General features: G+C 57.1%; 8 protein-coding genes and 1 long non-coding RNA gene across 16 annotated transcripts; 5 read left to right on the top strand and 4 right to left on the bottom strand.

Moving 5' to 3' along the window:
* The first annotated feature begins 14,948 nt into the window (after positions 1–14,948).
* SEZ6L (seizure related 6 homolog like) lies at positions 14,949–54,109 on the top strand. 2 transcript variants are annotated; one of them, XM_021544714.3, is made up of 17 exons: positions 14,949–15,080; positions 38,708–39,409; positions 39,962–40,095; positions 43,455–43,647; positions 44,155–44,340; positions 44,681–44,846; positions 45,512–45,678; positions 46,454–46,648; positions 47,397–47,535; positions 49,102–49,298; positions 50,315–50,509; positions 50,793–50,984; positions 51,207–51,401; positions 51,735–51,767; positions 51,885–51,996; positions 52,186–52,288; positions 52,551–54,109. In XM_021544714.3, exons 1-17 carry the CDS (start codon positions 15,011–15,013, stop codon positions 52,578–52,580), a joined length of 3,009 nt encoding a protein of 1,002 aa, XP_021400389.2. In that variant the 5' UTR covers positions 14,949–15,010; the 3' UTR covers positions 52,581–54,109. The 2 variants fall into 2 exon arrangements, with proteins under 2 accessions (XP_021400389.2, XP_021400388.2); XM_021544713.3 differs by having other exon boundaries at positions 51,882–51,996.
* A 3,808-nt stretch (positions 54,110–57,917) lies between these two features.
* On the top strand, positions 57,918–65,985 carry ASPHD2 (aspartate beta-hydroxylase domain containing 2). 2 transcript variants are annotated; one of them, XM_021544715.2, is made up of 4 exons: positions 57,918–57,989; positions 60,341–61,412; positions 63,623–63,736; positions 64,524–65,985. In XM_021544715.2, the coding sequence occupies exons 2-4, from the start codon at positions 60,533–60,535 to the stop codon at positions 64,631–64,633; spliced, it is 1,104 nt and encodes a 367-aa protein (XP_021400390.2). In that variant the 5' UTR covers positions 57,918–57,989; positions 60,341–60,532; the 3' UTR covers positions 64,634–65,985. The 2 variants fall into 2 exon arrangements, with proteins under 2 accessions (XP_021400390.2, XP_021400392.2); XM_021544717.2 differs by lacking the exon at positions 57,918–57,989 and adding an exon at positions 58,248–58,268.
* A 2,941-nt stretch (positions 65,986–68,926) lies between these two features.
* HPS4 (HPS4 biogenesis of lysosomal organelles complex 3 subunit 2) lies at positions 68,927–82,273 on the bottom strand. The gene is made up of 12 exons (XM_021544592.2): positions 82,011–82,273; positions 81,217–81,360; positions 80,214–80,321; positions 79,021–79,137; positions 78,818–78,912; positions 77,518–77,590; positions 76,798–76,831; positions 76,149–76,245; positions 74,856–75,690; positions 72,411–72,543; positions 71,359–71,467; positions 68,927–69,178 (listed from the first exon to the last, which is right to left on the bottom strand). The coding sequence occupies exons 1-12, from the start codon at positions 82,110–82,112 to the stop codon at positions 69,007–69,009; spliced, it is 2,019 nt and encodes a 672-aa protein (XP_021400267.2). The 5' UTR covers positions 82,113–82,273; the 3' UTR covers positions 68,927–69,006.
* Positions 82,274–82,969: 696 nt separating this feature from the next.
* Positions 82,970–84,783, top strand: SRRD (SRR1 domain containing). Its single transcript, XM_021544593.3, has 7 exons — positions 82,970–83,118; positions 83,191–83,231; positions 83,312–83,442; positions 83,517–83,615; positions 83,694–83,848; positions 84,076–84,121; positions 84,403–84,783. Exons 1-7 carry the CDS (start codon positions 82,970–82,972, stop codon positions 84,607–84,609), a joined length of 828 nt encoding a protein of 275 aa, XP_021400268.3. The 3' UTR covers positions 84,610–84,783.
* Positions 84,784–85,463: 680 nt separating this feature from the next.
* On the bottom strand, positions 85,464–94,047 carry TFIP11 (tuftelin interacting protein 11). Its single transcript, XM_021544718.3, has 12 exons — positions 93,726–94,047; positions 93,077–93,230; positions 92,269–92,425; positions 91,646–91,773; positions 91,067–91,219; positions 89,857–90,366; positions 88,955–89,061; positions 88,553–88,721; positions 88,073–88,316; positions 87,385–87,527; positions 86,765–86,930; positions 85,464–86,144 (listed from the first exon to the last, which is right to left on the bottom strand). Exons 1-12 carry the CDS (start codon positions 93,920–93,922, stop codon positions 85,789–85,791), a joined length of 2,484 nt encoding a protein of 827 aa, XP_021400393.1. The 5' UTR covers positions 93,923–94,047; the 3' UTR covers positions 85,464–85,788.
* A 459-nt stretch (positions 94,048–94,506) lies between these two features.
* TPST2 (tyrosylprotein sulfotransferase 2) lies at positions 94,507–110,030 on the bottom strand. 5 transcript variants are annotated; one of them, XM_021544720.3, is made up of 8 exons: positions 109,970–110,030; positions 106,099–106,175; positions 102,201–102,266; positions 98,336–99,238; positions 96,704–96,902; positions 95,959–96,009; positions 95,796–95,844; positions 94,507–94,721 (listed from the first exon to the last, which is right to left on the bottom strand). In XM_021544720.3, exons 4-7 carry the CDS (start codon positions 99,169–99,171, stop codon positions 95,815–95,817), a joined length of 1,116 nt encoding a protein of 371 aa, XP_021400395.1. In that variant the 5' UTR covers positions 99,172–99,238; positions 102,201–102,266; positions 106,099–106,175; positions 109,970–110,030; the 3' UTR covers positions 94,507–94,721; positions 95,796–95,814. The 5 variants fall into 5 exon arrangements, with proteins under 5 accessions (XP_021400395.1, XP_021400396.1, XP_021400398.1 ...); XM_021544721.3 differs by lacking the exon at positions 109,970–110,030 and adding an exon at positions 109,750–109,783; XM_021544723.3 differs by lacking the exon at positions 106,099–106,175 and having other exon boundaries at positions 109,970–110,002.
* Positions 110,031–110,870: 840 nt separating this feature from the next.
* On the bottom strand, positions 110,871–114,464 carry CRYBB1 (crystallin beta B1). Its single transcript, XM_021544564.3, has 5 exons — positions 114,324–114,464; positions 113,429–113,547; positions 111,746–111,878; positions 111,473–111,615; positions 110,871–111,139 (listed from the first exon to the last, which is right to left on the bottom strand). Exons 1-5 carry the CDS (start codon positions 114,462–114,464, stop codon positions 110,959–110,961), a joined length of 717 nt encoding a protein of 238 aa, XP_021400239.2. The 3' UTR covers positions 110,871–110,958.
* Positions 114,465–118,580: 4,116 nt separating this feature from the next.
* Positions 118,581–119,803, top strand: CRYBA4 (crystallin beta A4). The gene is made up of 5 exons (XM_021544565.1): positions 118,581–118,619; positions 118,737–118,855; positions 119,056–119,197; positions 119,298–119,440; positions 119,571–119,803. Exons 1-5 carry the CDS (start codon positions 118,581–118,583, stop codon positions 119,716–119,718), a joined length of 591 nt encoding a protein of 196 aa, XP_021400240.1. The 3' UTR covers positions 119,719–119,803.
* A 1,165-nt stretch (positions 119,804–120,968) lies between these two features.
* On the top strand, positions 120,969–127,687 carry LOC110478144 (uncharacterized). Of its 2 annotated transcripts, XR_004148942.2 has the most exons (4): positions 120,969–121,102; positions 121,621–123,317; positions 123,584–123,819; positions 125,492–127,687. It is a non-coding gene; the product is annotated as an uncharacterized LOC110478144 (long non-coding RNA). The 2 variants fall into 2 exon arrangements; XR_004148940.2 differs by having other exon boundaries at positions 123,584–127,687.
* The last annotated feature ends 8,048 nt before the right edge of the window (positions 127,688–135,735 follow it).

The raw sequence follows: 135,735 nt of genomic DNA, 5'->3' as shown, positions 1-135,735 counted from the left end.
GAATGAACGTTCCTCACACTGCCAGCAAAGCCCCCAGTGAAGGCAATAAGTCATCTGCTCCCCTCCTTCCCTCACAGTGCACCCCTGCTTAATGAGCTCATCCATCAACAGGATTTTTGGAGGCTGTCAGCTTGGTTCAGGGTGGAAGACTCAGCATCAGCCACAGGGATCTGGCAGGGTCTGAGGAAGGGGCAGAGGCACCCGGTGCTTCCCAGAGCAGCCCTGAGCCCTGTCCCACCAGCCCTGCCCATCCCACAAAGGCCTCTGCTGCCAGGCCAGGATGCTCGAGGCTTTCTGGGCACAGAGCACTGATCCAGGCACTGGGAATGGCCTTTTCCTGGCCGTGCTGCTGCTGTGGCACAGGGAATGCCATGTGCAGCACTCCTGGGCTGCTCCCTGCAAAGGTCAGGCTGGCAGAGCGCAGTGGCCAGGAAAATCTCCCAGCCCCCAGCCCTGGGCCAGCCCCCAGCTGATTTATTTGCCCTCTGACAAGCACGGGAAGCAGAGCAGAACCAGGGAGGTGCAGGGGCAGTGGGATGAAAGGGGATGAAAGGGGATGGCAAGACTGGGAGGGACCAGAAATACCTGGAAGGTTTGAACTTCAGAGAATGGGTCTAATATGCGAATAAGTGCATTTTCCACAGTGCTGTGCACGGCAGGAGGGCAGGCAGGGCAGGCAGGGCTGCTGCTGAGTGGCTTCTGCACCGTGAAATCAATCCCACCCAGCACACACAGGCTCCTTCTGCCAGGAATCCTTCCCGGGTCTCGCTGGCCCACCTCTGGCTGACACCCACAGCTCGCAAATGGAATTAGAGCAGTGATGAGTAAATGGAGACATTTTTCCTCAGAGAGGCAAAAAAGCTTATGAAAGTGAGGAAAATGACAGGGGTTTAGGGAGGGACAGAGCAGTGTTGAAGCAGCACCCAGGGCGCTCAGAACTGGAGTCCCCAAATGAGAGGGTGAGGATGCCCTGGACAGGACACCCATGTGTTTATTCCCAATTTGAGCCCCTCGACTCATCCTTTCTGCCCATCCATCTCCTCTGGGCTCCCCACTGGGATAGCCCAGAGATGTGGCTCACCTGGGGCTGCCACCCACCCACCCTCCCTCCCCAAGTACCAACACAATGCCACACTCCCAGCTCTGCTTATCTGCTGCCAGGCTGACCAGCTCTGGCTGTAATTTCATGCTGTTATAAGCAATCACACTTGTAAAGCAAAAATCACGGCTGTGTTTCATGGCACAGAATGTGAAGGAGGCTTTTAAGTGCTGGAGAAATCCCAGCTGATGGCTCATCCCTCTATCCCTCTGCTGGCTCCGCTTCATCTCAATGTCCGGACATCCCCGCAGCCACCCCCTCACCCACAGCTTTTAGAGCATCCACAGATAATAATTTCTTCCTAATATTTAATCTAAACATACACTCCTTCAGCTAAAACCTGTTCTCACTTACCCCAGCACTGCACACCCTTGTAAAAGCCCTCCCCATCCTCAGCCTCCTGCACAGCAGCAGCTCTGGAAGGGGTAACCCTGCTTTTTTAGCAGCTCAGTATCAAGTTCCAGGTGGAAGCAAGACTCAGAACGATCCTGGGGTGGTTCCTCAGCCTGTGCCAGGTGGGACAAGTGGGCAGAGGATGGGTGGCAGCTCTGTGTCCCGTGCCATGGAGAGGCAGGACCTTCCCGGGGGCACAGGCACTGCTCCCAGCGTGCTGCAGCTGCAGGAATCCGTGCCTTCTCTCACCAAAACCCCTGCAGGGGGACGGGCAGCAGCCACAGCCCTGGGCAGTCACAGATAATAATTTCTTCCTAATATTAAATCTAAACATACCCTCCTTCAGCTAAAACCTGTTCTCACTTACCCCAGCACTGCACACCCTTGTAAAAGCCCTCCCCATCCTAAGCCTCCTGCACAGCAGCAGCTCTGGAAGGGGTAACCCTGCATTTTTAGCAGCTCTCAGTACCAAGACTGAGCTGGAATCGAGAATCTCCCCCCTGGCTGTGATCCACACCTGCCCTGGGCTCCCAAACCTCCTCGGTGCTGCCCAGTGGTGGATGTGGGGCGTGGAGGGGACAGGGCTGTCCTGTGTCCCCCTCCCTCTGTGCTCAGGGACGTGGATGCTCCCCGGTTGTGCCTGTCACTGTGTCACACAGCCTGGCACGGGCACCTTGTTCGACAGGCGGGGAATGTGCCGCGTGTTTTGGGAAGGAACCAAAACTCCGTATGGCGCTCTCCATCTGGGCTGAAAGGTTGCCTGGAAGGAAGGAAGGACAGCCAAGAGTGCAGACCACTGTCCCAGGGTGACAAAACCTGCTCTGGCTTCCCACCCAGCCCCTACTTCCGTGTGCCACTGCCCCCACCAGGGTCGGGGAGAGGGGCTGGGAGCCCCGGTTGTGACAGCCGGGTGACACGGGGAGGAGGGACCGCGGAGGGCAGCCAGGAAAGGAGGGAGGTGATGTTCCCCTCCTTGTACAGCCCCCTGAATATCAGGCTAGCTCAGAGGTCCGAGGCTGTGAGGGGAGGAATATGAGGAGATGGCAAAGATTTCCAAAAGAGGCTCTTACCCCGATATGTTGGTTCAGCTCTCTTTATTCTGTGGTGTCCATGTGGAGAGCGGAGCAAAGAGAACGAACAGGGAATGTCAGGGGTCTGTACAGACTTTGGACAGGGTGGGCTTCCCTGGCTCTCCACCAACCCCGTTGGGGCAGGAAGGAGGGTCCAGGGTTATCTGATCAGAGTCACAGGGTCCCGGGGAAGGGGAAATAGAGTGCCCATGGGCTCACTGTGACAGGGAGGGATGTGGGGCTGCAGTGATGCAGCTCTGCAGCTCTTTGGCCGAGCAGGGGAGGACTGGGAGCAGCTCGGCTGAGCCCTGGTGTTCCACTCTGCTCAGGACATGCCTGTCGCTGTTGGGGCAGGATGGGAATGAAGAGAATCTGACCAGATTAGAAGGCTGTTGAGAGTAAAACTCCCCTTTATTCAAAATATGCTGCTCTTTTATATAGAGCTTTGTGAGGACCAAATTTGTTGGCTTTGAAGTGAAAACAACTCACAGCATTGGTGCAGAGTGCTTGACGCACAGTGATAAAACTTAACTATAAACAAAAACAAGAAAGATAAAGAATTATTTACATTATTCTCCAGCTCTTTCCCAGGCTTTTTGCCTGGCTAGAAACTCTCAGTTTCTTTCTTTGACTGAATCTGAGTCGCACACATGCCTTTTCCCCATTCTGCAGGACTCTGTGACTCTGATCAGATAACCCTGGACCCCTCCTTCCTGCCCTGACGGGGTTGGTGGAGAGCCAAGAAGCCCTCCCTGTCCAAAGCCTGGATACACCCCTGACATTTCCTGTTTGTTCTCTTTGCTCCGCTCTTTCCCTTGGACATCACAGAATAAAGAGAGCTGGATAACATCTATCGGGGTGAGAGCCTCTTTTGGAAATCTTTGCCCATTCTCCTGATGTTCCTCCTCTCAAGGCCTCAGATCTCTGGGCTAGTCTGATGATTTAGGGGCTGAGAGAGGGGGAAATGTCACCCTGGGGCTCTGGGGGAGGTGGGGAAGAGTTTCTCTGCCTTTGGCTGGCGATTTTCAGCCCTGAGCTGGCATGGGGAGGCTGCAGCCTGTGGATCTCTGGCAGGGAGGGGCTGCAAACGCTGCAGCTTTCCTCCAAGCTGTGAGGTGGCTCTGACACCCTGCCCAGGGACAGCCCCCACAGCTTTGATTTCCACTCTTGCATCTCTGGACAGTTGAGAGTGGGGAAATGCAATGGAAAATCTTTTGTAAGGGCGATAACTCTCCCCAGTTGTGTCATTTAGATCAACGCAAGGCAGGTCTGTGAGGAAAAGGTCGTTGTAATGAGAGGTGGGAAGCTCCATGGGATGTCAGCATGGCTGGCCCTTGGCTGGCTCTGACACCCCAGAAACCCCCAGATCCAGCTGGGCTTCATCCTGGACCCTGCCACCGTCCTCACCTGACCCCATCCTTCCCCTGCTGCCAGGAGGGATGGGGCTGCCATGGACCCACAGCTTTTGGCAGCTTTCTGCCCTCCCAGTCTCCCACCAAAGCCTCCTGCAGATCCTTCCCTCCTCCAGCACCTCCCCAGCCCTGTGAATTTTCTCCTCCTGCAGCAACCAAAGGAAAACCTGGAGAGTTTTCAGCAGGAGACCATGTATTTTCCACCTCTGCATGTCCTGAGGGGAATTCCTGCTTTCCATTTTATTGATGTTCATAATCCAGACTTGGGTGTAGCCAGGCTCCCCTCTGGGGGGAGATTTATTACCTGTGCTCATGTGGCTCCTGCCAGGACTCCTCCCAGTGGTGCTGTGTCCAGCAAGTCACCAGCTTGTCCTGGGGCTGTGAGGATCAGGAGGAGCTGCTTGGCACTTCCCTCCTCCCATCTGTCTCCAACAGCAGGGAAACAAAGCCTGTGGAGGGTGGGGAAGAGCTGGCAGTGCTCAGGACCCTCCTGAGCTTGGTTAAAGCTTGGGCTCAAAGATCTTAGAGGTTTTATCCAACCAAAATTCTGTGATTGACACCCATGAGCTTCCCGTGCCCTCACCCTCCACCTTCCCTGGGCAGCCTGGGCACCCCAGAGCCTGGGCAGGATCCTGCTGGGTGAGCCCTGTGCTGGCAGGGCCATGCCATGCAGAGCCAGCCTCATCTCTGTCGGAATCTGAGGTATTGATGATCCCGAGATTGTAGAAAATCTGTCTTTCTGCCCTGCTGCCAAAGCAGAAGCCATCATTGGTCTGTGCTGGTTTCCAGGTTGTTTATTCTGTTTATCTCTCACATGTTCTGCTGCCCTGCCCAGCTCTGTCCTGCAGGGCAGCGTGTGGGGCTCTGCCCTCAGTGGGATGTGACAAACATTAAATACCAGAAACTCCCTGGGCTGGATTTACAATAACGTGCCAATATCTGTCACCTACATTGGACAGTGTGTCCCCAGCCTGAACCAACAGGAAAATGCCAACACCACAGTGAGACATGGAGGGCATGAAGAAGGAGAAAAAGGACAAGGCACACCCAATTTCCTCCATCTTGTCCTCTTTGGACCCCTCATCTAGAATCCTAAAATTTTACTTTTGCACCCGTGCCACACTTAATTATGACTCATATCAAACACTCAGAGCTTGTAATTCATCCTGTAGGATTGAAAACTCCTTTCCATTGACAGAGATCACAGACAGTGTCTCTGGGGGCTCTGTCCAGGGGGGTTCCTGACCCCTGCCAGGGTGCCAGGCCTGCCAGGGCAGCCAGAGGGAAGCTCTGGATTCCCACAATCTCAGGAGAGGGATTATTGATCTGCATCTGGCACCAGGGCCAAAGCCTGCTGAAAGTGTAATGAATTGATCAGTAAGTGCTCTGAGATCCCAGATGAAAGAGCCACGTAATTACCAAGTATCATCCAGTTGCCCTGGCAGTAATTGTGATAACGGCTCAGGGTTTGCACTGGGAGGCAGAATTACCTTGGTGCTTAATGTCACCCTCCAGGGACAGACCTGTCCTCCCCCTGCCACTACCCTAGAAGGACATGCACTCACACCAAATGACTGTAAAAAAAATCTTGCTAGTATAATTCTTACAGATCCACAAGGTGTGGAGGGGACTGGAGAGAAACAAAACCCCTCTGTGCATCCCCTGGGATGCTGGGCCCTGTGGAGATGCTGGAGGGTGGCCAGGAGGGTGCAGGGCTGGGGGGCTGCTCTCCAGAGTCAGAGCAGAGAAAGGATCTCTGGCTCCCAAAATCACTGAGGTTGGCCAGGACCACTGGAGATTTCATCGGAGAAGATCACCAGGACTGTGGGAGCCTGATGAACACCTCAGAATTTCCAGAGGAAGACACTGGAACCTAAAAACCGTGGCTCCAGAATTTCTGATTACACAGAAATTCAGCTCCTTGTGGTATTCTCTGACAATTCCCAGCCTTATTTTAGATTTTTACGCTCTGCCATAAAAGCAGTTATAGTAAATTATTAGACCTGCATGTGGGCTGTCAGGAGGCTTCTTCCTATTAAATCCCCCACAATGTTGTGTCCTCCCTGCGCTCAGCTGGGCCATGTGTCCCATGTCCCTCCAGCCCCAGCCCCTCAGCCCTCAGGGCCACCAAAAATCTGGGTGCAGCACCTTTCCCAAGGAGCTTTTTCCAGGTGGGAATCAAAACCAGTCCTCACTGTGTCATCCCAATGGCCAGCTCAGGGAGAGTGGAGCAGGATTTGCTTCCACTGCCAAACACAAAGCAAAAGCTGATCTCCCGGGTGCTGGGGAGATGTTTACAAATTTCCCTGGTTTATTCCATTAACCCCGTGGCTGCTCAGGGATCTCGGCAGTGCTGGCTGCAATGAAGTGACCTCCTCTAACCTGCAGCATCCTTCCCACTCTCCCAGCCACAGCCTGAGCAGCTCTGAGCTCTGGAGCCATCTCCGGGTGACAGGATGGGGACAGGGGCATCTCCCGGGGGTCACAGAGAGCTGAGCTGCCGTGGGACACGCCCGTGTCACTCAGCTGACACACACACAGTGACTCAGGGCCTCACACACGCGTTACCTGCAGCTGGAAATGTCTCCCACAGGGCTGGAATTGGGGTGGGATGGGATGGGATGGGATGGGATGGGATGGGATGGGATGGGATGGGATGGGATGGGATGGGATGGGATAGGAACCGTGCTCAGAACCATCCTGGGGTGGTTCCTCAGCCTGTGCCAGGTGGGACAAGTGGGCAGAGGATGGGTGGCAGCTCTGTGTCCCGTGCCATGGACCTTCCCGGGGGGCACAGGCTCTGCTCCCAGCGTGCTGCAGCTGCAGGAATCCGTGCCTTCTCTCACCAAAACCCCTGCAGGGGGACGGGCAGCAGCAGCCACAGCCCTGGGCAGCGAGGTCGGTGTTCCCTGGCGGCTGGCTCGCGTTTGGGATGCATTCCCTAAAAATCCCGCGGCAGCTTGTGCTGCATTTCCCACCGCGCCGCTGCCACGCTGCAGCTCTGCCAGCACCCCACACATGCTGATGGCTGCTCCTCCTCCTCTTCCTCCTCCTCCTCCTCCTCCTCCTCCCCAGCCTTCCTCCCCTCTCCGAATCCTGCCCAGCTCCCTGTGGATCCTTTGGGGCTGCTGTGGCACCGTGCCGGGATCTCTGCCCAACCCTCCCAAAATATTCAGAGCAACCCCCTGGGTTGCTCCATGGCCTGGAGCTCAGGGGACACCCAGGGATGAGTCCCTGCAGGAAATCCCGGCTGGATGGAGCATCGGGAGCCACGTTATCCCTCCCATGGCCACAAAGCCCTGAGAGGTGCCGGGAGCCGGGGCACGGCTGCCCCGGAGGAGGAGATGATCCAGGGCGTGCCGGGGGTTTATTGCCGGCCTCTCATCACGGCGAGACACGCAGGAGGTCCAGCGAGCTCCATAACAGCTCTGCACAAGTGAAATGTTGTTCCTCGGTTAGAGTTGTTATCCCTGTGAGCTCACGGAGCTGCAGGATGGGCAGTGGCTCTGCCCCGGGGGGTGACACCGCGCATGGGGACCCCTCCTCCAAGTCCCCAGCCCGGGGTAGAGTGTGAGGACACCAGCACAGTGTGGGGACTGTGTTTTAGGGCTTTTCCTCTTTAAACAACCCCAGATCCTCCAGCCGAAGCCTCCCGGGAGGCGGAGGGACGAGGCTGGAGGCGGTTAATGGCTCTCCACCTGCGGGAGCTGCGGAAACGCTCCCAGCAAAGCACGGGCTCTGCTCCAAGCTCTTACAAGCTAATCAATGAAACATCACAGCTTGGGAGCCGGGGCAGAGCAAAGCAGCACAGTATGGATTTTATTTTTTCATGCAAAGAGCTTTAGTGCAAATCCCCTTTTTTTCCCCCCCACAAAGAGTGCAAGCAGCCTCTGCAGAGAAAGCCAAGCCTGGGGCACCAGGAAGGACACAGGGGTGGGCTGGGAGGGGGCTGTCACCTCCCCTGGGAGGCACAGCCACAGGTAGTGCCACTGTCCTGCTCCTTGTGCCACCCACTTCAGGGATTCTGGTGCCTGGGTGGTGCAGGTGTGGCCCTGCTGGCCCAAGGCTTTGCTGCCCAGGCCACAGACACCATCAGGAGGGGCTTTGTGGGGCTGCCACTGCCTCTGCAGAGCTGGGGGCGAGCAAAGCAGCACTCCCTGCTCTGGCTGCAGGAGGTTTCTGGGACCTGAACGATGCCACCTGCTTTAGCCACTGCAGAGGGACCCTGCAGTCCCTGGGAGCCTCCAACCCCTGTTTCATGGCACAGAAATGAGTGGCTGGACTGCTTTGGCAGAATAATTGGCTCTGTGCTGTGTGCCTGCCGGACCTCACTGCCGTAACCAGTCACTGATCCCGGCTCGTGCAGCATCCCCAGGGATTTTTGGTGTTTGCCTGCAGGCCGTGGGAACCCAAGCAGCGACAGAGCAAACGCCAGGTCTGAGCGGGCTCATTAGTAATTCCTCCTTGTGAGGATGATTCTCCTCATCTGTCTGTTCCCGGGATCTGTCAATGAGCCAGTTCATTCCCACTTAGGATGCGCTGTGCTGATCCTGCATCACGCTGGTTCCAGGAGAATGTGCCTGATGCCACATCCAATCCATCACAGCAACCCACGGCAGATACCTCCCTCCCTCCCCCCTCAAATGCATCATCCCCTCAAAGATCACAATCAGCTGTTGGACAAAGCCTGGCTTTCACACTGCCATGGTTACTGGTGCCGAGTGTAATCTGTGATTTCCTTCTTTTCCTTTATTTCCTGTTCCTTTCCCTCCCACCCACTGGTGCTCACCCCCTCTCTCCAGTGTCTCCAACAACTCAGGGATTATTCCCAATCAGCATCACTGAGGAATGCTGATTGCATCAGTTCCTCACAATATGCTTTCCTGATTCCCATGGGGAAATTATTTGAGCCAGACAAATGAAAAATATTTACCTGAGGGCCAAGGTCTGCATCCAGCTCATCCTGTCCTGCAGACACCTCCAGTCTTCCCGGGCACTCCTGCCTGGATCAGGGTGCTGAGCACTGGTGCTGAGCCCTCCAGCCTGGATCAGGAGACTCTGAAATGCACAGAGAGACACTGGTGTGAGGGACAGAGCCAGAGCATTTTCCTGAAGACAATTAATGGACTACAGTGAGTGTAGAGTAATGCAGAGGCAAAGAAATCCCTCTCTCCAGAGGCAGTGGGATAGCACTAAAATCATGCTGCACACTGCCTCACTTCATAAAAACTTCTTGTTATTCCTCAAGGAGGAATTGCAAGAGAGGACAACACTTCTGTGCTCTCCTGGATTTACAAATGCTGTTTTATGTATCAGTGTAATCTCTCTTGCAATTTATATGGGATGCAATGAGTAAACACCAGCAGGCCTGGCAGGAATACTGACTCTGGAATGGAGGACAAGGTAAGAAATCCTCCCCAGAGCAGTTCAAAGGCAGATTTGTCGAAGGCATATTTCTCCAGGATTTGTGGGTATGGTCAGGATGGGGCAACCATGGAGCCACTGGCTGTTCTGTGACTGATGCAAATCCTGCTGGAGCAAAGAACTGAAAATCACAGCGGAAAAGTCTTGAAAAATTTCTGGGACATCACAGCACAGCAGTGAGATGTGGATGCAGCAACCAGAGCAGCACCATTGCCTTGGGAAGGAGCCTGGCAGCCATGGACTGGAGTGGCTGCAAGTGCCTGGAGCTGGTGGGAGCCTCTCCAGGCATTGCCATGAGGAGCTTGAGTTAATTAAGCTCTGAATTGTGAATTATGCATAGAGCATAAAACAATGTCCTGGTTCCTGGCTGGGGAATTAAGGAGCTGTGGGCTCAGGTAGGTGCTGCCAGGCTTCAGTCCCAGGGTACAAGGAGAGCTTTTGCTCCATGGGGGGATGGCTCACTGGGATGTGACACAGGGACTGTGGAGCCGTGCTGGGATGCCCCACACAGGGACACTGAGGGGTGCAGAGGTGACCCTGGGGACACAGCACCCTGTCCCTTCCCTCCAGCCCCACAGGGATGCTGCTGCCTGCCATCCCCTCAGGGGGTTTTTTCCCCCCTCAGCCCCCTCCAAACCCCAGTGGGCAACAGGGAGCCTATTTTCAAGCTGTGCAAAGTCTTCTTCTGTTGACAAGGAACAAGGACTTCCCTCCTGAGCGGGCCCCCAGCTGTGCCCGCTGGCACTGGCTCGGAGGGGCTGGATGCCAGCCTGGCCTCCAGCTCAAACCCCCCATTCAGCAGCGTGTTTGGAAGGCAAAGCAGGGAATCAGCCCCGTTCCCAAAGCCAAAGGCTGGAGTGGCTCTGCCATCTCGGAGGGACAAAGGCCTTTTCTGCCCTGGGACAATATTGCCACTCAGCAGCAGTGTCCCCAGCCTGGGGACGGCTCCTCAGAGCCGCCTTTCAGCTGCACCACGGGGCACCTCTGCTTCCCACTCCAAAGCTGAGGTTATTTTTCCACTTCCTTGTGCCATTGAAGCCCCCCCAGCCGGGGCACTGTGGAAGAGGGGTGAAAACTTCCCAAGGAAGCTGCAGGGAGGAGGCTGCTCCCCTGTGTTGGAATCTGAGGTATTGATGATCCTGAGATTGTAGAAAGTCTCTGTCTTTCTGCTCCGCTGCCAAAGAAGTCATAATTCATCTGTGCTGGTTTCCAGGTTGTTTATTCTGTTTATCTCTACCATGTTCTGCTGCCCTGCCCAGCTCTGTCCTGCAGGGCAGCGTGTGGGGCTCTGCCCTCAGTGGGATGTGACAAACATTAAATACCAGAAACTCCCTGGGCTGCATTTACAAGAACGTGCCAATATCTGTCACCTACGTTGGACAGTGTGTCCCCAGCCTGAACCAACAGAAAAATGCCAACACCACAGTGAAACATGGAGGCCATGAAGAAGAAGGAGAAAAAGGACAAGGCACACCCAATTTCCTCCATCTTGTCCCCTTTGAACCCCTCAGCTAGAATCCTAAAATTTTACTTTTGCACCCGTGCCACACTTAATTATTACTCATATCAAACACTCAGAGCTGGTAATTCATCCTGTAGGATTGAAAACTCTTTTCCATGGCCAGAGATCACAGCCAGTGTCTCTGGGGGCTCTGTCCAGGGGGGTTCCTGACCCCTGCCAGGGTCCCAGGCCTGCCAGGGCAGCCAGAGGAAAGGTCTGTATTCCCACACCCTGTGTGAGCAGAGGGCAGGAGGGGCAGCCTGGCACCCGTGCACACCTCAGGGGAGCCCCATGGAGCAGCTGCATCCTCAGCAGGATTCCTTAGAGTATTTGGGAATGCTCACATGGAGTCAGGGGAATGGGGTTTGTACTGGTGGGGTCTGTCCCCAAAGCACCTCTGTCCCCAAAGCTCCTGTGTCCCCATCTCCCACCAGTGTGGGGGGACAGGAGCTGCCTGTGCGGTCTGTCCCACCCCACTGCAGGGCAGATGCTGCAGGATCCCACCAGGTGGATGCATCCAGGGCTCTGGTGGATGTGTCCATGGCTCCCCAGGCAGTGCCCAGGCTGGTTGGAGCCCCTGGCAGCACTGCCCCTGCCCTCAGCGGGCACGGGGAGCTGCGAGTGGGCAGCGATCGATGGGCACGACCGCGGAGCAAACGCGGCAGCGGCGGCGGCTGCGGCAGCGGCGCCAGAGTAAATGAGAGATTGATTTTCTCGGATCCCGTGGATCTCAGCTGCTGTGACAAGGAGAGTCACAGGCATGGCTGGTGCCGTGGGGCTGTCACCTCCCTGTGCTCCCCGGTGCTGAGGGATTGGGGGATCAGGAACTCGAAATAAAAGCTGCTCTTTGCCAAAAGGCAATGCAGCTCTCCAGGCAGGGGGCTGGCAAGGCTGGGGACATTGGGAAGGACAGGAAAATGGGTGCCCTGTGAGACTCCCACTCTGCTCCCTGTCGTCAGCCCCTTCCCAAACTGCAGTGAGCAGAAAGGCACCGTCTGCCTTTAACATCTTATCTCCAAGCTGCTCTTGCTAAGTCACATCTGACTTAATTATGGTAATTAAGATTGACATTAATACAAGATTAAAATGTGAAATTAAAATTAGCTGTGAAACTTATCTGAGTTTTTAGAGCAGTTATTGATTTTCTCCACTGTTAATCAAAGGTCTGAGGTAATGGCCGATGAACACGGTGCTAATTAGAGCAATGCCCATAAAGTGGCCTCGGGAGATGTTTGTCTTATTTCTTGGAATACCTCAGGTTTCTCACCACGCAAACATCTCTGGCCCTGAGAGCTGCTGAAGGAGCTCAAGGGGCCACGTTCTGTCTGCTCCTGTCGGCGCTGTTGCTGCTGTGGAGCTGAGCTGTGCCATGCCCAGCCATGCCCAGCCATGCCCAGCCATGCCAGGGCTGCAGGAGCTGCTCCAGCTGCAGGGCTTTCAGGGTGCCAGGTCCCAGCTGCAGGCAGAAGGGCCCTGGCGATTCGGGGAGCAGCAGGAGCACAGAAATCCCGGGAGCTGCTGCTCTCCCTCCACACACATCCCGCTGTTTCTCCGGGTGAGATGAGATTTCACAGCCCATGAGGCCTCAGCGCCGGCTGCGGGAGGGAAATGATCCCAATCACATCCCATGGTGCATCCTGTGCTTCATCCCAGCCTGTTACAGTGAGCTCCTGGGCACTCTGTGCCCCTTCCCCGGGACCCTGTGACTCTGATCAGATAACCCTGGACCCTCCTTCCTGCCCCGACAGGTTGGTGGAGAGCCAGGGAAGCCCACCCTGTCCAAAGTCTGTACAGACCCCTGACATTTCCTGTTCATTCTCTTTGCTCCGCTCTCCACATGGACATCACAGAATAAAGAGAGCTGAACCAACATATCGGGGTAAGAGCCTCTTTTGGAAATCTTTGCCATCTCCTGATATTCCTCCCCTCACAGCCTCGGACTCTGGGCTAGCCTGATATTCAGGGGGCTGTGCGAGGGGGGGAACATCACCAGCCCGTGTCCCTGCACACACTCCAGCCTCCCAGCCCACCTGAGCCCCCAGCAAAGGGACAGGAGGACCCCAGGCAGCAGAATTCCCAGCAGCAGGTCCTTCCCCAGGTGAGATGTCCTGGAGTCTGTGACGTGATGCCCATGGGGTGCATCTCATGGGAGCTGGGCCCACCTGCACCCCCTAAGCCTGGCTGAGCAGCTTGAGCCTCACCATTCCCTCTCCGTCACTAACAACTTTTGCCACTTTGTGGGCATTTCTGCATCACAAATACGGTGTTTGGTCTCTTTTCCTGCCTGTTTCCATGGCACTGCTGTTATTATCTGGCTATCTTAGGAGTTTACTACAATGCAGATGAGCACAATAAAAATCACTCAAGGAGAACTGCTAAATGAGGGACAACTCTTATCTTTAGCACCGGCAGGTCGGGAGGGAGGCGAGGCTGGAGCAGAGGGGGAGCAGTGCAGGCTGCACTCGCTGTGCCACAAGCTTTGTTCAACCAAATTAAACCTCTGAGCAGGTGAGTCCCAATTGGGTACGAGTGTAACAGCGTTAAATGACATGCTGCACCTCTCGCCCGCTTTCTCTCTCTTTCTTATTTTGTTCTTCTCGAGCCTGCTGCCCAACTGCTCCCAGCTGGCCGCGGCTGGGAGCGACGCTGGGAATGCAAATGACCTGCCGGCCTCTCCTCAGCATCCCCGGGCTGTTCCTCTGCTTCCAGCGGCGCCGGGGAAGGAGGGAGCTCAGCAGAGCCCGGCGGGGAAAACGCAGCAGGATCAGTCCCCGTGTTTGGACAGTTCCTTGCCTCGGTGTGTTGTGCGTGGTGGCACCGGCGGTGACACCGGAGCGTGATGGTTGTTGCTGAGGTAACGGGATCAGTGTAATTGCTCCCGCAAAGGTAGCGGGGGACTTCTCAGATGGCAGCATCAACAAACTGGCTCTTTAGGGAAGAGGCCGGGCTGCGTCTTGTGCTGTTTGACACGGGTGTTGTGCACTCGTGACATCGCTCTGGCTATTTGACTTGACAGGCGGAGCGGCCGGGAGCACCGGGCGCTCTCACCGGGAGGTGATTCACAGTAAACATTTCAGGGCAGGATTTGAGATTTCAAGAGAACAAAGCCTCTGTTTCTATTCTTCTCAAAGTCACTGTAATTACACCGTGTGCTCTACTGGCTCAGGAGGGGCCTGCTGGGAGCACTGGGCTCGCTGTTCCTGCTGGTGGGATGGGCAGAGGGTTCCTGGGAGGTATCCAGGCACGGTTCCCCTGCAGGCAAGGAAGCTGAGGAGTTGTGGGGCAGGTCCTGAGCAGAGACCGCCTGTGTGCTTCTTGTTCTGCCACTGGACTGAGGGTACCCCAGTGCTCACCCATGGCCACAGTGCCAGCCCAACATTACGGGGGGCCCTAAGCAGCACCCACAAAGTGTGGACTACTGTGTGCTCAGTGCCTCCGTCCCACCGAGGTCAGGCAGGTCACAGCTGCAGCTCCCTCCGAGCCAGGCTTTGCTGGGTCAGAAGCCCCAGAGCATCCCTGATCCCAAGGGAGCCATGGGAGACTCCCCACTGCACCTCTGCCCTATTCACAGCCTGCTTTGGGGGAGCCAGAGGAGAGGGAAGGGGGGTACATCTGGGCTTGAGGAGGGAGTGAGAATGGCTTGGAATGCTGAGGGGGGCTTTGGGTGTAGGGGGTGGGATGCCGAGCAGACTTGCGATGCTGAGAGCGGCCTTGGATGCTGTAGGGGGCTTGGTGACAAGGGGCAGTGAGACGGGACAAGAGACAGGGTGCTGAGGGGCCTGCAGTGGGAGGGCACCGGGAACTCGCGGAGCGGCAAGAAGCCGGGGAGCACGGAGGAAACCACGGGCAACCGTGCGGCCGGGGGGCTGCTGCGGGAGCTGGGCGGTGGGGCCGGGCCGAGCCGGGGGGAGCTGCGGGCGGGGCCGGAGCGGCGGCCGGCGCCCTCCCCCGCCGCTCGCTGCCCGCGCTCCGCTCCGCTCCGGTCCGCCCTCCGCCGCGCCCCCGCTCCGCCGGCAGCGCCCGCCCCCGCCCGGCCCGGCCCCGCTCGGCGCGGAGCGGCTCGCATCGCATCGGCTCCGCTCGGCTCCGCTGGGCTCGCCCCGGCCGCAGGATGCCGGGGCCCCGCGGGCTCTGCCTGCTCGCCCTGCTGCTGCTGGGCACCCCCGCGGCCCCGCGCCCAGGTAAGCGGGGCGGAGCGGGGCGGAGCGGGGCTGCGCGGCTCCCGGGGCCCGCCGCCTCCCGGCTCCGCGGACGGGGCGCCGCCCGGCGCGGGGGGGATGCAGCCGGGACCGGGGAGAGGGGGGGATCGGAGAGGGAAGGGCTGCTGGAACCGGCTGTGCCATCCCCGATCGGGGATGCCCCCTTCCGCTGCTCCCCGGGCCGGGATGAAACTTCTGGCGCTGCGGGAGCGGGGCCCGGCGGAACGCGGAGCTCAGCACCGCGGGGCGGACAGCTCCCGCCGCCCGGGAGCGCTCCGGGAGCCGCGTCCTCACCGGGAGCCCCGCGCCGACGGGGCCGCGGCCTCCCGGGAGCCGTGCCGGACCCTCCGCCTCCCTCCCGCAGGGAGAGCAGCTCCGTGTGTCCCCAGCCCTCCGTGTGTCGCCAGCCCTCCGTGCGTCCCCAGCCCTCCGTGTGTCCCCAGCCCTCCGTGCGTCCCCAGCCCCCGGTGTCCCTCCAGCCCCCACTTCCATGTCCCCACTGGTGTTCCCGCCCCATCGTCTCGGCCAGGGGGTGGCCGTGGGGGCTGAGTGTTTACCCAGGGGCTGTCTGCTCGTTCCACGTGTCCCCCATCCCCACGCAGACCCGCTCCCTCTCTCACTGCCGCGATGCCAGACCTAAGAATAGGCTTCGGGATGTGCTCGCGGGTGACTTGGCAAAGTCACCACAAACTCGTGTGGGGCTCGGAGGCGACTCAAGCGCTGCCTGTGCCCAGTCCCTCGGCACCGCTGGGATGTCAGGACGAGGCAGTCGGGCTCGGGTGTGCGCCTGGGTGGGGTTCCCAGCGTGGATTGTTCGGTGGGAGAAGGGAGAGGCCGGTGTGTGCTGCAGTGTGCTCGGGGCCTGAGGCTGCCCTCCGGGGCTGGCAGGGTGTTTGTAGCAAACACCAGCAGCTCCTGGTGTCAGGAGTGCTGTGCGGTGCTGTCTGCTCACTCCAGCCCCTGCTCTCGTGGTCAGATTGCATTAAATGACTTTGACTTTTCCGTCTGAAACCTGGCTCTCCAGACAGGAACTGTATTACAGAATCCTTCCTTTCTGGGCAGCAAACCAGCAGTGGATGTAGACGGTGGCATTTCTCCCTCACCTGCATGGGTTTGTGTTCTGTGTACGTGTGGAGGAATCAGATGTGAAGTCCCTGCCAGTTCTGGCATCCTGTTCCAGCCAGGGGACGCAGAGAGAGGCACGGTCCTCTGGTGTGTTACACAAACGCTCTGCTCCGGGCTGCCGGTGCTCTGTGCGAGAGCAGCGACCATCCCGGGCTCCCCGGGGGCCTGGGGGGCTGGGAAGCAAAGCCAGCAAAGCACAGGCCCAGGCAGGGCTCTCAGCTCCCTCACTGCCTCGTGTGCTGAGGCAGGAGGGCTGCCCCAGTCCCGCTGGGAGCATCAGCAGGCAGTCCAGCTCCCGGGAACAGGATTTGGCACGATCTGCCATAAATCTCATGGTGGAAGAACACAGTGTGCTGAACTCCTCTTTCCTTGGCAGAGAGAGGGAGCTGATAAATTGTTGACCCTTTACAAGGTTTGGTGAATTATTGCAGTAAAATCCCAACTCCTGCCTACGCAGCCTGGAGCCGGTGGCAACGTGGCAGCTCTGCCCGTGCCTGGGGGGGAGTTTTGTCCATCTGTGTGGAGGGGGACACAGCCAGGGGCCCAGAGCAGTGAATCCTGCTGTTCTCCAGCTGGGGAGGAGCAGGATCAGACCCCGCAGAGACAGATTGCTCTGCTCCATCTGCTGCTCTTTCTGTTCAAGAAAAAAACATTTTCACATGACTTGCACCCATCGGGTGCTTGGCTGGTGGCTTTGGGTGCTCTGCACTGGTGAAGCTGTGTAGATCACCAGAGAGGAGGTGTGAAAGCCTCTCCTGTGCTCTCGGCATCCGCTCACACCCACCCACCGGCGCAGAGCAGGCAGCAGAGGCACGTCCCTGCACAGGGACTGGTGCCAGGAGGCTCCGGGCAGCCTGTGCCGGAGCAGCAGCATCCCGGGGATGTGGGCACCAACTGGGGCATCTATTTGTACCCTGGAATGATGCGCTGGGCAAACACGGGGGGTGTGGGCAGCTGAGTGCAGACAGGGCAGCGCTGCCCGTGCTGCCCATGCAGGCTCAGCCCCTGGCACTGGGGATGGCACGGACACAGCTGAACCCCTGGGAGATCCAGGCTTTCTAAATATATTTGGGGTGTCCAATACAGGCTGTGATGAGACCAGCAAACCCTGCCAAGGCTGCAGTGCCAGGAGCAGAAATACAGCTGGGGGTGCTGAACTTTGGGGTCCTCTGCACCCCCAAATTCTGTACCTTCCCTTCTCTTCTTCGAGGTGTTGGGGCACTCCTGGGGTGGCTGTCACAGCCCAATAGCAAGGACAGAGGTGCCCCTGGCTCTGTGGTGAGCACAGCACCACGGGGGCTGTTTCCAGAGGATCAGGTGTGTCCAGCAGGAAGGAAAAGTGAGCGTGAACTCAGTGAGGGCTGCAACAAGTGCGTGGTGAGCTCTCGAGCAGCACCCCGAGCAACGAGATAACAGCACAGAGCCAGGCTGCCAGCACAGATAACAGCAATGGGAATTGTCTGATGGAGAGCTATCAAAGGCCATGGCAAATGGCTCCTCTTCCTTCTCTCCTCCTTGGCAGAAAGGATGAGGAGAGCCTGGATCAGGAGTAAATGAAATTAGTCTCTCTCAGCCCTCTGCTTCTCTGGTATTTTTTGCCATTATGAATATACAAAGATGCCATTTCAAGCGCAGTTTTGTGGATGTCACAGTGTCACAGACATTTCCTTCTGTACATTTTTAACTTCTCCTTCGCTGAGGAATCTGGTAGCAGGATTTAGGGCTGAGGAGCCAGGCTGCACCGAGTCAGCTGAATGTGCTCCCTTGGCATCCAGAGCGGCAGCAGAGATCTTGGAATAGCAAACCATGGGAAAAGGGAAGTGTGTGATCCATCCCTTGGAAGTCAGGTGGTGCTGGGTTCAGAAGTTAATGGATAATAAGTGATGGATGAGGCAGAGGAGTGCCAGGGCATTTCTGGAAAGGTAATGTGGGCATCAAAACAGGCTGGTGTGATCACGGCCATCCTGCCAGCAGGCAGGGATGTTCCCTGGGTATTCCAGGTCAGTGCCAAGTGCTGGGGTGCTTTGTTATCCCATTTTGTACAGACAGTTGTTTTTTTTTAATGAAATAGGCTTTGTCTGATTAAATAACGCACAGCTTTTGATGTAGACTACAAGCAGCCTCAGAAATCTGTGTAGTTTCCATCCTCTGTCACTGCGATGAGCACAGCTGCTTCCAGTGGGCTTTGGGAACAAAAAAACCCGAAACCAGAGTAACCTTCTGTGAGCAATCCGAAAGTTATTTACTTGATGCAATTTTATTTTCCAAATATTTGAAAGTGGTTACTGAGCAGTAAAATAGGCTCCAAGGAAATCCTGTTACAAAACACAGGCTCTATTTTAATTAGCATGACGTGAGCGACACGGCTGGAACCGGGGCTGCCACCGAGTGCATCTTTCAGGAGCTCGGAGCTGTCTGTAGGAAACACGGCATGAGCACTGGCTTTCCAATTTTCCAGTCCATCAGGATGGATTTACACTCTTGTCAGGGGTATGAAACTGCTGGATGTGCTGGTGAGAGTTGTGTGTCTTTAACCACTTGACTTGCCAGGCACAGGGTGTTCTGCAGGGTGGGGGTGTGCCCGTCCCTGTCACAGGAGGGGCAGGGGGATGACACTGGCACCCCAACAGTGTCATCCCCTTGTTCTCTGTCCTTGTCAGGGCTTCAGCAGGATGGGCTGGGATGAGCCTCACTGGAGCCTGGGCACCAAGGGCAGCACCTGGACAGGCCCTTCTGCAGGCAGGATGTGGGGTAAAGCCAACGCTGCCAGCAGAAACCTCGGGGTGCAGCTGGTGCCCGTGGGGAAGGGGACCTGCCACCCCCCAGCTGCTGCACCCCAATCCAGGGGGCAAAGGCAGAGCGAGGAAGGCTCGTGGGGTGAGAGAAGGTTTGGCATCACCCTGGCTCAGGCTGCCGCCCTTCAGCTGCTGCTCGGAGCTGTGTCCCACGGCTGTCTGGAGCCCTTCCCACAAGGATCTGCTTCACCAGATCTCTTTCCCTGCTGCTGCACGAGTGAGTGGGGCCGGGCTGATGGGGTGCAGGGGGCGGATCTGCCTCAGCTGCTCTCCCTGCAGCCCCGACGCAGTGGCAGGGAGCTCAGCCTGCAGGAGCCGGGAGGAAGGGAAGGAGCAGGACTCTGCAGAGGAGCCCTTCCTGCCGAGCTGCTCAGGGAGGGAAGGTGTCCTTCATTCCAGGGCGCAGGCTGCCAGCTCCTGGCTGTCTGTCTCCTTTCACAGCTTGTTAACCGACAAGTTGTTACGGATGTTCTTGCTCTGTCCCACGGGGCCGGTCCCGCTCTAGCCGCATCCTGCTCTCTCCACATCCTGCTCTCTCCACATCCTGCTCTCTCCACGGATAAAAATACCTGCACAATGTAAATGGCAGCAGAGAGAGGAGTGAGAATCTGTGAGATCAGCCCTGCAGACACCAAGGTCAGTGAAGGAGGAGGAGGAGGAGGTGCTGCAGGTGCCCGTGGCACAGCCCAGGGTGAGGAGCTGTGCCCCTGCAGCCCATGGGGATCCACAGGGAAGCAGAGATCCACCTGCAGTCCGTGGAGGAGCCCGTGCTGGAGCAGGATCCTGGCAGGATTTGTGTCCATGCACAGAGGAACCCACACCGGAGCACGTTTGCTGGCAGGACTCATGGCCCCGTGGAAAGGATCCAGGCTGGAGCATCCCAAGCCTGAAGGACTGACCCTGTGGAAAGCACCCACACTGGAGAAGTCCATGGAGGACAGCAGCCTGTGGGAAGGACTCAGGGTAGGAAGTTCATGGAGGAATGTCTCCCGTGGGAGTGATGGAGCAGCTCTGGTGGGTACTCAGCACCCATCCAGTGTCAACCCAGCACGTCCACAGGGTCAGCTGTGCTGCTGGGAAGACAAAAAGGGGGAACAAATGAACCTCTGCTGCTCAGCTCTGTTATGTCTTGGATTTCATCCCTAAGGGTTTCCAGAATCAGAGGAGAACCATGGAGCTGGGCTGTTGGAGGATTGAAGGGCAAAGCTGGGAGCAGGGGAGGCTCATCTTCCATATCCGAGAGGGACGAGCTGTGGGTTTCCAGCAGAGCCCGTGGCATTGGCTCAGAACCAAGTGCAAGTGTTGGTTATCTCTGACTTGGATCTACACACATGGTCCCTGAGGTTGGGGGATTCTTTGTCAAAATCTGAGGTATGGATGATCCTGAGATTGTAGAAAGTCTCTGTTCTCAGCCCCGCTGCCAAAGCAGAAGCCATAATTGGTCTGTGCTGGTTTCCAGGTTGTTTATTCTGTTTATCTCTCACATGTTCTGCTGCCCTGCCCAGCTCTGTCCTGCAGGGCAGCGTGTGGGGCTCTGCCCTCAGTGGGATGTTACAAACATTAAATACCAGAAACTCCCTGGGCTGGATTTACAATAACGTGCCAATATCTGTCACCTACGTTGGACAGTGTGTCCCCAGCCTGAACCAACAGAAAAATGCCAACACCACAGTGAAACATGGAGGGCATGAAGAAGAAGGAGAAAAAGGACAAGGCACACCCAATTTCCTCCATCTTGTCCCCTTTGAACCCCTAATCTAGAAACCTAAAATTTTACTTTTGCACCTGTGCCACACTTAATTATTACTTCTATCAAACACTCAGAGCTGGTAATTAATCCTGTAAGACTGAAAACTCTTTTCCATGGACAGAGATCACAGACAGTGTCTCTGGGGGCTCTGTCCAGGGGGGTTCCTGACCCCTGCCAGGGTCCCAGACCTGCCAGGGCAGCCAGAGGGAAGCTCTGGATTCCCACAATTCTTGGGCAGCCACAATCTGTACATGTGACCTGGGGCAGCCCCAGGACCCCCCAAAAAACTGGGGACGTCAGGGAGGATCTGCAAAAGTGGAGGCTGTGCCTGGTGGGGAGCGTTCCTCTGGCACTGGGGAGAAGACACCATTCCTGCCCCCATGTCCTGTGTCCTCATTGGATGTCACTGATGTGGGATAAGGAGCCCTTTGAAGTGTGCTGCTGGGAGTGAGGGTCACACTGCCACAGCTCAAAATCAGGGATCCAGCCCCGGCTCCTGCTCCTGGGGAGCCAGCAGGAGCACCTGGATCCAGCCCCCTGCAGTGCTCTGTGCCATGGTGGCTCAGGGCTGTCCCCAGTCAGTGTTCCCAGGGTGCAGAGGAGCTGATTTCTCCTCTGTTCCATCTTTTTGTTTGCTGGAGCTCCCACCAGTAGCGCAGCTGCAGCTGGCCCGCTCCCAGGGCACAGCCCCGACTCAGACATCTCTCTTTTATTCCTTTTTCCTCCTTTTGCTTTCTCTGGGAAGAGGCCAGAGCAGCAGCTGACCAGCCCGAGCACTGGCTGAGCCTGGAGCTTTCCTGATGCACAGCGAGGAGGCTCTGCCTGGATTCCCAGGTCTGCCTCGAGCAGGGGCAAGCACGGGTTTGTCCAGACCTTCCTCCCTTTTCCTAGCCCCAGGAACCCATGGACTGCAGTAAATCCTCAACCCCCAGGGAGCCCAGGATGGGCTGGGCAGGGGCCTGGCTCTGTGTCTGCTCCATGGGGGTGAGGACAAGGCATTGGCACCCCGGGACAGATGGCTGCAGCAGGAAGGTGCAAGGAGACTTCATGGCAGCGCAATCCAAGCTGCTGGCGGTGCAGAGGGATGGGATGAGCAGCCTGGCCACTCAGCCTGGCTCCCAAGGCATCATTCCAAGTGCAAAGCTTTAGTCTAGGAAGGAAATTCGGTGCCAAGTGCAAAGGCATCCAAAAACTCGAGCACGACAGAAGGGATAACTGTGGGATGGATCCCGGCGCGGCGTCATCTGCTCGGCAAGGAGGATTCTCGCGTCTCGGCCCGTCTCTCTGTCTTGCACACTGCGGTGGCATGTGCCAAAGGCAGGAGCTGAGGGGCCAGGAGCACCCCAGGGAGGGTGACTCTGCAGGGGGACCACCCCAAACGTGGTGCCCAGGGCCTCCAGGGGACACTCAGGGATGTGCTCCAGCCTGCTGCAGGGAGCTGGCACTGCCCTGTGGGCTGGGGCACAGCAGGCAGGAGCGGCCGGGCTCAGGAACAGCGTGGGGGAGCGAGGGAATGTTCTGGCAAGCGGTCATTTCGGGGCAATTTCTGAGCTAGTCAGAACGGCTGGAAATATTTAAAATTCAAGAGAGAATCTCCATCTGACGTTTTTGGGTGGATTAATGGAGCATGGCAACATTTTGTGGATGAGATGCTTCATCTCGGGTAGAGTGGTGGCTGGGGGACGATACTGAGGACATCACTGCTGATGTCCCCTCTGCCACCCTGCATCTCTTCCATGATGATGGGGCTGCACAGGAACGGGGCTTGCATCTCCTGATGCTGATTTAAATGCAATTCCAGTAAAAAAACCCAGGCTTTTCCTGACAGTCCTGAACTTCCATTTGCAAAGATACCAAGCTCCTAATTTGACAGACCACTCTGGCAGAGCCCTCAGAGCTCCCAGTGCTCCCAGTACGCCAGCACATCCCTGCCCACTGCAGGAGCTCTTGGCAAAGTCCTCTTGGACACATCCAATGCCATTTTTGGAGAGCTCAGACTATTCCCAGCATTGTCAGGGTTAATCTGTTCTGGTGCAGGGACCAGATTCTGGATCAAAGCAGCCACCCACAGCAAAGCCATCCCAAAATCTGGGGCCCCAAGGCAAGGAAAGGCTCCTTTCCAGGGCACACAGCCCCCACCAGACAATGTGTCTCCCTTCACTCCTTATCCATCCACATTATCCACGCAGCAGTTTTTAAATTGCTGCTGGACACTGCATTTACATAAATATGTGAGCCAATGAGGTCTAAAACCCTGGTGAGCCCTAAACGGTGAATTAGGTTTTTTGGAAAGAGGATTTTATCAATTTACTGCGAGTGCAAATCAACAGAACAGAATTTACAAACCCATCAAAAAAGCGAGGTGACAGTCTGGAATTAATCCTCTGCCCCAGGCACAGGATGTACCTCCACAAACATCTCCCAGCATAAATATATTTGAGAAATAGTGGAGGGAAGCGTAACTCCTAATGCCTGAGCACGCTGGCGGCGGCGGCAGCGGGAGATGAATGGAGTTAATGTCATCGGGAAGGTGCTGCCGCCTCCTGCTTTATTTTTATCCAAGCCTCAGCGCCCAGCCTGCGCTGAGATATTGCAGTTTGTCTTTGTGCCAGAATTTCCCCCGAAGAAAATCTCCCCGATAATCACTCTTCCTCATCTATTCCTTGCTAGAAAAAAAAAAAAAAAAAAAAAAATTCTGTTCCTCCGCACCCCTCGGTGGCTGGAGGAGCCCCGGAAGGCTGCGTGTCCTGGGGGGGATGTGTCCCCCCGGGTTGGATGGCCGAGGGATGGATTTGGGATAATAACCAGCACTTTTGGGGCCGTTTGGGCGCAGGGATCAGGGATGTCCTCAGGAACAGGGGGATGCTGCTGGGGCCACGGTCCTCTCCTGGGGAAGCCGAGCTTTGGCACCTGCTGGGCCACGGCACCGAACACAAACCTGTGCCAAACCCAGTTCAGGCACAGAGATCCCCAATTCCTCAAATCACAGACATCCCCAGTTCCTCAAATCACAGAGATCCCCAATTCCTCAAGGCACAGGGATCCCCAATTCCTCAAGGCTCAGAAATCTCCAATTCCTCAAGGCACAGAGATCCCAAATTCCTCAAATCACAGTGATCCCAAATTCCTCAAGGCTCAGAAATCTCCAATTCCTCAAGGCACAGAGATCCCAAATTCCTCAAATCACAGTGATCCCAAATTCCTCAAGGCTTAGAAATCTCCAATTCCTCAAGGCACAGAGATCCCCAATTCCTCAAATCACAGAGATCCCCAATTCCTCTTCTCCCAGGCTCTGGCTCCCACAGCGGGATGGGTGCTGTCACCTGGTGAGGCACTGGGGCTGCTCTGCTGTCCCTTGAGGGGTTCAGAGCTGCCACGGAGATGAAATCAGTGAGGCAATAAGCAGTAAAAGCCAAACTTCTCAAGCTTTCTAATCACAACTAGAAAGGCTCCTTTTCAGCTTTTGTTTGCAGCTCGCAGCGGAGCCGGTGGCTGCCAGCGGCGCGATGGCTGGCTTTGTTGTGGGAGATGACTGTGAAGGACACAGGCTGTGTTCCCATTTAGGAATGCGTTGAGGCTTTCTTGGAATTCATTAGGACAGGTAGGAAGGGAAGGGTGCAGCAAAACAAGAGTCCTTGCTGCTGCAGGCCGCTCCCCAGGGGAAGAGCTTTTCACTTTTCCCACTGCAAACAACATCTGAATTCCAACGTGGTTCCGTTCCTCCAGCGGGCTCACCTGCAGCACGGAATCATGGAATAGTTTGGGTTGGAGGGTTCATTAAAGATAATTTTTTTCCACCCTGTGTCCCCAGGCAGGGACACCTTCCACTATCCCAGGCTGCCCCAAGCCCTGTCCAACCGGGCCTTGGGCACTTCCAGGGATCCAGGGGCAGCCACAGCTTCTCTGGGCACCCTGTGCCAGGGCTTCTTTACCCTCACAGACAGGAATTCCTTCCCAAAATCCCACCCAGCCCTGCCCTCTGGCAGTGGGAAGCCATTCCCTGTGTCCTGTCCCTCCATCCCTTGTCCAAAGTCCCTCTCCAGCTCTCCTGGAGCTCCTTTAGGCACTGGAAGGGCTCTGAGCTCTCCCTGGAGCCTTCTCCTCTCCAGGTGAGCCCCCCCAGCTCCCCCAGCCTGGCTCCTTGGCAGAGGAACTCCAGCCTTGCATCCACAGGGGGATCCTGACCCATTGTCCCCATGAGGACATTGTCCCCCAAGGGCACAACCTGAATTAAGTCACACCATCATCATCTCCTTCAGTGGCTCAAGCTTCCATGGAGAGGGTGGGATTTTTCCACATTTCCACTCCACATGCACCAAGCTGGCCTCAGGAGCAAAGTCCTTCTTAAATTCTGCAGTGTTACCTCTCCAAATTTAAATTTAAATTGCATTTAAATCATTCTGCTCCAAACAAGAAGCCCGAGGATCCTGCCCAGAGTCACTCACCTCAAACAGGGGGTCAACTCTGAAAATTCCTTCCTCAGTCCCCCAGCACCATCCACAGATTTCTCTCGTGGAAAATCCCTGTTACAAGTTTATCTTGAGCTCCTGCTGCTCCCAGGAATTCAGCTGTTGTGTTCATCCTGAGCCAACAGCCCCAGCCTGGTCCTCCTGCCTCCATCCAGCTGCTGCTCCAGGCTCTGCTGCCCCTCGGGGCTCCTGCCCAGCACCTGGGGCAGGATGTGACTGTCCCTTCATGGGGATACCCGGGGTGGTGGTGGCACAGCCCAGGAACCCTTCAGCCTGATCCCTGAGTGCTCAACATTTGTGTGTCAAAAAGGCAGCGCTTAAACCCAGATTTATGTCTGGGATGTGCCTGTTTTAATCACACTACACTGCTATCAAAAGGACATTAAAAATTCCGATTACCCTCCAGGAACATAAACAGCGGCAGCAGTGACAAAGCCCTCGTCCCAGGCGGGTGACACTCGGGTTTGTGTAATTGGCCAGTTCATTACCTGCTGGGGAGAAGAGCCAGGTCCTTCCTCACCACATTTCCCCGTCACCAGGGTGGGTCAAAAATAACATCAGGAGGAAATCTGCCCAACCAGCAGCGACAGGAGACCCAAGAGCTGCCCACGAGGAAGTGCAATGCTCTGCAAAGTCCAGCTCCTCCCCAGAACACCCCCTGAGGCAGAGCTGGGGGTACAAACCACCCTCCAGGGGTGACTTTAAGGACTTTCTCCTAACTCAGCCCGGCTGTGCTTCAGGAACAACCAGCCCATCCCTTCCATGGGTTTCTGATTTTGATGTTTAGGGAATTTTTGGGGGTAGAGGAGGGTGACATTGCCTGGTGCCTTACAAGGGAGATGCTTTTCCATCAGCATCCTTGGAGCTGTTCCCAAGCTGAAGGCAGTGCCAACAACGCCCCATGGGCACAGGGGCAGGTGACACAGGAGGGACATTTCCTACAGAGCAGGTCCCATCTGCTGGCCAGCAAGTCCTCTTTGCTTGTTTATGATATCCTTTTAGCCTTCTCTTCCTCGGTTTTGGGGAATCCAAGGATTTTGTGGGCGCTGCACTGGGCACAGAGAGGGGTCTGGGTGTCCCACGGCCCCTCAGAACCATCAGCTGGGCACAGCAGCCCTCAGCAAAGTGTTGTCCTCTCTGGTCCCAGTGTTCCTGCACCCCCCACCACAGGCTGTCATTATCCTTTCTGATAGAACCCAGATCAATCAAACAGAAGAACAGAGCAGAGGTCAAGGAAGGCTGTTCCTTCCCCGGGGAACAAGGAGCTGCTTTCGTCAGAAGTGCCAGGGAGCCAGCTTAATTGTTCTAAATCTGAGAAATTACGAACGTGCCTGATAATTGTGTGTCCTCCTGTGCTGGAGAGGGAGGAGAGCTTTGCATGAGAGCATGGAGCAGCGGGGCTGAATCAGCTTTTAAAAAAGAAGAATGGTTTCCAGGGGTTGATGGTGCCACCCATACTGGACCGGGAGGAAACTCTGCCCTGTGCCTGCCCAGCTGGTGCTGTGTGGGAGTACACGGATGGGGAGGGAAGCAGTTGGATGAGGAGGGATGTAGTTGGATGAGAAGGGATGGAAATGGATGAGGAGGGATGCAGGAGGATGAGGAGGGATGCAGATGGATGAAGAGTGGCTGGAGCAGCAGACCCAGCGGGGCTGGGCACTGCACCCAGGACCAAAGTTGCTGCTCACCATGCAGGAGGCCCCTGCTCCTCTCCTGACATCCTGATGGCTAATGAAAATATATTTGCTATCTGTATTAATTAAAATAAAGTGCAGCAGCTCATCATGAAGCTCCATGGGAGAAGCTGTACATGGGTTATCATCATCCAGCACAGCATCGTGCAGCAATGGAATTAGTTCTGCCAGGCCATCTTTAAAACACAAATCACTGATGGCTGATAGAGCTGGCAATTAATTATATAAAAACCAGAGTCACTGGGAATGAGGTGAGGGCTGAGCAGCACCAGCAGCAGCCCAGGGGTGGGCTCAGGGTGGGCTGGGTGGTCTCAGGGTCTGGGACACGGAGAGGGGTGAAGCCTGTGCCAGCCCCAAAGTGCTGCTCTGCCTCCCAGAACGACTCTGGCTTTAGTGAGAAAAATTTTAAATGGTTAAAAATTGAATTTCAGCCATATCTTGTCTGAAAAGGGGTTTGTTTCTGAAGGAGTGAGCCAGTGCAGGGGCACATTGAGGGCTGGAAATGGGGATGTGCTGGGGGTTGCAGTTCCCATTTGGAGCTGCTGGCAGGATGTGCCAGTGGAGCTCCTCTGCTGCCACTCCCCAATCTGCCCTGACCTGAAAAGGATCCAGCATGCAGGATATTGAAATGCGTAAGAAACGCAGGATATTGCTTTTTTAGAAGGAAAAACCAAGGAATTGAGTGGGGTAACAACCTGCACCAGGGATGGATGGGGCTTGGTGTGTGTGCAAGGTGTCCCTGCCCACGGCACGGGCAGGACCTGGGTGGATTTAGGATCCATCCAACCCAAACCACCCCAGATTCTGTTCTCTGCTGACATCTGGCACCACTCCAGGCTGTGGAGGAGCATTTGGGAGCTCAGTGTGCCCCATCTCTCAGCCATCCCAGCTGTGCCAGGGCCCGTGGGGTTGGCAGCAGGAATGGGAAGGGGAACGGGGAGCGCTGGGCTGTGCCCCAGCTCCTGCCAGCCTCGGTGCCCAGCCCTGATCGATGGAGCCCAATAACTGCAATCACCACAGCCATCAGTAACCCTCCCTGGCCCTGCCTCCCCCATTGCCAGCAGCAGGGCCCTTCCCGAGCTGTCAGGAGTCATTAGGCACCGGAGCTGCATCCTTCCCGAGCAGGCAGCAGGGTCTTTTCAAGGGCACCAGGCAGCACCAGCTCCTGCACGGCTCCTACGCGGCCAAAAAAAGGGAAAACCACGAAAGGGAACTGGGAAATCGCTTTGCTGATAAAGCAGCAGGAGGGATTGCATAAAAAAAAGGGATTCTTGCAGCAATTCCACAAAAAAAGGTTGATTTGTCAGAGTTCACCCCAAAATATCACCAAGCAGACCACAAACTAAGTTGCTTAAGGCTGAGATCACAGAAAGTGGATGGGCTGTCACGCCAGCAGAGCAGGTTGTAGCCTCACCCCTGATCCTTCAGGAGCTGGCCCAGAGTATGTGACATTCCCATTCTCTGGAGAAGCACAGGGAGAAAGAGAAAACAACCTTAATCTCTGCTCCTTTGTTTTCCCCATGTGGGATGTGGTGTGGAGATTGTTTACCTGCAGTGATTGCTGGGTTGGGTTCTGGTGAAGGTTGTTTGGGGTCAGTGACCAGTGGATCCAGCTGTGGCTTGGGTTCTCAGCACAGTCATGAGTTTGAGTGAGTTAGCTGAGTAAGAAGTAAGCATGTAGAATAGGATAGTATCTCTTTAAATAGTATATTAATGTAATACAGTATAGTTTTAATAAAGCTGTCCTTCAGCCTCCTGATCTGGAGCCAGACATAACAATTTTCTTCCTGTTGGGGGCCACCTTTTTTTACAATACAGAGGGAACATGAAAACACACATTTTGGGGTTGAAAATCTTCCAAAACACCTAAAAAAGGTAGTAAAAAAGGTAGTAATAGGAAAGGGAATGACTGATATGGCACCATCAGTAGTGAGCAAATTTGAAATCTGAAGGGAGGAAATGCACAGACAATCATTGCCTGGAATGAAGGTTCCCCCTGCAAGCTGGGACACACTAATCCCAGTGCCTGTCCTGACTCCACTTGGTCACCAGGAGGGAGAAATGGGCTCAGCTGGGAGGTGCAGGGGACTGAGGCACAGCCTGGGGAATCCCCAAATTGCTCCATTCCCTCATCCTGAGCAGCTCCAGCTCAGCTGCCTCTGTGTGATGCCAGCAGCTGCATCCTTTGGTGGGAGCATGCCGGAGGAGTCCATGGGGAGAGCAGAAAACTCTGTGTGTGCCCTGTGCCAGGTGTCACCTGTGCCACCCTCATTGCTCTGAGGCACCTCTCCACCTTGGCAAGGTGGCCAGGACCTGATGGGCTTCAAATCCTGACTTGAGATGCCTCAGGGCAGCTTTTATGACACTCAAAAAAAGAAATAAAAATCTTTGGGGGTCTTCCTGGACAAACCCACAGAGGAGAGCAGCCACGAGGCCACGGGGGACAAGTGACACCCCCGAGGTGCTGCCAGTCCCTGCTCCTCTCTCAGCAGTCTGGGCTGGAGCCACGCTGATTCCTGCTCCATCCTGTGAAAGAAATAGAAAGAGCTGCCAAAGAGATTTAGCAGAGGCAGCTCAGCTCTCCCCCAGCTGCTGCAGGGGCAGCTCAGGCAGAGCTGAATCCTGCGGTGCCCCAGCCAGGGAGAGTCGGGCTGTGATGCTGCTCTGCTCACCTGCACCTCAAATGTCACATTGTCACCTCCTATTTCCAGTGCTGGAGTGGAAATCCAATCAAACCCAATAGAGGAGGCTGGGAGTAGCCACATATTCCATGAATGTGACTGCCTGGGAGTGAGAATCTTTTGTGGCCAGACACAGGAACAGCCAGCGATTGTAACCAGGCTAAACTTTGTCTCTGCAGATGTTTCAGGGCTGTGTATCCAGAAAGAGTTCCCCAGCATCCCCAGGAGCAGGGAGTTTGGCTGAACCTACTCCTGCATCCTTTCCAGAGCTCCTGCATCCCTCCTGGGTCGCCTGCATCACCGCAGAGGCAGTGCCAGGGCACAGCACCCCTGCCAAGCCCTTGGCTCAGGCATTGGGAGGAGCTGGCAGGGCAGGGGACACAGCTGGGCACAGGCAGCCAGGCAGGACCCCCAGGAGCCCCCAGGATCTCCCTTGGCGTGGCAGCAGGAGCTGCTCTCACAGGGCTGACCTGCTCCCAAAGAGTTAATCCCAGCACTCGCTCCTCCAGATCTGCTCCGCTGCATCTTAACAGTGATGGGAGATTAATTATTTTAGCTGCAGAGAGCTGACTAGAACGGGGTTTTGTAGCTAAATATACTCTCTCTTTAGGAACCCATTTAATTTTATGCCCTGATGTAGACGGCTGGGCTGGATGATTGGCGAAGAAAGAAGGAGCTTCTCTTCCCCCTCTTCAATTTTTTAGCCTGAAAAGCTGCCAAAACACTCGATTTCCTCTCCCCAGGTGGGCCCCGAGGAGTGAACACTCCAGCTGGGGAGCCCAGGAGAGGCACAGGAGGAATCTTGTTCTGCTTTTTCATTCCTCTGGCTGCCCCATCCCTGGAAGTGTCTCAGGCCAGGCTGGACAGGGCTTGGAGCAACCTGGGACACTGGAAGGTGTTCCTGCAGATGGGACTGGATGATCTTTAAAGTTCTTTCCCAATGAACTTCCCAAAAAATTAATTCCCCTTTGAACCCAGCCTGCTAATTCCTTTCAGCCAAGTCTGTCTGCCTGCCACAAGGCACAAATGTGCCTTTCTGACACTTGGTACCATAAAACCCTGTGATAAACTCAAATTATCACCTGCATCAAAGTTCCTCTCTTTCTAATGGCTTTGCTCGCCTGCTCCCTGCTCCTTACCAGTCAGGAATATCAGGATAATTCCTGCCCCCAGGAGCTGGGATCCAGCCAGCACTGGACAGGCTGTATCACTTCCACACTGCAAATCTCCTGAATCCTCCATAACTGCAGGAGCCTCCTCAATTCCTCTTCCTCCTCAGCTGCCGCTGCTCCTCCCACATTCCTCCGGGAAGGAGCTGGGCAATTCCCACCAGAGCTGGGCTCATCCCTGGGGATTTGGGCCATGCTGGGGGTATGCTGCAGTGAAGGGTGCCAGGGCTGGGGGCACACAGTCTGTGGAGCCAGGGCACCACGGGCAGGTCCCCCAAACCCTCAGGTGCCATGCAGAGCTGGCATGGCCAGAACAGACGCCCGGGAGTCAAAGTCTCATTGATTCCAGTGGAGAGGAAAATCCATTTTCCTCCTAGCTCGGAGAAGTGTGTAATTTCCAGGCATCTGTCAGGGCTGCGTGGATCGTTAGAGCAGCTACAGCTCCTCGGGAGCAGCGGGAGAGGGAGCAGAGCTTTGTGAGTTTAATTCTCGCATTCTTTGTGGTGTCCTTGCTCCCGAGCCCAGCGCGCCAGGCACGGGCAGCGGGGATTCTCCAGTCAGGCACAGAGAGGGTGGATTTGTCACTGCAGCAGGTTTCCAGGAGGGGTTTGCTGTTGGAATATTGCCCCCAGCTGCAGCAGTCCCCATGTGGAGCCCAAACCCTCTGCTCCTACCTGGACCAGGAACCTTCTCACCCATGGCCAGACCAGGGGGATTTCCGCTTGTCTCATCCCAGGGCTGGGACCAAGTGTGGGTGTCATGTGTCCCCTGGACCATGTCCCAGCTCTGTGTCCCCTGCCAGCACAGCAGGTCCCTGATCCCCTCAGCTCCTTCAGGAGCTGGTGAAAAGCCTCCCTTCCATCCCTAGCCAAGCTGGATGGGACTTGGAGCAACTCAGTTTAGCGCTTGGCATCCGTGCCATGGCACAGGGGGTGGATGAGGTGATGTTTGAGGTCTCTTCCAGCTCAGAATTCCAGGATTCAGTGATTCCATGATTGTCTCCTCTCTGCCTTCCCTAGCAGAGATGGGTTGGCTGCTGGGAGGGGGAGCAGGGTGGGCAGCAGGAGCAGAGCCTGGTCCTTCCCGGCCAGGGCTCCTCGGGCTGGGCACCGCTGCCAACATCCTCACCCAGTAATGAGGGGTTTCCATGGCAACCTTATTTGAGCATCTCGAGTGACACAGATGTAAATTTTAAAATGAAATATTCAGACCACAGCCCTATGAGCATAAATAAACCCCTGCACATGGGCAATTTAGCAGCATTTTAAAGTGGATCCGAAACTCCCTAGGGCCAGCGGAGTCTCTGTGGCTTTGGAAAATTCACGGGAATGGAATGAAAAGCGTCCTGACCTCTTTCTGCCCCAGGAAATCCCAGCTGCATCCCAGCCTGAGTCCAGAGCAGCAGCATCAAATCAGCAAGGTGTTGGTCACCCCTGCCCTGCAGAGGCACAAAGGGACAGCCCAGGAGGGACAGCCAGGTGTCCCCTGGAATGGGAGAAAAGCAGCTCCAAACTTTCTTGGCCTCTGCTGCACTGTCTCCCTGAGCAAAACCTGGGCATCTCTTTTTCTTCTGGATTATCTCCCATTAATTACTCCATGGAACAATCCAGGGTTTCCCATTGGGATCTGGAGGCCCCCAGCATTTCCAGGCTGGGACAGGCACCCCTCCTTCATCCTGGAGAGGAGAGCAACTGTCTGTGTTCTCCTGCAGCAACAGGAATGTTGGGAATGCCGGGCTGCAATCCGTGCACATCCCTCCAGTCCCAGTCTCACCTCGGCCGGGAGAGCAGCTCCGAAATTCAGCCCCGGCTCCGGCTGCGCTTCCCGGAGCTCCCACGGGCGTGACTCACCCAGATCGGATTGCCACGGGTTTATTTGCTCAGAGGGGGAGCCGACAGGATGCTCTTGAGGAAAATGTTTTTTGGGTTTTTTTTGGTTGTTTTTTTTTTTCTTTCCTGTTGGAAAAACTCGATCTGCTGAAAGCGTAACTGCAGGAAAAGCTGGGATTCGCATCTCCTGCGTGCAGGCAGAGGCTGCATCCGCCTGCGGGGACATTTGGGGAATGAAAGATTGTTTCAATTAAGGTTTTTCTGCTCTTCGAGATTCAAGGCCAAAAGCTTTTAAAATCTGAAACCAAACCAATCACAGCCAAGTGTTTTCATGGACACAACCTGCTTTTTCTCAGATGCCCTTTCCCACCCAAACCCTCTGTTTTCCTGCCTGAAGATGAAATGTGTGTTGCACTTGCATGGGAAGAGGTGGGAGGGCAGAAGGTGCCCGGGGTGCCCCTTCCCTCCCCCCAGCCCCCTGGTGATGAAGGATTGCACCAGGACATGGCCTCAACCTCCCTGCATTATCCAGGATCTGGATGAACTCCCCAGCACAGAGGTGCACAGCAGCTCCTGCCAACCCTCCTGCATCAACCATGTGGGAACGGGGAACTCCAGGGGCTCAGCCTGTGGGCAGAGGGTGCTGAGCAGTGCAGGATAAATCCCAGCTCCCCACGAGGGCTTGGATATGATGCCAGCAGCATCTCTGGGCAGGATCAGCCCAGCCCAGCACCCCTGAATGCGCCTGAGCCTGTCACACAGGCAGAGCTGAACACCACCACCACGAATAGTGCCTGGATCAGCTTTATTCATTTCTGCTACAATCAGATCCTAAACCCTTCTGGACAGTGATTCCTGAGCTGCAGCAATCCTGCTGCCCTCCCTGGAGCGAGTGCTCCCGGCGATACCATCGGCATTAGTAATGGGAGCTGTGATAGGGCTACTCCCGCCTTGGCTCTTTCAGGAGCACAGCAGCGAAACGAGGCCTGTGTGATTATTCCAGCATCCTTTTATCAGGCATTTGCAGCTCTCTAATTCCTCTAAACCCCTCTGGCTGAGGTATTTTGGCAATCAGGTTCTGGTGCCAGTCACCTCTGGAGCAGCAGCTGCGTGCTGGCCATGGCTGCCCATGGGCCTGGATGGGGGTCCTGGGGATCCTCTCACATGGGGATGAAGCTTTGGGGCTGGGGAGGAGGATTTTGGGGACCCTCTTGCATAGGGATGAAGCTTTGGGGCTGGGGAGGAGGATTTTGGTGCCTCTGTGCCATTGCTGCTTGGGTGGGCGGGTGTTGGTGCCCTGCCAACACCCAGCACCGTGTCTGGGTGAGAGGAGATGCTCTGGTGTGGGAATCCAGAGCTTCCCTCTGGCTGCCCTGGCAGGTCTGGGACCCTGGCAGGGGTCAGGAACCCCCCTGGACAGAGCCCCCAGAGACACTGGCTGTGATCTCTGGCCATGGAAAAGAGTTTTAAATCTTACAGGATGAATTACAAGCTCTGAGTGTTTGATAGAAGTAATAATTAAGTGTGGCACGGGTGCAAAAGTAAAATTTTAGGATTCTAGATGAGGGGTTCAAAGGGGACAAGATGGAGGAAATTGGGTGTGCCTTGTCCTTTTTCTCCTTCTTCATGCCCTCCATGTCTCACTGTGGTGTTGGCATTTTTCTGTTGGTTCAGGCTGGGGACACACTGTCCAACGTAGGTGACAGATATTGGCACGTTATTGTAAATGCAGCCCAGGGAGTTTCTGGTATTTAATGTTTGTCACATCCCACTGAGGGCAGAGCCCCACACGCTGCCCTGCAGGACAGAGCTGGGCAGGGCAGCAGAACATGTGAGAGATAAACAGAATAAACAACCTGGAAACCAGCACAGACCAATGATGGCTTCTGCTTTGGCAGCGGGGCAGAAAGACAGAGACTTTCTACAATCTGGAATCATCAATAGCACAGATTCCAACACTCTGGGAGCTGCCACCCCTCCTGTTCTGCTGCCTCCCCAGCCCTGGGATGGGGCTGTGCAGCTCCCACACGCAGCCCAGGCTCGGCACCGGCGCTTCCGCCGTGGCTAAGTATAAACTGTGGGGGCTGAGGCTGGTTGGAGACATCCTCCCTGGCGTGCAGCTTCCTGCAGTGTTTGCACACACCCAGGCACGGCTCGGAATAGTCCTGGAGAGGAGCTGTCCTGCTGTGTTAAGGTCACTTTGTGCTCCAAACTGTCCCGGCCCTGCCTGGCCCAGCCTGCAGAGCACAGAGCCCCCCGTGCCACACTCGGGGGTAGCAAAGGTTGCAGGGCCACCACGGAGGTTTCCATGGATTCAGGGAAGGTTTTCCAGTGCCAAAGTATCCTCAGAGAGGTCCTGATCGAGGTACAAGATAAACCCCTTGTGCATCTCAATAGGGTTTATTTCCTCCAGGGTAGATCAAGGTCAGACGTGGCCATTTCTCTCCCAGCAGCTCCGGACTCATCACCTGTGCAGAGCAGGATGGGTTTTGGCAGCTGGGGAGGGTCCTGTGTGGCCATGATCACCCCATGGGCCTTGGAGGTGGTGGAAGGGCTGTTGGGACTCAGATCAGTGTGGAAAGGATCCCACTGAATCCCACCCTGGCCCTGCAAACATGGAAACAAACCCACTGCAGCCCTTCCTCAGGGATGGGGATACTCAGCTCTGCTTCCTCCAGGCAGGAATGGGTGGGCAGGGGGCTGTGGGGCTGTGGGGGCTGTGGGGACTGTGGGGGATGTGGGGGATGTGGGGGGATGTAGGGGCTGTGGGGACTGTGGCGCTGTGGGGGATGTGGGAGCTGTGGGGGTTTTGGGGGATGTCGGGGCTGTAGGGGATGTGGGGTCTTTGGGGGATGCCGGGTTTTTGGGGGATGTAGGGGCTGTGGGGGATGTAGGGTCTGTGGGGTTTTTGGGGGATGTAGGGGATGTGGGGGATGTAGGGGATGTGGGGTTTTTGGGGGATGTAGAGGCTGTGGGGCTGTAGGGGATGTGGTGTCTTTGGGGTCTGTGGGGTTTTTGGGGGATGTAGAGGCTGTGGGGCTGTAGGGGTTGTGGTGTCTTTGGGGTCCGTGGGGGTTTTGGGGGCTGTGGGGATGTGGGGCAGCACCGAGGTCCATGGGGAGGGAGCAGGGCCCGGCAGCCCAGGGAGCTGCTGGAGCACAGCTCAGGACCGGGGGTGGCGATCAATCAGGAGCTGAGATGGACGATCAATTCCCTTTCTGATAATGCGGAATAAGCCCTTATCGATCCCGGATGCCCTGTGCCTGCCCCTCCCCGGCTCCAGCCCGGCTCTGCTCCGCCCTCTCCACCTCCCTGGAACGCGTTTGCCCTGTACAAACTGCGGCGTGTTTAGTGTCTCATTAAGGAGTCGCTTTACAGAGTGTTTTATTTCATGCTTTGTTAGGGACAGAATCGAGTAAATGCATCCTGGCGAAGGATCTAATAAGGAATTAGACAGCTTTCCAAAAGCATAACATATGGTTTAAAGGCACAATCCATTAAGAATTAGTGTTCACATGACAAATAACCCCGGGATCCAGGGTTGGTGTTTTTGGGAATGTGTTGGCTTTAAGGATTCGGGATCCTTGACTGTCATGCTGTGAGCCAGTGTCCCAGAATGTCCCAGATTGTCCCATTGTGTCCTACCAACCAGCGAGCCTCCTCCTTCCTAGGGCTGTGCTTCTTCCCCTCTGTCTGAGAGCCCCATCTTCTCCCACCATGGACAAAACCTTTTTCTGCAGAGCCCTAGAACTGTCACCTGGGCCGTGGGAGAGCAGCCACCAACTGCTCCTCCCAGGCTTGGGGTGGGAGAGGAAGAGAAGAGCCCTGGAGAGCCCTACAAAACTTCTCAGGGAATGAGATCTGCCACTGGCATGGCCCTGGGGACATTCCCCACCATCAGCCCATGGCAGGGTGCACACAGAGGCCGAGATCAGCCCAGGGTGGGATGGAGAGGGAAGCAGAGGCACCTAGAACAAGCAGAGGGTGTGGAAGCTCCTGGTCTGCCCCCCCAGAAGTGTGGGGACACTGAGGCACTGACAGGAGATCATTCAGAGCTGACACAAGCTGATGGTTGCAGATGATGTGTGTGAAATGTCTCCTGATGCGCTCAGGGAATCGGTGATGGATTTGCTGAGCCACTTGCTAATGAAGGAATTAATGCTTTAACTTGTGGCAAACAGCAGGAGAGGCCAGGAAGCCCTCGGGGCCGGGCCAGGTTTGCTGGTGGCTGCAGCAGGGTGGTGGCACAGGGTGAAGTGGCTTGGGGCAGGCACAGCTCTGTCCCAGGGGCAAAGGACCAGCCCAGGCACCAGCAGAGTGTCCAAGGACTCTCCTGCACCGAGGAGCAGCACAGGGACTGCCAGAGTTTTGGCAGCTCCATCCTTCAGGCTAATTCACCAGCTTTTTGCCTTTCCCTGTTGTGTTCCTTATCTTTGATTCTTGCCAGAAACTGATTCTATTTTCCAGAAGAAGGAGCAAAGTCAGTTTTCAGCGCTGCTCAGTCCCTCTGCACAGGCTGCTTGTGCCCTCCCTCGGGCCCCCCGGGCAGTGTCACCCACAGTGTCCCTGTGTTTCAGGATTCACATGCAACAGCTTCGTTTTTTCTCCCCCTTTTCATTCCAGTCCTACCTTAATTAGCAGAATTTGAAACAAAAAACACAAGTTAAACACAACAAGAGTTGTGCGTTTGTTTAAAGCACCTGCACTACCGAGCTGAGCCAAGGTTTACCTGGAGCCTGCTGGGGAAGGAAACCCTGAGTGCTGCTCCAGCCCCATCCCATGGAAAGCTGCTGCTGTGGTGGCCACACGTCCTGGCTGCCACCACGGGCACGACACAGCAGCTCCAGCTGCTTTTGGGCTCAGTCATGTTGGAGCTCAAAATGTCCCTCAGACATTTTTGGAGGTTCCAGGCCCTGGTCAGAAGCATTTGAGACCCTGGCAGGCAGCTGGAAATAGCTGTGATTTTCAGTTTGAGCCATGGAATGGTTTACCAACTTTGAGTTTAGATATTACAGTAGAAGTAGTTACAAAGTAGAGGGGAGAATTTTTTAGTATTGTACAGGGGGGTTTTAGTACCTGTACAGGGGGTTTTTACTTTGTACATGGGGGTCAGAAGTTTTAAGATGGAGGAATGGGGTCAGTCCTGTTCCTCCTCTTTCTTCTTCCTCACCTCCATGTTCTTGGTGATGTTGGCACTCACGGATTGGTTTAGAGTAGAAAAGCATCTTTTAACATAGGTAGTAGGTATTGGGGGAAAACTGTAACCATGTAATACGTAATGTGCCATATAAAAGACAGCAGCAGCCCTGGCGGGGAGAGAAGAAGCAGTCGGGGTCAGAGAGGATGTCAGGGTGTGTGTGTGCCTCTGCCTGAGCTGTGAGCAAACCACAGCAGCCCCAGAAGAAAATCTTTTAGATAACTTGCAATAAACTGCCTTGAGACCGGACAACAAGAGGCTACAGAGTTTTTCTCTGGAAGCACGGCTTGGAGGAGAGACTTTTCCACCACACGGAGCCCCTGAACCAGGCTGGGGCTCCGACAAGTCAGGCCAGCAGTGGGGCTGGGGGATTGCAGACACCCTGTGCCCACAGAGGGACAGAGACCCTGCGTTCCGCTGGCTCCAGGGGACACGAGGAGGCTGGAATTATGGTCTTTAAGTGCTGTGCATTAAGTGCTTTCCCTGGCAACTGCTGTTTCCATGGAAAGTGTCGACTCTCGGAGCTCTTTGCGGCATCTCCCAGAGCTCACGGGGAATCCCAGCCCATGGATCACAGCCCGGTCACCCCACAGTGGGGGATAAATCTGTATTTATTCAATTACCCCCTGGCCAGAGTGGTGCTGGTGGCTTTGGTCACTGGCTCTTTCCTGCCCATCCCTGTTCCCGACAAATGCTGGGTTGGGTTTGCCCAGCACGGCGGTGCTGAGGGGGCTGTGCTGAGGCGGGTGTGTTGTGCTGTGGGGGCCGGTTGTTCCTTCTTTGGGAAGTGGTGGGTGTTCCCACAGCTTCCCAGGGGGCTGATTTCACACCAGCAGCACACGACATACCTAATTTCACACCCAGCTTTGCCTAAATCCTTCTTTTCCCTGTTTCTTGCAGACGGCGGATCGGGGGCAGCGCTGGTGCCGGCCAGCCCGGACCCACTGGCTGTGGATGAATCCCTGGAGAAGATGGGTGGCGGAGCTGCAGAGTTTGGGCACGGCACGGGTTTGACTGCTGGAGCTGAGGATTTTGGGCATGCTGTGGGTTCAGACCCTGGAGCTGGGGAGCTGGGGCAGGGCACTGCCCTCAACCTCCTGCCGGCCCCGGAGGACACCACGCCGCTCCTGCCTATGGCCACCGCTGCCCCCAGACCTGATGCCAAACAAACTTCCCCTGTCAAGAAAAAGCCACTGACTCCAAAGCAAGTCAACACGGGAAGGAAGCACCCAAGGCTGAAGCCCACCCCGGCAGGACCCCCTGGGACTGCCTCCCCACCCAGCCCACGGAGCTCCAGGCTCCCCACGGCCACCCCAGGGCCAGCAGAGGACATGGAGCAGAGCGCCCCAGAGCTGCCCTGGCTGGAGCAGGCCACCACCAGCCACCCCACGCTGCAGATCTCCCCTTCCACCCTGCCCCCAGCCCTCCCCCAGCCCGTCCCTGGCAGCACGGGGGATGCTGGAGAGGCTCCGACTGCGGCTCCCGTTATCCCAACACACGGCACGGAGAGGGACGTGCACGGCTCCGCGCTGGAGGAGAGCCAGGAAACCACCACGTCCACCATCATCACCACCACCGTCACCACCACCGAGCCCACCCCGGGTGAGCTGGGCTGGGCACGGGGCTGTGGCACTGCTGGGGAGCACAGCCCCCCCAAAATCAGCCCACCACCCTAAAATCTTCTGCTCTTCATGGACTTTGTGGTTGGCTGGGAGAACTGGGAGAAGGCTCCAGGAAGAGCTTAGAGCTCCTTCCAGTTCCTAAAGGGGCTTCAAGAGAGGGAATTTAGATGAGGGCATGGAGTGTCAGGAAAGGAGGAATGGCTTCCCACTGCCAGAGGGCAGGATTAGATGGGATATTGGGAAGAAATTCTTCCCTGTAAGGGTGGGGAGGCCCTGGCAGAGGTTGCCAAGAGAAGCTCTGACTGTCCCTGGATCCCTGGAAGTATCCAAGGCCAGGCTGGATGGACCTTAGAGCAACCTGGCCTAGTGGAAGGTGTCCCTGCCCATGGCAGGGCTTGGGCTGTAGTGTCCCTTCCAACCCAAACCACTCTGGGATTCTGTGGGATCACCAGTGGGGCAGGGACTGCAGTGCTGGGTTTTGGGCTGTGGGAGTGATGTGTCCTCGGTGTGACCCCGCTGTGTGTCCCCTCAGTGCTCTGCAGCATGAGCTTCCACGACCCTGAGGGCTACATCGACTCCACGGATTACCCCCCTCTGCCCCTGCACGGGTACCTGCAGTGCACCTACAACGTCACTGTCTACACCGGCTACGGCGTCGAGCTCCAGGTGAGCCCTGCCTTGGGGTGTCCCCACAGCCAGACCCACTGCTCACTGCAGCACACGATGCCAAGCCTTGGGCACAGCACCTTCACTTGATAAAATAGCCCTTTCCAAGGAAAAAATAGATTTTTTTTTTTTCCTGAGGCTTTGTAATAAATGAACTCTATGAGGGAGCTGGAACATCCTGAATGTCAGCGATGATCAAACTCCTTAAATGTCACACAATTAATTTAACCAAGAGGCACTGGCAGAAGGTTGTTAAAAAGGCATTTGGTGGGATGGGGGCAGCAGCTCCCTGCCCTCTGCACCCCCCATTGGCTGGGAATGTTTTGGGAGGCTCTGAGGGTGCAGAAAGCCCAGGAGGGCAGCCCAGGTTCCTTCTCTGGCCGCTGCAGGTGCCCAGCAAATGCCCACCTGTCAGAGCAGGGGGTCCCACCCAAGCTGATGTGCACCATTGCACCACCAGCTCCCCCCAAAAATGAGCATCCCTCAGCCCGGTGAGGCTGCAAGCAGGGCAGGGAGCTCTGCACATTCCAAACCCTCTCCAGATGAAACCAGCCCAGGGTCTCCATGCTGCCTGCAATCCTTTCTTCTTGTGTTTTCTCCAGGTCACCATTTGCACCCAATTGAAATCCCTTTGCTTTGAATTTGTGTGATTAAAAGTGTGCATTAAAAGGAGCTGGAGTTCCAGCGGGGTTGTCCCTGCTGTCCCTTGGTGGGCACAGGAAGGGGCTGGCCCCCAGGCCACGATGCCACCGTGGCTGCCAGCCCTGGTGGGGAGATTCCCTGGGAGCAACAGTGGTGCAGATTGAGCACAGGAGAGTCTGAGCAGCTCAGCCACTTCTCCATGGCAGTGGAAAAGTAACTGGACACAGCAGCTGTCTCCTCAGATTCACAGGGTGCTAAAGGCAGGCTGCTCTGCTGGAAATTCGCCTCTGTCCATAATCCATCAGGTGACACCGCTCCTGACCTCACTCCGTTGCGAGCTGAGGTTTTAATGGAGCATAAAATTGGCCTCTCCACCCCCCCAAGCTTTGCATTTTGCTTTGCTGATGCTTTGGAGCGTTGCAGACAAATTAAATCACAACAGCAGGTCGGTGCTGGTGGAGCATGGCCTCATCTGCAGCTGGCAGTGCCCTGTGCTGCAGCACTGCGGGCTCGGGGCTCCGAGGTGAATTCCAAAGGGAAGGCACTGGATTATCCAGGGTGTGGGGTCCCAGAGAGGGGTTTGGATTTGATTCCCAGCTCCTGCAGAGGGGAGGTGCTGCCTCGTACCCTGGGGATCTCATTAAAGGCATCTGCAGGAGCAAAGAGAAGCCCCTGGGACAGGACCTGCAGGGGCTGTGGGACAGCCTGGTGGTGGCAGGAATGCCTGTGATGTTCCAGCTCTGCCCAAAAACTGCTCCTGCAGGCACTGGGAGCCACGCAGGAGGACACAGGGACACTTCACTCCCTTTGGAGCTCGACCCTCATTCACTGTGGGGAAATCTGCCAAATCTGCACAAAGCCTGGATGTCAGGCATGGTCCTGGGAAAGGCTGGGAGCTGCCCTGGGCTGTGTGAGAGCTCGGGGTCCCTGCTCAGCTCACTGCCCCTCCCTGCACCGCTCTCAGCATTCCAGGGAGAGCTGTGGCCCTGCCTGTGCCATGGCAGCCAGCTCTCCGAATGCTTCGTGAAATTATATTTATTTTTAAAATTCTTGAATCTTCTTGGCAGGAAATCGAATTTCCCTAAAGAGGTTTTTCCAGTGGGTGAGCGAGGCTGGCAGGCTGACTCGAGGATCCCTCCTGCCTTCCTTCCCAAGGCTCTGGAGGAGCTGCTGTGGGTGCAGGCTGTGACTGAAGTCAGAGCCCGTGCTCCCAGCCCCTGGCAGGAGCTCGCACATATGGTCCCTCTCGCAGGGCTGACGCTCCCTGGCACGGGGCCACGGCAGCGTCTGCACTCCCTGCTTCCTCCAGGCTCCTCTGGGAATGCCAGCCTGATGCTGGCACAGGGAATGGCACTTGTGGTGACACCCTGCTCCCCTGGCTCCGCCGAGGGGAGGCTGACGGTGGAACCGAGTGTGTGTGTGTGTGTCCCATGACACCCAGCACTGATCCCCAGCTTGCTCCCTTCTGCAGAGCTCTGCCTGCTCCAGCTGCTCCCCTAAATCCCCTTCCCAATTTCCCAGGGTGGTTTGGCTCTGTGTCATGTGCGTGGTGCCACCAGCACTGGAGGGAGCCAGCTGGGGAACAGGTTTGGCTTCAAGCGATTGCAGCACAAAATCTGTTAGAAACACCTTGGAAAAATCTTTGCAGGGATCCAGATCCAGCTGGAGAAGCAAAGCTCTGTCCCAGTAGGAGCTTGGGGAAATTGTTGGTGTTTATGGAGCCCACTTGGATCCCTGGACTCCAAATAATTCACCCAAATAACACTTAATTCATCCCATTTGTTAATCAGATCTGTGCCATCCCACCAGACACAGTGTGTGCTGGCCATGCTGGGGGGACACTTTTTGGGACAATATCTGGAAAAGGAGAAATTACCCAGAGCACACAGTGTGTGCTGGCCGTGCTGGGGAGACACGTTCTGGGACAATATCTGGAAAAGGAGAAATGACCCAGAGCACACTGGGGGTCAGAGTTGCATGTGGCCCATGCTCCAGAAAATGCTTTTCCCTGCCAGGACCCAGCTGGAAAAATAAGGCAAAATCAGCTTCTTTGGACTGAAACATGGGCTGGGGTGAACCCAGGCACGTTCTGAACCAGCCTGGGGATGTTAATCCAGCTTTGCAGCGAGGAATGAGCTTTTCCAGGGATCTTCCTTCAGGAGCTGGCTCAGGATGCTGAGGGCTGGGGGTGGCTCCTTGCAGTGCCCTTGGAGCAGGGCACACCCCAGCCCCGTGTGCCAAGGGGAGGTGGGCACGGCGGTGACAGCAGCCACAAATCCCTGCAGTCACAACATCGTCGGGAGCGCTCCCAATCACGGCTGGGCTGCTGCTAAATATAGAGCCCCGGGCCTTGCACACTCAGGGAAACAAACAGTCTGATGAGCATCTTTCTGCTGAAATATGAGCCCATTTATTAAGCTAAATGGACGTGAAATGTAAATGTGAGGTTACTGCTCAGCTATTTCCAAATAATAATTAAAGCCTTTTGGAACTACTCATTAGATGCACTTGCTGTGTGGATCCCCAAGCGTTCCCCAGTGAGGTGAGGGATCCTGGGGAGGTTTCCTGGTGCACGGGGTGAGCACCAAACCCTGAGGATTGCCCTGGTTTTGTTGCTGGCCCAGTGCAATGCTCTGCTGTGTGTGTGCTGGGCTGGGATGTGAGCACTGGAGTCCCCAGCTCTGCCCCCACAGCTCACAGATCTCTGCTCCCCGCAGGTGAAGAGTGTGAACCTGTCAGACGGGGAGGTGCTGTCCATCCGTGGCGTGGACGGCGATGCCCTGGTGGTCTTGGCCAACCAGACCCTTCTGGTGGAAGGCCAGGTGATCCGCAGCCCCACCAACACCATCTCCGTCTACTTCCGCACCTTCCAGGACGACGTGGTGGGGACATTCCAGCTCCACTACCAGGGTGGGTGTGTCCCCAACGTGGGTAGGGGGGTTTGGGGTCAGTCCTGCTTGGCTGCAGGGTCCAACCAGTGGGCTGTGCCCCCACAGAGCAGCCACACTCCTGTTTCACCGCCTGCCCGCGCTCAGAGCAGGGGTGGGTCGAGGTGTTGTGCCCAGGGTAGAGGGTTCAGTGTGCCCTGATATCCCCAGCCCCAGTGCTGGCTGTGCCTCTCACACCCGCCTTGCCCCATTTCTGTCCCCGTGCAGCAGCTCTTCCTGGACACACTCACACTGCCAGTGTATTTTTTTACCTCGAAGAGCTTTTAAAAAATAAATGAGTTCCAGCAAATTATTTTTAAAATAGAAACTGGGTCTGGGCAGGAGCGGTAACAGGTGGGGAAGCGGCGGCACTGGGGGGGTTGGTGGTGCTCTGCCGCTGCTCCGTGTGACACGTGGGCACATCCAGCATGTCCCCACGGGGTGGCTGGCAGCAGCTGAGCCCTGAGCTCCCAGTGTGCGCCCGTTCCAGTGTTTATGCTGAGCTGCAACTTCCCACGGAGACCCGACTTCGGAGACGTGACGGTGATGGATCTGCACTCGGGTGGCATCGCTCACTTCCACTGCCACCTGGGCTACGAGCTGCAGGGCCCCCGCATGCTGACCTGCATCAACGCCTCCCGGCCACACTGGAGCAGCCCTGAGCCCATCTGCTCAGGTACCTGCACGTCCCAGCCCCGTGGTGGGGAAACTGAGGAAAACATGAGTCCCTTTCTTTGCCCCATGAGATGAATGTGGGCTTGGCGAGGTGTGGAGCAATGCCTCAGGCGGTCAGGCAGTGACAGCAGAATCTGCCCCCTCGTTAGGCAGCAAAGGGAAAGGAAATTAAGATTTTATGTGTGAGTATGAATATGAATTTATGAGTATAAATACGTACTGACAGAGCAAAGCAGAGCCAGGCAAGAGGTTTGTGCGCTGGGCACTCTGAGGAGAGCTGGGCAGAGGGGAGCACACATGCTGCTGTGCCCATGGCAGCGGGGCTGTGCTCTGTGTTGCAGCTCCCTGTGGAGGGACAGTCCACAATGCCACCATCGGCCGCGTGCTGTCCCCCAGCTACAGCGGGAACCAGTCTGGCAGCGTGTACTGCGTGTGGGCCATCGGGGCCCCCCCGGGCCAGAAGCTGCACCTGCACTTCGAGAAGCTCCTGCTGACCGAGAAGGACAGGTGAGGCTCCAGGAGCTGTTTCCTCACAGCCCAGGGGCTTCTTCTGAGCAGGGTGAGGAGCAGGGCCTTTTGCTGGGCACTAAATATAGAAAAATGGAATTATTTGTGTTGGGAAAACCCTCTGAGATCATTGAGTTCAACTGTCCCCCAGCACTGCCAAGGCCACCACTAAACCATATCTCCACATTTACACGGCTGTTAAACCCCTCCAGGGATAGGAACTCCACCACTGCCCCTGGCTGCCTGTTTCAATGCTTGTCAGCCCTTTTGGGAAAGAATTTTTCCTTGATATCCTTGATATCTAAACCTTCCTTGACACAAGCCATTTCCTCTCATCCTATTCCTTGTTCCCTGGGAGCACAGCCTGACTCCCGCTGGCTGTCCCCTCCTCTCAGGGATTTGTACACAGCCAGAAGGTCCCTCCTGAGCCTCCTTTTCTCCAGGCTGAGCCCCTTTAGCTGCTCCTGGTGCTCTAGCCCCTTCCCCAGCTCCATCTCCCATCCCTGGACGCGCTCCAGCCCCTCCATGTCTATCTTGGAGAGGAAAACCCCAGAATATACCAAAACCTGTAAGCTCCCAGCTTGTCCCAGCCGCTCACCTCACCGCGGCCGTGTGCGGGTGGGACTCGGGGCGCTGTCCCTGTGCCACGCCCCGTGTCCCCGCAGGATGGTGGTGTACAGCGGGGACACCAACCGCTCGGCCGTGCTCTACGACTCCCTGCGCGCTGACAGCGTCCCCTTTGAGGGCGTCATCAGCGACGGCTCCTCCATCAGGATCGACTTCCTCGCCGAGGAGCCCGCGGCCGCCACCGCCTTCAACATCCGCTTCGAAGGTGCCGTGTCCCCGTGCTGGGAGCAGAGCTCAGCCAGGACACCCAGCCCCCAGGGGCAGCTACGGGCACGTGGGTCCCCTCCAGGCAGGCCTGGAGCCCCTCTGTGATGTTTCTCCTCTCTCTCAGACCCTAAATTATCAGGCTAGCTCAGAGATACGAGGCCTTGAGGGGAGGAACATCAGGAGATGGGCAAGATTTCCAAGAGAGGCTCTCACCCCGATGTAGTTGTCCAGCTCTTTAATGTATGGTTGGAGGGGAAGAGCAGGGCAAAGAGGATGAACAGGAAGGGGCATTGCCTTTTCTAGGCTCTGGACAGGGAGGGCTTCTCTGGCTCTCCACCAACCCCATTGGGGCATGAAGGAGACCAGGCTCATCTGATCAGAGTCACAGGGGTCCCAGGGAATGGGGGAAACATGGCCTGAGCGCACTGTAACACCTCTGTAGCTCCCCTTGTCACTGAAGTGGGTCCCACTGCAGGATCGTTCCCCCAGGAGCCCTGAGCAGCCCCAGGGTGCATGGCTTGGGAAGCACAGTGCCCTGAGCACATCCCTAGTGCTGAACCACCATGGGAGTGGGGTTTGGTTAGGCCGGCGTGGCTCAGAACAGATAAATTGTTGTAAATCCTAATTGCCTGTAAAACACCCCGTAGCAGAGGCCATCCATGCAGGTGGGGATGCAGGGGTTGGGTTCTCATGGGGACACCAGCAGGGCCTGGGGAAGCTCAGTGAGAAGGGAGGAGCTCCGTGTCCCTACAGCTAACAGGGATCTCTTCCAGCCTTTGAGCGGGGCCACTGCTACGAGCCCTACATCCAGAATGGGAATTTCACCACCTCCGACCCCACCTACAACCTGGGCACCACCGTGGAGTTCACCTGTGACCCCGGGCACTCCCTGGAGCAGGGCCCTGCCGTCATCGAGTGCATCAACATGAGGGACCCCTACTGGAACGACACGGAGCCGCTGTGCCGAGGTCAGTCCTGCCCGTGGGCGCTGCTGGCTGTGGGGTGACACCCTGATTTAGTAAAAAATATGGATATTGATCTAGTGCCGATATCCAGCTGTGACAGACAAAAACTCTCTAACAGTTTAAAGTTAGAAAGTGTGTGCTTATTGTGTGTGGGATCGCTCCCAAATCCACACCGCAGCTTCCAGGTGATTACAGAGTCCTTTTATCCATACAAGTATTGAATACCCAAAATATTCAAAATTTTGGTACCTCCCATTCCCCACTTCACATGCTAATCACTCCAAAAGCCATTCAGCATGTGTAGTTTGTTCCTTGAAATGGGTGAGTGTCCCTTTCATGGGGAGGGGTCCCAAAATGAGGAAGTCAATGAAGTCTTCCTCCTTCTGACCTTTCTATCTTTTCAATGCAAATATGACAAATGAACTCTTGGTAGAACTCCCATTCCTTGTCTTCAATTGGTTTCAGAACAGAGGAGGCCCACAATTGTCTTATGTTCCTAAAAGCTATTTGTCAGTTGGAATATTCTTCATTATAAACCCAGCTAGCTAAACATTGTGCTGACAAGCAATCAATTATTAGTTAACTACTAACTCTTAACTTCATCAAGGCCCACTCATTTATTTCAATTAACTCTAGTAAGGCTTCTCTCTAACTAAAATCTTAGCTCCTCTAAAACCTCTAAATTCTTTAATAAAATTTACGTTTCACCCCTGGCTCCCCGCTGAGCCCTGCCTGCCCCTTGCCCCCACAGCCACGTGTGGAGGGGAGCTGAGTGCCGTGGCTGGGGTGATCCTGTCCCCCAACTGGCCGGAGCCCTACACGGAGGGGGAGGATTGCATCTGGAGGATCCACGTGGGCGAGGAGAAGCGGCTCTTCCTGGACATCCAGCTGTGAGTAGCCCAGGAGCTCAGTGTCTGTCTCTGCCCCAGCAGTGCTCATTTTGCTGCAGTATCCTCGCATCCGCTGTGGAATCGCAGAATTCCAGATGAGTTTGGGTGGGAGGGACCTTAGAGTTGATCTCCCATGGGCAGGGACACCTTCCACTATCCAAGGGTCATCCAAACCCCTTCCAGCCTGGCCTTGGACACTTCTAATGATGGGGCAGCCACAGCTTCTCCAGGCAACCTGTGCTAGGCCCTCGCCACCCTCACAGGGAAGAGCCTTGCCATGCCCTGTTCTCCCTCTCAGAGCCTCCATAATCCCCTTTGATGCACTTGGCACCCTGGGCAGGACTGAGTGGTGCTCTCTGAGTTCACAGCAGCAGTGAATTGCTGCTCCAATGGCTTTGGAATTCTCCACAGGGAGCAGTGCCTCAGCAGCACATGGCCATGCACTAGTGGGGTGGCACAGTCAGGAGCTGGGTCATCCAGGGTTAGGAGAGCCCAGAGGCATCCATGGGATGGAAAGAGCTCAGTCTTTGGGCTGAATGTGAAATACAGGCACTAAGGGAGCAGAGCCACTCAGCAAGCCCAGGCTGAATGTGCTGGGGTCAGAGGGGAATGGGATCCAGTGCCAGGCTGAGAGTTCTTGGCATGGTAATGCTGCTGCTGCAGCGGGAGCATCCTTTGATGCTATTTTGGGTTTTCAAGAGGAGGACATGTTTCAAGCAGAGGCTTAGAGTCATAAAGATATTAAAGCTCCCCATAAAATCCCAAGTCGGAGCTCCCAGCACACCTCTCCCAGCTCTGTGGGTGCTGGGGCTGAGCAGAACTGGAGGCCAAGTGATTTGAAGTCATCAGGCATAAATGTCACTGAGAAAATCGTGTTTGACAGAAAGCAGAGATTTACTACAAATGTCAGCTTGCCACGGGGATTAGCTGGGCTCCCTCCAAGAACATTCCTAATAAAACGTTTGGGGATCAGCTCAGGCATCTCCTGTGTGGCTAGGAGCATCCCGGTGCTCTCCTCTCCCAGGGAAGGGCTGTCCCTGCCCCAGTCCCTCCTGTGCCACCCGGCGCTGGTGCTGGCTGTGCTCGCAGCCCTGGGGAGCCTGGCTGGGGCGTGGACAGGGGTGTCAATGCCCACCCTTGGGGTCGATGTGATCGTTCTCCCACGCTGCCAGCCCCGGGCACGCAGAGAATCCTCCCGACACCAGAGCTGTGCGTCCCCCGGCGTGTGCCTCCATCCCCTGCCCTTGGCCTTGGAGCGGGGGGAGAGCAGCGAGTCCCTCCATCCCCTTCGGCTCCGCAGCCGCATTCCCGGGGTGGAGAGAGGCTGCAGCCATCCCTGCCCGGTGTCCCCGGCTGTCCCCGCCATCCGCGGGCCGCCACTGCGCTCTGGTGGCCGCGGGGACGAGCGCGGCTCCGCCGGGACCGGCACTTCCAAGCGCGGGGTGCCGGGAACCGCCGGAGGGAGCTGACCCGGAGGGAGGACACCTGGCTGCCCCCTGAGGGGACATTCTGTGTCCTGCCTGGGCTCCCGGAACACGCTGCTCTTTAACCAAACTCTCCTCTCAGCCTGAACATCACCAACAGCGACATCCTCACCATCTACGACGGGGACGAGCTCTCCTCCCGCATCCTGGGGCAGTACGTGGGCAGCAGCGGCCCCCAGAAGCTCTACTCCTCCAGCCCCGACCTCGCCATCCAGTTCCACTCGGACCCTGCTGGGCTCATCTTTGGCAAGGGGCAAGGATTCATCATGAACTATATAGGTATGGGGAGCAGGGTGCTGGTGTCAGGACGTGTCCAGGTGCAGGGGCCGGAAGCAGGGAGAGTCACTGTGGCACCAGCACCTCCTTCTCATCCCACCCTGAACCTCCTGCAGAACCCCCAGTCCAGCTGCAGGTCTCTGGGTCAGTCATTTCTGGGGTGTCCCTGTATATGTCCCCTCCTTCAGGCTGGCAGCAAGGTGGGTTTGGTCCCTGCTAGCCCTGGTCTGGCCCAGAGGGAAAGAAATTGCTGGAAACAGGGATGCAGGATCCTCAGACACCCTGTCAGGCACGGGTGGTCACTGCAGCCGGTCCCTGGGTGGGATGGATGTTCCCATCTCTGTGCTCCAGAGCAGCTCCTGCAGAACATCTGTTCCACCATCCTTCGGGGCAGCTGTGCCTGCCAGCCTGGGGCTGTGGGTGCCCACGGCAGGGACAAGGACTGACAGAGGCGTTCCATCCCCACGGCTGCCTCTCCCCCCGCTGCTTCCCGTGCCTGACTCCTTCCAGGCATGTTTTCCTGGCACTGCTGACAGCCCTGGCTACGACAAACAGAGCGAGCTGCAATGCAGAGCACCTGGGAGGCTGCAGGGCCCTCCTCGGTGCTCTGCAGCACACGGGGCTGGGGAGGGCAGGGCACAACCCCCCACCTGAGCAAACCAGCCTGGGGGAAGCAGGGAGCAAATCCTCCCGTGAGCAAACCAGCTGTGCTGTGACCCTGGCGCTGGCACCTCTCCTGGAGCTGAGCCTGGTGCTCCCAGGTTATCCCGACCCCAGCACAGACACTGCCCCATTTTCACCAGCTCTGTAGGGTCAGGGCTGGGCAGGCCTCAAAGAGCTCCTCTCCCCCACTGCTGCCCTTTCCCTGTGCCCAGGGCAGACCAGCTGTGCCATATGGAGAGCTGTGGGGAGGGACATGCCCTCAGGAAGAGCCGTGTGTCCAGCCGGGGTGGCTCTGGGGAGGGCTGTGCCGTGGGTCCTGCTGGGTGGGTGACAGCCAGAATCCCTCTTGGCTGCAGAGGTGTCCCGCAACGACTCCTGCTCTGACCTGCCCGAGATCCAGAACGGCTGGAAGACCACGTCACACACAGAGCTGGTGAGGGGGGCCAAGATCACCTACCAGTGTGACCCGGGCTACGACATCGTGGGCAGCGACACCCTCACCTGCCAGTGGGACCTCAGCTGGAGCAGCGACCCCCCTTTCTGTGAAAAGAGTGAGTGCCCTGCAGGAAGGTGCTGCTGACCCTGTCCCACTCCCTGTAACAGCGCTGGTCCTGCTCCAAGGGGCTCCCAGCTCCGAGGGGCTCCCAAATCTGAGGGGCTCCCAGCTCCTAGGGGCTCCAGCTCCAAGGGGCTCCCAGCTCTGAGGGGCTCCCAGCTCCAAGGGGCTCCCAGATCCAAGGTGCTCCTGCTCCAAGGGGCTCCCAGCTCCAAGGGGCTCCTGCTCCAAGGTGCTCCCGCTTCGAGGGGCTCCCCTCAGCCATGCTCTCTCCCCAGTTATGTACTGCACGGACCCGGGGGAGGTGGAGCACTCCACACGCCTCATCTCGGACCCGGTGCTGCTGGTGGGCACCACCATCCAGTACACCTGCAACCCCGGCTTCGTGCTGGAGGGCAGCTCCCTGCTCACCTGCTACAGCCGCGAGACTGGGACCCCCATCTGGACCTCGCGCCTCCCGCACTGCGTCTGTAAGTCTGCGTGGTCTCTCCTGCTCCCCTGCAGTCCAGCTCCTCTCTGGGGGTTCTGGGCAGCACTTTCCTGCAGCCAGGACCCTGCCCAGCTGTGGGGGGTGGTGCAGATCTTTGAACTATCTGGAAGCAGAGTGGGGTGAGAGCTTGGGTGCTTCCTCACTGCCCCTAGGCTCCTTCTCTCCCCCAGGCTTACCCTGGATGTGTTTCATTCCCTTTCAGCTGAGGAGTCACTGGCCTGTGACAACCCAGGGCTGCCAGAAAATGGGTACCAAATTCTTTATAAGCGCCTCTACCTGCCAGGAGAGTCCCTGACCTTCATGTGCTATGAAGGCTTTGAACTCATGGGGGAGGTGACCATCAAATGCATCCTGGGCCAGCCATCCCACTGGAGTGGCCCCCTGCCCATCTGCAAAGGTAACAGGGAAGGGAGGGGGGCAAGGGGACAGCCAACACCTCTGTCCCCAACCTGGACAGCCCAGGGACCTTGGTCTGGCTGTAGCCCTGGCTGGGAGCTGAATTCAGCTGAGAGCTGGAGTTTCTCTGGATCTGGGCTCTGCTCAGCCCAGCCTGCTCAGTCCTGGTCACATGCTTACAGACACCAAGAGCTTATTAAAAACTGGGAGTTCAGAGCATGGTTTGGGACCAAATTGGGCAGGAGATCCCAGGTTTGGGATTCCCAGCAGGCAACAGCTGCCAGCACCCAGTCAAACCCAGCTGCAGAGCAGTAACTCTCCATCTCTCTTCCAGTGAACCAAGACAGCTTTGAACATGCTCTCGAAGGTGAGTGACGTGGGTTTCCTGGATGTGTGGTGGAGCCTGGGAGGAGGGGGAGAAGCAGAGAGGGGGATCACACGGTGCCTGCAAATGCCAGCATAACAGATCTTGTCCTTTCAGTAGCAGAAGCTGCTGCAGAGACGTCGCTCGAGGGGGGAAATATGGCCTTGGCCATCTTCATCCCGGTGCTGATCATCTCCCTGCTGCTGGGAGGAGCGTACATCTATCTCACCAGGTGGGGCTGCAGGGGCTGGCACAGAGCGGGGGGCACGGCCAGGGCCGGCTGGCATCGCCCTCGGCAGCCACACGCCCCGGGCACGGTGCCGGGGATGCTCCGGGGTGCCCGGGGCGCTGGGAGGAGCTGGAGCGGAGGGATGCGGTTCTGGAATTTCTGGAATCATCCGTGGCTCCGCCTCTCCCGCAGGTGTCGGTACTACTCCAGTCTCCGCCTGCCCCTCATGTACTCCCACCCCTACAGCCAGATCACGGTAGAAACGGAGTTTGACAACCCGATTTATGAGACAGGGGTGAGTCCAGCCGTGCCTGTCCTCCCTAGGGACACTCTTGAGGGGCTTGGCTGGTTGGGCAGCCACGGGATGAGCCAACCCAGGCTGGGACACGAGTCCATCCGTGTGCGTTGGGAGGCACAGGGGGCTGAGGCGTCCTGGATGCGAGGGCAGCACTCCCCGGGGAACAAAACAACACCCAGGATCTCTCTCGCTGCCTGCGAATGGGGAGATGATCCTGAAATGCAGCTGCTGCCCTCAACTGGCTTTCCCTTGCTTGCAGGAAACACGAGAATACGAGGTTTCGATATAAGGACAGCGGTAAGAGAGTCTCCAGCAGCGAACTTAATGTGCTCTCATAGAACTTCCTCAGTAACTAATCCAGAGACCACGTGGAGTTTGGTTGGACCCCCGGACCTGCTGTTGTCTTTCCTTTTGCCTCTCTTTTGAAGATTTTACTGTTTTCTTCACTGTATTTATTCTATTTAAACTGCGATAGGTGTGCTGCTCAGCCCTGGGCACAGGCAGCAGCTGGAGCCGGGGCAGAGCTGGGTCCTGGTGAGGCCAGGGGGGCACGGGGACACTGCTGTGTCCCCCTCCGTGGCAGAACGTCCCCCTCCGTGGCAGAACGTCCCCCTCCATGGCAGAATGTCCCCCTCCATGGCGGTGCATCCCTCGGCGCTGCCCACACGGACGCAGGGGGATTTTTGCGGTTCTGATGTTGTTAAAAATTAAAGATGTCTCCATTGCAAGAGCCTGCGGTTGATTGCTGGGAGCTGAGGGTCCCCCACAGGCTCCCACCCTGCAGCTCCCGGCTCCCAGAGCGAGACCCTGCCCCGGGGGGCTCGGGGGGCACTGGCACAGGGACTGTCCTCGCTGCAGGGCTCAGGAGAGCGGGGACAGCCTGGCACACACGAGGTACGTGCTGCTTTCTTTTCCCACTTGGCTTTGGATGTGGAGAGGCAGAACTCCGGGGTGATGCTCAGTGGAGAAGCACCAACCCAGTGCCACCGAGCCGTCAGCCCAGCGCAGCTGGGAGCCCTGGAAGCCACCCTGGTGGCTCTCTGCCCTCTGCCCGTTGCTCCTCTCCAGCAGCATTTCCCATCACCCTGCCAGGAGCACCCCGAGGGTCGCTCTCTGCCCCCCGGCAGCATCTCAGGGTAAGCAGGATGGGCTGGGCTCCCTGGCTCCTGCTGCACCAGGGGTCTCGGCGGGCTGGGCTGTGCTGCCCACCCCTCACGTCCCGGATCCACACCTGGCTGGGTCCCCCAGGCGGGCAGGGGATGAAGGTGGAGGTGTTGGGAAGCAGAGGCAGGTGGGATGTGTGGAGGCTTCAGCACAGGAGATCCGTGGGGAGCAGAACAGGCAGGAATCGGCCCCTCAGCCCCGCCTTTGCCATCCCCTGCACTCCTTCACTGCATCAGCCCTGCCAGAGCCGCACAGCGGTGGGGACACGGACCCCAAAGGGCCACCACTGTCCCCATTGTGTCCCAGCCAGCCCCTGGGGAGGGCAGCGAAGCCACCGCCACGTCCTTGGCTGCTGGTGTCCTTCTTTTGTCCTTGTAGAGCAATCGCAAGCGCGGGAGGCTGGGTGAGCTCGGGGTGGTTGGTGCAGCTCTGCGGTGTACAGCTGGGATTTAGGGGTTTTCCTTTCAAAACAACGAATGTGTGTTTGTAATTTGTAACGGTTAAAAAAAAAAAAAAAGAGGAGAAAAAAAAAAGAGAAAAAAAAATGTGCCAAAAAAAATGTACGAAGCATTTCATTTCCCTTCATACATGTCTGTTTTTATAAGAACAATGTGAAAATTGCTGGGATTAAATATTTTTGAACATGATAAAGTAGTTCCGTGGGAAGCTCTAGTGTTCAGTATAACCTTGATAACAATTGTTCTGTATTTTTAAATGTCTGAAATCGGTTTGCAGGCACTCTGGCCGCAGGCTGCAGCCATGCAGGGCAGGGTGAGGGCCGGGCACGCTGCTGTGGGATGGTGGCCCAAAGCCACTGGCTTGGCTCTGAGTGCCAGGTCCTGCCCTGGTGCAGCCCCAAAGTGCCTCCTGCTGCCGTGGGTGGAGGCACCTGAGCCCTGCTGGGACATGAGGTGACCTGGCACGTCCCTGGGGACATCACCCCTCTGTGGGTCACCCCACAGGAGCCAGTGCTGGCTCCCCCTGTACCCCTGAACTCAGCATTGCCCCTTCCCATGCCAGCCCAGCCCAGTGATGTCTCACAGAGTGGGTGGGGGTCTGGGTGCTGCCCTGAGGCACTGGGACCCCACTGGAGACCCTTGGTCCTGTCACAAAGGACATACAGAAAGTTTTGGGGAGCCCTGGAAGCCCGACCCCATTGGGCAGGGGGTCTGTGGGGACCCATCCTGCCTGTGCCCTGCTCACCCATCGGCTGCCCAACAACCTGTGGCTGTCACCTGGCAGCTCTCCAAAATCACAGGGACAGGAGGGACACCGTGGGGACAAGAGGGGGCTGCCTCCCCTGTCCCCAGGTGGCTCCACGGCGGCTGCATCCTACACGGAGCAGGCAGGCACAGCTTGGGAGGATCCCGGGGCTGGGTGGGAAGAGTCTCCCCGTGTCCCCTGGGAGCCTCTCCGGGCTGAGCTGCTCCGGTGGGGGAAGAAACGAGCCCCTACGAGGTTTTCCTCCAGCATCAGCTGTGGGCAGGCCAAGGTCCCGCGGGGGACACCCTGAGCACGGTGGCTGTCACCTCGCCAAGGCGCAGCCCGCCGGGATACCCCAGCCCCCAGTGTCCCCGGCAGCGCGGAGGGATGGGGGATGCTCAGCCCACCCCGCCCCACACACGCCCCGGGAAAAACCTGGAGCCTCCCATCCGTCCCTGCCCCTCCTCACCCAAAACGATGCAACAGCGCTGCCCTCCCCAAGCCTGCTTTTAGCCAAGGTTACGCTGTGACATCGATAATGGCTTTGCTCAGCAGCTGCCAGGCTAATGCACAGGGGGCGAGGGAGCCAAGGCTCTGATGCAGAGCATTCCTGGGGGAGGGAGATTGGGTTATTTTTGGACAGAGATTGCAAGAGAATTAAAATGAAGGGAAAAAAAAAAAAAAGAAAGCCCTTCATGCTGCCGTTCCTCCTCGGTGACGTAAAGCCGGAGCCAATCTCTGGCCTCAGGCGATGTGCTGCGGATGGAGCTTTGGAGCTTTGTCTGGGCCCAGCAGCCTCGGCCACAACGCCCTCCCCCTGCCTGGGGCCGGGTGAGGGGCACAGCGCGGCCGTGCCACGGCAGCCACACGGCTGAGGGGCCCCCGAGGTCAGGCATGGAGCAGCAGGGCCTTGCAAGCTGCATTGGAGGCTGGTGAGGCAACAGCATCCCGGGTCAGGCTCAGCATCCCTGCTCAGTTTGGTCAGGCTCAGCATCCCTGCTCAGTTTGGTCAGGCTCAGCATCCCTGCTCAGTTTGGTCAGGCTCAGCATCCCTGCCCAGTTTGGTCAGGCTCAGCATCCCTGCCCAGTTTGGTCAGGCACAGCGTCCCTGCCCAGTTTGGTCAGGCACAGCGTCCCTGCCCAGCCCAGAAGCCTGGGAAAAGCCCTGGGATGCACTTGGCACAGCTCTGCCAGTGACACCCTGGCAGGAGCCCAGTCTGTGGGCAGCCTCCTGGCTCCAGTGGTTCCTTCTCCTTTTTCCTGAGATGTCCTCCTGGGGCAGACACTGCCAGTGTCCTCCTGCAGCTGTTGCCAAAACTGGGCTTGTGTTCTGCCAGGGCTGGGATTTCCTGGAATGTTTTGGCTGGAGCTGGGACAGTGCTCCTGGAGGGGCCTTCCCTGTGCTGAGGAATCACAGAATCATTGGTTTGGGTTAGAAAGGACCTTTAAAGCACACCTTGTTCCAACCCCCTGCCATGGGCAGGGACACTTGCACTATCCCACGTTGCTCCAAGCCCCATCTAACCTACCCTTGTTCACTTCCAGGGATGGAACAGCTCCCTGGGCAACCTGTGCCATGGCCTCACCACTCACCAGGGAAGAATTTCTTTTCAATGTGCCATCTAAACCTCAATTTCAAGCCAGTCCCCCTTGGCCTGTCACTCCAAAGTCTCTTTCCAGGTTGAAAGCCAGGTTGATCTGCAGGGGAGAGATGAGTGGTAGAGCTGGGAACGGGGGGCTGGTCCAGAGGCAGCAGAGAGCTCAGAAGGCAGCAGAGAGCTCAGAAGCAGCAGGGGAGAAAGGAGGGGAGAGCCCAGAGCCGCGGAGCCAGCGAGTGCCGACAGAAGGATGCGCTGTTTGCCAGGAGCAGGAGCTGTGCCTGAGCCTGGGGGGTCTGGGGAGGAGCAGGGCGGAAAAAACTCCCGTTCCTTTCGCCCTGCAGCACACAACGCTGCCAGCGCCCTGCAGCAGCACACCGCGCTGGGGAATGGGCTGCTGGGAGCACGGGGAAGTGGCAGGAGCAAACAGGAGGAAAAAAAAAAAAAAAAAAAAAAAAAAAAAAAAAAAAAAAAAAAAAAAAAGTGCCAGGATGGAAAACAAAGTGCATTTTAGGACTGCCAGAGGTGAAGCTGCTCAGAGGAAGCACACGCACACCTGAGGGGCTGTGCAGGAAGCTCTGCTTCCACTTCCAGAGCCCTGAGCAGTGCCAGGGGAGGATGCGCGCTGCAGAGCAAGGCAGGGCTCTCCTTGTGCCCTGTGGCGGTGACACATGTCCCACGCGGCTCCACTGGCACTGCCACAGGGCAGGGCAGGGCAGCACTGCCAGGGCTCTGCCCGGACCCGGGGTCTGCCCGCGGGCAGCTCAGCTCAGCCGGAGGAGGGAGAATCGGAGCGCTGGGTGCCCTGGGGCTCCCAGCATTGGTTTAGGGGGACAGGAAATGGGTTGGGGAGGAAAAAGGCAAGCTGGAGGACTCACGACAGTTTCTCCACCAGCACTTGAGAGTTGTGAAGGGACGCTCCAAGCTGGGAACAGTCTCCCCCCCATCCCTGGTGCCGCAGCACACCCTCACATCCTCGCTGAGGCATCCCCTGGCTGCCTGCATCTTGGGCATTGCCTCGCTAGGAGCTCCTGTCCCCTGCATGCCAGATGCGTTTATTCTTGGAGACAAGCAACCCCTGCAGCCCGAGGGCTGCAGCACAAGGGGCCGGGATCTCCGGAGCCAGTACTCCCCGAATGGGTGTGTTCCTGCATCCCTGGAGCCACAATCCCGCACATCCCGACTGCTGCATCCCTAATAGCCTGTGTCCCTGGAGCCAGTCCCCATTCCCTTGGCAGCCGCATCCCTGCGTGCTCCCACCCCTGGGACCGGCATCCCCAGACTGCTGCAGCCCCCAGTGCCTGAATCCTTGCAGCCACCGTCCCTGCGCGTCCCGCTGCACCCCCGGTGCCCCCGCACCTCCCGCGCCGCCGCCACCCGGCCCCCGCGTCCCGGGCTGCCCGCGGCCGGGATGGGCGCTCCCTCGGGGACCATCTCCGCCTCCTCCCGCCCCTCCACGCCGGGGACCCCTCCCGAGTGCCGCAACCCCGCGGCTCCCCCGCCCCTCCGGGCCCCTCCCGGCGGCGCGGGGCGGGAGCGCGGCGCGGGGGCGGGCGCGGGGGCGGGCGGGCTGTGCGGGGCCGGGGCCGCAGCTGCCGCCCGGCGCGGTCCCGGCGGGGGCGGCGCGGCCCCTCCTGCCCGGGCTGCTGGGAGTTGTGGTCCGCGGCGGCGGCGGAGCGGCGCGGAGGGAGCGCGGCCCCGCGCGGCCCCGCACGGCCCGGCGCGGGCGGCAGGTCGGTACCGCAGCGCTCCGCAGCGCATCGCGGGGGGGCCGCGGGGGCGAGGGGCGGCGGCGGGGCTCGGCGGGGGCGCGGCACGGAGCCCCCCTCACCACCGCCACCGCCACCACCCGCGGCCGGGGCAGGGGCTCGGCGTCGCCGGGTGCCGGCGCGGCGGCAGGTGCCGGCGGGTGATGGGACACCGGCACGGCCGTGCCATTGCCACGCCGGGTGATGCGGGCACAGCGGTGACACCCGCTGACGCCGCCACGCCGGGTGACACCGTCACACTGGGTGAGAGCGGCGCGCGGGTGACACTTACTCTGGTGGCGCCGGCGGGGTGGCATGCTCGGGAGAGGGTGAAGGATGCACACAGCGCTCCTGTTCCGGAGTGGCAGCGGGCATCCCGCCTCATCCCAAGGCTCCCGCTCCTCATGCTGCTCCCAGAGGCGACACCAGCCGTGCCGAGCCGAGGACATCCCCGCCACGCGTCCCTGTCACCGCAGGCCCACGGCCCGGGGCCCCTGGCTGGGCTGAGCGAACCCGCTGCCTCCAGGAGGTGCCGCGGCCACCACGGAGTCACCGAGATGCAACTTTGTGCTGCATCGAAGCCTCTGCCTTCCTTATGTAACACGGCTGCTGCTGGCACGGTGCTCGCCTCCACGTCCTGCACAACTTCGGTGCAACGTGGAATTGATCCCTGGAATGGCTCTGCCGTTATCCTTAGCTGAGCAGCCTTTTCTGGGGTCTCAGGCCAGAGGTGCTGGGTGTGACCTGTCTGGGTGCAGGGCCGTGGCTGGGAGGTGACAGCACCCACTGGGTGCCCCGTGCAGCCCCAGTCACACGGTGTGTGTTGGGAGCTGTGCCCATGTTTGGGGCCCTGCCCCAGCGCTGGCACAGCCCCTGTGGAGGTGGGTTTGGTCAGGTGTGCAGTGGGGTGGCCGTGCTGGCACAGGAGGCAGCTCCTGGGCTGGTCCCATGGAAACTGTGCCCAGAGAACCCCAGGGCTCTGCAGCCCGAGGCTCTCGGGCTCTCTGGGGTCAGGTTGGCAGTGTGTGGGCACGGGGGCTTGGATTTCTTGTTGCTCTGATGGTTTCCCCCGGATCTGAGGTGTTGCCTGCATCCCTGGGGCAGCACTGGGGCCGTGTTTGTGCTGTGCTGCCCTTGCAGGGTGTGACTCTGACCTGGGGACCCCGAGGCTGTCGGACCCCCCAGCTCTGTTCCCCTTCAGCTCTGACCCAGCGTGGCTGCTGTGCCTGAGCAGTTCCCTTTGCAGGGCAGGAGCCACCCTGAATACACATCACCCAGGGCTCTGCTCCTTCCCAAACGTGCTCCAGCCCTGCACGGGGGCTGTGCTGGCCTCAGGGGACATCCCTGGCACCGACTCTGTTGGTTGCACCCCGGAAACCAAGGCCTGGGCGGGAGAAGCGGGAGTGTCTGGAGGGATGCCAGCCGTGGAGATGGAGGAAAGTTATCTTGAGATTCCCCGGAGGCTGTGGCATGCCACGTGGACTGCAGATCCTGGGTTGGGGCACGCAGGCAGCATGCTACAAGGAAGTAGGGTGGAGGGAAGTCGGGTGTGTGGATGTTCCTCCCTGGGGTGTAACCCTGCCTGAATCCCAGGTCTCCAGCCCTGCAGCACGTCTCTGCTGTAGGGTCAGATCCCATCTGCAGCCCGTCTCCATCACCATTGATAAGGAAATGCACGTTGAGAGGCTGCAGGACCTTGGCAGGAAGGGCTGGGGAGGGTTTGGATGGCTTCCCTGGCTCATAAGCCCATCCTGCTACTTAGAGTCAGTGCTCTTACCAGTGAGCTGGTGAAATCAGACTTGAGCTGCCCCTGTTGCCACCACCCCAACCTGCTCCTGTGGCCATGTACTGGCCCTGTGGCCATGTGCTGGCTGAGCTCAGGGCTCTCCCACAGCTCAGTCTCTGGAGGGACAGTCACTTCAGAGCCATGAGATGGAGGGGATAAGCTGATGTGCTGCCAGATAGGGCAGTGAGGTGTGTACTCTCAGTGTATATTCACTTAGCAGCCAGATTTCAGACAGGATAAGGCAGCAGCTTAGGAGAGAAACTGGAGGACGAGCAGGAGGGGACGTGGTCACTGGGTCAGTGGGAAATGAGGTCTGGGTCTGGGTCTCCCCATTGCCTTTTATTTGGGTATTTGTGGAAGATGCTGTTGAGAGCACTGAGGGATTTACTCAGCATGAGCTGATTTGGGCTCCTTATCCACAATCCCCTCCCTAAGGAGCCAGTGCCCCACACAGCCCTAATGCACAGCTCCAGCTGTATCCTGTGCACTGACCCCAGCAGGGACCCCGCGGGGCAGCCCTCTCCTAACACCTCTGGGTTTCTCTCCTCAGAACCTCCCTCCAGCACTGCCTTTCAGGATGATGAGCCCAGGAGCACCGGCAGGGACTCTCTGTCCACGTGGCTGCTGACCCAGGGGTGCTGCCGGGCCCCGCTGCCAATGCAGAGCTCCCGGGAGCGCAGGGCAGAGCCGCCGCTCCGCTCGCCCATGGCAGCCCCTTCCCGCCGCGCCCCGGCCCGGCTGCATGGTGTGGGTGCCCCTGAGCCCCACGAGCAGTGACCGCCGGGCCCCGCTGCACGCTCCCAGCACCACCACCATGTCTTTGGAGTGGCTGATGGACTGGAGCTGCTCCCTGGACGGACTCCGGGATTTCATCGCCACGGGCATCCAGTCTTTCCGCGACTGCGACGCCACGGCCCTGGTGGCCGTCGCCTGCCTGCTGGTCCTGTTCGTGTGGTACTGCTACCACGTGGGGCGGGAGCAGCCCCGCGCCTACGCCACGGTGAACGCGCTGATGCAGAGCGCCGAGGCCAACGGGGTGCAGAACGGCTTCGTGTACTGCCAGTCGCCCGAGTGCGTGCGCTGCTCGCACCACGACGGCCTCAACCAGAAACTCTACCACAACCTGCAGGAGTACGCCAAGCGCTACTCCTGGTCCGGCATGGGCAGGATCCACAAGGGCATCCGCGAGCAGGGCCGCTACCTCAACAGCCGGCCCTCCATCCAGAAGCCAGAAGTCTTCTTCCTGCCCGACTTGCCCACCACGCCCTACTTCTCCCGGGACGCTCAAAAGCACGACGTGGAGTTGCTGGAGCGCAACTTCCAGACCATCCTGTGCGAGTTTGAGACCCTGTACAAGGCCTTCTCAAACTGCAGCCTCCCACAAGGATGGAAAATGAACAGCACGCCCAGCGGGGAGTGGTTCACCTTCTACCTGGTGAACCAGGGCATGTGTGTGCCCAGGAACTGCCGGAGATGCCCACGGACGTACCGCTTGCTCGGGAGCCTGCGTACCTGCATTGGCAACAATGTCTTTGGGAACGCCTGCATCTCTGTGCTGAGCCCGGGCACCGTCATCGCCGAGCACTACGGGCCCACCAACATCCGCATCCGCTGCCACCTCGGTGAGTGTTCGGCGCCGTGGTTCGTGTGTGGGGAGGGTGCGGAGGGTGGCGGCTGTGCCTGGGTGCAGGAACCCCAAAAAAGTCTCTGTCACCCCGTGCTCTTGGGGCTCAGACACCTCTTCCGCTTTGGAGGTTCTGGGGGCCTTGGTGGTGACAGTCCCTGGGTACCTGACATGCCCACGGTCTCCAGATCAGCAGCAGGAGGGTTTCACCTCCTCCTCCTGCTGACCCAGGGCTGTGGACTCTTGCTAGTGTGTGATAAAGGGCTGATTTTACATAGGGGTCTCTGAACATCCCCTTCTCTGCAGGCAGGTCCCTCTCCCGTCCCGGGATGTGGGGCAGCCTGGGGCACTGCTCCAGGGCTGTGTGTGCCACTGGCAGCTCCCCTCTCCTGGAATCTGGGGTGCTCTGCATGGAACATGGGTGGATGGGAGCAGAAATGCTGCTCTGGGGTTTGCAAAGCTGTAAGCAAGGGCAGGGGGGTCCTGGGGTGTCCCCTGTGGTGGGTCAGGCGCTGGGTTGGTGGCACAGTGCTCCCTGCTCGGCGGGCAGGGACGGGGAGAGCCCACACGGCACAGATGGCTGGGCTGGCACAGCACCGACCGTGCCGGGGGAGGCACCGCACGGGCCCGGCTGGCAAACACCAACCGCGCCTGTTCAGCCAACAGCTCGGGTAAACACACCCAGGCAGTGCTGGCCATTTGTTTGGAATGGCAATTGTTTTCAGAGCTGATCCCAGGAGCTGCTGTGCAGTTGGGACCTGCCCTTGCTGGTGCCAGGAGGAAGCCTGTCCCTGAGCCCTCTCTCTGGGGCACTGGGGGATGTGCTCCCCTCATGAGGGGCTGGGAGAGGTTCCTGGGAGGAACCAGTGATGTCTGAGTGGGCTCAGGTGGGCTCACCTGGAGCACACATGCCCTGGGCAGAGGAATGACATGGGTCATTTGTTTGTCCTTGTGCTGGGACTCTGCACTGGGCCGGGGGTACACTGGCACCCCCACCTTGGTGCTGGGAACGCAGCTCTTGCTGTGCCCAGGGCATGGATGTGTTTAAGACACATCCTGCCCTTTCAGGCAGCTGGATCTGCAAAGCCAGCACAACCATCAGTGGAGCAAATCACTCCTGAGGATTTACTCCAGGCACAGGCAGCTTCCATGGGCCAGGGCAGCATCCTGAGGGTGTGGGTGGGATGGAAGGGCTGCAGGCTGCTCCCTCCCTGCATCCTCCTAGCAGCTCAGCTTCCCCGTTCCAGCATCTCCAGCTGAGGCTGTTGTGCAGGGAAATGGCTTTGGGTTTTGCAGCCTTTGAAACAGCAGCTTTGTAGTCCCAGCTTTGCCGGGCAGCTGGGAGTCCCTGCTGTGCTTGCTGGGTTTAGCATCGCTCTTGGATCTGTCCTGCTCGTTTGCTGCATCGTTACCTTCGGGAGCCATGTGAGCCCTGACCCCTTTCTCCAGCACGGCCGCATCTTCAGGGCAGGATGGCTCTGCAGCAGCTCCAGTGTCCCCAGCACTGTGTGGGGTGACAGTCCTGGTGATGGTGGTGATGGGATCAACCCCTGTCAAACTGCCTTGGTTTGTGCTGATATTTTAAGAAAAGACCCATTTTATCTCTAAGAATGTCCTTCATGTGGCCCTCACAGAGTTGCTTGCCTATGAGCATTTTGTGACTCCCCCAGATTTCTGTCCTTGCAGCTCCATGGGTCACCCTGAGGCAGCACCTTGGCTGGGGACCGAGGGATGGGGCAGGTCCCTGAGGAGATCGTGGCAAAGCCACAGCTGAGCCCATTTTCCAGCCCCAGCACAATTCCTGCTCCCCCAGCCTTGCCTGGGGCAGGGTCATCGCTGCAGGGCTGGAGGAAGGAGCAGGCAGGATCTGCCTTTGGTCCTGAAGTTGGAAACTCTCCCAGGAGCCTGGCTCCCTGTGCACACCTCAGGGCCATGGACTCTGGGGACTGGGAAGCTGTTCCAGATATGAAAGTCGTGCCTGTGGTGCTGAGCTTGCTGGGGACTGAGAAAAGGCAGGAGGGAGCAGGCAGGGAGTGGGGCAGGGGCTGAGCTGCTCCAGGCTTGGGGCTCAGGTCACTCCCTGCAGGGGAGCAGCCCCTCAGCAGCAGCGTGGGGCTCACACAGAGCTCATTGTTTGCTCCCTGCTGCCCCACCACAGGGAACTTGGCACGGCCTGACCCTCCCTGTCCTCTCTCTTTGTGCCTGAAGGTCTGAAGACGCCCAGCAACTGTGAACTGGTGGTGGGGGGTGAGCCCCAGTGCTGGGCTGAGGGCCGGTGCCTGCTCTTTGACGACTCCTTCCTGCACACGGCGTTCCACGAAGGTGAGTTCAGCGTGTGGGGGGCCTCATGGTGTCCCCTCTGGTGCTGGGGACGAGTCAGGGAGGCACCCACACCCAGTCCTTCTCCTGCCCCAGCAGGGCTGGAGCCTCTGTGGGGCTCAGGGGCTGGCCTGGCCCCGGTGGGAGCAGCGCTGTCCCTGGCATGGCAGGCTCCCCATAACTCGCTCCCTCTGCCTCAGGGTGCTGGGGGATCCTGGCACACCCCTGGAGCCCCCAGCCAGCCCACGGCTCGCTGGATCCTGACTTGCTGGCGGTGCTGTTGCAGCCGTGCCAGCCCAGCACAGGGCCTGCTTGATCCCCTCCTGCCACAGCAGCTCAGATCTTCCTCCATCACCGAGATCTGCAGGGCAGCTCCGGCTGCGGTGCCGCGGCCTCGGCTCCCCTGGCCCTGTTGCAGCTCGGTGCTGAGGGATTGTTCCTCCCTCCTCAGTGCTGAGGGATTGTTCCTCCCTCCTCAGCTGACGGAGGCTGTTCCGCTCCAGCTCTCCTGGATTACCCGGCATTAATCGCCCCGTGGCATAAAAGCATCAGGCAGAGCTGTTCCACACAGGGGAGCGTGCGGAGAGAGTGGGAGAACAAAAGCTGCTGCTTCCACATCAAACCTGCTGTGGGATTGGGAAGCACAGCTCCATGCAGGCCGCAGTGGCCCTGCCTCGGGAATCCTCCCAGAGCATCCTGAGCCTGCCCCACATCCCAGTGAGCAGCCGTTCACTGGGGCTGCACTGGGGAGGTGCCTCCCCGCCCTCACGGCGCGCTTCCATCCCCGCAGGTGCCCCGGAGGAAGGTCCCCGCGTGGTGTTCATGGTGGACCTGTGGCACCCCAACGTGGCTGCGGCCGAGCGCCAAGCCCTCGACTTCATCTTCGCGCCGGGACGATGATGGCACTGCCCGGCCCGGTGGCTTCAGGGCAGCTCGGCCGGGGCCTCTCCCGGCGCACGGCCTTGGTGCTCCCTCCCGGGGGTCTTGTAAATGGAAACTGTGACGTGTATCCGCGCCCATCTCCTTCCTCCATCGTTGGCTTCAGGGATTCTTTTCCAAGCGCCGGCGCCTCGGCCCCGCCGGGGCTCGCCGCCCCCCTGCTCCTTCGTGTTCTGTTGCTACTGTGTTTTGCAGTGTTCAGAAGTAGAGTAACAAACCCAAGGGTGCTCGTTTGAATGTAATGTAAAATTTTTCTCGTGGTCATCAAAGGAACAACACACACACACACACACGCCATAACAGCCAACCGGCCTGTCCTGCCCGGCTGCGGTCCTGGATGGATGGACAGATGGACACTGGGGGCTGCCATGGGCGCCGTGCTCCCCCCAGGCTGGGTCTGATGGGCAGAAAGAGCCCTCCTGGGGCTCCTGCTTCCTCCTCCATGTGCCAGCCAGGGCTCCCCAGCCCTCCTGCCCTCAGAAACCACTTTTGTCACCCAGGCAGGGAGCAGAGTCCATCGCCAGCCCAGCAAGGCAGGAGCCCCGACCTCCACCCTACTGAGGGGACAGCACACACAGTCGTGCTCTTCAGTCTGGCCAAGGGCATTAGCAATTGCCCAAATCCCTTCCTAGCTCTATCTGCAACCCTCAGTTTTTCCAGCTCCCAGCTGGGAGGCCCTGCAGGGGCACTAATGCTGTTTAGAAACAGAGAAATGGGGGTTTTGTCTGTCTGTAGGAAGAAAGGAGGTTACCATTCCTTCTGCTGCTCCATCTTCTCCTTTCCTCAAGCCAGGGCAGGCACACACAGCAGCAGCTCCCATGGACCTGAGGCCACAGGACAGGTTCTCAAGGGGGGTTAATTCTGCAGCCTGAGCAACGAGGCCCCACCCTGAGGTCCTGCCCAGCCAGGGACCACCATGCTTTTCCTGAAGCCCCCCAGCACCAGGGTCTGTTTGGGGGCTGGGGGCTGGTTTATAACACCCCCCAAAGCACAGTGTGTGGTGGATGCTCACAGCTCTGGCTGAGGACCCTTTGCCTCTGTGTCCTGCCCGGGAGGGACCAGCCCTGTCCCCCAACAACTTCTTTACAGACTTTTCAGTGAGTCGATTGCAAGAGAAGGCAGAGATTTCAAATACATCTGAGATATTTTTTACACCCGCCTTGTTACAGACTACCTGAAGTGCATGATTTCTACACGCATTGGCTACCTGGACACAGGCCCTGGGGAAGCAGGCTGGCTCTGTCCAAAGGTTGGTAACATTCATACAGTGGATAAGCAAAGATTATCAATAAACTGTTGTGCTGAAAACAGAATGGGCTTTGCCTGCTGCTCTAATAAGTCCAGGGTGAAGCAAACACCGAGGGGTTGGGTCCTGCTTATCTGGCTGCTGATGGTGAGAAGTGGCCTGGAAAGAGCAGGAGCTGCAGGGTGGGAGGGGGCACGGGCCTGTTTGCCAGGGATACAGTGAGCGTGGCTATTGTTCAAAAACACCCAGCCCATGGAAACTGTCCTGACCAGTTACAGCCTCCCAGGCCTGCATTTGGCCAGTTAGATGGGCCCCTGAGCAACCTGGTCTAGTGGGTGAATCCTTGGCCATGGCAGGGACTTGGAAATGGATATTTGAGGTTCTTTCCAACCCAAACCATCCTGGGATTGTGATGTCAGTGGAGCCCAGGCTGCCAAGGAGCACAGGGAGCATCTCCCACAGCCTGCTGGTAGGGGACAGCTGTGGGTTCCAGCCCTGCTGCCTGGCCCAGAGCAGCAGACACTGTCCCCAGCCATCCCCAGGAGCAGCTGCATGCCCAAAGCTCCTCACAGAAGCCATCAGCCTTGCCAGAGCATCCATAAACCATTTCAGGAATTGCTTCCAGCTGCCTGCACTGATTCATCAAAGGCAGCAGCTTCCCAGGAGCGGCTCCAGGGCAGAGGGTGCTGCTCAAACCCCACCCACCTGCCTGCAAACCAATGCCTCACCCCCTTAAGCACAAAGCCAGCTTGGCAGGGCAGGAATTGCTCCCCATGAGCCCCCCTGGCAGCACTCAGACAGGCCCAGCTGCTCCTCATCCCCTGATGCTAAAATGCCCCATTTTTAAGCATCCTCTCCAGCACAGGCCGGGAGCTCTCTGTGTGCTGTTCCCTCCCGAGCAGCACAGGACAGGCGTGGGCTGGGTGGGCAGACATGGGCTGGGGGGGCAGATTCAGCCCCAGCAGCTGAAGGAGCAGAGCCAGCCCAGCTGTTCCTGGCTGGCAGAAGGCTCAGCAGATTGCAGAGCAGCATCCCTGACGGCAGCAGGCAGGAGCATCCATCCGGTTTGTGCTTTGCTGCTGTGCCAAATCTCCCTCCTGTCCCTCTCAGGCTTTTCCTTCCACTTCTCTGTGTTTCCTGCTAGAGCAAACAACGGCTTCCCAAGCACCCAGGCACGATCTAAGTGGATCTCCCTGAGGAGCAGAGCAGGCTGGAGCTGCTCCTGGTGCTCCAAGGCTTCCTTTCCTGGGAATTGCAGAGGGAACCCAGATCTGCTGAGGGCACAGAAGGAACAGGCAGAGCAGCATCTCCCAGAGGGGTCACTTGGCTCAGCTGAGCAGGGATCCCAGAGCACACAACCCTCATCCCTTCTGCCTTCTCCCACCCCACGAAGCCTCCCTGATGTTCTTCCTCACGATGTTCCCTGTGCTCCCTGCAGAAGCAGAGCAGTTTGTCCATCACCCAGTGGATTTGTGCAGGGAAGTCAGCAGGGAAGCAGCACCTTACCTTGTGCCACCTTCCACATGGATGCCACTGAAACAGGAAGTCACCAGGGTGGCTCCAGCTCAGGATTCCCATGGAGTTTCCCCTCCTACACTGCCAACAGGATCCTGACAGTCCTTCCATGCCCAGGATGGGAGCAGCTCCTGCTGAAACACCTCCTCAGCTGCCAGGGCTGGCAGCCGGGTGGCATCTGTGCCCAGCCACCCCTGAGCAAGCAGCTGGCTCGTCCTCTGGAGTCCTCTGAAATTCCCAGCAATGTCTGTGGAGCAGCCCTGGGATGACAGAGCAACTCTGGGAACTGTCTGTGCTGGTGTGGTGCCACAGGAGCTGTGGCAGTGGTGACTTTCCTGTGCCCAGCTCTGAGCCTGCTCAGCACCTCCCCATGTCCATGTCTCTGCTCACCATCTTTTGGTGACAGCAGTCACACATCTATCCATCAGGAAGCTTCCAAGCAGCTGCTCTGCAGGACTGATTGAACCAACAGGCTCTGCCTGTTCAACCCCAGCACTGCAGGAACCACCCTTGGAGGAGCTAAACAGGGAACAGCTCCCAAAACCCAGCCCATCACACCAGGAACCACAAACATGACAACAACGTGACTCTGGCTGCTGACACACAGTGCTGGGATGAGCCTGGGAGACTCCTTTATTTCCACAGTCATACTGAGGGGTGTGTCTGCAGCAGCAGCAGGTTCCAAGCCCTGCCAAACACTGGTATCCATCCCTCACTCTAAGCAGCCACCATCACAGGCCCCCCTGGCCAGCACTGAGTGGGGACACTGTCAGAGCAGAAAGGGGACAGCTGCTGAGGGGATACAAAACCTCTTTGGTCCCACCAGCTAAGAGGCAACTTCAGGGTCTGCAGAGTGTGGGCAAATGTAGCAGGAAGAGCAGTGAAGTGAGATCCTGCAGCAGGAGGGAGGGAGCACAAGGCTGAGGGACATTCACACCACCACTACCCAGCTCCTGTCAGGCTGCGCATCCAGGTGGGCACAAGGAGGGCCATCACTGACCAGGGAGGTGTGGAGGGACAGGGACAGTTTTTGTGTAAAAACCTCCTGGGAGCACCCACAGGGGGACTGTGAGCTCTGCAGCTCTTGTTCTGCTCCCATGTGACATCAGGCAGGCACTGCCAACCAAGGTAAGGCACTACGTCATGGCAGGATCATTCCCATGGATTAAGGGACAGAAATAAAGCCAAAGTCTGACCAGGGCAGGCACAGACAGTGCCTGGCTGACATCTCTGAAAGCCAGCAGTGCCTGGGGGCTGTGCAACTCAGAGCAAAGTGAGGTTTTACCTCAGATCAAGGCACGTGGGGACTCTGCAGAGCACCAAGAGAGTTCCTGTAAAGTCCATGTAAACCAAGAGCCCCAAGATACTGCGTTCTGTCCTCAGTCTTTGGTAAATGCTGTCAGTGACACCTGCAACGGCCCAAAACATGCTGCAGGACAGGGGAAGGAGTGTCCCTTCCTCAGCCTGGAGAGGCAGGGCAGGGCCTCCTGTCTCTGTGGGCATAAACAGCTGAGATTTTCCTTACTGGAGATGAACGTTTCACAGGGCTGAGCCGTTGTCTGAGCACAGCAGCTCACAGCAGGTTCACCCCATGCTTCAGCAGCTTCTGCTTGGCCTTGCTGGGCAGGCTGAAGGCACTGTCATGTGGGTTGGGGACGCCTGAGTTGCGGAGTGGAGCTCCCAGCTGCTGGAAGTAGGTCTCCTGGACAGGGTTTCGGCAGGCGTACACGGCTGTGGAGGCGTTCCTGGAGGGGCAGGGAAAGGCAGGGCTCAGACTGACAGCTTTGGGCAAGAGTCACAGCTGGGCACTGGGATCCCAAGTTTTGAGAGGGGCTTTCAGATGTTTCAGTATGGGAACATGGAGTTGAACAGGCACCAAACCCCTGAAGGTCACAGGAATCCAGACCCTCCTTCTAAAGGGTCCTGGCATCCTTAAAAGGGAAAGTGAGATATCACCAAATCATTTAGTTTTGGAAAGACTTCCAAGGCCCTCGAGTCCAACCTGTGACCGAGTCCAGCTCACTGCTCTAGACTGGGTGACAAGGTGGTGTGGGAATCCAGGGCTTCCCTCTGGCTGCCCTGGAAGGCCTGGGACCCTGGCAGGGGTCAGGAACCCCCCTGGACAGAGCCCCCAGAGACACTGTCTGTGATCTCTGCCCATGGAAAAGAGTTTTCTATCTCACAGGATGAATTGCCAGCTCTGAGTGTTTGATAGAAGTAATAATTAAGTGTGGCACGGGTGCAAAAGTAAAATTTTAGGATTCTAGATGAGGGGTCCAAAGGGGACAAGATGGAGGAAATTGGGTGTGCCTTGTCCTTTTTCACCTTCTTCATGCCCTCCATGTTTCACTGTGGTGTTGGCATTTTTCTGTTGGTTCAGGCTGGGGACACACTGTCCAACGTAGGTGACAGATATTGGCACGTTATTGTAAATGCAGCCCAGGGAGTTTCTGGTATTTAATGTTTGTAACATCCCACTGAGGGCAGAGCCCCACATGCTGCCCTGCAGGACAGAGCTGGGCAGGGCAGCAGAACATGTGAGAGATAAACAGAATAAACAACCTGGAAACCAGCACAGACCAATTATGGCTTCTGCTTTGGCAGTGGGGCAGAAAGACAGAGACTTTCTACAGTCTCAGAATCATCAACACCTCAGATTCCGACAAGATGGGGACTGGTCACAGGTTGGACACGATGGTCTGGGAGAGCTTTTCCAAACTTAATGATTCTGGGATTCCATGTGTGCAAGATTCCCCTTGCTGCCAGTCCTGCCCAGGACACCATGAGCCTGGGACACTCCTCGTGCCTGACATTCCTCCTCTCCCACTGCTGCTGGCCACAGCCAAACCCCAGCACATCACCTTGCAGCAGGAGCCACGAGTTCACTCATAGGTGCGATGAAGCTCAGACAAGAGTCAGATTCAGCCACCACCAAAGCTATGATTAAAAACATTAATTAAGACTAAGAATCCCCCCTCCCAGAGTATTCCTGGCAGGAGGGCTGGCAGGGAGCAAAGCCAAGGACCCTGGATTCCTCCTCGAAGGAGGAAAGCAGCAACTGCTATGTTTGCTGACACCCTTCTGTGACAGCTCTCCATAAAAGAAAGCAGTTTTAGTCATCGTGTTACTCAGACTGATTCACACATGGAGTTGCTTTTTTCGGGGTAACAGGGAATATGCCAGTTTAGCCAGTCAGTTTGGGATTGGATTTAAGGAGCCAGCAAAGCTCATGCTAAACAAGGAATTCTCCAGCACTGAAGTGTGTGATTCACATTCCCTTGGCAAGCGGTGCCAGAGCAGTGAAACTGTGTAATTCCCAGAAGCATCTTTTATGTCATCATGTTTTGAACAAACAAGCAGGACCAGGTGGGTGGAAATCTGTGCACTCCCAGCTCACTTGAGGAAAGGGGTGTCCACTTCAGCAGTGGCCTGGAAAAGGGCTCTGGATGTCAGGAAAAGCTCTGGGTTTTGGGAAGGGCTCTGGCTGTGATAAGACCATCCTGCCTGGTGCATCGCAATTGAGTTTGCCATGCACATCACAGTGTGTTTCCAACCCAACAAGCCGTGCAAGGAAACAATATCTAGGTTGCCAATTCTGGGCGCCTTTGGCTCCGTGCCGAGACACAAATTTATTAGGAACAGCTAAATTTAAAACTGTGTCTTTGAACCTTACGCTGCCAGGAACTGGCAATTGTGCAAGTGCTGCATCTTAATCCAAGCCATGGCACCACTCAGCTGTGCCCTCAGTCCACCCTCCTGCTGCCACTGCAGCCTCTCTACATCCAGGAACCCACAAGTCAAAGCAGTCTTAGGGAATGAAGCTTGTGACTGGTCCTTGTGTGTGGTAACAAAAGCCTTGGAAAGGGGTTCTGCCCTTGTGTGAGCAGCCCTGTGCCTGGGACAGGAGGGTGTGAGCAGCCCTTACCTGATGATCACTTCTGAGGCCGTGGGCAGCTGGCTGAAGTCGGAGTGGATGAGCGTGGCTGCCCTCAGGAAGTGCCGCTCCAGGGGCCCGGGGCTGTGGGGCAGGTTGGCTGCACAACAGGAGAGAGGAGGTGTTAAAAGCCCACTCTGCACTGTTCACTGAGCAGGACAGGGCTCTGGAGCTTGCCACACACCCTGGACAGCTGCACAACAGGCTGGGGACACCCTCAATCCCAAGAGACAGAGCTCTCCCAACAGGGCTTTGATCTGGGCTCTGTGGTGGGAGCTCTGCTGAGGAATGGTGTCTGAGGTGTGAGGAAAGGTTCCCATTGAAACGTAAACTTGAAGGAATTTAGAGATTTTAGAGGAGCTAAGTTAGAAATAAGCCTTACTGGAGTTAATTAAAATAATAATAATAAATGAGTAGGCCTTGATGAAGTTAAGGGTTAGAAGTTAACTAATAATTGCTTGTCAGCACAATGTTTAGCTAGCTGGGTTTATAATGAAGAATACACAAACTGACAAATAGCTTTTAGGAACATGAGACAATTGTGGGCCTCCTCTGTTCTGAAACCAATTGAAGACAAGGAATGGGAGTTCTACCAAGAGTTCATTTGTCATATTTGCATCGAAAAGGTAGAAAGGTCAGAAGGAGGAAGACTTCATTGACTTCCTCATTTTGGGACCCCTCCCCATGAAAGGGACACTCACCCATTTCAAGGAACAAACTACCCATGCTGAATGGCTTTTGGAGTGATTAGCATATGAAGTGAAGAATGGGATGTATCAAAATGATGAATATGTATCTGTATTTTGGGTATTCAATACTTGTATGGATAAAAGGACTCTGTAATCACCTGGAAGCTGTGGTGTGGATTTGGGAGTGATCCCACATGCAATAAACACACACTTTCTAACTTTAAACTGTTAGAGTTTTTGTCCGTCACAGTTGGATACCGGTACTAGATCAATATCCGTATTTTTTTAATAATCACCCATAAACCCCATTTTCCTCACTGCTCCCTCCTGCAGGCCCAGAAGATGAAGGCTCACCCGTGAGGACGTTCTGGACACAATCATAGTGTGTGAAGCTGTAGTTTGTCCTGGCTGAGGCCGAGGAGTCCTTGGGCAGGGTCTCCCTCAGGTGAACCTCGAGGCCATTTAGGGAGGCCAGGCTGCTGTGGTACTGCAGGCAGAGGGAAAGGAAAAGTTCAGAGCCTCACCTGTGCCTCACCTGAGCTTCAAGGAGGTTCTGGAAGGAGTTCAGGTGACAGAAGGACCCTTCCTCACTCTGCTGTCCAGGCTCCCACCTAAAAGAGCTGGGAAATTTTGGCATGGAGAGAAGCAGAGAAGTCAGAGAGCTCCCAAGGCAGTGATGGGGCTCTGAACAACCTGGTCCAGTGGGAGCTGTACTGCCCATGGCACGGGTTGGAACGGGATGGGCTTTAAGGTCCTTCCCAACCCAAACCAGTCTGGAGTTCTATGACTCAGAAAAGGGCCCTTCAACCTGAAAATCAGCCATTAAGCCACCTGATGCTACTAATTACAGGAAAATGCAAGGCCCCATTAATTTACCATCAACCATTACTCTCCAGGGCTCATTTCACATGATTTACAGCCCCAGCAAGGGACATTCCTTTGCTTACAGCAGGCAGTACAAACACACACAACAAAGCACTGAATGAATGCCAAGCTGCTGTTCTGGATGGATTTTCAGTAGCCCAGAGGCCCTGGTCATGCCGAGGCTCCCTGGGCACAGGCAGGGCACAGGCAGGGGTGCTCCACCACTCCTGGGAAGATTAACTCCATAATCCTCATCCTGCCAATGCGCTTTCCCCTACTGGGGAGAGGATCAAGGCTTTGTTCAGCAGGACGGCAGTGCCTGGCCTATCCTTGACCCCTGTCATGGCACAGATTTTTCCCTTCTGTGCACTGAAATGGAGGGATAAGACCTAAAGAGCAGCAGGAGGCGAGGCCAAGAGCCTCCCACCCCGCAGGGAAAGTCTGGGATGGAACCCGCCCTCCCAGAGGTTCACAGCTGCACAAGTAGCATATTTTAACCTTCTTTGGTGTCATTTGGGGGCCTCAAAGCATTCAAAAAACCCCATTAATTACAAGTAATCTTTGACATCCCTGAGAGCCGAGGGTCATTTTTAACATACAGATAAACAAAAGGACAGGCAAGCTGAGGTTGTGCCTCAAATCCACCAGCAGCAGAGCCCAGCTGCACCTCCTCAGACACTGCTCCTCCTCCTGGGACAATGGGACACGCAGGGCACCTCTCCTAAGGGATAACACACCTGCACCCACGGAAGGGTGCAGCAGAAGAGTCCAGTCACAGCTGAATTCCAAGCTGTGTGACAGTGCAGTTTTGGTGAGATCCAAAACAAGGGTACGTGAGATGGAAGCAGGATGTTTGGGAAAAGAGGAACCTGAATGGAATGAGAGCTTGTCAGCACCGGGGCAGGGCATCAAGGAAGATGGACTGTGCAATCCCTGTGCAATAGGGATTCCGCTCTCCAGAGTGACAATTCCCACCTGCCTGTGTCCCCCTGCTGCTCCAGACAAGCAGAAAGGGGACAAAGTGCCATGTCTGGTGCAAAGGGCCTGGCTGCACCTCTGGGCTCAGCTGATTTGGCAGCAATCCCAAACCAGGCACATCAGCCCTGCTGTGCAGAGCAGACATTCCCCAGCTGCCAGGGCCCCAGGTGTCCCAGAGCCCCAAGGGGAAGGAGCAACCTTGAGGCTCTGCATTAGTCTGAGCTTCCCTCCACCTTCCAGTCTGGCTGGGTGAGGAAATTAGGTTGTTCCTATGGCAACTGGCATATCAAACAGGGCTCTGCAGCTTTGACTCAGCTCCTGGTAGGGAGGCAGAGGCCAGGCAGCAGCTCTGCAGCTGCTGCTTCCCGGGAATGATGGGGGCCAGCACATCCTGCCCCTGCAGCCCTGTTAGCTCTGCTCACAGGGGAGTCTGGGCACTGAAATCCCACCACAGGGACATTTGGGATTGCTCTGGTGTTATCCAGGTGCAGTTTCCACGTGGCATCCCTCTCCCCAGCCCCAGGGAGCAGCCTGGAGGCTCCCACAGCCAAGGGAACCTCTCTGGGACCTGCTGCCAGCCACGTCTGAGCTGCTCCCCAAGGGAGAGGCGGCGACGTGCTGGGGCTTCAACACAACCAACCTCGCTTCCCAAAAAGCACCAAACCGACAGGGATCCCCAGTGAATCCCAGCTCCAGCACAGCCCCCTGGCAGCCCGCGGGTGTCTGTCACACCCCCGCACTGCGCTCCGGTGCCGGCAGTGCCAGACAACAGCAGCACCGGGAGCTGCCTGCGAGACGCGGCTCCGCTCGCGCTCCGACAGCTCCCACGCAGCCGCCGAGCCCGGCACGGCTCGGAGCAGGTGATGGAGGCACGGGGAGCACGATTCAAAGCTCCCTCCTGTGAGCCCCGTGCCCCCTGGCAGTGCAGCTGCAGTGGGGCAGAGCTTTCCCACTCACCACGTCCTCCACGGCGCCGCGGTCCCGGCGCAGCTGCTCTTCGGCCAGCAGCGACAGCACCAAGTCCTGGATGCTGTGAACGTAGAGGCTCAGCTGGGCTGGCTCACCCCCTCTGCCACCCAGCCTGTCCCCTGCAGGGGCGCTGGGCAGAGCCCCCTGGAGCCCTGCTCCCAGGAGCTGTGCGTGTCCAGCAGGGCCCAGAGAATCCAAGCCCTGCACGTGGTCACCAGCTGTGCTGTCTCCTCCTCCAGATACATGGGCCTGGCTCACAGGCCATGGCTTGTCCTCCTCACTGGATTTCCTTCTGCTCAGCTCCCGGGCAGGAGAGGGAACAGCTGGATTGTGGCTGACTGAAAGGGAATTTTGGGAAGCACAGTGACCAACATCAGAATCTGCAGGGGTTTCCCCCTTGTCCTGGCTCTCCTGCTCCCCGGAGTAAGGGTTGGGGAAGGAGAAGCCTTCCAGGTATGGACCTGTAGTCCAAGTACATTCAGTCTGGAGTGAGGAAGGGCTTGGGAGCTGCTCTGTGTTGCTCTCTGAGGGGAAGGATGTTTTCCTGCTGAGCTCTGAGCTTTCACTGCCTGCTCTGCTCAGGTTTGCAGCTGGAGAATTCCTTGTGCCAGCTCCCATTCCGGAAAAGTCTGTCAGAGGACTTGCAGGGCTGCCCAACTGCACAGCATCTCCTGGGGCAGGTGTGCCCGAAGGGTCCTCATGGGACTTCTGCACAGAGATTCCATCCAAGGCTTGGCTTTCACGAGCTCCTGTTGATTCTGGAACTGCCTGGGAGCAGAGAGCACTTGCCTCTCCTCTGGGGCCTGCTGGGGACATGGGTGACCTAGTGGGAGATGACAAGTGGATGAAACACTGAGCAGGATCTGCATGGAGTTATCCCATAGCTGATAACCCCACTGGCTCCTGGCACTGATCAATGGCTGATCCATCCCCTGCTACAAAGAAAAGAGTGGGCTGAGGTCTAACACAGGTGAAAAGCCTGGGAATCTTACACTGCACGCTCCTGGGAATGTCCCTCCCTCATCCACCAAGCAGTGCTGTGAGCTGAGGGACAAGAGATCACAGCTGGTCTGGGGAAGAAGCTCTGCTCCAGGCTGCTCACAGCAGGGATATGGACATATGGACACGGGAATTCTGCCCAGCCTGAGGGCCTCAGGCAGCTCCAAAGGCAGTGACAGAGCCTGAGTCAGCTCCAGGGGAAACACTGACAAAGGCAACAGGGACACAGCGCCTGTGTGAGCTCCTGCTGCAAATCCTGCCTCTGGCCAGGCTGCTTCCTACCTGGCCATCCACTCCACTGGGAAGTCCCGGAGTGCAGAGACCTCCTGTGCTGTGAGGAACACTGGGAGCATCCGGACACCCGGCGGCAGCAGAGGCTCTGCAAGAGCAGGGCAGGGGTGAGGATTCAACAAACACATCCCAGCTTAAAACCAGAAACCAAACCTCATCATCCCAAAGGCTTCTGCAGGAGCTGCAGGCCTGTCACGATCCTGCATCCCAGCTGAGCTGGGCAGCCTGGTCCCACCCTGCTCATCCCCTTCATGCCTGACACAGTTAAATTTCCCCTCCGTGTTTCCATCCTGGCAGATCATCTCCACACTGATGCTGAGAGGGGATGGCTGGAGGTTTGGGCTGCAAGCACCAGCCATCTGTTACCAGGGCCTGGCAGTGGCCAAGTGGCCACATGGGGAACTGGAATGAAGGCAGGCAGGGTTGGGAATCTGCAGAACTGGAATGAAACCCAAAAGAGCAAACCCAGCAGAAGGAGCTGGTTCTGATCACACAGCACAGGCTGGCTGGTGGCAGCAACACCCTCTAGGGTATTTTGGAGATACTCCAGCACCCAGCACAGCTTGGATGTGAATCCCAGAGAACCAGCTCATGCTCCCATGCAGGGAAGGCAGCACATAGGATGCAGCTGGATGCTCACCAGGCTCTTGCAGCTCCTCAGCTCCAGGCTCACTCTGCAAGAAAAGCCAAAAATCAGCTCAGTGCATGGATCAGGGACACCAGGACACCTTTGTCACCCTCCTAGTCCTCCAACACCACAGCAGATCCCACACTACCCCCCCAGCAAATGCTGGGACTGTTTGGTGCCAAGAAGGGTCTTGATCCTTAGGGAGCTTTCAAAGCCAAGGGGAGCTTCCCAAGAACCAAAATACACCTAAAAATCAGGACAGAGCCCAGATTTATCACCACCACCTCCTTAGGGCACAGAAACTCCTTTCATTCAAGCAGAAGAACAGCAAAGGCTGCCTTCATATCTGCATACTGATGGTTTTTTTATAGAATATCTTGATCACATAAATACTCACATTTGACAAGTTTTAAAGCAAATGAAAAATACTGTTTGCCAGACACTCATTTGGTGGATTTCCCAGTAAATACCAAAACTTGTGTAAAAATCAAGTCAAAACACCACATAAATGAGAACTCACAAATTCAGTAAGTTAAAGACTGAAAAAAAAAAAACCCTAATCCTAGAGTAGAAGTCTTAGAACATTTTTAAATCATAACTAGTAACAGCTTTAAGCATCATCACCAATATTTGTCCTTCCCCATGGTGGAACATGCCAGGTCAGTGTGACAAGAGCTCTCACACCACATCCTTACAGGAATCTGCTTGCAGGGAACGTGCTCAGTACCATACCTGGCCTGGGGACTCACTGCCCTGCAGGAGGACTTTGGCAGTGAGTGGAGGTGGCAGCTGGGTGCTCACAATCCTGAAAGGACAAAGCAAAGTCAGAGAAACACAGAATGGTTTGGCTTCAGAGGGAACTTGGAGATCATCAGTTCAGACAACTCTGATGACATTTGGTGACAAAATCTCTCTACCAGACAGGCCAGAGACACAAGGTGGCACACCCTGGTGCAGGACAAGGCTCCCAAGTCCCTCCTCAAGCAAAATGTCCAGGTCTTTTCACTCTCAGGTGCTGCAGTGACTCATTCAGTGTCCTGCCTGCAGCTATGAGGTCACCCTCTGGCAGATGCTCTACCTGTGGCACATTTCCAGTGCTCGTAAAAGGAGTCACTGGAAGAGTTCATGCCAAAGGAAAATGGCACTTGAGCGCTGCTGCCAAGGAATTCTCGGAATTCCCCACCTCCTGTCTTTCAAGGCCACCTTGGAGGCTTTCCTTGAAGTCATTCAGTCATCTTTGATTGAAAGAAGCTGGAATTTCTCATGGGGAATCCTGGCTCATCCCCTGTGCACACCCTGGCAGTACAGACAGTGGTCCTGGCCAGCAGGTCAGACAGACCCAGGGACACACGGACACACCTGCACTGAACTGCACACCTGCAGAGGGAACCCTGCTAGGAAAGCACAACATCCACTCATTCCCCTTTTCCTTGGTGACTTCTGCCTAAATTCAGTCCTCATGTCCTGCTGAGTATCAAAACCAGCAGATTTCTACTAAAACCCAAGTCTTGAACTCCTTCATGGTGATGAGCAGGCAACCTTGGAGGGACTGTTCACAAGGGCCTGGAGTGACAGAACAGGGGGGCAATGAATTCAAACTGCCACAGGGCAGGGTTAGATGGGATATTGGGAGGGAATTCTTCCCTGTGAGGGTGGGGAGGCCTTGGCACAGTTTCCCCAGAGAAGCTGTGGCTACCCTTGGATCCCTGCAAGTGCCCAAGGCCAAGATGGATGAAATTTGGACCAACCTGGGCTAGTGGAAGGTGTCCCTGCCCATGGCAGGGGGTGGAACAGGATGGAATTTAAGATCCCTTCCAATCCAAGCCATTCCATGATCCCATGATTCTATGAACCACTCAGTCTCACTGACCCACAGACAGCCAGGGCCTGCCTGGCCTGAAGCTCTGATGGGTTTGCCAACAACCAAGAGCAATCCTCAAGCCCTTGCTCTGCTCCCTGGATGCACACCAGGATCCAAGCCCTGGAAAGGGGTGGATTTAACCCTCCAGAGAACAAACACCAGGTTACTTACAAGCCTTTGTAGAGGATGCAGCCTGCCAGGACATGGGGAGAGCGCTGGCACGTCTGCAGGATGAGAGCTGCCTTCAGCAAAAGCAGGGGATCCACCTGGGCAGGGAGAACCAGGGCAGTGGGGCCACAGAATCCTGGGAAAGCCCCAAGCAGCAAATAAACAACCACAGTGGCACTGGGGCACTGCAGAGGACAAGCTCATACCTTGGTTTTGTCCAGATGCCAGAGAGAATTGAAAATCCTGTGGAGGTCACTGGTGTTTTTTTGGATGTGCTCAATGTACCTGTCCCACTCCCTGCTCAGCTCCTCCTGGGAAAACACCTGTGGGTGACAAAAACCCCCACAAACACTGTCACTGCAAAGTGTCCATGCAATCCATGTGGGACAGGGCCTGCCAGCATGAGGACAGGAAAAAGTGGGGGAAAATACTGAGGGGAAACTTTTTAGGGTGAACATCTAGCAGAGGTTCAGCAGAGCCCCACAGGACCTCAGAGCAATGGTGACCTGCCCACTTTTCCAGGTCCCACTTCTTGGATGTGTGACCCTTGGCAGGAGGAAGGCAACACAAGGGAACACTGCAGAGCTGGGGCACCACAGACAGTGTTTAAATCTCCCCAAAAGTCACTGTGTCCCCAGTCTCTCATTACCAGGTCCCTCATTGTCATGTCCCAGTCTCTTGTTACCATGTCCCCAGTCCCTTGTTACCATGTTCCAGTCTCTCATTGCTGTGTCCCCATGTTCTTAGTCCCTCATTGTCATGTCCCAGTCTCTTGTTACCATGTTCCAGTCTCTCATTGCTGTGTCCACATGTCCTTAGTCCCTCATTGTCATGTCCCAGTCTCTTGCTACCACATCCCCACATCCTCAGTCTCTCGCTACAATGTCCCAGTCTCTTGTTACTGTGTCCCCATGTCCCCAGTCACTTTGTCCCAGTCCCGTTACCTTGTCTCCACATCCCCAGTCCCTCGTTACTGTCCCCATGTCCCCAGTCTCTCTTTACCATGTCCCAGTCCCTCGTTACTCTGTCCTCACAACCCCAGTCCCTCGTTACTCTGTCCCAGTCCCTCGTTACTTTGTCCCCACGTCCCCAGTCCCTCATTACCCTGTCCCAGTCCCTCATTACTGTGTCCCAGTCCCTCATTACTGTCCCCATGTCCCCAGTCCCTCTTTACCATGTCCCAGTCCCTCATTACCATGTCCCCACATCGCCAGTCCCTCGTTACCATGTCCCAGTCCCTCGTTACTCTGTCCTCACACCCCCAGTCCCTCGTTACCATGTCCCAGTCCCTCGTTACTCTGTCCTCACACCCCCAGTCCCTTGTTACCATGTCCCAGTCCCTCATTACCATGTCCTAGCCCCCTGTAACCATGTCCCCACGTCCCCAGCCCCTTGTTACCGTGTATGCAGCACGCACGGGGCCGTGGTAGAAGGTGAAGAGGCCGATGAGCTGCTCCAGGAGCCGCCGGCAGCTCACGTCAGGCAGCTCCACAGCACAGCCCAGAACCTGCAGCAGACACAGCAAGGGATGGAGAACGCTGCCTGACAGAACTCGGGCACGACAAGTGAGAACAAGTCTCATCGCTTTCACACAAGGACAGGCAACTCTGTGCAGGCAAGCACCCCTCAGAATCACAGGAAAAGGAAATGTAAACATACCCACACAAGAGCCCTGGCACAGACAGGATAAATAAATATCAGAAATGCAGCGCTTCAGACACACTCCCTTCCCACGTTAGATGACCTAACTTGGTGCTTTAATAGCTAAATACTTCAAAATATTCAAATTAACTCATTATTTATATTATGATGATGCTCCATCTAGTTTTTGAACTGCTGAAACAGAAGCAGCAGTGCCAATTAAATGGGGCTGACTGGCCTCAGCCCAGTTCCCGGGGGATGTTTGGGGGCACTTTTGTCACACACAGCTCTTTATAATCTAAATATCTGTGGACACAAAGATCTGGGGATGCTGAGGGCTAGAAGGAAAGAACAATCAGACTATCAAACAGTGACTGTGTCCTTACAAACCGAAGCACATTGAATCATGTTATGCCCCATGCCTGGAAATGTCCAAGGCCAAGTAGGACTGGGATAGTGGAAGTTGTCCCTGCCCATGGCAGGGGCTGGAACTTTAAGGTCTCTTCCAACCCAAACCAATCTGTGATTTTGGATTCTGTTTCCAGCCTTTGGGTGTGGGCACAGAAATGAGGCACTTGAAATTTTTCTGCAGGACACTGAAGCAACTGCCAGGCCTCAGAAAACAGGATTTAAGTTATGAGTGAAATTAAATTTGTGCATGGCAAGCCCACATCATAAAAAATAAGCCCTCTTTGTCTGATCCCATCCTTCAGCCGCTGGCTGTTTGCACTCTGTGACTGCTCTGGAGCTCCTGAACTCACCCACAGGAAGTCTCCATCCACCACCACGGCAAACTTGAGCTTCCTGAGGCGGACCAGGCTGGGAGGGGCCCCGGAGATCTCGGTGAGGCAGCGAACAACCCCGGCCATCTGCCCACACAGCAGCTCCTGCTGCTCCGGGATGGTCTGCAGGGAGAAAAGGCTTTAACTTCCCATTAAAAGAACACAGAAAAAAAAAAAAAAATCACTGCTGTTTTCAGGTATAAATAAAAAGTAATTATCATTTCAACTCAATATGCAGAAAGGGTTGTCAGGAATTGGCACAAGCTGCCCAGGGCAGTGGTGTAGTCACCATCCCTGTAAATGTTCAGAAAATGTGTGGGTGTGGCACTTGGGGACATGGTTTAGTGGCAAAGAGGTTGCTGGGCTCATGGCAGAACTTGATTTTAAAGTTCTATCCCAAGCTTAACAACTCTGGGATTCTATAAATCAAAAGCAGTAGAACGGGCAAATTTCTGGGAGAAAAATAATTTGATTGATTTTTCCAGGCAGGAGAAGGACCTGGGACTTATGGAGAGGAATTTTCATCCATTCATGTCACCAGGACAGAGCTGGGCTGTGCTGGCCCATTCCTCAGGGAGGAAGCAGAGTTTAACCCCACTGCTGTGCCCCAAGAGCCCAGCCCTGCTCCACCTGGAGCTAATTGATAAATGGGAGTTCTTAAAACTTCTGTGACTACTAAGTAAGGATTAATCCAAATCACCTGGAAGCCCAACCCCTCCTGATCCAGAACCATCAGCACCCCTCTACAGGTACTGAAATAAAGCAGACGTTACCTGGGGAGGGTAAAAATAACAGATGCCAGCACTTGTAGGATCCCCTTCCTCCTTCACTTTTGAGCCATCATAAAGGAAAAAGTAATTCCACCTAAAAAACATTGGCAGAAATGATTGTGCATTTGAAAACTGTTACCCTCCTCCCTCTCCTTTCTGTTTCTTCAGAAGAGCAATAATAAGTTGTTGCAAATGGAGAGACATGATTCTTTGCACAATCACACAGAGTTTACAAACAAAAGCAGCACCAAAAAGGTCCCTCACGACTAAATTTGACCACTTCTGTGAGTTTAAAATAGGTTCTACAACTCCAACTCTCAGACACGTGGAAGGAGAAGTGGAAAGAAAGTGGATTTGTGAGATATCACAATAATTATCACAATTGTCGAGAATTATTATCCATGTGCATCCCAAGCAAGCAGGAGACAGGAGGGTCCCTCTGAAGATGTGATTATCATTCTGCTCATAATTTCTTGAGCGCACGCATTCGGTAACACTTTCCATCCTGTCCTGTCAGCCAGCACGTCGTCACAAGCTCGGAAAGAGCTTCGTGCGGGACTTTTCCCGTCGGAGCAGCCCCGGTCTGGAGCAAAGGCTGCCTCAAGGGCGGCACCGAGGAAGCCGCGCTGCTGCCGGGCCAGGAGCGGGAGGCTGGATCCGCTCCTCCACGGACCCTGGAGTGACCCACGGGCAGGGACCGAGCTGCTGAGCCCCGGGGGCTGCCAGACCTCACCCGCCACCGGGGACAGCAAGCAGCGAAGGGCCGAAGGTGCTTGCCGGGGCACCGGCACGGGGGAGCGGGGAGGGGGCTCACCATGGCGCGGGGCCGGGGCGGGCCATGGCTGCGGGAGGCTGCGGGGATGCTCCGCGCGGTTCCGGGATGCGCCGGGATCGCCCCGCTCGCTCCCGCCGCCGGTTCCGGGCGCGCCGCCGGTCCCGTGACCGCGCACGTGACCGCGCGCATGGCGGCGGCGGCGGGAGCGTGGCGAGCGGGGCGCGCCCGGCGGCGGCGGCGGCGGGGCCAGCATGAGGAGGAGGAGGATGATGATGAAGAAGAAGGGGAAGGCGGTCCCGGCACCGAAGCGGTGCTGCGGCGGCTGCGAGAGGCGCGGTGAGTGCCCGGCCCCCCGGTCCGTGTGTCCGCTCCCCGCCGGGCCCCGCTTACACCGCGCTGTCCCCGCAGGGACGATCTGCTGAGCTCCGGCTTCTGGGCGGCGAGCGCCGGTGAGTGCGGGGAGCGGGGGCTGCGGGGACAGCGGGGACAGCGAGCCCCGGCGCCGCCGCGCTGACCCCGCCGCCCGCAGGAGCCGTGCGGGCCCCGCTGGGCGCGGAGCCGCCCGCCCGCTGCGTGTGCTACGGGCTGGGCCGGTTCGGGCGCTGCCCCGCCGCGCGGTACCAGCTCGCCTTCCTGCTGCTGCTGCTGGACGAGCTGCGGGTGAGCCCCGGCACCGGGGGGAGCGGCGGGCTGAGCGCCGGGCCGCTCCCGCTCACGCCGCGCCGTCCCCGCAGGTGCCGCCCGCCCGCTGCGCACTGTTCGACCCGGTCTTCTCGGCGCGGGAGGCGGCGGCGCTGCGAGCGCTGGGGCTGCGCCTGCTCCCGGAGAATGAGGTGAGGACACCCTCGGGTCACACCGCGGGGATCCGCGGACACGGCTCGGCCGTGATGGGCTCGGCGGTTCCCGGGCAGGAAGGGAAACACGGCGTCCAGGGCGCGGCCACGCTGTTCTACATGGTGCACTGCGGGAAGGCGCTGTACAACAACCTGCTGTGGAGCAACTGGAGCCCAGCGGCGCTCTCCAAGCTGGTCATCATCGGGAACAGCTTCCGAGGAATCGAGGAGAGGTCTGGGCACAGCCTAGACAGGCTCTAGTGCCTCCCACCCTGCTTTCCTCTTCTCTGTGCTCCTGCTTTAATTTTATTGCTTCCGAGAGCTATTTCCCTGTTTTGCACGTTTTCGTTGCCATAAAGCTTTCAGTTGTGAGCCCTCTTCCCCTCCATGTTCCACCCCCATGCAGAAAACCTGTCTAAAGGAATGTTGTGTCTAACACGGACATCTTCTGTTATTACAGATTGCTGTCCAGAATCTTGGAGAGAGATTATTCTTACATAGCAAAGGTATGAGGCAACAGTTTTAACATTATTGTTTCATGTTGACAACACACCTTTTAATGAGAAAGGAAATTAATTGCCACTGGAAATAAGAGGGGGAGCTACTTTTAAAACCTTTTTGCTAGACACTATAACATAAAAATGAATCACTTTAGAATTGTTGGACATCTGCAGAACATCCTGCACACAGGGGCTGAGGGTAATGTGACACCATTCTCACTGGCTCAGCTTTGCAGGAAGGGGCTTCTTCTGCATTGTCTGCAACTTTTTCCCTGAATGAACTTTAGGTCTTGAAAGGAGTGGAGGAAGTGGCACTCCCCAGTCACCCCCGCTACCTGGACACCTTCAATGACACCTCCGTGCACTGGTTTCCCTTGGACAAACTGCAGCAGCTCTCCCCTGAGGTCTGGGACTTCATGGAGGAGCCGATGTACCGAGATTGTGAGGACCTGGAGATCATCAGGAAGGGGGAGGAAGCTACTGCCAAGTCCTGACCATCCCTGTGGTGGCAGGGCTGGGATCCCCATCTCTTCCCATGGAAGCTTCTGTGCAGCTGAGATGGAGCTCAAGGAGCAACTGTGGCATCAGGCTCTGTCCAAAGTGGCAGCAGCTGAATGCTGAGGTGATGGGACATTTTTATATTTTATTTAATAAAAAAATAAAGCTGAGCTTTGACTTATACTCACTGAACTCCAGCAAACCAATTCCACCAAAACCTTCCTTGAGAGCCTTTCACACTGCAGTGACTGCTCTTTGATTCCTTCCCCTTCCATAACAATTCAAGGCCTTTGCATGTTCTACACACATTTCACAGCATCAGGAAGTGGAAATTATCTGAGGGGTTTGTAGTGGGACGTGGGGTCTGGTTCCCGGTGCACACTTGGAAAAACCCCCCAGCTCTCATTGCTGCTGAGATCAGCTCTTGATCAGTCCCAAGAACACAACCAGGTTGGCTCCCTCCAGGGAAAAAAGCCTTAAGGATCCTTCCCTCACCTCTGCTCTTAACCACTGCAGTCCCACAGCAGAGAGAGTTGGGACAGGTCCTGGCTGTGTGCAGCAAAGAGGAGCCCGCTGTGTGAGGGATGTTGTGGGGACAGTAACTCACTGCCAGCACAAGCTGTGACATCTGCCACTACTCGGGAGACTCAGCTAGGCCAGCCCCCACTGAGCTGTTGGAGCAGAGAATGTGATTCCTCCTAACCTGCTGGTAAACCTGTGTCCCAGGTGGCAATTACTGCTTGTTTTCCCTTAGCCTGGCTTCCTGGGCTGGGAAGTCTGGCTCTCCATCCTTTGGCCACTGCCTGAACAGCTCTTCCAAATAAAACCATCCTGGCATCCAGCTCCAGTGTCACTATTTACAAACCTGGAACTTTATTCTAAGGGTTACCCAGAGGCTGTTCCTGGCTGGTGACACAGTTCTCAGTGGGGCCTCACTTGGCCATGTCTGTGAGGTTCTGCAGCGAGGTGGGCATCCAGGTGGTCTCCCCTTGCACAGAGGTCTCACTTGGCCATGTCTGTGAGGCTCTGCAGCGAGGTGGGCAGCAGGAGGCCTCACTTGGCCATGTCTGTGAGGCTCTGCAGCGACGTGGGCACCCAGGAGGCCTCACCTGGCCATGTCAATGAGGCTCTGCAGCGAGGTGGGCACCCAGGTGGTCTCCCCTTGCACAGAGGCCTCACTTGGCCATGTCGATGAGGCTCTGCAGCGAGGTGGGCACCCAGGTCTTCTCCCCTTGCACGAACACCACGCCCCTGTCAATGTAGATGACGATCCTGCCGAAGGTGTAGAGCTGCTTGCCCTCGTGCCGCTTCCCGATGACGGGCATGAAGACGATGTTGTGCTCCTCGGCCTTGGTCTGGATGAGGTCCTTGAAGTTCATGGGCACGGAGCCGGCGGCGGCGCCGATGCCGCGCTGGGCCATGTTCTCGGCCTCGCGCCGCTCCTGCATGGCCTCGTACTGGAAGTCCTTGCGCCGCTCCGTGTGCGTCAGGTACGCGATGTTCTCCCGGGCGCCCGGCTGCATGTACCCACCTGGGGGAGAGAATGAGGAGAACACGGTCCTGAGCTGTTCCCAGAGGGAAGCAGCTCCATCCAGGACACGAATTGGAGTGTGGTGTTCAAGCCTGGGCTCAGAAATCGACTTCTCAGTTTTGGAAAGAGGGCAGATTTCAGGTGCTTCTGCCTTTCTGTTTTATACAATGCAACTCCCAGCCAATTCCCAGCTATCAGCTTTTAGGTAGTAGGGAGAATCATGTGGGAGGGAACTGCTCTTTGATAAGCAAATCATGTGGGAGGGAACTGCTCTTTGTAAAGATAAGGAAAAGAACCGGTACCTCGCCATAAAGAAAATACCCAATAATGACAGCTTTAGAAGTCAAGCCCTAAAGAATGTGTGACAGGCAGGGCAAGGCTGGAAGAGCATCAGTTGTTCAATGGCTCAGGAAGCCACCAAAAATCTGTTTCTGCTTCAGTGCAGTCCAGAACTACTGAGCAGCACCTCAGAGGTGCTCCTTAAGGACAGAGCAAGGCAGAGCCCACTGACTTTCACTGCTCCTGGGAGTTCCTGCCATGCTGCCAGCAGGACCATGCCCCTGTCAGCCTCCCAGTGCTGCCAGCCCAGTGCAGCAGAGCCACCCCCACGAGCCACCTACCCACGCTGGAGGACACGGCCCGGTTCATGATGTCAAGGGCTTCATTGAACTTGTCTTTGATGGAGGGATGCGCCAGCACCTGGTCTGAGAACATGGACTTCCAGCCCAGGTACCACTTGGTGATCTCTTCATAGTTGGGGCTGTTACTGAGCCAAGAGCAGAGCACCTGCAGAGCAAGGGACAGGTCAAAATCAGCACAGGGATCTTTGTGCAGGAAAGACCAGAGTCATTTAACATAGAAAAGACTCTTAAGAGTGTTGAGTCCAATGTGTGAACAATCACCCCCTTATCAACCAGCCCAGAGCACTGAGTGCCACATCCAAGCATTCCTTGGACACCTCCAGGGATGGGAACCCCATCACCTCCCTGGGCAGCCCTTCCAGTGCCTGACTACCTTTCCTTCCATGAGGAAATTCCTCCTGATGCCCAGCCTGAATCTCCCCCAGCATAGTTTAGCACTTGGATTATTACTGTCAGTAAAAGGAATTGTACCAATGACTACAGAGCTCTGAGTGGGAACCAGCCCAGCTCAGCACCAGGACAGCAATTCCTGGACAGGAATCTCTACTAAAACACTCCCCAGTTCATCGAACCTCTTTCCTCAGCCCTCAGTGTCTCACCTGCAGCCATTTTGGGAAGAAGTGTTTCTCCAGCAGCCCAACAAGGCTGGAGACAGAAATCATCCCCTCCCAGTCGATCACCCAGTAAAAAGCATCCATGTGCTGCTGGTGAGGGTTGATGATGAGCTCATTCAGACACATTCCTGGGAAAGGAGAGGACAGTTAGAAAAGAGCCTCATTCAGTTTTATCAGTGCCCTGACCTCTTTCACCCCAATACACAGAACTTGAGCAGCACCTTTTTGTTATCTTAAAGGACAGTGGGGATCTTTGGCTGAGCCTGCCATAAAATGGTGCATTTCCACTTCCAGTGATTACAATTTGTTGCCAGAACTGAGAAACTAAAACCACTTGACTATTTTTTAACCTTTAGCCTCTTTGCATTACCAAACTCATGGTGAAACATTAGAACAGACCAAGGAATTCAAGAGTAACAGAGACATCTTACAGCCTGGTCCTTACCTGACAGCTCTCAAGATATTCCTACCAGCTGGAGATGGATGATTTATAAAAAAGTAGGACAGAAAACCTAGAGAATAACCAGAGTAATTCCCTATATTTTTCTAATCTTCCTGCCTCTGCACAGGACCTCACTAACAGCAATCTTTGATGTAACACTGGCACCCACATTAGCAAGGATCTTTCTTGTCAGGGGGAAGGTGCCGCTGCCAGCACTGTCTGTTATCTCACCGAGTTTAGGCACGATGTTCTTGACCATGAAAGCCTCCCAGGAGCCAGGAGTGAAGACATCCTTCCAGGGCTGAAGGATGAGCTTGGCAGAGGAGTCGCTGGGGTGCCACTTCTGCAGGGCGTTGGCCAGCTTGTTGCGGATGGGCGAGTACAGCGGCTCCAGGCGCGCCTGCATCAGCGGCAGCCAGGGGTGGATCCACGAGTGGATCGGCACCGTGTCCGTCAGAGGATTCCAGCTCTCCACCTTGGGGCACAACAGGGAAGATTAACTAAATTCAGCCACCAGCAGCAAGTTTTTTTGAAGCACAAAGACTCAGAAGAGGAAACTGAGGAGGTATTTCTGGGGCTCTTGTGCTCAGGTGCAACCCCCGACTCCTCAAACCATCAGCAGAGGCCGCACACTAGTGTTTGGGAGTTCCAGCTGGAATACAAACACTGTTTCACAACATGGCTTTGCTCTCCCCAGACCTCTTCTCTCACCTCCTTCTGCAGCTTGGGAAAGATGAGCTGATCCAGAATGTTATCCAGTATCCACACAGGAACAACATTCACCCAGCTATCCAAGAAATCCACCATGGATCCACAGTTCCTCGGCTGCCACCGCGCCACAATGTTCCTGACATACGGCATCCAGATCTCCCACATCAGTCTGGGAAGAAACCCCAAATAAATCAAAGTGAAGCTCAAAGCTACAGCCTGTGCCTAAATAAACCAAACGGGAGCTGTTAGTTAAAGCTGCTTCTCTCCTGTAGCTGCAAACTGCTTTTTAACAGACCCAGCAAGGGAACCCTTAGGAAAAGTTGCCTTGTGTCTGCTCCTTTCCATCCCTGAGGAAGCAGCACAGGAAAATGATGAACACATGACAGATCATTTGTTCTTTACCTGTGGAAAGCATCTGTTGACAGGTCCTGCCCACTGTGGGATAACAGCTGGTCGTTTTCCAGAAGGCTCTTCCACTTGGCTATGATCTCTGTGCCATATGTACAGTCCTGGGAATGACAGGGCACAAATGGTCCATATCCTTTCCCATTAATTCCAGCTGGGATCTGCACAGAGCAGGCTGAGGGTGTGCAGAGCACAGCCAGCCTTCCCACCTCCTCTCACGGCAAGCCAGGAGCTTGCAGTCTTAATTCCAGAATCCCACAATCATTGAAGTTGGAAAAGAACTCCCAGATCATTTTGAGCCCAACCTGTGACCCCTCCTCACCTTGTCACCAGCCCAGAGCACTGAGTGCCACATCCATAATTTCTTAAATTACTTTCAGTGAAGTCCTGCCAGAGAAAAATCCCACTTTACAGCACTAATACACCTCCAGGGGGAGAAAAGGAGAGTCTGAACTTTTTCCAGGTGTACAGAGATCCAGACTCTATCCCAGCCTAAATGGTACTGAGAACAGACTGTGCATCTCTGATACTTGACAGACAAACCTCTCCTGCTTTTGCTAAAAAAAAAAAAACCAACAGCTAGAGATTTTTTTCACCACATTTTTCATCCCAACACTCAGAGAAGAGATTGGTTTTAACCTTACAAACCCCTAAATTTTTACCCGGAAAATGCCTGAGATTGGGGACAGTAGAGAGTTTAATTTTGTCTCTTCTTTTTCTCCACACTGATCAGGAGTTTAGAATCCCAGACTGGTTGGAAGGGACCTTAAAGCTCATCTCATTCCACCCCCTACCATGGGCAGGGCCACCTCCCACTAGACCAGGACACTTGGGACAAAGTAACAAAGATTACTGGAGCCATCAAGTGAGAACTGCAGATAACTCAAACCAGCACACACCTTGAGGGGATCCCAGTTCTTGAAGTATTCCTTCATGAGAGGATAAACTATGGCCACTGCCAGGTCGACCCTGTCTGACATCCTGTACTCCTCATAGTACTTGTCCTGCAGAGTCTCAAAGATCTTTGCACACTCATCCAGGGTCAGAGGGTTCTCACAGCCCGGCTGCATCCGCCTCTCACACTCCTCCACCATGTCCAGCACCTTGCTGAGGTTGCTGATGGCCTTCTCCTCGTGGGACAGCACCTCAGCCATCTTCTGGATCTCGTGGCTGAGGTTGACCACCATGTCCCTCTCGTACTGCAGCTGCCGGTCGCTCTGGATGATCTCCTGCTCCGTGATGTCGATGAGCAGCTGCAGGTTGTGCTCCAGCTCGGGCAGAGCAAAGCCCTGGGGCTTGGAGTCCTTGCCCAGGGGCTGCTGGGGGCTGTCATCTGGGATGTTGTGCTTGTGGCTGATCTGGCTGTAGCTGTAATAAACCTTCTGCTCCCGGCCCGTCATGTCGATCACCTGCCAGCACACAGAACAAATTCTCTAACAAAAACCTCTCAGCTTCAAAAAAAAAGAAAATCCCTGGCTCCAAATTGAAATCTGGAGATTTTCAAGGACCTTAATTACTCCAGGAGGCTTCTAACATACACTGTATTTGAACAAGGGGATTGCCTCCACAATCAGATATAGGAGTTACAAAAAGTAAGAGACAATCTGGAATCAGAGCCAGAAGAAGCATCTCCTCATCTCATCCCAGTTTCAGTGAATGATTCTACAAGCAGTAATCTTGCCATTAGTTGCTGCACTTAGAACTTTTATAATTTAATAAAGATACTTTAATTTCAGTTTCATAATTTTATTGAATGCACACCAGGCAAAGCCCTTACTGTCACAAAGCCCTTACTGTCCCTTTGAGGTAGAAGATCAAACAATCCCTAAAAGGACAACTGTGCTGTCAGAAGTGGGTGAGTGTTGATTATGACAAATGTGAAATAATTAAACTTATTGCAATTAACCCCCTACACACACATTTAATTAAACTTGTCACCACGTCCAGATGACACAGAGCTATTACATGGCTCAGGGATGAGCTCCATGAGGCTGCACAGGAATTCCTAGGACTGGCTTTACTGAGCTTACTGGTGCCTAAAATGTGCTGGTGACACCAAAGAGCCCAAACTGTTCCTCCACGGGTCACCTCTTGGCTTATCAACCTCACCTTGACCTGGGACAGCTCCTTCTGAGGGGCTGCAAGCTGCTTGCTGATCCTGCCCTTGGCTTTCAGCTCTTCCACTGTCTTGTAGCTGTACTTGGGCTTTTTCTTGCCTCCATTTGGGTCCTTCCGCCACTGGCTGAGCTCCTTCTGAAATTCCTGGACAAAAACAACAGAGTTGTGGTAGCTGCTCTTTGTCACACCCCAATTCTGCCTCTTTTCACAGGAAAATAACCATCAGATCCATGAGGAATATGTATAGGAAATAACTGGGAAGTGGAGAAGCTCATGTAAAACCAGCTTGGATGCTGTGGGCCAGTCACCCACCATGTGGATTAAATGAAGACAAAGCCTATTTATGTAGGGGACTCTTCAAAGGAGGGATTCTAGCAAAACTAAAGAAATAGAGTGAGACAGAAACAACAAAGAACATTACAGCAACAAGGAAGATCAGCCTGAACAAAATCGACATGCTGTGTTTGGCTTGTCTAAAATGAGCCCAGTTTTCTCTGACACACAGAAATCAAGAAAACTGAATTCTGTACATACAGCATAGCAGGGAAACAGCAAGAGCCCCAGGAATACCTCCTCAGTTTCCTCTTCTGAGTCCACCACAGGGAAGTCCTGCAAGGACTGTGGGGTCCTCTCGGAGCCGTAAGCACCCACAGCACCTTTGCCTTTCCTCTGCTTGGCCTCGATGGGATTGATGATTCCTGGCAGGATGGGAATGGGGTCAGCAGGAGCAGTTTGTGTGCTGGGAGAACAGCCAGGCTTTCCCTATGAGTTACCAGATCAGCACCAACACCCTCCCTGGCACTGCCTCCAGCACCGTGGTACTTCCAACATCACCAATTCCCTATAAAATCACTTCATCCCAGCACACACCAAACTGCCAAAGCACAGCCTTACTCCCAACCACATTTCACTGCCTTTTTATTCTGCCACATTAAAACAGCATCTCCTTCCCTGTGGGATGACCACCTTTGGAATTTACTGCCTTTTTTCTTGCTCCTTTTCTCTTGTACAATACCCAGAGGAGCAAACGAGCACAGGTTAGTTTGAACACCCCTGAATCTCACCACAAGGCCCAGATCACTGGCAGGAAAACAAGAAGGAAGTTTAAGCCAGATGGCAGCTCTTTAAGGAATCCAACCTCTCCCCAGAACCCCCAGTTAATAATAATAAACCACCAAACACATTGACAATACCTTGAGCATTCTTCCCCAGACCCCTGCCAGGGACATATCCCATCTTCTGGAGGAGCTTCTGCCCAATTCCTTTAGTGTGTCTCTCCCAGCTGCCAAAATCCACGAAGGACTTGGAGCCCCCTACGAAGCCTTTCTGGCTGGGCTTGAAATTTCCACCCTGTCAAAAACAAACACGTAAAAACCTGCAGCCCTGGGGCTTCAAATAACCAAAATGTGCAAAACTCCCCTCAGAAGGTTCTTCCTCCCCATGCTGGAACCATGCTTGTGCATCCGTGAAGCACCACTGGAGATTCCTGAAATTCCTCAGATGGGAAAGGAAAACCCTGAAAAAACTCTGGCTGACAACCTGACAGTTCTCAGGTTCCACCACCAGATTTAGCTGAAGCTGATTCCTGATTCTTTCTGGTTTTAACTGAAGAGTTTGAGTTTTACTCTATAACATGCCTGGATTTGTTAATTCTGTGAAAGTAGAAAAATAAAGTGTCTGAAAGACAGGAAATCACAGGAATTCTCTTCTTTAAACCTCCATGGACCAAAACGAATATTGAAAAAAATGAGAGGACTGATCCCCAAGGACACACAGTTATACCAATGTACAGTTGTACCAATGATTTATTATCCTGATTTTTATCAATGTATTTGTATCAATGATACAAAATCCCAAGCAAACACTTCCCTGACACATTTGGGTCTCTGGCTTAATTATTCCTCCCTTTTTTTAGTGCTCTATTACATCTCGCTGCCCTCGACCACAGCCTGAGTTTCACAAACCTAAAACAGAGAACAGCAAATTTCCTGGAGAACTCACTGTTTTCAACTTCTTGGGCACAAACTCCTTGGGAATCTCCTCCTGCTTCACAGGTTTCTCATCCTCATCCGAGTCCTCATCCGAGAGCTCCTCGGCCGCCCCCTTCCTCAGCCCAGCGCTCACAAAGCTCACGGGGGCTGAGTAATCCCTGGAGCTGCCAAACAAGAGGGAATTCTGCTCATTCCTGCAGGAGGCTGGGAGCTGCTGTGCCTCACACCTCCCAAAAATGGGATATTAAAGGCTGCCGAGCTGCTTAACCCTGCTTTGCCAGGCAATCCCCATCCTCCTCTGCGTGCTGCAGGGAGAGCACAGGGAAAATCCCTACAGGTGAGAGGGGCAGCCCAGCCGGCGATGTCCACAGCTGGGAAAGACGCAGGGAATGGGGGGAAAAGCTCCAGGGAACGGGCGGGGGGAAGCTCCAGGGAATGGGGGGGGAGCTCCAGGGAATGGGGGGGAAGCTCCAGGGAACGGGGAGGGAGTTCCAGGGAACAGGGAGGGAGCTCCAGGGAATGGGGGGGGGAGCTCCAGGGAACGGGGAGGGAGTTCCAGGGAATGCGGGAGAAGCTCCAGGGAATGGGGGAGGAAGCTCCAGGGAACGGGGCAGCTCCTGGGGTCCCTGAGCGGCCCGGGGGTCGCAGCCCGGCCGCACCGCTTCCCGCCGAAGCTGGGCCGCTCCTCGTCCGAGTCTCGCTCGGCCCACACGCCGTAGGTCGCCTCCTCCTTGGTCTGGCGGTGTCGCTGCCGGTGCGGGTTGAATTCGTTCTGCAGGTCCCAGTCCGACACCTCGAAGCTCTCCATCTCCACGCCATCGTCTCCGTCCGTGCCGTACAGGTGCGACATCGACATCGCGGCACCGCCGGGATGTCCCCGGCCCGCTCAGGGATCCCCGGCCCCTCAGGAACTCCTGACCCGGGACCCCGGCCCCCTCATGGAGCCCGGCCCCGGCCGCGCCGCCACACCGGATGCGCCGCCTTCACTTCCGGTCGCCGGCACGCGCGCGAGCCCCGCCCCCAAACCATCGAGTCGGCGCGGCCGCGCAGGTGGCACCGCCTTGTGGGGAGTAGAGGGGGAGGAGCCCGCGCGATTAATAATTAAAATATTAAATATCAAATCAACGCTTTAATGGTGTTCGACACCAGGGGTGGGGTGGGGGGCATATATTAACTCTGCAATAGCCTCTGCAGGGTCAGGGAGGCGGTGGGGGGGGAGGGCACACGCACCACAAAGGCTCTGCAGGGCCAGGGGGGCTGTTCCTGACCCTGGGAATTGGAAACAGTAGGACCAGGGTGGCTCTTCCCGATCCCAGGAATACGGAACAGCAGGGATGGGAGGGCTGTTCCTCCCACACCGGGAACAGGATCACGAGACACACACACACGCCATGTACAGAATCCTCCAGGCACGGCACGGGAATCTCCTCCCGTCCCCCCGGCTTTCCACAGCTGCATTCCCCACGGAGCGCTGCGACCGGCCGGGGACGTTCCCGCCGTGGAGCACGTTTGGCCTTTGCAAATAAATGCAAATACATTCCTGGAGCGCAGTCATTTGGCAACAGTAGGAGCAAGCAATATGCTTGGAGAACAGATTTCCACGGGCCCACTGCACGCTCTTCCTTCTCGGGCAACAACAGGCTGTTGGCAGCGTTCTGGAAGAGACAAAACACAGAACCTCAGGAGCAGGACTTCTTCAGGAGCAGGATCCCCTCAGAGCCAGGATCCCCTCAGGAGGAGGATCCCCTCAGGAGCAGGATCCTGTGAGGGCCAGGATTCCCGCAGGAGCAGGATCCTGTGAGGGCCAGGATTCCCTCAGGAGCAGGATTCCCTCAGGAGCAGGATCCTGTGAGGGCCAGGATTCCCTCAGGGCCAGGATCCCCTTGGGAGAAGGATTCTCTCAGGAGCAGGATTCCCTCAGGGCCAGGATCCCCTAAGGAACAGGATCCCTTCAGAAGCAGGATCTTCTCAGGGACAGGATTCCCTAAGGAGCCCCTAAGTAGCAAAATCTCCTCATGGGCAGGATTCCCTCAGGGTCAGGATCCCCTCAGGAGCAGGATTCCCTCAGACTAGCACAGCAACGCCTGACTGAGGGTTTAAAGATGACACAAAAAATGGCCAGAAAGGAACCAATTCTCAGCTCAGTACAAGGGGGATACACAATTCCTGATCTTCCCTCAGTGCTTCTGATCTTTTTCTAGCCCATATGCTTGTAGACAGAAACTTGCTCTTAAAGGATTAGTTTTAGTACCAAGAATGGTATTTTATGCTTTAGCATGGAGGAAGAACATCCAACACATCAACAGTTGTCTCTGGAACAGCAGCCCAAGGCAGCAGCTTTGTTTTCCATCATGTTTCCCTTTGTTTTCTATCCCCTTCCTCAGGTCCATGGCACGTCTTTGGAGGCAGCTGGGGAGCAGCCCAGCTCATCCACGCATTCCATGTGTCCCTGCTACCCGCAGGGATGGGCTGCAATAACCCTCCCAGGCAGCTGAGTTTCATTTTGCAGCTTTAATCCCCTTCCCAGAGCTCAGGAAAAGAATTCCTTACAAATGGTCCCACACAGCAGCATTGTGTGGGAAGATCGGAGGCGACTGTGAAGGATCCCTGGCACCAGGAGTGTGCCTGGAACCCCAGCAGATCCACAGAAATCACACAAACCAAGTGCTGGTCCTGGAGCAATGCAGGATTTGCCCAAATCCCCCAAAATTAAGTAAATAGGGTCTTACCTGGAAATCATTAATTTTCTTAGTGAGAAGATGACGTGTTCTGAGTCACCTGGAAGAGCCCCAGAAGAGAAGGGTCAGCTTTGAGCCAGCATTCCTCAGGGAAGGGAGCAGGGAACGGGTACCCTGGTGTGTCCCAAACCCTCAGGGTACACCTGGCTCTTACCTGCAGGTGACCTTTGAGATTGGCCGGTGTTTTATAATCCCCCTTTAAAACCTGTGGAAAGAGAACCTGGAGTGACTCCCTGGGGCAGTGGAATCACCTCTGGGTCACTGCTGTCAGCCATTCCCAGCCTTGCCAGGGGAAAGGCTGCACCTTGAGTGCTCTGTCCTGCTGGGCCCCTCTCCAAAACAGATATGGAGGGGCTGGAGCACATCCAGAGAAGGGAACAGAACTGGGGAAGGGGCTGGAGTACCAGGAGCAGCTGAGGGAGCTGGAAAAGGGGCTCAGCCTGGAGAAAAGGAGGCTCAGGAGGGACCTTCTGGCTGTGCACAGCTCCTGACAGGAGGGGACAACTGTGGTGGGGTCATGCTCCCAGGGAACAGGGACAGGAGAGAGGAAACTGCATCAAACTGTGCCAGGGGGAATTTCCTCATGGAAAGGGTGGTCAGGCTTTGGAAGGGGCTGCTCAGAGGGGTTTGGAATCCCCATCCCTGGAGGTGTCCAAGAAATGTGTTCCATGTGCCACTCAGTGCTCTGGGCTGGTGACAAGGTGGGGATCGGGCACAAGTTGAACTCGATGGTCCTGGGAGACCTTTCCCATCCTGAATGACTCTGGAATTCTGTGATTCTGTTTTCCCTGTGTGAGCCTGTTTCCCCCCTGCTCCATCCCGATCTGGTTCAGGAGCTTCCCTTGCTCCGAGGGCTCTGTGAGCCCCTGGCCTGTCCCCTCCATGGCAGTGCCACTCACCCTGTGCGTGTTGTTGACAACCAGCGGGTCGGGGTGGCCGTAGTTGGGGGGGTTGGCGTAGGGGTCGTAGCCGAGCCTGGCGAGCATGGGGGCGATGTGGGCCATGTCCTGCAGCACATCCTCGGGGATGTGCCCGATCCATTTGGATAACGCCTCCATGTTCACCGGCTTGATCACCTGGTCTGTTGACCTCTCTATCCTGGGGAAAATAAAGGACGAAAACAAAAGACACAGTGGTTGGATTTCATGCGTGTGCTGGGCTCACACACAGCTCGCTGCCACCTCCACACAGAACCACAGGACAGGACCTTAAATCCCATCCCATCCCACTCCCTGCCATGGGCACAGACACTTTCCACTATCCCAGATTGTTCCAAATCCTGTCCCACCTGGCGTTGGGCACTTCCCTGGATGGGGTAGCTTCCATCCCTCACAGCCCTGCTCTGGGGAAGCAGACCCTGGCAGGGGGTTCCACAACCCCAGAGGCTGGGTCCTCCTGTTTAGCATCATGGAATCATTAAGGCTGGAAAATTCCTCTAAGAGAGTGAGTCCAAACATTCCCCCAAGACTGCTGAGGCTACCAACCACTGACCCATGTCCCCAGCTGCCACATCTACACAGCTTTTAAATTCCTTCAGGGATGGTGACTCTACCACTGCTCTGTTCCAATGCTTAATTACTCTTTCAGGGAAGGAATTTTCCTTTTGATCCAACCTAAACCTCCTCTGGCACAACTTGAGGGTGCTTCTCTTTTCCTACAGGAGGGATCCATCCTGCACTGGGACAGGGGGTTTCACCAGGACACCTCTCCTTATCAGAGGAAAACAATGTAAGATGTGTGGGCTGTAGCACAGATTAGTGACCCCTATGAATATTCAAAACCTGATCTAAGCAACCTGGACCAATTTACTCTGAGCAAACAGGGAAGTAGAGCTGGCTGCACTCCCAGGGCATCCCAGAAAACTGGAGCAGCTGCACATCCCCCGTGGCTCCTGTGCCCTCAACATGAGGGCACCAGCAACTGATACAGAGACTTGGATAATTCCTTTACACAGCTGATTAAATTTTGCTAAGCCTGACTTAAGCCTCCATTTAGAAAAGAAACAGCATTAAAAGAAGAAAAGAAAGTGGGAGAAGGCAAACACCCCCCACACATGGAGAGGGCAGGAGAGACTGCTGGGTGTGCCTCCACTGAGCAGGTATTGCTTTTATTCTGCAATACCAACCCCAGACCTGGAAAGAACTATAGCTCATCATCATTGGCAGCACAACTAATCACACCAAAGATGCATCTGAGGACGGGTGGAGAAAGAGGCATTAAAGAGCTCACGTTTCAGAGTAAGCAGTTCTTTGCAAATTAGAGACTGAAATAATTTCTGCAGTGTCAAGAGAGATTAAACAGTCACCTGCTCCTGAAATCCTTGCTTGACAAGCTGTTCTGTGGAGTACAACAGATTGGGAGCATTAAAGCCATCTCTTACTTGGGAACACAAACGCCACTGCAGTACAACGTGCTGTCCCTCCTGCCCTAAAACCACACGCAAACACCAGCAACGCAGCTCTGTCCCCAGTTTTAGCCTGCTTTGTGCAGTGAAAACTCCTCAAAAAGCTGAGGAAGGAGCCAAGACTCACTTGGAAAGGGACACCCCACCAGGCTTCCCGATGAGCTCCTCGTGGTGCAGCACCGTGTCGCTCCAGGAGATGTCCAGGAACCTCATGATGTTGTGCATGGACTGCTCGGGGTGCAGCACCAGCTGCTCGTAGTAGACAGGCAGGCAGCGGGCGCGGCCGATCTCCAGGCACTGGGAATACATCACCTCGATGGCCTTGTTCCACTTGGTCAGGCAGTCCCGGTAGCTGTTCAGGTCAAAGCCGGCAATCGTCACCTTGCGCGTGATCATGGAGTGCACCGAGGCGCGCCCGTCCCGCACCATCAGCAGGAACTTGGAGTTGGGGAACAGCCGGGACAGGTACACCGAGGACTTGAGCGTGAAGGGGTCCTTGTTGCACAGGTACCTGGCGGGCTCGCCGTGCTTGGCGATCACTTCCAGGATGAAGGCCTGCATGGCCGCGTCCAGCACCTGGTCCGTCACCCCCGCCTCGTCCAGCCGCATCTTCTCGCGGCCGGACTTGGACCAGGCCTGGCGCATGGCCAGCACGCGGGGGATGATGCGGGTCTCCTCCCCGCAGCGCACCTCGGGGTGGGCGTCCAGCATGGCCCTCATCAGCGTGGTGCCGCTGCGGGGGACGCCGCCGATGAAGATCAGGGGCATGTCCTTGCTGTACCGGTACTCCACGTGGTTGGCGTCCACCATCACCAGCTCCTCGTTCTCTGGCCTCATCAGCCTGTGCCTCCTCTCGCTCAGGACCTGCTGGCACTCCAGGACCTGCTGCCCGAGGTGCAGGGTCACCATCAGGGCCGCCACCGAGCCCACCAGCAGCAGCACCCTGCGCGTGGTGACCCGCATCCTGCTCTCCTGGGCACAGGCTGGGGGCTTCAGCTCTCCGCTAGCGAGTGTCCAACCTCACGGGCATCTGCAAGAGAACAGCACTGTCAGAGCAGCGGGGCCAGCCCTGCTCTGATGGGATGCTGACACCATCCCAGATTTCATCACCTCCTTCACTTATCAGCACCTCCTTCACTTATCAGCACCTCCCAGGCTTGGTGCCCTACACCCAGCAGGTAATTAAAGTCTGTCTCAGTGCACACCCAAAGAGAGAATTTCTGCACTGTTTGTGCTCCCAGAAACACAGGTTACAGCTGGAGCAAAGCTCCAGGAACGTTTTGGAGAGGAGGAGCCCTGTATACTCAGGGAATCCTTAAAACAAAATCTTTACAGAGCCTGTTCCATCCCAGATGAAGCCCAGACCCAAGATGAGGTTTTTCCTCCCAAACCCAAGTCAGCACTCCAGCACCGCTCACCTCTCAGCCACCTGCATCCTCCCTACATTTTGTTTAGTTTAACCCTGTGGTCACAGGAGAGGGGAAAGCTGAAATAAGAGAAAAACAAAAGCCTCTCATGCCAGCTTTAAGGGTCTGAATCAGGAGAAACCGTTAGAAGGAAACGCTGAGAAATTCAACCACCTGAGAGTGAACAGCCACACGCAGCGTTCACCACCCTGCCCTGCCTCGCAAACTGACCTGACGGAGAAATCCGTGACACTTCATCTGGCACCGAGACTTTTTGGGGTTTTCCACGGCTCGGCAGGACATCCAGCAGGCAGGCTGCAGCTTCTGCAAGTGCCCAGCTCAGCTGCGTGCCCGGAGGGACTCCCGGGAATGCTGGCACCGCTTCCCACCCCCTCCCCCCCATCCGCCCCAGTTGCGAGTGCAGGTTTTGCAATCCTCCCCTGGGCTCACCCCGGGATTTCCAGTTCTTTGTGATTATGTGGCTGGGGCAGGAGCTGAATGGAGTGGAAGGAACGGGCCGTCCATGGATTCTGTTTTGCTGACAGGCCAAAGAGCTGCTCCAGAAAAGTGCTTTCTCCCCTCCACGAAGGAACACATTGTGCAGCAGCCCAATGCGGAGCAGGGAGCAGGCAGGAGAGAGCCTGGAGCTGGGCAGCTTTCCTGCTTCTCCTGCCAGGCACTGAGGGACTCACTCTGCTCCCCCCTTCCAGTCCCTGACATCCCACTCCACCATCGTGGACTCATCTCCCATCTACCCACCGGCTTTTATCCACCCCTGCCCAGGCAGTGCCTCTCTCTCACCCCAGGGATGCCCTCCCCCATCCCAGCAGCACAGCAACATCACCACCAAAAATATTTTTGTGGCTCTTTACTCCCTGGTCCACCCTGACCAGCTGCTTGGTAACATACCTAAGGCTAAACAGCCTCAGCTGCATCCACAGGTATGAGGTAAAGTGGGTGGATTTGTTGGGATGTAGATCAGAGGAACAACCAACAGCTTTGGCATTTTTGCAGCACCAAGCAGAGTCTGAGCTATTAACAAGACAAGTGCTGCTCCTTCCTGCTCTCTTCATCTGTTTCTGTCATGTAAATATATTCAAATGTTCACCCCAAAATAATTGCAAATGCCACAAGACCCATTTCAATGGATGGCAGAGGAGCAGGCAGGATTTAGGGCCAACTGGAATAATTAGGGCGATGCAGACCGAGACAGGCTAATTAGCAGCAAAGGCTGCATCGTGAAAGGAGGCTGGAGCACAGAAGTGCTCTGTTCTCCAGGAGAACCAGCTGACAGGGAGCAGTTCCCACCGAGATGCTCCAGCAGCTCCAGCTGAGCTGCGGAGGGAACAAAGGGACTCTCATATTGTGTTCAATGGGGATGCCTGCTGTGCCAGGGGAGGTTCAGGTCAGACATCAGGGGGAGCTTCCCCATAGAAGGAGAGGTCAGGCCTTGGGAGGGGCTGCCCAGGGAGGTAGTGGAGTCCCCATCCCTGGAGGTGTCCATGGAACGCCTGGACGTGGCACTCAGTGCTCTGAGCCGGTGACAACTGGGCACAGGTTGGACTCAGGCTGGATGGTCTGGGAGGGCTTTTCCAACCTCAATGAATCTGGAATTCTGGGAGTCCCTGGGGTCTACCCTACCTGTTCCGCAGGCAGGGACACAGCTCCCACTGCTCCCACCCAACACCACCAGCATGGGAAGCACATGGTGGGAAAGGCAGGTGCTCATGGGAGCATGGCTTCTCCCCACTGCTGAGCTCTGGACTCTGGCTCTGCCCCTGCACAGCAGCCCTGGGAAGGCTGGAATGGGACAAACCTCTCCATTGGGATCATCCTGGGATCATCCCAATGTGCTGGGAGGGCTGAACAACACCCAGAGCGTGTCTGGCCACGGGCCGGGGGCAACCGCAAACAGTCCAGCTGGTTCTCAGCTCTTTTGTGCAATTCTCCATTGAGAATTTCCTAAAATTTATGGGCCTCATTAGTCTGTGAGGGAAGATGGATGGGTCATTTCCTCCCCAGCAGACACTGTGCTGGAATCATGGTGTAATTAGGTGCAGGGCTGTCTGAGCAGACACAGCCCTTCCAGGGACAACACCCTTTCAGATGCCCAAGCTGGCTTTGACAGCTTCCCACTCCAGCAGAAATTAGGGAGCTGTCAGAGGCTATTCTGGCAGGGAATGGTGACATGGGAGCAGAAAGCAAAGTGCCAGCAGCAATCCAGGGCTGAAGCCCCTGAGTGCAGCTTGGACATGGCAGGACAGGGATGTGACACAGGGCCAGGGGCTCTGTCCCTGGCCAGCATCAGGGCAAGGCTGCCACCCAGAGCATGGAGTAGGATGGGAACCAGTGGGGAAGTGACAGCAGAGTCACAAGAGGTCCTACAGGCAGCAAGTCTTCCCTATTCCCATGCAGATGGGACTTGAGCATGGACAAGGCTGACACTGAGTCATGCCAGCTTGTGAAAGCAACACAGGATCAAGAGGGCACAGTGGTGGTGTGGACAGATGTGCAACATCATCAGACAGATGTGCAGCAGCCACCCAGCATCCCAGGGGAACCACACATCCAGCTGCTTGCTCTTACCTTTTCCCTGTACAGTCATTGTGCTGCTAGTTGAGCTTCATCCTGAACCCGTGGCCACCAAAACACCTGATGAGGAAGAGAAGCCACAGTATTGACTTGTTTATTTAGCACACACATCTGCTCTCCTCCTCAGCACCTTCCCCTCCTCCCCACAGCCTCCTGTGAGCCCCAGGGAAAGGTGTTCCTGCTGGAGCTGGTGTTCCCAGCTCATGGTCAGCACTGGCAGCTGGACTTGGTACAGCTGCCCTGAGACACCAGCACTGCTCACAGAGCACAGCCAAGCCAGGACACACAGAGGGAAGCAGCAGGGCAGCTGCTCTTTTAGGAAATGCAGCCTCCTGGAGAGGATAGGCCTCAGTGGGACCCGAGCAGCCTGGATGTTTAAAGCTCAGGGGATGACAATCCAACTGGGCACGATTCCAGCACACACCGATGGCACAACAGCCTTGACCAGAGGAAGCAGCTCCAGACTCGCCTGCTGGAAATGCTGAAATCAGGCACATGACCAGAGCCCCCAGATCAGTGACAGTGAAAGGAGATAGAGCCCAGAGGACCTGCAGGCCTGGCAGTTCCTCCTGGCTCCAGCCCAAGGAACAAAGATCGCTCCAGCCTCACCACCTGCCAAGGCAGCAGCACCAGTACAGCATGGAAATCCCTCCAGGTTGGAAATCAAACCCCTGGACACTGGATTTCCCACAAGGATTGCTCCATGCCAGGGAGCACAGCAGCTTTGGCTGAAGCCCTCCTGCAAGCACAGAGCATCCTGGGGACAGTCTGGGACATGGAGCTGCAGCAGAGCACCCCGAGGGGCCAGGACCTGGCGGATCACCAGATGTCACTCTGCTCCCAGGATCACAGCATGGACTTGGGACCATCATGGGGTCACTGCTGCTGGGACATTCCCAGTCAGCTCCCCCTGGCTGTGCAGCAGGTCCCGGCCTCGCAGGATGTTCCTGAGAACATTTCCAGTAGTGACACTGATGGCTATTCCAGTCTCCTCTCCTGACATCGAGTGTCACCGGCCCCTCTGCCTCAGCACTAAGGAGAAACCAGAGGGAAACTCCACCCAACAGGAACTCTACACGGGCTTATCTGCAGTGCAGGCGCTTCCCTGTGAGGCTTCCTGCTCAGCCTGGCCTCCGTGGACTGCAGGATTCCAGCTCCAGGCCAGGCTGCAGCTCCACAGAGCAGCAGCTGCATCCCTGGATGTGCTTCTGCAGTGCCCCGAGGTGCAGGGGCAGAGGTGGTCCCACCCAACTCACCCCGCTCCAGAAACAGCTCCAGCTCCTGCCCGGGCACAGACACACGGACAGACACACAGACACGCACTTGTTTGTGACTTCCTTCCTGATGCTGTGCAGCGCCACCACCAGCTGGGCTCCAACAGCTCCGACCAAAACCCCAACCAAAACCCCCAAGGGAAACCCCTGACCTTGGCACCTGCATTGGGAACGGGTAAAACCCAACCCCGGAATGGCCCCAGTGCCAGCACAGCACCCTCAGCTGTGCGGAAACACCATTTGTTAAAGTGTTACAAACAACCACAGAAACAGTTTCTATGAGAAGCCCCATAAGACCAAAAGCTGAATTTTTCTTTAAACCATTCCCAGAAATGATTGTCATTAAGTGTAGCCTCCCCAAAAGACATAGGTGTGGCCTGGAAAATTTGAGCTCAATTTGTTGGTGATTAATAAAGGGATGAGGCTCTGCAGGCGCCCTTGTGGCGGAACAGCAGCAGAAACTGTGGTCAGCAAGAAATGTCCCAACACATCCAACTCACATCTTTGCAAATCAGCAATATTTAATTACTGAATTGATAGTCTCCAGTTCATTTACAAAAATAAACACGGCTTGCCTGAGGGCCACTGCTTCATCTCAACCTGAGCTCAGTTCAACGCTGGCACTGCTGATGGCAGCTCTGCTCCTCTTGCATGATCCTGCTGGCAACTTGTACAGCACATTTCCAAACACTTCCCAGGTATCTCTCTTAGCAGGACTGGAATGCAGCGAGCTTGGAGCATGGGGCATGGAGCATGGGGCCAGCCCCAGTCTCCACCAGGAGCACACAGAGGCACCACGGGGGTGGCTGTGGTCACTGAGTGCAGCGTCAGCCCTGTTGCACAACCCCCAGCTCCTGCTCCTCCACCCCAGCGCTGCACAGACCGGGATCGATCCCACGGGACGGTGGGAACAGAGTCCAACCCACCCATCCCAGTGGTGGGGCAGGGGCTCTGCACCTACCTCTGCTGCAGGTGTGCCATGGCCCTAAGCCTTGGAGAGAAGATATGAAAATTAAGCTGCAGCACTCAAAAAAACCCTCCCACAACAACAAAAAAAAGAAACTGCTGTCAGCCACCACGTGGCGAGAGCAGCACCACTGAGAGCAGGATGGGTTTGGTGACTAAAACTGAAGTTGCACTGCAGGTCATGAACCCAGGGCATCCAGTGCAACAGAGGCCAATTCCAGTGAAAATATAACCAATCCCAACAAAAACACCTGGGGTCTGGAGCACTTTGGAGTTCTGTGTCCCTTGGAAAATCCCCAAACAGCACTGACAGCCCTGTGGTTTACACTTGCACCGCTGCCATCATCTCAGGGAAAAATAACAGCCAAAAGGAGTTCAGGGATGAGTATTCAAGCAGTCACCTCAGCACCCAAACCACACAGAGGCTCCTCCAGCTGCATCTTAGCACCCAACAGGCTCAGAGGACAAAGGGGAATTTATTCTCACTGCTAAGTACCTAGAAAAATAAACCAGCAGAACCTGCTGCCCCCAAGGATTGATGCAGCGTGTGCCAGCTTCAAACACTTTCTGGCTCAGAAAAGCCTGCAAGGTGAGAGCCCTGAGCCACACAAATTATTCCAGCAGAGCATCCTTACCCTGCATCCCAAAGAGCCCAGCCAGGGGGATAGGGGCACTGTGTGCCAGCCAGCTCCAACAGGCCCTAAATCACATCAGCAGAGAATCCACAGACATTTCACAGCACAAACAGACTGTTGGTTTATCGCCTCAAGGCTGTTATGATTAGCAAAACATTTTATTATCCTGATCAATGGTACAGTGTTCCTCAAACAATAAAAATCCCACCAATTTACAGTAAATCCCCTCCACCCATCCCTTGTTCCAAGCACGGCAACAACATTTTATCGTCAGGAGAAGGAAACCTCAGCATTCACCCTGCCAACCTGGCAGGGACACGGCCTTCAGCTCAGAGTGGCAGATTAATTATGGAATTCCCAAGGGGAAGGCTGCTGGCAGGACACAGGGATGGAGGCACCTACCCACTCCCCAGCACCTGGCACTGTGTCCCTGCACAGCAGCAAGGCTCCAGCACGTCAGACACGCTTGTGCTGAAATGGGACACGAGTTCTGCACTTCAGAGGGAGCTCCTGACTTTTAATTAACCCACAGAGCATCACCCTTTCTTAATTACTCTGCAGTTGCTGCCTCAGGGGGACAAAGGCAAAGCCAGCACAAGTCCACTGATGGTGACATTCCCACGTTGGTTCCCCTTGTGCCCTGACCAGTGACTCCACTGTCTGCTGGAGGATGGGGCTCTGGGAAAACACTGAGATCTCCCTCAGCTCCTCTTGCCCAGCAAACTGTGGCTGCCCATCCCTGGAAGTGTCCAAGGCCAGGCTGGATGGAGCTCTGAGCAACCAGGTCTAGTGGAAGGTGTCCCTGCCCATGGAAGTGGGGGTAGAACTAGAAGATCTTTAAGATTCCTTCCAACTCAAACCATTCCACGATTCTGTGACAATTCTGTGATTCTTGTCCATGCTTCTGATCAAGTCACTCCAACTCTCAGCCCTCGTTCAGAGTATGTCCTGGGGATCCCCATGGCAGAGGGGCAGTGGGTGAGGGGAGCCGAGGGTTGCACAGCCCTGTTTACTCACCAGGCTTGATGCAAACACAGCTCCTCCCTCACAAAACTGCAGAAATGTTCCCTTGCAGGAATGTGGGTGGTCAGAGCCTGCCATACAACAGGGAGGAAGAGAAGTCAGAGGAACTGCTATTAAAAACACCAAGTATCTTCAAAAAATATTTTCTCAATCCACACGCCAAACCCTAAGTCTCAACAAGCTTCATTCTTGCATGAACAAAGATCAGGATCTGCAAATAAAAAATTGTTTCTGCAAGACAAACCCCAAAACCTCAAATTTGCTTAAGAAACAAAATCAAAGTGTTTTATTTCCCCATGCAGCAGCAGCAGCAGCCCTGGAGGCACTGCCTAAGGGCAGGGCAGGGCAGCAAGGACAGAGGTGCCACTGCTCACCTTGCAGACAGGAAGGGGAGAGGGGACACTGCTCCCCATCTTCCCCAGCTCCTGTGCTCGTTCTTGTCCTGTTTCCTGCAGCTCCCTCAGGAGCACAGTCCTGAGCACGGACCAGCCCCAGGATCTCCAGAATGCCCAGAATGGATGCCGTAAAGGCAAACACTTGGCGTCTCCACAAAGCCAGAAACTTTGGGAAGCACCAGCACCCACTTCAGCAACGTGTGTTTGTGGCCTCCCACTCCCAGCCCCCACGAGGACGGGCAGTGACCACTCCCAAGCCCTGGCACGGGTGAAGCCCTTGTGAAACCGATGGAAGAAACGGAACCGGGTCCTTCCGAGCCTGCGCCGCTGCTGCCTCGTCAGCCAAACCACCCTGCACGGCGCATCCGAGCGCCTTCCTGTCTGCAGGAGCGCAGCTGGGAGCCCTGCTCCTCCTCTGCTGCCACTTGCATCTGCAAACGCTGGGCCACCAAGGCCTGTGCCCGTGCCCTGAGTGCTGGCCTGCAGCCAGCTGTGAGCACAGCTGTCTGAGTGGGGAAGCTGTTATCCCACCCCCCCTTTGCAGCTCAGGCACTGCCAGCAGCTGCTCGCACCGCAGGATCCCTCCCAGCACCGAGCAGGAACAGGAGTGCTGGAAAAGCTCCTCCTGCCCTAGCACAGCATCCTCTGGCTCTGGAGCCAACATGCCCGTGGCTGTTCCTCCGTGGAGAAGCACCTGCATGCTCCAACCCCTTCAGAGCCCCCAGTCTCAGTCTGTGGTCACTGCCTGGGAATGCGCCGTGGGAAGCAGTGCTTGCTTCACTTCCGAGCGCTGCACATTGAGCAACCCCTGCTGCTGCTCTTGTTTGGTGTCCCTGGGAGGGGACAAGGGGCTCCTGTGGCAGGGCCACCCTCCTGCTTGCACTCACACCGTGAGGCACCACAGCACGCACTGGGGACGAAAACAGGGCAAAAGGGCATCGCTTGCCTTGTGAGAGAATTCCTGCAGGAATTCTGGAGGCAGACAGGGCTTGGAAAACAGAGTGAACCAAGCAGGCAGGCGATACCAGGGCAAGCTTCTCCCGGGTTGTGTGCCCGCTGCCTGTGGAGACTGGAGGGAAACGTGCTTGGCCAAGGCATGAGGCTGAGGCTCCGCAAGGCATCACAAATTCATCACAAGGCGCATCTGCACGGTGCCAAATAAAACCACCTGCTGGGGGTTTGTTTTCTCTCTCCAAAAATCTTCTTGACAGTCCCCGCGTTTTAACAGCGCTCCTGCCATCCCACACATCCCCAAAGGCTCAGCGTACCCGGAATGCAAACTGCCTTTGGAAAAAGCTCCTTAAAATAGCGACAGAAATTATTAATACAGTTCGTAAAACCTACAGACAGAGGATAGCTGTGGCATGAGCCTGCCTATGCTGGTGAGCCCACCAGCATCCTGCAGAGACCCCAGGCCTCAGCCTGCCACATCCCCTCCCAGTGAAGCCCCCCAATCCAGCTGCTCTGGGCGATACTGGGGAGGACTCACACAGTGCCCAGTTCAGCTGCTGTCCCCCAAATTCCAGGCTGCCTCCCTCGTGTGACTCTGCACAGACCTTGGACTCCCCTCAGGCTCTGCAGCACAGCTGCTCCTGTGGTGCCACATGCAGCAGCCTCAGGGCACCAGCTGCCATGGCAAACCCCGCTCAAACCCCGCTCGCAGGCACCCGCGTTGGCACTTGACAGCTCCCCACGAGCTCCCTGCAGCATTCCCACAAAACACATGGCAAATCTGGAAACCTGTTGGCACCAATGATTTGGATCTCCCCACTCACCGTTGCTCGGTGCCTGAGCAGGAGGGAGCAGCACGGCCTCGCCTCCCAAAACCGAGTCCGAGCAGCCAGCGGGGCCTGGCACAGGGAGGCGTCTGAAGAGGTTTCAAGCTGTGAGATGACTTTTGGACAGAGCCCGAGCATGCAAACAAACACAGAGAGGGACAGAGCAAAGGCCTCTGTGATGCAAACCATCCCCTGCCTGCAGAGGAGGGAAGCCCAGCTCACGCTGCCGGCCCTGGTGCCAGCAACTCCAGCCACGAGTCCCAAGGAACTTGAGCTGGACAAAGCGTGGATGTCACATCCCTGACACACAGGGCACAGTAACTGATGGGCACTGCCAGGAGAGTGCCAGTGCTTTGCATGGGCTGCAAGGTACCAATGCAGCTGCTCAGGAGACTGTCTGCACCCCCTGACAAGGGACCCACATCCTACAGCCACCCCCAACTTGGTGCTGCCAACACCTCTCGAGCCTCAGCAGAGACTGACGCTGCCTGAGACCCAAAGGTGAAGCCTCTCACTGTGCACCCACCCTGCCCAGGCCACCACACTCATCCTGGTAGAGAAGGGCAGTCCCAACCCTGGCTGAGCTCTGGACAGATGGACAGACAGACACCCTCAGCCCATGGGTGCCTCTGTGTACGGCAGTGATCAGGCTATGGGGGCACAGCTTGGTGCTGGCTACCAGAGGGGTGCCATGGGAGCGGGGAGAGGGCACCATGTGCCAAAGAGCAGAATGGGAGGACAAAGGTACAAGGAGGACGCTGCACTGAGCACCTTGTCCCACCTGCCGTGCATCCTGCACTGAGTTCTGTGCACTGAGCACCCTGCGGCCACCTCAGCACCCCCTGCACTGCACTGAGCACCCTGCACCCAGCACCACTGTCTGAACTGAGCACTGAGCACCCTGCACCGAGCATCCTGTACTGGGCACCCAGCACTACTCTGAGCATCCTGCACCGAACACGGAGCACCCAGCACCACTCTGCATCCCCAGCACCGAGCACCCAGCACCGCTCTGTGACCCCAGCACCTTTCTGTGTCCGCAGCACCGTCTGTGTCCCCAGCACCGAGCACCCAGCACCGCTCTGTGTCCCCAGCACCCTTCTGTGTCCGCAGCACCACTCTGTGTCTGCAGCACCGAGCACCCAGCACCGCTCTGTGTTCACAGCACCGAGCACCCAGCACCGCTCTGTGTTCACAGCACTGAGCATTCAGCACTGTTCTGTGTCCGCAGCACCAAGCACCCAGCACCGCTCTGTGTCCCCAGCACCTTTCTGCGTCTGCAGCACCGAGCACCCAGCACCGCTCTGTGTCTCCAGCACCTTTCTGCGTCTGCAGCACCGAGCACCCAGCACCGTTCCGATCACGCATCATCACCCGGTATCCCCAGCCCCGCACACCCAGCACCGTTCCGATCACGCATCGCCGCCCGGCATCCCCAGCACCGCGCACCGCGCACCCCCCGCACTGCGCACCGAGCATCCTCCGCCGCTCCGCGCTCCGTTCGCTTCGCCCGCGCCACCCACCGAGCCCCGAGCCGGTACCAGGCACCGCCCGCCGGTACCGGGGACCGCCCGCCGCGCAGCCCGGCCGCTGTCACCTGCCGGCCGGCGCGGCCGGGGGCACAGACGGCGGGGGCACGGGCGGTACCCGGGCCGGGCCGGGTCGCTGTCCCCGGTGTCCCCCCGCACTCACCGGGGCCGCCGCCGGCCCGGAGCGGCGCGAGACGCGGCGACGTCACGCGCACGCGGGGCCGGGATCCCCGCCCGCCGCTCCGCGCGTGCGCCGCGCGCGCCGGGCACCGGGCGGCACCGGCGGCACCGGCGGAACCGAGCCCCGAGCCCCGAGCCCGAGCCCCGAGCCCGTGTCCGTGTCCCTGCCCCTGCCGGTACCGGCCGTCCCCGCGAGTTGCCGGGAGCGCTCCGCGCCGCGCTGCCCGCGGCCTCCCCGTTATCCCCGGTCCCGGTGCTGCCTCTGTGCAGCGCCCGGCAGCGCTGCCGTCACTGCTATGGCTGTAATTAATCACCGCCGTCGCTAATCAGCGGCGTGGGAGCGCGGGGAAATGCCACCCGAGGTGCCCCACCGGGAGGGAAAAGGGGAATGAGGCCGCAGAGAAGTGCCCGGTGGGGAGGGACAGCACCCGAAGAGGGAAAATAAAACTCCTTGAAAGTGAATTATCTTTGATTGACTGCAATTTCGGCTGTTAATTAGTGCCCAGTGGATCCCGCGGGCAGGGACCGGGACCCTTCGCAGTCAGACGATCCCGCAGAGCCAGGAGCCCGCCCTGATTCCGCGGCTCCCGGGGCACCCCGAGTCCCCAAAATGAGAGGGTCCCCACGGGGGCTGGTGGGGTCGGGCTGCAGGGCCTTTGCCACCCCCTTCCCCCGCACCGAGGGTCTCCTTGTCGCAGCCCCAGCAGGGACCAATTCCCTGGTAAAACCCCCCTCCCCCGTGTCCCACCCGGCTCCAGCGCAAGGCTGGCACACCCCGGGCAAGCGGAGCCGCGTTCACGCACCACCGACCCCCGAGCAGTTCTAATCATCTGGTTTTTTTTTAATTTGCCTCACAAGGTAGAGTACATCCAGGGAATGTGCAATGTACAAGGAAAGTGCTGGGCAGGCGAGCGCGGGGGGAGGCGGGGGTGCCCCACGGGGCCCGGGACTCGTAGCTAGCAGGCAGCACGCTCAGTCGGAGGGCACGTCGGGGGTGACAAAGGTGCCCTTCTGGTCCCACTGCATGTCCCGGATGCGGCGGATGGACTGGATCTGGGGCTGGAAGGCAGACCACTCATTCCAGTGTCGGAAGTCTCCGGTCTCAAACAGGTACTGGTAGCCTCTGTAGCCAGGGTACTGGTACCCGACCCAACTGTGGGAAAAGCAAACGCAGGGCGCCTGAGCAGGGTTGGCTGCTCCAAGCAGCAGCCACATGGCTGGTGGGCGCTTGGAGGGCCCGCAGAGCCTCCCCGTGCTGGTCACCAACCTCTGAGGGACAGGTCACACCACTAGAAACAGCCACGCCACCCAAAACTGCCATGCCACCAGAAACAGCCATGCCACCAAAACGACCCATGCCACCAAAACCACCCATGCCACCAAAACCAGCCACACAGCATTTTCTGGCTGCCTGAGAGCCCATGGCAGGCAGCTGGGGAGGACAGGGAGCTTAGCACGAGGCAGATGCCACTGCAGCCCAGCTTACGTTCCACTGGGCACCTGCACGCTGCCCACGCGATCGCAGAAGCCATAAGCCCAGAGGCTGGGCACGTCGTCCTCCTGGATTTCCATCTTGTTGCCCTTGAAGTCAGCAGACTCGTAGAGGGAGATTTTGTGATCCTCAGCCTCCTGGGGAAGACAGAGGGAGGGTGCTGGGCAGTGTGGCCGAAGCCCTGGAGCTTTGCTGCAGCGAGGCATCGAGCAGCACAGCCCAGTGCTGGGCAGACCCCAGCGGAGCTCTCTGCTCCCAGGCACTCACCATTTTGATGGGACGCATGGACATGAAGCAGTCGCTCCGGTAGCTGCTGGACCAGGTGTCCCAGCGAGGGTACTCGCCCTTCTCCAGGATGAACATCTCCCCACGCATGTTGGCCTGCTCGTAGGCCACCCAGCTGGGGAGAGAGGTGGGCAAAGAGCGGGTCAGGTGCCACCCAGCAGTTCCCCTCCTGCTCAGCCAGCTTGCAGGACAGTGGAGGGGTCTCCAAAAAGGCTGTGGCCCCACCACCCTGCTCCAAATTTCTCCCAGCCTGGGCACTGTGGCCTGTGCAGAGCCAGCGCTGATCCGTGGGCTCCCGGCTGGAAGCTCACTGGTGTGTGTGTCCAATCCTGCAGCACACACCAGCACTCACAGTGCTCCTGTTGCTCAGCTGGGGAGCAGCAGGACCCCTGCACAGCTGGTGACCCCACAGGGTCAGCTCAGCACTGGCTGTCCCCCCTGCCTGGGCTGTGTAACCCACACCTCACTGCTCCAGCGCCAGCCAGCGCTGGCACCCGTCCCACTGCTGGCAGTGGGGCTCACTCAGCTGCAATGTCACCTCTTCAGCAGAGCCACGAGGTGCTGCGGTGCTGGGAATGTTGTGGGTGTGGGGTTCCAGAAGCCCCTGGCACCACAACAGTCCTGCATTTGCTGCTTCCCCTTTCTCTGCAGAGCAGCTCTTCCTGCAAATGCCAGCAGGGTTTTTCCTGCTGGCAGGAGATGTGTTCAGGCACCCCAGGCTGCGCAGCCTCAAGCTGGCGGCTAAAGCTCAGCTTGGTTGTTTTGCTTTCATCTTTTCCTAAACACATTTTTGGGTGCAGAGTCTCCTCAGTGACTCTCAATAAGCTTCTAAGGTCCCAAACAACACCCAAGTTCTCTGTCCTTACAGTTTCACCCCTTCTATGTCTTGTGCAGTTTCCCAGGTATCATATCTGAGCTCCTTCCAGGCTGCTCCATCCCCCATTTGTTTAAAGAAGAGTTGGATATTCTGGATTCCTAACAAAAAAGTAATCTGTGCTGCATTATGTCATTCCAGGTCACTCCTGATCCCTCAAGGGATGCTGTCGGGACCAGCCATGTCCTGTGCATCCTCCCCACAGCACTACCAGCCCCCCTGCATTCCTGGGGACGCCGTTTCCAGCCAAGCACAGCACTGTGGGATGCTCTTTCAACATCAAGATCATCTGTCTGCTCAGTTATCTGCTCTGGGGATCGTTTTTGTCCCTGCCTGTGTCAACTGTTCCCATGGCTTTGAGGCCTGCCCAGCCCCCTTGCTGCTGCTCAGCTGCCTGGGTGCAGACATGTGCTTGTCCCTGCCCGTCCCTGCCTGTGCCAGCCTGATCCAAGAATTTCACCTTGACTTCTCTAAAATCTGCAGCTCTCTTGTAGTCCATGGACAGCTCCAGGTGGCTGAAATGATGGACATGTTTCCTCAGCCCTTGGCTTCGCCTCTGGTGCCCTTTGCTTTGCATGTGGCCCTGGCATCCTTCCCAGCCATCCTGGCTCTCCTGTCCTCCTCGAAGGAGATCCGGGATGCCCGCAGCGCTGGCCCTGCTGCGCTCTGCCCAGGCAGCAGGGAAATGCCCCTGAACATCACATTGTGCCCAGGGTGCCCCCAGGGCCGTGTCCCCACCCAGCAGGAGCATCCCCAGGGTCTCAATGCCCTCCGTGGCCGGGGTCACTTACGGTCCAGAGGTGACAATGACGCTGCGCACCCGGTCGAAGCCACGGTCAGCCAGGTTCAGGCACTCGGCAGTGAACTCCATCTGCCTGCCCTGGAAGTTCTCCTGGTCGAAGACAACAATCTGGGGGTGCAAGGAAAGGGTTGGATGAGGACAAGCATGCTCAGGGAGGGCAGGCTGGTGCTGTGTGACCCAACATGCCTGAGCCCACTGCTCCACGTGTCCCCCTCGGCTCTCCGAGCCTTCCTGCAGCTTCTCAGCTCTGGTGCCCGCCCGTGCTCAGCTGGGCTCTGTGCATGGGCATGCCCAGCGCAGGCTGAGCACGGAAAGGTTTCCTCCAACAGCTGTTCCTGCTCCAAAATGGCCTCATCCTGCACCTGGTATTACTGCTGCTGGTGGGAAGGAGCTGCTTCTCCAGGTGCTCTGTCTGCACTGTGCCCTTCTCAGCTTGGCACGGTGTCACCAGAGCCCTCGCATCACTCGCCCCCCTCCATGCCAGCCCTTCTGCAGTGCCTCAGTGGCATGCTGGCATCACTGTGGCATTTCAGTGCTGGCCTGTCACCCCTAGTGTCCCCTCCACCTCTCCACGGGACCCCTGCATGCAGGGAGTGACCAGAGGGAGCAGGTGACAGCAGCCAGCCCTGACACCACAACCCAGGAGAGAGCACTTCCAAAGCCTGTGGTCCCCAACAAGCTGTCCTGGCTGAGGCACCTTCAGACTGCTCCTCCTGCAGCAGCTGCCCAAATCCCGTGCCTGCTGTCAGAGGGACAGAGCAGGGATGGCATCTCCCACACTTCCACAGTCCTTCCCCCTGGAACAATCTCTTCCTGCCCCAGAGATGCTGCCCCGTCCCTCAGCCCGGAGCGTGTCCCTGCACATGGGGAGCCACAGGGCTTACCCTGAAGGCTTCTGGGGAGGGCTCCTCGCCCTTGCTGTTTGCGACAGGAGCAGGGTCGAGGGATGGAGTTGGAGCAGGAGCTGCCTTCTCCTTGTCATCCGCAGCCTGGCCGGGAGCAGCGAGTTTTGTGGTCTCAGACATCGCGGTGGTGGGCTCAAGTCTGTGACAGGGCACCAGCAGCAGGTTAGAGGGAGGAACAGATGTGGGCACCCACAACCCACCCCAAGAACGTAACATCTGGATGGGGACTCTCAATGGGGTCGTGGACAGGGCCAGGAGAGGAGCTGCTGGAAGGTTCTCCAGCAGGCACAGGCAGGGGTCCTGTCTTCACCAGAGGGATCACAGGAGGTCCTGGAGTCCACACTCTCCTTCTGTGGTCAGGAGAGCCCTGAGCTTGGTGCCAGCACCGTAGGAATGCCCACAGATGGGGCCTGATGCTGTGCCAGGCACTGGGGCCATCGTGCACAGGGTACACCTGGGAGCTCGGGGGGCTCCAGGTCAGCGTGTGAGGGGTGGGAAGGGGACAGCCCTGGCCTGCTGAGGCCCTGCAGCTGGCAGCATGCCGTGGCCCCGCAGGTGAGTGTCAGCAGCAGCTCCCCGGGGAGCGGAGGGAGGTGGGATGCTGAGCACAGAGGTGCTCCCAGAGGTGACCACCACAGCGGTAGCCACGGCTTAGACCCTGAGTTTCCCTCTCCCCACCTCGGGTCCGGCTGCAGCCCGGTGTCCGGGGACTTTGTCCTCTTACCTGGGCAGCTGCTGCTTCTTGTTGGAGTGAGCGGGCTTGTGTTTCGGGGCGCCGTGAGGCCCCCACTTTATAGCCTGGCAAGGGCAGACCCCCGGGCGGGCGCACAAAGGAACTGCCAGCTCATCAGTGTCTGCGCGGCCGCCCAGTCATCACATCCTGCAAAGCGCTGGGCGAGCTGGAAGCCTCTCCCCGGCCCCGTGCCCAGCCGCTGAACCCAGCACTTTCCTTTGTGCCCGCGGCACAACAGAAGACCTGACCGTGCCACTTTGCAGCGCGCCCGGCACCCACTGCCCCTCGTGCGGCCGCCCCGGCAGGGCATATATAGCCCTGGCACGGCCCTGCCGGAGCCGGCACCGGCACAGGAACACCTCCCCTGCCCCGTGCCCAGGCCCCGGGCCCACGGTGACACCCGCTCCCGTGCCGCTGCCACCGCGGAGGGTGCGGCAGCCCCGCTGTGCCCGGCTAGCAGCCGCGCCGTGCCTGTTTCGCCCCTCCAAACACTCACCTCTCCCTTTGAGCAGCACTCCGTGCCCGCAAGCACCGGCTGTGCTGCCCTGGAGATGCCAGAAAGCGAGACCTGAAATGTTCTGAAATGCTTCAGGAGTTAGGTTTTTTTTTCCCAAACAATGTGTAATCGAAGCTGACACTTTCTGAACCACCTGAGTGCCTGAACACAGTGTTTGTTCTCCCTTGGGAATGTCCCTGCTCACTGGCAGGGTTCTTCCTTTGCTTTTTAGCCCATTTTCCCCCTGCTGTGGTCACCCTGTGCCACCCCTGGTTCTGCCACCACCACACTCGTGGTTTTGGGCCATCAGCTCTGCAGGAGGGTTGTGGGGTGGCTCCTTGGGGCTGCACTGCCACCAGTCCCTGCAGCACCTCAGCCTCTGGTGCCACATCTCCCCCACCCCATGACACCTCGGGGGGACCTTCCCCTGAGTCCCTCTGAGCCCCTCTGAGGCCCTGATCAACACTTCTGCATCTCCACAGCCCTGCCCAGCCCCCACAGCTTCCCGCAGCATCCAGCACCAGCAGGGCCTCACCCGGGGCTGTGTGGGCACAGGGCTCAGAGCCCCGTGTGCTGCCCTCCTCTTTGTTCCTCTCATGTGTCACCCAGCAGTGGTGGGATCCAGCTGCACCCTCTGGGCAATTGCGCAAAATCCCCAACAAAAAGGATGTATTGATCCCTTCTTTTCCCGAGGTTTTGCAGGAGGTGTGCTGTGCCCGTGACGTGGCTGGGTGTGGGGTCTGCTGGCCCAGTCTGGTTCTCACCTTCATACTGAGCAGTGTTTCATGATTCACGATTTCAATTTGTGCTCGTTCCCATGGTTTTTATCCAGATTTCTAATTTAACCTGCCCTCCCTTCCTCCCAGAGCCAGCATGGGTGTTCTCCCTGTGCTGCCTCCCCTGTGCCTCCTGGGCATTAATTGGCAGGTTTTACCCACCCCCTGCTTTTGAGTCTGCTTCCCCTCCCAATCCCCAGCACCTTTTAACCTGGGCATTGGAAAGCCAGCTCGGAGGGGCTGAGCTCTGCTCCTGATGGCTGCTTTGCTCCCTGCTGAGCACTCAGCATCCCCTGGGCTTCCCTGAGCCAGTGCTGTGGCAGGGCTGACAGCAGGGATTGATCCTTGGTCAATTCCTGAGCCCTCCAGACACAAAACCTCTGCCCTACCGTGGACCCTGTGCCCTCACTGCACCATCCCTCCCTGGCATGGGTGAGCCTATGGACACAATTCCACCAAAGAAGGCAGCAGAAGGCCAGAGCTGGCACAGCGTGGCCATGGAGGGCACAGGCACGAGGGTCTGTTCTGCCCTGGTGGGTCCCACTGCCCAGGGATCTCCTGCTGCTGCATCCCTGCCTGGCACTGAGTGACCGTGTCACGCTGCCAGGACACAGCATGGGCAGCGAGCGGGCGGTGGTCACTGTGCTGGTGGCCATTGTAAGCTGAGTTTAGCTCAGGCCACAGCGAGAGGCCAGGGAGAAACTGTGCTAGTGCCAAGAGGGCTTTTGCTGGGCTTGCAGGTGGCAGGGACAGCCCGTGCCACCCTGCCATGCCCTGGGGCAGCCGGCTGTGCTGAGCCTCCCCAGCTGCCCTGCTCTGCCTCCCCCAGGGTGCCTGGGGCTCACAGGGCTGCTGCAGCTGCATGAGGGGAACTGTGGCTCAACCTCCTGGCAGGTTTCTAGCAAATTCTGTCCCAAAACACACCACTCCCTGCGGGCCTGCTGCCCACTCTGAGGGGGAGGCTGGGTGAATGCTTCTGCCCAGCCTTTGGAGCCCTGGCACCACCCTGGGATGATTTGTGAGGTGTATGGGTCACTGTGAGCAAAGCTGGAAGGTGTTTAGGTCCCCAAAATGTGGTGGCAGCAGAGTCACAGGGGCAGGAGGCTGCTGCAGCTCTTCCCAAGTCATGACCTGCACCTCCAGTCCCTCCTGTGCCTTTTCAAACCCCCACCCCCCCCCACTGATTTCCATGTCCCTGGTCCCTACTTCTTATGGTGTCCATGGCTGTTGTGTGCCCAAACTGCAACAAGTCGCTCCGGAGAGAAAGTGGAGATGTGTCCTTCCTCCCACTTCCCAGAAAGGTGTGAGGAAACCTCCCCGTGCCCCCAGTGCAGGCAGCACTGCCTGCGGGCTGGGGGAGCACTGCCAGAGCTGGGACACAGCCCCAGCCCAGCCCCACACCAGGGAGGGCACATGGCAGGAGCCCTGGCAGAGCCTGGGGGCGATGCCCCAGCTCTGGAGCTGTGGGCTGGGGGTCAGAGCCTGTGCCCGGTGGGCCAGCTCCACATCCCGGCTCATCAGCGTCTCTGACACGGTGCCTTTGTTCCGGCCGGTCCCTCCTCCCTGCCATGTGCTGAGTTAGGGGTTTCAGTAATGCTCCCCTGGGCTCTGTCTCTATCTGGAGGCTATAAAAACCCAGCCAGAGGCTGCCGGACATGTCACCTCCCTGGGCACCAGTGCCTCACCCCAGGTAAGAGCTGGAGCCTGGGGCAGCTGGCATGGGGCCTGGGAGTGAGCAGCTGTGGGAACAGGTGGAGGAGCATCCGAGATCCGGGGCTAGACCTCTCCTTGGCACTGGGAGCTGTGGTGGGGTGCTGGGGATTGAGGAGTCGGGGCTGTCCCTGCCTGTGGCAGGTGTTGATGCTCAGTGTGGGCACGCAACCGCCTCTGCAGTGCTCCCAGCTCAGCTCTGCCCTGCCTGCACCGACTGCCAGCACTGGGGCTTTGGCTCAGGGAGCTGCCAGTGGGAGGAGGAGTTTCCCTGGGCACGGGCAGGGATGCCTGCCAGGGCCAGGTGCCCACTGGGCCAGGTGCCCACTGCTCCACATGGCCCTGGTGGCAGCTCTGGCTGGGCAGGGAGAGCCACAGAGCTCTTCATCTTCTCCAACGTGGAGCAACTTGTTGTCACCCACACTGCTCATGAAGGACAACAAGGGCTCCTGAGGTCATTTTCATCTGGGCAGGGAGGCAGCTTTAACTGTCCCCTTCCCCTGTGCTCCGACAGAGCCACCATGACCCACCGCTGCAAGAAATCCTCCGGTCTCTGGAAGGTATGGGCACCTGGGCAGGACCAGCACCGTGCCCTGTGAACACCTGGGAATGGGCCTGCAGTATCTGCTCGGGGCCTTGGCACCCCCAGAGCCCCCTGACTCCCTCTATTCCCCCAGATCGTGGTGTGGGATGAGCCTTTCTTCCAGGGCAAGAAGCACGAGTTCACCACCGACTGCTACAGCACCGCGGAGCACGGCTTCAGCACCGTCCGCTCCTGCAAGATCGAGAGCGGGGCGTGAGTGGGGGTCCCGGGGCACTGCCTCCCCACGCTGCTGCGGGACCCCACGGCTAGCAGGGGGGTTGGAGGATGGAGGCCTCCAGTGCCTTTTGCTCCCCGAGCCGCCTCCCGCGGGCGCGGCTGGCTGCGGCGGGCACAGCCCGGCGGCGAGCGGGGCGGTGGGCATCCCGGGGGTCTCACCCCTCCCGCCCCGGCAGGTGGGCAGGCTTCGAGCACTGCGGCTTCCAGGGGCAGCAGTTCGTGCTGGAGCGCGGCGAGTACCCGTGCTGGGAGGCGTGGAGCGGCAGCAGCGCCTACCACGTGGAGAGGATGTGCTCCTTCCGCCCCATCGCCTGCGCCGTGAGTGCCCCCGCCCCGGAGACCCCCGCGGGGCGACCCCCGGAGCCCTCTGGCCGCGCACGGGGCGGCAGCGCCAAAGCCGTGCCCGTCTCGGCCGCAGGATCACGGACGGAGCAGGTTGATGCTCTTTGAGGAGGAAAACTTCCAGGGCAAGCGGGCAGAGATGAGCGACGACTGCCCCTCGCTGCCCGCCCTGGGCTGGGGCAGCAGCACCGTGGGCTCCTTCCTCGTCCGCTCCGGCGCGTGAGTACCGGGGCTCGCAGCCCGCCGGGGCCGCCGGGGCTCCAGCGGGGCCGGAGGATGCTCCGGCAGCTGCCGGGATGCGCCCGCAGCGCCCAGCCCCGAGCCAGCGCCGCTCTCCGCTCTGCCGCAGGTGGGTGTGCTCGCAGTACCCGGGGTACCGGGGCTTCCAGTACCTCCTGGAGAGCGACAGCCCCGCGGGCGAGTACAAGCACGTCCGCGAGTGGGGGTCCCACGCGCAGACGGGCCAGGTCCAGTCCATCCGCAGGGTCCAGCAGTGACGGCGGGGCCGGAGCCCCCGCGCCCGGCCCGTCTGTCCCGCGGGGCGGCGGCGACAAAGCTCAATAAAGGCTCGGTTTTCCAAGGCGGCGCTGGCAGTTGGGGATGAGCGCCACGGGGGTGCGTGGGAAGGAGTGATGCCGCTCCCGGGGAGGGGAATTTTTCTGCCCGGCTGGAAAAGCCGGGGGTCTGCAGGACTCCCACATCCCACCGCCCCACAGACACCAGGTGCTCTTCCAGCACCTGCCGGGGACTGAAAGGAGCTGCGGGATCAAGCAAATGTGCAGCTATCCCCACGTCCATGCACACCCTGTACCCATCCCAGCACTCTCACCCATCTGTACACACCCCTGCACCCATCCCTCGCTCCCGCACACCCAGTGTGCAGACAAAGCTGGAAATGCAGCAGGGAAAGGCTGGCCTGGAAAAATTCCTCATTTCAGAAGAGCTCTGGAGAAAATGTTTGATGTGGTGAAAATGTCCCATCCATGACATTTGCAGCAGCAAGGCCACCAGCGGAGGGAATGCTGCCCAGCGAGGGATTCTCTCCGCAGGAAATCACAATTAAAAAGTCTAAATAGAAGAAGAAACAAAAAGTTATGGGATGGGCTGAATGAAATCCTCCTGCGCCCCAGGGCAAACCCGCCCGGGGGCCGGCAGCCAGGGAGGAGCGGAGCTTCCTGTCATCCCCGTCCTGTCCCCCGTGTCCCTGCGCAGCTCCAGAGCCCTGGGGGGACGCGGGGCCCGGGAGCGGCGCCAGCACATGGCCAGGCACGGTGGGCAGCTGGCGGCGAGGCCAGAGGTCCCCGGGGACCCGGCGGGGATTTTGGAGAACAATGCGGGAGCCCAGCAGCTGCACAGCGCTGCGGAGGGACTGTCACAACCCCCGGCGGGAGGGAGCTGTCCCTGTGTCCCCAGGCTCTGTGCCATCCGTCCCCACCGAGCCCGGGCTCATCCTGCCCACCACGTCCCCAGGGCTGTGCCCGACACCCCTGCCCCCCTTGTCCCGTGTCCCCGGGGTCACACCCATGGCTGTGGGGAGCCCGTGACTTCACGGCGGACGATGTCCTGGCAGGGGGTGACAGTGACATTTGCAGCGGCTGTCGTGGCCGAAAGGGTCCCCAGCGTCTCCCGCAGCGGGAGCGGTGCGGGGAAAAGGCGACTCGGCCGCGTTTCCAGCATTAAAATTTAATGCGAGTTGCAGCATCCTCCTGCGCCGTAGGTAGGGCCGGGGGGGCCGGGGGCTGCTGGAGGAGGAGGAGGAGTTTGCTTGGCCGCCTCTTCCTCAGGGATGCTCTGGGAAAGCTCCGGCACAAAGGAGCGGCGCGGCGGGCAGGAGCCAGCGGAACCGGCGCCCCCCGGCCCCAGCCCGGCCCCCCGGAGCAGGTAACGCACCGCGGACGTGGCTCCGCTCCCTGCGGACGGGGAAGGGGCGCCGGTGGGGTCTGGGGGAGCCCGGGGGCCGCCCCCACCTCCGGCCGGGAGCGGGGGTGATGTCGCCCCGGGATTCGGGGTGTCCTGCGGGCATCGCTCCGAGAGGTGCGGAGCCGGCGGGCGCGGCTGCTCCCTCCTCTCCATGCCCCAAAAATAGCCCCCTTCTCGATATATTATCCTCTGGTTATAAATAACCCCACGAGAGCCCCCCCCCCAGTCAGGACTCCCTCGTTCCTCGGGGGTGCCAGGCCCCCTCCCTTTGTTAGGGCAGGAGCAGCCGCGCATCCCGCGCCGTGTTCCCGGCCACATCCCGGCCCGGCGGGCGATCCCGGTGATCCCGGTGCTGAGACAGCGCTGGGCAGCCTGGCCCCCCCTGCCCGAACACCGCCTGCAGCCCGCGGCCCAAATCAGGACTAACTGCTGCACCGCTTGTCTGTATTTTTTTTTTTCTTTTTTTTTTTTTTTTTCAGAATCCTCATCAAGAATAGGGCTCCTGCCAGGTAAATGGATTCTTGCCTGATTTTCAATGCTCCTGGGAGATTTGTAGGCAAAATGCTGTTTTACTAAAACAGCTAAAGCTGATGATCCTAGGCGGGGGTTAGAGGCGAGGCTGGGGCCAGCAGCCCCAGGGCACAGCCCAGCCCTTCCTTCCCCCCCTCCCCGAATTAACCTGGCAGATGCTCTTCTTGCGGAGCCATTTTCTCTCCCTCATTGTCTCGCAGCCAGCCTTTTGTGTGTGCGGGTAAGTCCTGCCCTGGGAGCCAGGAGGAGCCCAGAAATAATCCGATTTTCAGGCGTTGTGGGCTTGCAAGGAGCCTTTCACACCCTCACATCTCCCCCTTCTACCGGGCTGCCCAGCCCCAGAGCTGCAGACAAAGGCAGCGGTGCCTGGCACCCCTGCAGCAGCACCAGAGCCTGGGCAGTGCCAGAGCCTGGGCAGTGCCAGAGCCTGGGCTCTGCTGGATGGCAGCAAGGCTCGGGCAGCACTGGCAGGGCACAGGACCGGGGTGTCTGCCCACCCCGCTGGCATCTGGGGGCTCAGGGTGTGTGGATGCCACATCCCAGAGACCATTCTTTAGGATCTCTTGCCTGGTGTGCCCTCATCTCCCTGCCCCTGCCCGCAGTGGAGCTTGTGCTCCTTCCCTCCCTCTCTCCTCACTCGAGGAGGGGGTTGAGCCCCATTTAATTCGGGTGTGCAGCCCCCCAAGGGCCACTGTATGTGCCACCCACACGTGTGGCAGAGGCAGCTCAAGCTCACACCCAGGATGAATGTTGAGGTGAGTCCTGTCTGCACAAAATGGTTTTTCCCTCCCTGTCCCCTGGGATGTGCTCCATGGCCAGGCCAGAGAGGCCACCCTGCCCCAGCACGGGCACCTCCCACTTGGGTCCATCTGCCAGATGCTCATTCCTGCTGCTGGGCTGCAAATGCTGCCCGGACCCGGTGCTGTCCCCACGGTGGGGACTGTCCTGCCAGCAGCGTGTGGTGACAATGAGCATGTGGTGACAATGAGTGTGGTGACGAGCCGAGCCATGGGAAGCAGGAGTGGCTCAGTGGTTGAACTGCAGAGTCATCACGGCCCCGTTCCCCCGGGACCTGCTGCTGTCCCTGTTTGCCCAGGCAGGCAGGGCAGGTCACAGACATGGGCTGGCTGCTGGCACCGGCCACGTGTCCCCAAATCCCCGAGGAGATGGAGCAGCACCCACCACAACGTGGCTGTGACCCAGTTTAACCACTGCAACTGCAGGGTCCCAGTGATGCAGCTTTACCCCCCGGCAGGGACAGGGGCAGAGGTGGCAGCAGAAGGGACACTGGCAGTGCCAATCAGTCCCTGCCTCCACTGCAGGGGTTACAGCAACGAGCAGGGACAGTCTGGGGCATTGCCACCATTTCTGGTGTGGTGGTTCCCATGCCCCGCTGTGCCTGGTTCAGCTCCTTCACCCTGCAAGGGGACAGGGACAGGAAGGTCTGTGCCCAAACCTCCTGCCAGGCTCCTGCCAGCTCGGCTGGGCTGTGCCTGAGGACGGGGCCCTGTTTCTCCCCCTTGCTGCGTTGGTTGTTTCTCTTGCAGCTGCTAATGACTGACCTGAGGTCTGTTCACACAGTCCCCTCGCAGAGCCTCGTGGAGCAGGGGACATTGCACAGCACTCCTGCAGCTGCTGAGCACAGGTAGGACCCTGGGGAGGGGACACAGGTAGTGTCAGCCCCGTGCTCTTCCACCCCTCGTGAGCAGGGAGGGTGCTGGGCAGCCGGGATCATCCTTCCTCCTCAGGGCTTCATCTCTTGGAGGGCTCTCCCCAGGCCCCAGTGGGGTGTAGGGGTTCACACCATCCCCAGGGCCACCTGCATGAGAGGATGTGTCCCCCACGTGTGCCCAGCTGTGGGGAGGGGGTGGCTGCCACAGCCCAGGGTCTCACAGCATCTCTGCTCCTCAGTGCCACCACCCCAGGAGCACGGCCCAGCTCCTGCCTGGCCAGACTGACCGTGTCCAGGAGCTGCCATCACAACCAGCACATGATGCCAGAGCCGGGCTGGCCCCAGCAGAGCACCCTGGTGCCCAGTGCCATGGCGTGGAGCCACCAGTCCGGCCACTGCGGGGGACACAGCCCGGGAGACTGCAGTGGGGACACCTGAGGACACAGGGCTGTGCATGCACGCTGTTTTCTGCAAGGTGCTGGGCTGTCCTTGCCTCCCACTGCTCCCCCAGGCCTGTCTCCTTCCCTGGGCACAGAGGAGGGAGAAGGAAAAGGGAGTGGGGACAGAGCTGTGCCAGCTCCTCATGGTGACACCATGGCCAGAGCCCAAAGGGGCTCTGCTTGTCCCCACTGATCCTGCCCTTCCCTCTGGCTGTTGGTGAAGTCCTGGAGCTTTCTGAAACCCCTGGTGGTGTGTGGAGCATCCTGGAACTTGGAGAGGAGCATGGGCAGTGAATCCTCCTGCCATGGCCTCTGCAGTGCCCTGGAAGCAGGTGGGACACGTCCTGGCCAAGCAGCCAGCCGGGCCCGTGTCCCCACACAGGCAGGACAGGGGTGCGGGGGGCTGGGGGCAGACACAGCTCCTGGCAGGGGCTACAGCCTTGAAGTCCAAACTAGAAAAGCGTCCTCCTGGGGACCAGAGAGGCTCATGCTGTGGGAGGAGGTGACCCAGAGGGACACAGGGCAGAGGCTTTCCTGGGTGCCCCATCCCAGCCCTGTTTTTTGGGTCACAGTGCTCCTGCAACCCTTGGAGCACTGCTCAGCCCCATGGGGAGGCAGCTTCTGATGGGGAGGGGGTAAGCTGTGGGTCACCTTTCCTCTGGGTCTCCTGCTCCCTGCACGTGCAGTGGGAGCTTGCTGCAGTCCTGGAGCAGCTGTCCTGGCCTGTGCTGGAGCCTGACCCCAGACACTGCCAGTGATTCTCTCACCCCCTCCTCCTCTGCTTCTCCCAGCTCCTTTAGAGTCCTTTCGGCACTGCTGGGCCTGTGTCCTCCATGCCTCTGTCTCATCTCACCTTTCCCAGCCCAGGGGTGGTCAGTACCTGTTGTGAGGTGCCTCTGGTACCTCCCTGGCAGGAATCAGAGGAGCAGATGCCTGCTGAACATTTCATCCCGGGACAGCTGAACTGGCTGAACCCTCCGCTAACACCTTCCCAAATGTCACAGCCCAAAAATGCCTCCTGCTCTTGTGAGCCAGAGCCCTGCTGCTGACGGGCCTGGCTCTGCATGCTGCCAGTATTAACCTACTAACCTGCTGGGACCCCTGTGCCCTCCCCGGGGCCACCACGGCCCCTGGCACATGGACTAACCCACTAACCAGCCCAGCGCATGCCCTACTAACCCACAGCAGCCCTGCCTCGTGCCCACTAACCACGGCAGCAGCGCTGCCTTTAAAGGGGAACAGAAAAGCTGGAAAAGGGTTTTGGAAGTGCCAGGTGGCAGTGCCAGGCTGCACAGGCAGGGACAGGCAGGGGCAGCCCTGGCTGAGGGCAGGAGAGTGGATTTGGCTGCCCAGCACTGGGCAGGAGTGGTGCTGGGCTGCTCCTGCCCGTGCAGAGAGCCCCTGTCCTGGGCAGGAGAGGGGACTGCTGGTCCCTGGGCAGGAGAGGGGACTGCTGGTCCCTGGGCAGGAGAGGGGAGCAGCAGCCCCTGCCCCGGGCAGCCCTCGGCAGCATGAGCAGAGGGTTTTCCCCACATGCCCTGCCCAGCTCTGCCTGTGGAGCCTGCTGCTGACTAGGAGCCTAAAACGGTTTTATCAGCAGAAGCTTTTCAGTTCCTTTTTAAGCCGGTAGATCTCTGTTACTAACACATTCCTGAACTGAATTAAACAAACTAACCGTTGCTGCTTTTCTCTTCATTTCTCTTCCAGTGTGTGTGTCCTCTAAGGCAGACCAGTGCCCTGCTTCTGTTACTAACCTGTACTTCTGTTTCTACTGTACTAATCCTCCCTGACTGTTTATCTCTTGCTACTAACAACTCTCTTTGCACTTTGCCTCTCGGGTGCTGTTTGCCATGACAAGTGACAGTGGCTCCTCCTGGACTTACCCACCTGCAGCACTCGATTTTTTTGTGCTGCTGAGCATCCCTGGCTCCCATTTGGTACCATGGGAAAGAAGATGCTCAGGCTGGGGCACTATGAATATTTCCCTCCTGGAAAAATTCAAATCTGTTTTCCAACAAATTTGACGTGGCACAATGAGGAAAAGAGGCTGAGTGGCAACAGGACAGTACAAACCCATTAATAATGGCTGTAGAGGCCCAGCAAACCCCGTTTGCAAAGAGATTCATCCACAGAGCAAAGGCTGCCATGAGCCTGAGCTCGGGGCTCTCCTGAGGCCTCAGGTCACCTGTCATGGGCAATGTTCCCGTGCTGCTCCCAGCATTGGTGCTCCTGGGCTCCTCTCTTCACCCCTCTGTCTCTCCACAGTTTATCTTGTGCCTGGTGCATGTGGAAGCTGCTGCTGGCAGCGTGGCCCTGACTAACTGAGCTCCGTGTCACCGCTGGGTCCCACTGCAGGGTGCCCTGGCCCCAGGCAGGGACAGGGCTGGGCACTGGGGGTCACAGGGGCTCTGCCATCAGGTGATGGGGGCATGGCCTGGCCTTTCTTTCTGTCTGTCAGCCAGAGGGACATCCCCAGCCTCCGCAGGGACCCTGCCAGGGTGAAGGATCCAGGCTCTGGCTCGCTGCCGTGGGTTTGGCACGTGGCAAGGCACTGATGGGGTTCAGAGCAGGGGACAGGGCTGAGCCCTGCGTGCCAGCAGAGGATGGTGGCTCTGTGCTGCTGGCCTGTGAGGACATCCCGGGCTGTGGCTGTTGGGGGACAAGGCACCCCTCAGCCACAGGTCACGGCAGCTCTGTCAGGGGGGCAGAACCAGAACAGAACAGGGTTCTGCTCTCTTGGCTTTGCTTTGTGCTCTCTGCTGCCATGGCCAGGGCTTCCCCAGAGCACCTGCTGCCACTGATGTCACTGTCACCCACGGCAGCTCTCCTGCCTGCACTGGAAGGCAGAGCTGGACGGGGTTCTCTGGGTGGCCCCATGACACTGCCATCTCCCCTGGGCATCCCTGCCAGGCTCTAACCCAGCCTGCTCCTTTACTGGGGGGTCTCTCAGGCTCTTGGGGGTCTCCTCCCCACCCAGCTCTGTGTCTGTCCAACCTCCACCTTATCCCCCTAATCCCTCAAAGGCCCTTCTCTGCACAACTGCCACCAGGATGGATTTTAGGGTTGATGCTCCTGTGTTTGATGGAAGGGGGGACAGGGTTCTGCTGTGGGCAGAGTGGGGAGCACAGGGACAGGAATGGGACAGGAATGGGACAGGAATGGGACAGGAGGATGAGCCAGATCAGGCCCAGGGTGGGTGTTCAGGGCTCCTGCACAGGAGAGGAGCATCACAAGTTGTCAGAGCCCACCACTTTGAGGAACTCTCCTCCCTGCCCCACAGACCCCTCCTCTGCTCCAGAGCAACCCCCCTGTACCCAGGGGGACCTCCCCAGGCTGGTCACCCAGGGGACATGTGGGACCACCTCGTTGGCAGAGGATGGAGCTGGCAAATGCCACCCTGCACAGCCTGCACAGTGAGGACAGGCCACCAGTGCCCCCCTCAGAGCAGGGCAGGAGGGCAGAGAGGCCCCACCAAACAACCAGGCTCCTCCTTTGCTCTGCTCCTGCCCCTCAGGGCTCCCTGTCCCTGCTCCCCAGACCCCGTGGCTGGCAGAAGTTGATCCCTCTGTCTGTCCATCCCTCTTTGGTGCCGTCCCCAGAGCTGTGTGGAGAGGGGCACCATGTGCAGACCCCCTTCCAGCTGTGGTGGTGGATGTGTGGCCAGGGCACCCCAGCAGTGCCACGGGCAGAGGTGCAGCCCTGGGGGCACTGTCCTGCCCAGGGTGCTCCGGCTCAAGCTGCCCCTGCTCTGTGGGCACAGCCGCGCTGGCTGGGCACTGCCAGGAGCCCCATAAGTCCCCACAGCCCCGAGGATGCCCCCACAGCCCCGAGGATGCCCCCACAGCCCCGAGGATGCCCCCACTGCCTGTAATGCCTACTGTGAACATGGCAAGTGTGCAACCACCTCGCTGTCTTCTTTGTCTTCTGTCTTTGTGCAGTGTGGGGGGCTGGGGGCGCCCCAGCTCCCTTGGGGGGGCCAGGACGGGCCGTTCTCGCCTCGGCATCCTGCTGAGGCCCCGGGGGTGCGGCAGGACCGGGGTGGGAGGTGGGGAGAAGGGGCGCTGGAGGGTGGGCACCCCCGGGCACCCCCGGGCACCCCGGCGGGTGGCTCTGGGGGCACGGAGCCCCCGGTGCCGGGGCTCGGAGGGGGCACTGCCGGGACCGGGCCGGGCTCGGAGGGCGGCGGCAGGTGGAGCTCGTGTTCCAGCAAAGCCCGGCTGCATCCCTGGAAGTGCCCAAATTCAGGCTGGACGGGGCTGGGAACGACCAGGCTGCGCTAGCGGGAAGCATCGCTGCCCACGGCCGGGAAGTGGAAGGAATGAGCTCGAAGCGCTCTCAAAGCATCCCACGGCTCTGCGGTTCCAGCCTGGCCACGGGGAGCAGGACACGGCTCCTGCCTGCCTTCCTCCGGAGGGGTGGCTGGACACCCCCGCCTGTGGGGAGGGGTCCCGGCTCCGTCCCCTCCCGGCTATTCCCATGTTTATTTTCCCAGCATTTTGACGTGTCGCGGCGAGTGCCCCAGCCCGTGGTGGCAGGGAAGGCGTACGAGCAGGAGAAGTGATGCTCGTGTACATCAAACCGCGGCGCGCTTCTGCGAAATGGATCCGGGGATTTTGGGGAGCGCGGGGCTCTCAGCCACAGAGGGGCCGGAGGGATGGAGGATGCCCAAATTGCCTTTCCCAAATGGCCCAGAGCTGGCCACGGAGCTGCCGAGGGAGCCGGGGCAGCAGCAGGGAGCCAGCGCAGGGAGCAGCTCCGTGCCCGCAGCTCTGCCCAAGCCCCGGCTGCACCGCGCTGCCCTCATTGCTGTCTCTGTTCCCACTTGTACAAACAGAGCATTAAAAACCCCACTGATCTTCCATTCTCCCCTCCCTCCCTTTCAGCCGTGCTCACACCCTTATCCAGGTTTTTCTCAGATCCCGGGGTTTTATCCCAGGAAGCATCATGTGTTTGCTGTCCCCAGCACTCACAGGGACACAGCTGGGTCCACCTGAAGTGGAAAACTCCTTAACTGCGGGCATCACCCCTGTGGGGCCGCTGAGCAGGTGCCCTGGGCACTCAGCGTGCCTGCTCGCCTTGGGCGAGGAAAAACCTCCTTAACTCCACCCGTGCCCACCCTCTGCAAACCTCTGTTTCCCCAGCCAGCTCTGTCTGTTCCGTATCTTGCAGCAAGCAGAGCCCAGAGGCACATGTGGGATAGTGGGCGAGGCTGGAGCTGAAGGCAGGACATCCTGGCGCATCTTGAAGCAATTAAAGTATCAATTACAGAGCTCTGAGCCGCCTCCCTGCCTCTTCCACTCTGCGGAACAAGGCAGGGGCTGTGCCTTGCTTGGGCACCAGGATAAAGCTTTCAGCTGACAGAAAGCAGGCTCAGGTTGAGCATCAGGGAAAAATTCTTCCCTGTGAGGGTGGTGAAGCCCTGGCTGTGGCTGCTCCATCCCTGGAAGTGTCCAAGGCTGGGTTGGATGGGCTTGGAGCAACCTGGGACGGTGGAAGGTGTCCCTGCCCATGCAGGGGTGACAATGGATGGGCTTTAAGGTTCTTTCCAAACCATTCTGTGATTCCAAGGGGTCCCAGATCCTGATTTCTCCAGGATCAACCATGTCTGGGCACTTCCCTCCACCGGGAGCAGCTCCAGGCCCACGCAGCCACACTCTCATTAATATGTGGGATTGTGAGACGATCCATAATTAGATGCTAACTGAGTTTTCTCTAAGTTGGGTGAGGGAAGGTCACCAAGGTAGGACTGGAGTCAGCTTATTGTTATTATCAATCAATAACCTATTTATTTTCCAACATTCCTATTAACCTCTGCGAGCCACTCGCTGTTTCCCTATGAAAGGGCTGTGCTGCTGCTTTGCTGACTGGACAACTCTGATTGAAAATGGAGCAGTGACCCGACCCCAAAAGCAGAATCCAATTAAAATCATTTTCATTTGTAGATTAATATCTTTTAGCATGTTCTACATCCCTTGCTTCAGCATTTCGCACAGGAGCCGCTGCCTCGTTACAGCGGTGCCGTAAGAAAATAATTACAATTAATTAGACATGGAGACAATTAGGACTGTCCTTTTCCAGGACTGGGGGACGGTGCCCAGCTGTGATGTGGCACTGCCATGGTGGCAGTGATTTGTGGCTGGTGGGACAGGGCTTGGGGCAAGGAGAGGGACAAGGAGGTCTCAGAGTCTGGCTCCTTGTGCCCCTGTCCAAGCACCAGCCCGGGAAGGAGGGTGGGTGAGGGTCCCTGGTGGGGATGGAAGAGGTTCCTGTGCTGATGGAAGAGGTCCCCAATCGTGGAGGCTCATCACATCATGGCGGGTCCCATCCTTGTCCCCTCCCTGGGGCTGGGCGTTGCTGAGTGCAGGAATTGCCAGATGCAGCTGGGTCTCGAGGTAAAGTCTATTATTAATAACGTGACTTTGTTAATAAAAAGATTAAAATTAGGTTTATGGTTTGCCGACTGCCCTTTCCACGCTGTAATCATCCCTCATGCATATTCATGAGCCTCTCATTAGTAACCACTGCTTACAAGGCGGCTAAACAGCCCAACCCTTCAGCAGCCACCATCTCCTTAACTGCTTAACTTGCTCGCTGATTACCAACATCAAATTAACTCTGCAGAACGGATCTAATAAGCTTCCCGGTGCCTTCAAACCTCCTTGAAAATTGCTCTGATGTCTCCATGGGGCCCTATTAAAAAAAATCCTTCCCCTGAGCACAGCAGGGAACGCATCGGGCCGCGGCGCTGCCGGTGCCCAGCCCTGCCCGGTGCCCGGGGGCAGCTTCCCGGAGCGCCCAGCGGAGCAGCCCCGCTCCGTGTGCCGCCTTTGCACCGGGAACAGCTCTTTAAAATGATGAGCTGTTCTCCCTGATCCTTCATTAAACACCCCAAGACTTAATTTCGCTGTTTGGTAGCTCGGGGGTTGCGTAACAAAAGAATAAATAAGAACGACCTTTCCATTTAATTACATTTTTTTTTTTTAGATATGGGAAATGCCTCGGCTCTCTGGCAGGGGGTGTGTGGAGGTCTGGTGGTGTTTAGGAGTGATGGGACCAGCCTGATGATGCTGGCTGTGGTCTGGGCCAGGTTTGGGGACACCCCACAGTGCTGGGGACACAGTGCAGTGCCACGGAGGACGAGCCACGGGCTGGGGATGACACTTGGCACAGAGCACGGGGGTGGCTCCCTGGCAATTAACTCCTCCCTGGCAATTAACTCCGAGTGTTTCGGCAGCGGCCGTGGCCATGCGGAGGAACGCGAGGGAGCCTTCATCCCTCATTGCCATGGCAACCGTGCACAGGGATGGAGAGCTGAGGGGCCTGGGGGATGCATCCCTCTGGTGCACAGAGCTGAGACGCCCCCAAAACCCCTTCTGGGATAGGGATGGATGGGCTGCAGCCTCTGCGATGTCAAGGGCTTCCATCAGACAGATCCAGCCCACCTGGGGCTCAGAACTCCCTGGATGCAGCCAGGTGGGATGGGAAATCCAACCTTGGATGTGCCCCCTGCTCCTGGGAGAGCTGTGCCAGGTGCCAGGCTGAGCCCCCAGCCCCTGTGCCATGCCCCCTCACACCCCTGCACGCAGCTGGTGGTGGCTGCAAATTCCCACCTCCAGCCCGTATTTCCTGCCTGCTGGAGAGAGCACAGACACAGCTCTCACTCAGGAGCTTGCAGCAGGCACAGACAGGGAGATTTAGTAGGCAGGAGGTGGAAAATTTGTGTTTGGGCTCCCTGCTTGGTGCCACAGGGAGCTGGAGGATGCAGCTGCTGGCACTGTGCCCCCTGAATGAAGGACAGGGATCCTCCACTCCGTCCTGAGCCTGGAACCCAAGCTTGGGGTCTGGTCAGCAGAGCCAGCAGTGTCCCCCTGCATGGTTAGAGGGGTCAGGGACCAGGCTGTGTGGGCAGAGAATCCTGTGGTCCTGCTGCACAAAATCCCAGCCCTACACCATCCCAGTCCCACATTATCCCCGTCCCACACCATCCCAGTCCCACATTATCCCAGTCCCATGTTATCCCTGTCCCACACCATCCCTGTCCCACATTACCCCTGTCCTGCACCATCCCTGTCCCATGTTATCCCTGTCCCATGTTATCCCTGTCCCACAGCATCCCAGTCCCACACCACCCCTTCCCACAGCATCCCTGCCCCCGAGGGGGGCCCGCAGGCTGGGGTAGGGGCGCAGGGCCGGCTGAGCAGGTGAGGAAGGAGCTCCTCAGCCTCCTGCCAGCCAGAGGAGCAGCTGTGTGCTCATCTCCTGCCCAGCTGGCCCCAGCCCAGCTCCGAGCTGAGGCACCTTGGGAAGGCAGAAGCCATTCCACACCCTGATCCCTCACTTTCACTCCACATCCCTCCCCCACAACCTCCTCCCTGCATATTCTCCCCCGATTCAGGCTGATATTAATAATGGCTTATTTCAAGCTTTCAGCCCACTTCCTCGGAAGAAAATATTTATCCTGAGCTCCATTTTCCATTTCTTTTCAATTACCCAGGGCAGATCACCTCCCCACAACTCTCCTCTTTAGCCATGAACACAAATCCTATTGCCTTTTCTCTTTCCATGTATTTGCCCTTTGATTTAAGCTGCATTTTCTCCTGTTTTCATCAGTTCTGGCCCTCTCCTGCTGTATATCTCCCTGTTTATCTACTTTCCAAAGGCCTCCCCCTATTTCTCCGGCCTGGATCAATACAGCTGCAGAACCAACTGGCAGCTCCTTGCTGCTGCTGCCTGTAGTTTTTCTTAGGGGACTTGTCCAGTATTTCTTGTTAAGCTTCTGTCTCAGCTTGTTCCATTTCTCATTAGGTTTTAGCACTGGCATTGTAGTATTTCTTGCATTTCCATGCAGCCCAGCGGATCTCTTGGAATTCTTAATGTTGAGGCTTAAAGCCTCCTCTTTAGTGGGCTCCCGGGTCCTCCCCAGCAGCTGGAAGTGCTGAGCAGCGAGACACTTGGATTTTCAGGTGGAGAAGAGAATTCCTCTGGCTCCAAGCCGGGCCAGGAGCCTTTCTTACAAAAGGGGAGATGGGGATTATCTGCATTTTAGAGCGTTTTTACCAGGCGATGCATTTCCTAGGGCTGTGGTGGATGGCAGTGCCAGAGGGTGGGGGAAGGATGGGATGGTTGGAAGGGCAGAGTGTGGCAGCTCCTCCGAGCCCCCTCTGTGCCCCTAAAACCCAAACCCCTTCATCCGTTCCTGCCAGCACACATCCTGGATATTCCAAAAGGGTTTTGTGTTGTTGTATTTTTTTGTTTGTTTGTTTTTTTCCATCTGCATCCCTCCCAGAATTTTCCTTCCAAGAGAAAAGCTGCTGTTAAAAGCCAGCCCAGCTTTGCAGCTGTCAGGAGCCAGCAGATGTATTGCTCTCATGGCTGCATCCCTGAGTATTAAACACGACGTGCAGCCGCCACCACGCAATATTTCCTGGGATGCCACAGCTCTGCAGGAGCCAGGCAGTGTCCTTTAAAATCAAACCAATTTTTCCTGTCTCCTCCACAGAATAGTTTTATTTATCCACACTCCACCAGCTGTTACTGCAGGTTAACCAAAGGTTGTAAAACCACTTTTCTAACGCCCTTTAACTTTGTGTGGTTTGTTATTGAAATTATTCATCTCGGATTGAGGGGTTTTCCTTATCAGGTGGGGATAAAACAGGAAAATCTGGCCCTTCCCTGCCCTGTAGAGTGCTCTGTCCTTGGAGCTTGGAGCCTTCCTGGGGCCATGGAGCTGCTCCACGTTGTCTGGGAGGGATGGAGATTCCAGGGATGGAGATTCCAGGGATGAGGATTGAGAGATGGAGATTCCAAGGATGAGGATTGCAGGGATGGGGATTGAAGGGATAGGGATTGCAGGGATGGATGTTGTGTGGTGGTTCAGTCCTTGCACACCTCTGAATGTCATTTCTGTGCAGGTGATTCCCACATCCAGAAAAGAAAGATGAGGCTGATGAAATCCAGTCTTCTCTTCAGTCTGACCAGGATAATTCACCACGAGCTAAGCAAAAGGGAATTATTCTTAAATGCAAATAAAAGTTAAATAAAACTGCTTTCTGATGGACCATCCACATCAATCAGGGGGAAACACTTCACTGGAACTCCTGCTCAGGTGTCCAGAGCTACCCAGACCCTCGTTACCGCCCTGTTGACGGGGACAGGGATGACACTGTGGGGATGTGGAGGGGAGTCACAGCTCTGACACAGCCTGGGGACAGCTCAGTGAGGCGGGCAGGGGGACAAGAGGGGAAATGGGGACAGGAGGTGGCTGGAGGTGTCCCACCCACACCAAGGAGCCATGAACATCCTGGTGTTTGTACTCCTCTGTAACCCACCCACCAATCCCAGTGCTGACAGAGATGTATTTTTAGTTGCTGCAGCACAATTAAGTCTTCTCGTTAGTCTCAGGAGGAGAAGGAGGCTGTTGGTTTACTTGCAAATGCTTGAGGTAATTCTCTAATGGCTCCTCCACCATTACACAGACTCTGTTTTCCATCTCTTATCATATGTAATCCCTAATGATTCCTCCGTTATGTCCTGTTTTATTAAAGCACCATTGAACTATAGCCTATTGATTTAGATTTCACAGACAATTGAAATTTAAATTGACTCCAAATTGAATGTCTCCATGCAATCTGTGTTCTGCACTAAAGATAGATAAAATGCTTCTATTTTTGATAACAACTTATAGCGGAGGGAGGCACATTTCAATTTCAGGAGGCGCAGAAGGGCGTCAGGATTCCCGTGACAATGGCAGCAGGTTCCTGACCCCTCTGGGCACTCGGGGCTCAGAGGGAGCAGCAGGGCAGCATGCACGTGGCCATTTGTGTTGGATTTAGAGAAAAATGGGGCTTAATGCCGTGAAGGCTGTGGCTGGGGAATTCCTGGAGGGCTCTTGATTTCCTGAGCACCAGCTGAGCCACCCGTGCTGCCTGCCCGAGGTGCCAGCGGGTGCTTGGCCCTGGGATGCTTTTCATAAACCACAGAACCATGGAAACCCACACTGCTTTGGGTTGGAAGGTGTTGGAGTTCAGGAGATCCCTCTGGCTGCCCTGGCTGTCTCGAGACCCTGGCATGAAGTCAAAAACAGGTGTGGCTTCGATTTTAGCCCGTGGAAAAAGCTGCCAATGTTGTATGAGGAATTACAAGCCACAAGGGTATTAGTAGTGTGATATTTGAACTAACACAGGGCGGAAAAGTAGAATTTTGGGATTTTTAGAATGGGGTTCAAGGGGGTACAAGATGGAGGAATTTGGGCGTGTCTGAGCCTTCTTCTTCTTTGTCTTGTCCTCCATGGCTTGGTGTGATGGTGGCACTTTTCTATTGGTTTAAGGTAGAGTCACAGTCTAACATAGCTGATGGGAATTGGTGAAGAAATTGTAAACATACACACACAGTTTTTTGAGTATATAAGGTGGGAGCCACCCAGGGCTCAGGGCAGATGGCCATGGTGGACTTGCTAGCCAGAGCTCGGCAGGTCAGAGAAAGAATGTTTAGGCAAGAAGAAATAAACAACCTCAAAAGCACAATCAGAAGAATTCCAGGCTCCTTCTTTGGCTGCATCTGGGCTAAGGGAAGCGAAGAACCTTTGTGATCTCTCTTGGGGTCACCCTGACCTAGGAACCCCGGGAGAGAAATCCAGAGGAAGGGATCTTGAATTCCCTCTCATTCCACTTCTGGGAGGCGGATGAGCAGGGTCTGGAGCTGCAGGGATGGCCACAGTCACCCTGTGCTCCGAGGGGACACCCAGGGCTGGGGTACACAGGTGGGGAGTCATGGTGCCAGGTCTGGGCACAGCTCCTGTGTGCTCCTGGCAGGTCTCTGCACACCCAGAGCTGGATTAACCCTTAATTTGGTGAATAAAACCTGGAAGACATTTGGGTTCTGGTGGGGTTTTCCCCTCAGGTGCTGTGTCTGCATGCTCTGTGTGGGTTCTGCTCTACGTGTGCTGCCAGTGG

This window comes from Lonchura striata, chromosome 18 (assembly GCF_046129695.1).
Source record: "Lonchura striata isolate bLonStr1 chromosome 18, bLonStr1.mat, whole genome shotgun sequence".
In the NCBI taxonomy this organism is placed as follows: Eukaryota; Metazoa; Chordata; class Aves; order Passeriformes; family Estrildidae; genus Lonchura; species Lonchura striata.
This window is presented reverse-complemented; position numbering and strand designations above follow the sequence as displayed.

Excerpts from the sequence above, each read along its gene's own strand:
- SEZ6L (XM_021544713.3), top strand. The coding sequence starts at position 15,011 with ATGCCGGGGCCCCGCGGGCTCTGCCTGCTCGCCCTGCTGCTGCTGGGC. Across the intron at positions 46,649-47,396 it reads CACGGAGCCGCTGTGCCGAG|CCACGTGTGGAGGGGAGCTG; the intron begins GTCAGTCCTGCC and ends TTGCCCCCACAG. Across the intron at positions 51,768-51,881 it reads CTTTGAACATGCTCTCGAAG|TAGCAGAAGCTGCTGCAGAG; the intron begins GTGAGTGACGTG and ends TTGTCCTTTCAG.
- ASPHD2 (XM_021544715.2), top strand. The coding sequence starts at position 60,533 with ATGGTGTGGGTGCCCCTGAGCCCCACGAGCAGTGACCGCCGGGCCCCG. Across the intron at positions 61,413-63,622 it reads CCGCATCCGCTGCCACCTCG|GTCTGAAGACGCCCAGCAAC; the intron begins GTGAGTGTTCGG and ends TTGTGCCTGAAG. Across the intron at positions 63,737-64,523 it reads GCACACGGCGTTCCACGAAG|GTGCCCCGGAGGAAGGTCCC; the intron begins GTGAGTTCAGCG and ends CCATCCCCGCAG.
- HPS4 (XM_021544592.2), bottom strand. The coding sequence starts at position 82,112 with ATGTTTTTTAGGTGGAATTACTTTTTCCTTTATGATGGCTCAAAAGTG. Across the intron at positions 81,361-82,010 it reads GTTATTTTTACCCTCCCCAG|ACCATCCCGGAGCAGCAGGA; the intron begins GTAACGTCTGCT and ends TTCTCCCTGCAG. Across the intron at positions 69,179-71,358 it reads GCCTCAGAAGTGATCATCAG|GAACGCCTCCACAGCCGTGT; the intron begins GTAAGGGCTGCT and ends CTGCCCCTCCAG.
- SRRD (XM_021544593.3), top strand. The coding sequence starts at position 82,970 with ATGGCGGCGGCGGCGGGAGCGTGGCGAGCGGGGCGCGCCCGGCGGCGG. Across the intron at positions 83,232-83,311 it reads CTTCTGGGCGGCGAGCGCCG|GAGCCGTGCGGGCCCCGCTG; the intron begins GTGAGTGCGGGG and ends CGCCGCCCGCAG. Across the intron at positions 83,849-84,075 it reads TTCCGAGGAATCGAGGAGAG|ATTGCTGTCCAGAATCTTGG; the intron begins GTCTGGGCACAG and ends CTGTTATTACAG.
- TFIP11 (XM_021544718.3), bottom strand. The coding sequence starts at position 93,922 with ATGTCGATGTCGCACCTGTACGGCACGGACGGAGACGATGGCGTGGAG. Across the intron at positions 90,367-91,066 it reads AGGAGCTGTCCCAGGTCAAG|GTGATCGACATGACGGGCCG; the intron begins GTGAGGTTGATA and ends GTGTGCTGGCAG. Across the intron at positions 86,145-86,764 it reads GGCCGTGTCCTCCAGCGTGG|GTGGGTACATGCAGCCGGGC; the intron begins GTAGGTGGCTCG and ends TCTCTCCCCCAG.
- TPST2 (XM_021544720.3), bottom strand. The coding sequence starts at position 99,171 with ATGCGGGTCACCACGCGCAGGGTGCTGCTGCTGGTGGGCTCGGTGGCG. Across the intron at positions 96,010-96,703 it reads TTGTCAACAACACGCACAGG|GTTTTAAAGGGGGATTATAA; the intron begins GTGAGTGGCACT and ends CTCTTTCCACAG. Across the intron at positions 95,845-95,958 it reads ATCTCAAAGGTCACCTGCAG|GTGACTCAGAACACGTCATC; the intron begins GTAAGAGCCAGG and ends GGGCTCTTCCAG.
- CRYBB1 (XM_021544564.3), bottom strand. The coding sequence starts at position 114,464 with ATGTCTGAGACCACAAAACTCGCTGCTCCCGGCCAGGCTGCGGATGAC. Across the intron at positions 113,548-114,323 it reads CCTCCCCAGAAGCCTTCAGG|ATTGTTGTCTTCGACCAGGA; the intron begins GTAAGCCCTGTG and ends TTGCACCCCCAG. Across the intron at positions 111,140-111,472 it reads GTGCAGGTGCCCAGTGGAAC|TTGGGTCGGGTACCAGTACC; the intron begins GTAAGCTGGGCT and ends CTTTTCCCACAG.
- CRYBA4 (XM_021544565.1), top strand. The coding sequence starts at position 118,581 with ATGACCCACCGCTGCAAGAAATCCTCCGGTCTCTGGAAG. Across the intron at positions 118,620-118,736 it reads AATCCTCCGGTCTCTGGAAG|ATCGTGGTGTGGGATGAGCC; the intron begins GTATGGGCACCT and ends CTATTCCCCCAG. Across the intron at positions 119,441-119,570 it reads TTCCTCGTCCGCTCCGGCGC|GTGGGTGTGCTCGCAGTACC; the intron begins GTGAGTACCGGG and ends GCTCTGCCGCAG.